This window comes from Pseudochaenichthys georgianus, chromosome 20, assembly GCF_902827115.2.
Source record: "Pseudochaenichthys georgianus chromosome 20, fPseGeo1.2, whole genome shotgun sequence".
NCBI lineage: Eukaryota > Metazoa > Chordata > Actinopteri > Perciformes > Channichthyidae > Pseudochaenichthys > Pseudochaenichthys georgianus.
In genome coordinates, this window is record NC_047522.1 from 14,099,050 (window position 1) to 14,216,038 (window position 116,989).

General features: G+C 39.9%; 8 protein-coding genes across 19 annotated transcripts; 5 read left to right on the forward strand and 3 right to left on the reverse strand.

Annotated features, from left to right (window-relative positions):
* Window positions 1–2,630: 2,630 nt before the first annotated feature.
* LOC117465548 (protein adenylyltransferase SelO-like) lies at window positions 2,631–11,226 on the reverse strand. The gene is made up of 19 exons (XM_034108418.2): window positions 10,104–11,226; window positions 9,900–10,018; window positions 9,685–9,813; window positions 9,201–9,265; window positions 8,685–8,741; window positions 8,434–8,532; window positions 7,991–8,058; window positions 7,719–7,806; window positions 7,533–7,602; window positions 7,330–7,402; window positions 7,170–7,253; window positions 6,957–7,086; window positions 5,435–5,479; window positions 5,246–5,327; window positions 5,033–5,125; window positions 4,649–4,725; window positions 4,404–4,447; window positions 4,153–4,232; window positions 2,631–2,940 (listed from the first exon to the last, which is right to left on the reverse strand). The coding sequence occupies exons 1-19, from the start codon at window positions 10,342–10,344 to the stop codon at window positions 2,818–2,820; spliced, it is 1,767 nt and encodes a 588-aa protein (XP_033964309.1). The 5' UTR covers window positions 10,345–11,226; the 3' UTR covers window positions 2,631–2,817.
* Window positions 11,227–11,257: 31 nt separating this feature from the next.
* Window positions 11,258–16,116, forward strand: pdss1 (prenyl (decaprenyl) diphosphate synthase, subunit 1). The gene is made up of 11 exons (XM_034108431.2): window positions 11,258–11,458; window positions 12,118–12,185; window positions 12,536–12,671; window positions 12,924–13,051; window positions 13,212–13,353; window positions 13,471–13,582; window positions 13,689–13,798; window positions 14,074–14,154; window positions 14,287–14,400; window positions 14,642–14,722; window positions 15,308–16,116. Exons 1-11 carry the CDS (start codon window positions 11,309–11,311, stop codon window positions 15,446–15,448), a joined length of 1,263 nt encoding a protein of 420 aa, XP_033964322.1. The 5' UTR covers window positions 11,258–11,308; the 3' UTR covers window positions 15,449–16,116.
* Window positions 16,117–16,159: 43 nt separating this feature from the next.
* abi1a (abl-interactor 1a) lies at window positions 16,160–71,523 on the reverse strand. 11 transcript variants are annotated; one of them, XM_034108419.2, is made up of 12 exons: window positions 71,279–71,523; window positions 55,078–55,245; window positions 41,452–41,628; window positions 36,892–36,906; window positions 36,178–36,281; window positions 35,468–35,617; window positions 28,741–28,841; window positions 27,543–27,671; window positions 22,393–22,674; window positions 20,004–20,090; window positions 18,403–18,588; window positions 16,160–17,742 (listed from the first exon to the last, which is right to left on the reverse strand). In XM_034108419.2, the coding sequence occupies exons 1-12, from the start codon at window positions 71,393–71,395 to the stop codon at window positions 17,567–17,569; spliced, it is 1,692 nt and encodes a 563-aa protein (XP_033964310.1). In that variant the 5' UTR covers window positions 71,396–71,523; the 3' UTR covers window positions 16,160–17,566. The 11 variants fall into 11 exon arrangements, with proteins under 11 accessions (XP_033964310.1, XP_033964312.1, XP_033964311.1 ...); XM_034108421.2 differs by lacking the exon at window positions 20,004–20,090; XM_034108420.2 differs by lacking the exon at window positions 36,892–36,906 and having other exon boundaries at window positions 71,279–71,522.
* A 934-nt stretch (window positions 71,524–72,457) lies between these two features.
* On the forward strand, window positions 72,458–79,225 carry acbd5a (acyl-CoA binding domain containing 5a). The gene is made up of 13 exons (XM_071206906.1): window positions 72,458–72,564; window positions 72,875–73,001; window positions 73,263–73,383; window positions 74,145–74,217; window positions 74,349–74,466; window positions 75,153–75,410; window positions 75,484–75,675; window positions 75,963–76,057; window positions 76,143–76,350; window positions 76,463–76,665; window positions 77,175–77,234; window positions 77,451–77,560; window positions 77,653–79,225. Exons 2-13 carry the CDS (start codon window positions 72,905–72,907, stop codon window positions 77,663–77,665), a joined length of 1,548 nt encoding a protein of 515 aa, XP_071063007.1. The 5' UTR covers window positions 72,458–72,564; window positions 72,875–72,904; the 3' UTR covers window positions 77,666–79,225.
* Window positions 79,226–79,731: 506 nt separating this feature from the next.
* mastl (microtubule associated serine/threonine kinase-like) lies at window positions 79,732–85,676 on the reverse strand. Its single transcript, XM_034108301.1, has 12 exons — window positions 85,386–85,676; window positions 85,157–85,294; window positions 84,927–85,066; window positions 84,724–84,812; window positions 84,529–84,635; window positions 84,272–84,428; window positions 83,963–84,111; window positions 82,778–83,713; window positions 82,415–82,556; window positions 81,349–81,462; window positions 81,033–81,134; window positions 79,732–80,672 (listed from the first exon to the last, which is right to left on the reverse strand). The coding sequence occupies exons 1-12, from the start codon at window positions 85,551–85,553 to the stop codon at window positions 80,515–80,517; spliced, it is 2,400 nt and encodes a 799-aa protein (XP_033964192.1). The 5' UTR covers window positions 85,554–85,676; the 3' UTR covers window positions 79,732–80,514.
* A 409-nt stretch (window positions 85,677–86,085) lies between these two features.
* LOC117465776 (ATP-dependent zinc metalloprotease YME1L1-like) lies at window positions 86,086–95,793 on the forward strand. 2 transcript variants are annotated; one of them, XM_034108790.1, is made up of 18 exons: window positions 86,086–86,312; window positions 86,872–86,991; window positions 87,704–87,872; window positions 88,019–88,120; window positions 88,237–88,346; window positions 88,430–88,574; window positions 88,752–88,859; window positions 89,582–89,755; window positions 89,892–90,044; window positions 90,136–90,268; window positions 90,354–90,416; window positions 90,534–90,646; window positions 93,358–93,513; window positions 93,645–93,796; window positions 93,885–94,011; window positions 94,357–94,430; window positions 94,832–94,918; window positions 95,019–95,793. In XM_034108790.1, exons 1-18 carry the CDS (start codon window positions 86,277–86,279, stop codon window positions 95,169–95,171), a joined length of 2,175 nt encoding a protein of 724 aa, XP_033964681.1. In that variant the 5' UTR covers window positions 86,086–86,276; the 3' UTR covers window positions 95,172–95,793. The 2 variants fall into 2 exon arrangements, with proteins under 2 accessions (XP_033964681.1, XP_033964682.1); XM_034108791.1 differs by having other exon boundaries at window positions 88,752–88,835.
* Window positions 95,794–97,351: 1,558 nt separating this feature from the next.
* Window positions 97,352–104,048, forward strand: pks1 (polyketide synthase 1). Its single transcript, XM_034109182.1, has 6 exons — window positions 97,352–97,409; window positions 97,498–97,651; window positions 97,731–97,891; window positions 97,983–98,186; window positions 98,285–98,466; window positions 98,559–104,048. The coding sequence occupies exons 1-6, from the start codon at window positions 97,352–97,354 to the stop codon at window positions 104,046–104,048; spliced, it is 6,249 nt and encodes a 2,082-aa protein (XP_033965073.1).
* Window positions 104,049–105,589: 1,541 nt separating this feature from the next.
* Window positions 105,590–107,866, forward strand: LOC139435925 (uncharacterized). The gene is made up of 4 exons (XM_071206984.1): window positions 105,590–105,742; window positions 106,751–106,892; window positions 107,148–107,312; window positions 107,691–107,866. Exons 1-4 carry the CDS (start codon window positions 105,590–105,592, stop codon window positions 107,858–107,860), a joined length of 630 nt encoding a protein of 209 aa, XP_071063085.1. The 3' UTR covers window positions 107,861–107,866.
* The last annotated feature ends 9,123 nt before the right edge of the window (window positions 107,867–116,989 follow it).

A 116,989-nucleotide genomic window follows, 5' to 3' on the forward strand; every position in this document is an offset into this window, starting at 1 on the left:
TGTGATGAATATAAAATAAGACACTGTTTTCTTCATCCATCCATCTTCTCCCGCTTATCCGTGGTCGGGTCGCGGGGGTAGCAGTTCCAGCAGAGAGCCCCAAACTTTCTTTTCCCTGGCGACATCAACCAGCTCTGACTGGGGGATCCCAAGGCGCTCCCAGGCCAGCGAAGAGATATAATCCCTCCACCTGGTCCTAAGTCTACCCCTCGGTCTCTTCAATGAACATTTATTGAAAGAGAAATATACCATAACAGAACGTGTGTGTGCGTGTGCTCACGTGTGTTCACGCACATGGTTGGCAATGCAAAATTGTGTAATGTCACCTCAGGCTCCTCTCCCTCAGGGGCCTCGATCTCAGGGGCCTCTCCCTAGTCTGTTGTAGGCTCATAGTCTGGATCGCTGTTGTCTTCCATTTCTGAGACATCTTCCTCTATCTCCTCTTCATCTGGTTCAAAAATGTGTCCAGAGCCCCTCGTACAGAAAATAACTTAATCGGTCGCCTGCTCATTGTTTCAATTAGTCAAATGTGAGCAAGGCACAACTATAACTGCTTGAGAGACAGAAGGGAGGCACATTTAGCGCGAGAAAGTGAGAGTGTTGTGTTTCTCGAGGGACACAGAGCTCGCACCTGTGAGAAGGTAGGGTTGGGAACCGAAACTCGGTACCAGATGAGACCCGATAAGAAAATGCCGGGTACCGGGTACCCACACAAAATACCCAATTTCGGTTCTGCTTAACGGTTCCTAAACGCGGTAGACCCTGTATTCCACCGGGTCCGTCTGCGCCACGGTGACCCGGTGGAATACAGGGTAAGGGCGGACTGGCCATCTGTGTGTTCTGGAGAATCACAGAACGGCCGGTTGTCAGCGGGCCGGCTGACGGCCGGCACCGCCCTTAATTTTTTTAAACGGCATCATGTAGGCTAAGTTGCGCTGACAGGCGACAGAGGTCCACAGTTGCGCCGCTGCGAGGCTCCCCCCGCCCTCCCGTAGACAGTTTGCGCGCTCAGTCACTTCATAACACCAAAGATGGATCGTGGTAAGCGCTCTAAAGTGAGGCTCCACTACACTAAAAAAAGAAAAAGACAAGGCACAGTGTAATGCCTGTTAATAGCTTACCACAGGCATAGCTCATTTAAAGTAAAGCACAGATATTGTGCAATACATTTGTATTGCATGTATGTTTTTTATTTGTAAAAATGTCAGTTAAAGCTTAAAAGAATAAAGATATTTTTGTTATCTAAACGTTTGACCTCTTTCTTTTACAATTTTGGAATCGAAACGGGGAATCGATAAGAACCGGAATCGAGAACCGGAATCGATACATTTCAAACGATACCCATGATATGATACATTGTATCATACAGCGCGAGAAAGGGAGAGGTTCCCGTAACGCGCTTGCGCGTGTATAGATGTTTTCCATCTGCAGGATGAACATAATACACTCATACTCATTCATTTTCTATGGCGGTCAAATCTGACCGAAAACATCAAGGGTGTTTCACTGTTGAATAAATCACTCAAAATTCAATGCAAGTGTATATGTTCAGAGGCCTAGTGTGGAGGATAACATAAGGTATTGAGGCAATTGGATGAAAAACACAATATTTATGATTAAAATAAAAGTCATTCGGTCACTTTTGAACCGAATAAGGTTGTTAAAGGTGATGTAATGGATATAATAATGTATCGGACTGCAATGAGACAGTTTTATGGAAGTGTACATATGTCACGTTTGAATGGAGGGCTGTAAATATTATAAAACACTTTTCCTTATCTCTGTAAAACATTAATAGTTTAACCCTTATGTTGTGTTCGGGTCTCCCGTGACCCGTTTCAAGTTATAACTACGTTCTAGTTTTTATTAATCGGAACAAGGCTTCATGATATCCACATACAAACAAACATACAAAACAGATTTTGACCATTTTTGCCAAGTCTGAAGGTCTCGGAAAAAAAAAAGTGTATCATTTGGTGTTCGGGTCTGGGATGACCCAGCATAATTGTTTTTGGGTGACTCAGTCAAATTTGGCCAAATCAAGATTCATCTTTGACTTTAGACACCCCAGCCGCACCCCCTTCATCAACTGTAACAATTTTTCACAACATGCACCTGCTCTCCACTCCCTCGGGGACTCGACCTTTCTCAAAGAATATGTACACTAACACTTGAACACACATACACGTGTGCAATATGTGGTATAATGTGTTTTGGGCCATAACATTAAATTACAACAGGATTGTACGGTTATGAATGCATTATAAGTTAGTTATGATGTAGTTAAAACAATATTAGATGATAGACATTTTTGGTGTGTGTTTTGGACTGAGATATTATGGATCAAAATACCCGCGCAAACACCATGAACGGTAACAGCTTTTGAACGCAACACAAGGGTTAAAATGATTTAAAAAAGCGAAATAAAAACCTGGCATAAGCATTCATGAACAACATGTTTTACTGGAATGAATAACCAAGTCTCTTTTCTGTTATATTTTGGGAAATATAAAAAGCAATGGACCTAGTTTTCATTGTGCAGCTCTGGTGTGTGCTTGCTTTATGTGTTTAAGGTGAAAAGTTAATCTGTATGTAAACCTAGATCCTTAAAAAAGCAACAGGACAGCCTCAACTGTAGCATCTTTTAATATACGCTTCTGTAAATATGCAGTAGAAAAACATTTAAAAGCCATGACCTTGACATTTGGGAACAAATCGTTTCCACCAGCATGTGAGAATTTACTAAATCACACCAAAGAGTGCAAGTGTGCTGTTATTCTTCTTCTCTTTAGTGTTGTTGCTGTATCCAAGAATCTCTCAAGAGGAACAGCTGACCTTTAACCTCTTAGCCCAAAGCGGGGGTCTTGCTGCATAGCCCACCTCCTCTGCAGTCTCTTGTGTAACATAGGGATGTGACAGGATGTGGTGCAGCAGCTCCATCTAGTGGGGGGGAAAAAGACTAGGTTAAAACGAATCACACAACTTTTAACAGGAAAGAAAAAAGGGGGCATTGCTATGATTTCGAAGATAAAATCCAATTATTTAATAAAGGGTTTATGCAAGAATCATGGAGTTAAGTAATACTTATTTGTAGTAGTAATGAATGGGATAAAAAGGCGTGGTAAAATTCCATCGTATGGTATTGTATGACATAAAAGCCATATAAAACGTTTACTATATATTTAATATTTTACCAAACACATTAATAAAAAAGTCTGTCGGAAAGAGAAGTCATAGTGTAATTATTATATTTCATAATATAGTGTGTCATACAAAAGTTCATAGTATAGCATAATTCACAATGGACTACGTCATATAAAAAAGGTACCTTAAAGGTCCCATGTCATGGCCATTTCTACTGATCATATTTCCATTGTTGAGGTCTATTAAAATTAGATACTAGATTTACATTGTTCCAAAATCACATTGTTTCTCATACAGCATCTCTGTAGTATGCGTATTCACTCCGTCCTACACGCCTTGTTGGAGCTCCTGCCCCCCCCCCCCCAGCCTATGAGCCCACTGTGCTCCGATTAGTCAACCACCGTTACAGCTGGACATCAGTGTTTATGTTTTACAATGGCATTTGTCAGCAACCAGAAAATGACGGCAGTAAAGACAAACAGATGCGAATGCTGCGTGGGGTCTGGGTGCCGTGTTGGCGGGACGTTGCGGGGCTCGCTGCTCCGCACTTTGAGGCTCGAGGAGCGGACAGTGTGAGCTGGGTTACTGGTGTCGTTTCCTGGTTGCTGCGTGGGGTCTGCGAGACACCACGGAACTCAGCCTGAGCACACACACTCACAGCCAGGCTGAGAAAAATCTCCAACGAGGCGTTCTGGGGCAGCACAGACAGGTCTTTTCTGTGTTAGAGTTTTACTCGCTACAGGGTGTACTTTGAGAGTTTGTGACTCTGCAGACCGTTTACATGCAGAAAAAGCTACATAACACACAAGGGGATGGGTAATAACCGCAAAAGCATGTCATGGGACCTTTAAATAAATAATGGAATACTTTACAGGCGCATATTGTGAAATATGGTAATCGCCTCAGCCTTGCGTAGATACAGTAAGATTGTTAAATTGATTTATCAACTTTTAATACGGTTTGAGACCTTGTGGAGAACCTGTTTAGATATCATATACACACACACACCTCAGAAAAATCTTTCATCTCAACTTTACTTATAGCAGACTCTGCCATCCAGTTCCTCAGCACATATCGAGGATTTACATCTGTAAGATAATTTTCACAATCATTCAAAGTTGGTCCAGTTTAAACCATTCTCACATCAAAGACATTTGTATTCCTTGTTATATACTGTTTTGAAGCACAATGCCGTTACTCACAGTTCCTATAATTAACTGTTTTATGTTCAACTTTAGTATGAGGGTTTAGTGGCTTACTTTTCATCCTGTGTTGACGCTGCAAATCACTATCATTTAGTTGTCTGAACAGAGAGAACAAACATTTAAATCCACTCTTATACAATCTAACAAACTACAAAAACAACATTATGACACCAAATGAGTATATACTTATACTCATTTGGTGTCATAATGTTGTTTTTGTAGTTTGTTATACATTTGAGAATATCTTCAAACTCTTTAACTTCAGAATGGTGAGCCATCATTTAACATGATTTGCTTACCTGCTGAGCCGGAGCAGGAACATGCTGAGCCAATCAGAGAAGAGCTTGTGGGATGACAAGTCTTCAAGAGCCCACATCTAATTCAAAAACAAGCAAAAAGGTTCTGAATATCTCGGCTGATGCTAAATCAGTTTCTTGAATGTGGACGTATGTACCTACATACGTAACACAAATTAACTTGCCATAAAGATTGGAAAATATTATCCAATAGTGTCATTTACATAATATTGCAAGTCATTTGTCACCCTATATTTGATCTACTAAACACCCAACTAGAAGAATCACGATGACCAGCACGATGAGAGCTGGATTTAGATATGAAAGATGTCATGATAAAATGTACAAACAGAAACATGACAAGCTGCTGCCTCAGCGCTTCTCTACCTGTGGGAACTTCCTGTTGTGAAGCTGCTGGGCTGAAACTTCACTGAGCTGCCTGAAGGTCATGGTGAAGTCTGACCGAGTGTCCTCCATCATCTGGTGAAACAAACACAAATTAGATTGGAAGTAAGAATAAGTTACAGCCAGTAAACAGACAGTGAGATTAAATCCATTTAGTAGACTGACATGAATTATGTAGGATTGTCAATGGCTTGCCTTAAGCAGGAAGGCAATGAGGTAGCCATCATCCTCCTCTTCACCTAGAAGCCCTAGTTTAGCTTTAAAATGTTGGTGAACCCTGAAACAAACCACGAATAAAGCTGTAAAATCAAATATATATTGACTCACTGGTTGGATATATCATTAGGGACAACAGAGAGAAAATACATTTCATGTGGACCTCACCTCATCTGGTTAATATTGGCATATCCTTTCAAAATACTTTGCGCCCTGAAAGAAAGAAAGTTTTAATGAAACATTTCTAAATGAAATCGGAGAAGAGATATGATGTTGCTGACCAATATTACAGGGTCAATTCTATAGTCATTTCATTAGTAATGTGCACCGGGTTTTGTATTTGAACACTCAGTTCAAGTTCTGTTTTTATGATCAATACAAACAAACTGTGTAGGAGCAAACACAGTAGTGGTGGCTTAAAGCCCAGCTCTGCTCCGCGCGTCCGTTAGATGAGCCTGGTCAGATTAATAAGAAAGGAGTTCAAAACACCGGCATAAAAGTTATAACAATAATCTAATTTTAATGGTAAAAAGACACACTACGAAAATACAGAGTGCCCTGTAACAGAGCACTCCGGGCTCCCCGCTCCACTGCCGTGCGATACAGGTATCGGGACCATCCAGTCAGCAACAGGGGGCACGTGCATGAATAAACAACAGTATATATGGACATATTTGGGGCGGAGAGTCACTTCTTATCTTCCACTGGACTACTTTTTATCACCCTTTTATTTATTTGTATTGCTTCTACCGTGTTGTGTAATGTTTATTTATACTGTTCATGCTCACTACTTGTAGCACTTCGGGATTTGAATTCAAATATGAAGTGCTTTATAAATGGAACCCATTATTATTATTATTATTATTATTATTATTATTATTACTCCTTTAATTTCCCAGGGAAGGTTTCACACAAACTATTCTTTCTCAAACATTGTACACAGATATATTAGTGCTTGAGATTATATTGGCCCCAAAAAGAACCTTGAAAAGGACATGTGTGTGTTTGGTAAGAGGAAGTGTATGTGTGTGTGGCAGGGTGTCTGGGAAAGTGTATGTGTGTGTGTTGATATCTTGGTCAGGGAGTGTATTGTGTGTGTGTCAGGATGTCTGGGAAAGTGTATGTGTGTGTGTGTTGATATCTTGGTCAGGGAGTGTATTGTGTGTGTGTGTGTCAGGGTGTCTGGGAAACTGTATGTAAGAAGGTTTATATATATATATATATATATATATATATATATATATATATATATATATAGGATTACTTTAAAACAGTCCCAAATAATACATGTTCACTTCAATACAGTTCAAGATAATACCTGTTTACTTTAATACAGTTTAGAACAATATCTGTTTGCTTTAATTGTCAGAAACCTAAAAGGTGTGCTTCAACTATCCCTTCTTTTAAATCAAGGACAAATACGTTTCAGTTTGCCGCTGCCTTTTATTTAAAAAGTATTATACTATTCAGATTGTACACAGCCGTGTAGCTTCTATTCCTGTCTTATTCTATTTGAGCTGAGTTTTATGTTAAGTCCAATGGCTTTTTTGAATCAATGTATATGTAATAACATTATGTGTTTCTCTTGCACTACGTCTTTTTGCAAATCAATTTTGTAATTGCCTGGTTATTGGAATGTACTATATAAATAAACATGCCTTGCCTCAGTGTTGTTGCACTTGGTTCTTACTGGTTCTGCTGATGTTTAGAGAGCACAGGACTGAGCGCATTTAAGAGCTTCTCCAGGTTGAACAGTCCGACGTTTGCCTGAGCTCCAACGCTGTATCTGCCCTCATCATCAGATGTGTTGGGGACAAAACCTGTAACGATAAAGCTTTATTTGACATTGTACAAAATAACTAGACATTCCGTTATTTCTATAAAGCAAAGGCATTGTACTCACCGGGGTCATACGCCTCCATGAAGCCAAACGGCCCGTAGTCAATGGTGATGGACAGGAGGCTGAAGTTGTCAGTGTTGCACACACCTGGCGTGATAACACACAATATCAGTAGATGTTGGTAAAACAACAAACTGTGGCAAAATGTTCAGACACCACTCACCGTGTGCAAAACCAACAGACATCCACTGGGCAATCAGATTGGCTGTTTCATTTACAACTGTGGAATAAAACACCTAGAGAATAAAGCAAACATATTAAGCATGAAGCAAGGAAGTTCCTCAAAGAAATATATAAATAATATACATAAATACCTATATTAAAGAAACCTTGTAATTGTGACAATAATACTTTTTTTCAATTTACCAAATATTTATCTGGGTCGTCTGAATTGATTGAGGAAAAATGCTCATCAATCACAAAGTTCAGCAGCTTTCTAAAATCAGCAGGAAAAAAGCATTATTTTACGAGCTGCAGGATATGTAACAGGAGGCCATGGAATGAGAAGGAAGCCTAAGTGGGCTGACACTATGATCATGTGACCATACTAACCTCAGGAGATCTATCTCTCCACTCTGAGACAGAATTTCTAAAGATCCAATCCGAAACCATGACTTGGCTAAGCGGAGAACAACAGCCCCTGGGGAAAAAGAATAAAGAAGGTACAATAATAAAAACAAACTGCAACATAAGGCACCATTTACTATAAGAGCCATTTCTAGCAAGCTCTTATATTATACAACTACCACCCAGTGGTCGTTTTTGGTCCTAAAAGAGGTGCACAGTGACAATGATTAAAGGTATCTTTGAATGAGCCACTGTACCTTTCTCTGTCTTCACATTGCCATTGTAGAATTTATCCCTTATCACAGGCTCGTCACTTACAATTAGACTGAAACAAAGAGAAACATCACATCAATACCAGAAAACACCTAACAAAACTAACAGTCAACACATCAAGCTAGTAGTTATACATTTTGAATTCATCCATAAATAATTCTTCCCTTTCTTTCCACATAGGAAGTTCATCTTAGTTTATAATGTTGTGAACCCATACATGTTAATACAGATACTCGACTTCTTAAATGGGAAGTAGAAACGTACAAGTTCGGAATAATTTGGTGTCTTTTAAACATTATGTTGCTTTTATCTGTACTGTAGTAAGTTACAGATACAACTGCACACATTCTTTGAATCCTAAACAAAATAATATTATAAAGATTACATTAAATCGCATTACAAAAGTTAACCCAGTTTCATCCATCACCTGGCAGCTCTGCTGGTTGGAATCCCCAGGAAATGCATGGCTTCACTGCAGAGGAACTCCCTTACTGAAGAACGGATGACAGCTCGTCCATCTCCTGACCTGTATACAAAAAAAGTAAAATGTATATTAATGTTCCAGATTAAAAAAAGTTGGGGCTTGCAGCCATGTGTTATCCCAGAAACAAAATGATTCCAAATGTGGCAAAGGGAACCAAGAAAAAATGATGTGAACAGGTATGACAAAAAACATACCTGGAATAAGGTGTCTTCCCAGAGCCTTTAAGCTGCAGTTCCCACACTTCTCCTTTCCTTTGGAGCATTTTAAAGGGAATGAAAGTCAAATATTTAACTGGAGAATTTACAATACTGTCAGGATAATGGTAAGAGGATCCAAACGCAGTAGAAAATCGAACCAAGCGAGCTTTATTTAACAAACGCCGGTGACAGGAAAAACAAGAATTAACTAAACATTAACAAAAGCGGGGAGCACGACAGACAGGAACAAACTTACAAGCAGGAGCAGGCAGGTAACATGGACAACAAGTCGAAGACAAGACTAAATACACAGAAGGGCAATCACAGGACAAGACACAGCTGGGGAGGGGAGGCAGAAACACAACAGGGGAACACAATGAGACAATCAGACACAGGAAGGAAGACCAGACAAAGGGAGAACAGAATTTCAAAAATAAAACCGGAATTTGGCAACATAAGTCCACAACCATGACAAATACTTTGGAAACACAAGGGACCTAATAACATTCTCACCTGTTTGTATACTGACCAAGGGAATGTGCTCGACCATCGCCAAGCTGACCTGCCCAGTAGCCAAACTGATGGAGAAGGAGCATTTTAACGTCATCAACTGTGATTAATCAGTAGAATAAAACGATACAATTTAAAAACAGAATGTAAAGTTTCTTTGACTTTTCTAATCAACTTGTTTTTGTCTTATTGTAGTCCTCTGTTGATGTATTGTCTGTTAAAGTAATACTGTAGTCCTCAAATAATTATATTGTTGTGGTATTATTAAAGCACTTTATAAATATTCACAGTAGATTTGAGGTAATACAATAAACCGTGTACACCGGCTCTCACCACTAAGGACATTCTGCATAGCTTGATTCTACTTTAAAAAAAAGTCTGTATTTGAAACTTTATATGTTGCATTTGACATTAGTAGGTTCAAATGTATAAACTATAAGTGCACGAAATGAAGACTGCAAAACAGAGAAAACAAATGAATCATGACCTGATGACCTCCATATCTGTGAGCGAGGGGTACAGATCCTGATAGCAGTTTGTCCCCACTGGCAAAATGCAGGAAATCATTGGTGTGGGTTAGAGCCACATCCAAGTCTAAAATTCCCTCGATGACGTCCTGTTGAGACAAATTCAAATATAAATGAATTATTCACATCTCACTGTAAAGACTCTGTGGTGCTGCTGATGATAATGTAAGATCACCTTAGAAGCTGCTGCCAGTCTCAATGGGCCTCTCAGTGGGGTTGGAATGGATTTGGAGAATATGCAGTTCTTTACAGAGCGAGCAAAGTTGCCATTAACCTCATCAATCGGGAATGCTTCTGCAGAACATATTTAGAAAATGGAATCGTGACATTATCAGTGTATCACCCTCAAAAGTACATACAAAAGAAGATAATTGTTTACCTATTAGCTTCTTGCTGGACACTTTCAACTGCTCCAGGTCTTTTATAAGGTTGGAAACACTCACATTCCACCTGGACTTGACAGTGTGTAGGGACGGCTGGCTGTTTGATGCCATATTGTCATGGTTATCATCACTATGGCAGTCGCGGTCAGTACTCTGGCAGAACTCCAGAACATGTACAGATGTGAAGCTGGATGCTGCTACCAGTGCAAACACTAACACTTGGTTAGGGCTCCACATGTCATAGACACAGACACCGCCTCAAAGGAACCTGCCTGTAAGCTTTATTTGTAGATTTGAAAATGGGTAAAAAATGATTTTCAGCTGGAGCACACAGCGCATTTGGGGAGGACAAACTCAAACCTGTACTGAAGTGAAAGTAGCAATAACACTATAATGATCTACTACATTCAATACTATTTTTTACTTGATGTAGCCTAAGTAATATTCCCAACATAAGCTTAAAGAGTCAACAGTAAAACTAGCCTACTCTTTGGGTAGTTCATCTATACAACTACATATATTTTATGTATGGATCATAGGGTACGTTTAAATCTGAACCGGCAAAGAATTTTACTCTGAAATGTCATTTACTGGAGTAAAAGTGTAAGGTGGCATTACATGGAAAAATGCACACAGTACAAGCAATTTAAACTTTACTAAAATATGTACTTTGCATAATTTACACCAATGGCAAACAAGCTCACATGTCATTGAGACTGCAATTATGCTGTGAAAAAAGACCCTAATTACAGGCAACTTTATTGTTTTTCTTCCTTCTTTTTAACTTTAATAACTTAACAAGATTGACTTAAAGGCAACCTTTTTCGTAAAACCTTTGTGTGAGGATTTTAAAGTAGTGTTATTTAATTAATCTGCATTACGTCCAAGATTACAGTATAACAAACTGGAAAACAACAGCAACATTGGCTACAGGCTAAAGCTAGCTGTTAGCTACTATCTCCAAATAGTAATGTTACGCACACAATCTACTTAATTCCTGGAGAACTAGGCAAAGACACATTTGATATATTTAGTTAAATAGAAAGTAACAGTTGTTGACATCTACCACTGCATTCCTGAAATGTAACAACTCCCATATATAGCTAGCGTCAGCGTTAACTCCGTCGCGTGGAACGACGTCAGTAACTTGTCATTTCCGGTTCCGCTTAAATAACCTGTCAGTCCGTCCCACTGTGGTAACATGGCGTGCCCATTGCTTAGGCAATGCTCAAAGTGGAATGCAAACTGTTCGAGTTTATTCGAAACGTTGTGGTATAGTAATGGAAGGTCGGTGTCATTCTCCACATCTTCTCTGGGGCGGACATCCTGGAGCTCTGGGCCGGGGAACGAGGTGAGTTTACGGCTGCTATCGGCACCGGGCAGGGAGTGCTGCAGAAACCCCGGAAGGTCACCACCGAACCGTCAGCCTCCCCGGCTCAATGCTAGCGATTTTTAGTTTACTGGTGTATTGGTGTACTGTCTGGGACGTTTCCAGTCAATGTTAGGATTTGAGCAATTTAGTGTATTTTCTATTAGTATTTCGTAACTGAATGGTGACTCACTTACTTGTGGCAGGGGCTGTTGGCTCTTACAGAATTAACTCAGCACCGTGCTCTGAATACACTAAGGTCAAGACCTTCCATAATGCATATTAATTACTCTGACCTTTACATAGCTAGCTGTTTAAATCATGTTTCTCGAGTTCTCTTTGCATTTTTGTTATTTTTATCTATAAACCTTTTACAAAGACATTATACTGTGAGTCATTGTTGCTATTTATATGTATAGAAATACATAGTACAGTATACACTCTCGTTTTCATCTACTTGAATGTAAATAATTTAGGATATTTCTTACACCAAGGTGAGGGGGTCTATGTTGTATAAAGCCTTATCCAAGCTGCCAGAAATAATGCATTTTGTGTTGAAATGCTGACTCTGCTGGCCTAAAAGTAGCCTGATACAAAACCTAAATACAGTCTAAAAGTCTCATGTCCTTTGTTTTTTCCAGGGGCAGCCATCAGCACTGCGAAGACGGACAGGTCCAAACACTTTTAACTTTACCACATCTCTCACCAGGTGAGTTGTCTTTACCAAAGGCCTTGCAATGTAACCAAAATATTCCTGGATTTTTGTAATTATTATAATGTTCACCTTACACTGCAAGACAGGTTTTAGATTTCAATTTAAAAATTGGCCTATATTTTCCCTCAGGTTGAAGGGTGTTCTATCCTGTACATATTGTTGATAACATTGGGCTATGCAAAAATGATTGACAAACACTGTATGTTGTACCACAGTAATATAGGCCATTTTCAATGACATATTTCACTTATACCGTATTACAAACTTTATTTAACATTATACGCATATGTTCTGTATTTCTATATGTTTCACAGTTGCTGTATGTTGTTTTTTCTCTCTTGCAGACACAAACTGCGGTTGCTGGATCCCTCACTAAAGTCTTGCTTTTGCATAAACAGTGCCCACACAGATGTGAAGGTTCAGGACCCCTTCACAATAGCACAGGAAGATCTCACTAATTTATATGATGACATCAGAAAGGTACATTGAAATACTGAGTTTTTCCACTATGTTTCTTTAGATATAAAATAGTGGCATTTTCTGTCTAGAAAGCATAGAGACAGATGGATTTGCAGAGTTCTTTCAGCTGTAATACTATTGAGCCATATCTTAAGAAGATGTTGGTTAGAAATGAGCAGAAGTCATTTTACAGTCATGTGGTTTTTTGCAAATGTTTATCTTGTTTAGTAGCTGTTTTGATGCAACTAATAGAAATGATTTGTTGCTTTACAGGAGTTGTTTGTTACTAAAGAGCTGAAGGCTTTATGTCATTACTACTTTGACGGAAAAGGCAAGGCCATCCGACCAATGATAGTTGTCCTGATGGCGCGGGCACTCAACAGCCACAGCAACAGATCCGGGTAAAAAAAAAAAGATCACTCTAGACTTCCACAAATGTTCTCTTTTCCCTACTAACTGCCTCTTACCCTTGATACCTGTTATAACTCTTTTACTTGTCATGTGAATCACAGTCCAGGGTTGTATCTTCTCTCATTTCCTGCAATTTGTTGTCCTCTGTAGAGAATTGCTCCCAGGGCAGAGGGCCGTAGCTATGATCACAGAAATGATCCACACTGCCAGCCTGGTGCATGATGACGTTATAGATGGGTCTAATAGACGAAGGGGGAAGGGAACCATCAATGAACTGTGGGGTGAAAAAAAGGTAAGGGTCATGAAATCGGCTGAAAAACCTTCCCCTGTTTATCCACTTGATATATTCTGCTTTATCACTTAATTGCCATTTTATTTTATGAATGATTGTTTTTTTTTTCTCTTCCAGGCAATCTTGGCTGGAGATTTCATCCTATCAGTTGCCTCCATAACCATGGCGCGAATTGGTAACAACACGGTTGTAAAAGTGTTTTCCCAGGTGATAGAGGATCTGGTGCGAGGTAAAGCAATCACATTATTCATGCCATTTTGCAAAATCAGTCTGTTATAAAATCTCCTTAGATGTCCGTGAGCAAACTCCCTAAACTTAATTGGTTTGACTTCCAGGTGAATTCATGCAGCTGGGCTCCAAAGAGAACGAGAACGAGAGATTCAAACACTACCTGGAGAAAACCTTCAAGAAGACAGCGAGTCTGATTGCAAACAGTTGTAAAGCAGTATGTACGTTCTGTTTCCACACAAATACCAGAGAATTGAAGAAACTGAGTTCCTAACTGAGTGAAATGACTCAACCGTCTTTTAAGTAAGCTCCACAGTCGTCTTTTCCTAAGTCCTAATGAATTCTCTTTACACCTTTTCTTGAACAGATGGTTGGGAAAACTCTAGGATGCTTTTCTTACTATTTGACCGCAGTTAGAGACTCCTTCCATTTTAGTTAGACGGCTCAGTTTCTACTCTTTATTTATTTTAACTCTCTTCTCTTTCATTAAAGGTATGCGTTCTAGTAAGTTCTGATCCTAAGGTCCATGAAATAGCCTACCAGTATGGGAAGAATGTTGGCATCGCATTTCAGGTAACTTTCTGTTTGAATCCGCTTTGAATACATACTGGCTAAATTATGAGAATACCCTTTACTGTGTGGGATTACATGTTTTGAATGTAAATAAAATAATTATACATTTTGTTATTTTTCTCCGTCTTGTAGCTGGTGGATGATGTTTTGGACTTCACATCAAAGGCCAACCACCTGGGGAAGCCCTCGGCTGCAGATCTCAAACTGGGCCTGGCCACTGGACCGGTGCTGTTTGCCTGTCAACAGGTGAGATCCACATTAGCACTTTATGTTCACCTATGTAAGCTTTAATATAAACTGTACTGCTGTATGAAGTTACTGGAACACACACACACACACACACACACACACACACACACACACACACACACACACACACACACACACACACACACACACACACACACACACACACACACACACACACACACACACTTCATTACTGTCGATTGTCAGTCTCTAACTCAGCTTATTTCTGTCTTTCCAGTTTCCCGAGCTCCACTCAATGATCATGAGACGTTTCAGCTCGAAAGGAGACGTAGATCAAGCCTGGCAATACGTCTTTCAGGTATGAACAATAATTCTCTAAAAACCAAATGCATATTTAAATGTAAGGGTTTGAATGTAAAGGTTTCGTAAAACATCTACTTTGAGAATTTGTTACTGTAAATAAGGGTAGATGAATATGAAGAATTAGGTTTTCTCGCGCCAGGCGGCTTATAGTATACTGTACGTCATTTATCAAGGCACAGTCTCTCTCCAAGCTCTCATAATATAATGAAGCATGAATGCCATACACGTATCTCTTCTTAAAATGGGTTTGTGATTCATTACGACAAGTTCAGATGGTTTAAAGTGTGGTACTTCTCCATAGCCAGGGATTTTGTGTTGTAAGGGGAAAGATGCTCAGGCACGATACACTAACAATGTTACACGTTTGTTAACAAGGCATTTGTGCTGCATTCATGTGATATCAGAAAACATTGTTCCAGTCCGAACACTCTCTACTCAAACAGCTGAGATTCACTAAGTGGTCCATAATACCGATCGGGGTTCATGTTTAACGGTGAAAGAGAAGTAGAGCTTTTCCGAAACACAATTGCTTGAATAAATGAAGACAAAAACAATGTTGCCACCCCTTCTTGTTCTTTAGAGCGACGGCGTGGAACAGACCAAAAACCTGGCGCAGCACTACTGTCAGGAGGCCATCAGACAGATCAGTATGCTCAGCCCGTCGGCGGAGAGAGACGCCCTCATCAGACTCACTGAGATGGTGCTCACCAGAGACAAGTGAACCTCCACCACTGGGATTCACTCGAGGCAGCTACCTGAAGACAAGCAAATCATCCTGCCCGCCATGTTTGAGCTGGCCAGGACGGACAAAGAGATGGGAGTTTGTTAGGAAGGAGCCCTGGTGCTGGATTGAGTGAAACGCTGAATGTGGCAGCATCCGGATGTGTCCGAACACTTAAATCACAATCAAGTGACAGCATAGAGACTGGTGTCTGTATACTTCCAAAAAATATACATGGGTGGCAGGGGGGAGATCTTAAAATAGCACCATATATAAATACATGTAGTGCAAATACTTTGATTCAGATTTCTGGAATGGTGTCAACAGCTAGGACTTGGAAAGGAAATATGAAATTGATACTGCACTCCAACTATACATTTCATTCAGTACTGTCATTGCAACATCCTACCATGCTTGAAACTAACTTTGACTGAGTGGTATGTGAGCATTGCAACATCTGTGTTATTCCAAAGGAAGTGCAACATTGTCCCTTGTGTCCGTTTGGATCTGTTTGACAAGATCCGTCCAAACCTCAGAGGCCAAACATGTGTTTTGACTTGTGAAATGCTGTAAGGCTACTTATTCAATGCAAAGTGTCCTGTAACAACCATGGCCTTTTCATCCACAACGACTATGTGCTCAATAAATGTACGTTTTATTTAAGCCAAGCCAGCGCTCCTCTTGCATTCCCTCCAAGTGACCACACATGCATCTTGTACATAGAATTGTTTATTATAAAAAGACTGTACATTAATTTTTCAATCAACATATTATATGTACAAATGAGGGGCAGACAGATTTCTATATTTCTACCCATGAAATTGAGCCAGAACATGTTTTTAAATTGGAAATTCCTAAAGAAAACGGGCAAAATATCAAGGCATAGGCTGCAGTATCCTGAAATGGTCTGATGTTGTTAAATGGTACGTACAGAATGGTGGCCAACAGAAAAACATACGTTATCATGATGATGTTAGACCTGAGTGACAGCTGATTTTTTTTTTTTACTAGAGTTAAAAATACAAAGAGCTCAGAGGATTTCATGTTCAGAGCATTCAACATGGTCCTTGTTGCTTTTTGAAGGCTGAGGAGGTATTGGTTGTTTATTGGTCTGCATTACATTTGAATTGTCATGGCAGTGTCATGCATCTATTCCAGCCTAAAAATCACTGCACATTATCCGTTGTCTATCATAGTCCATTATAGCCAGTTACCAATGGATCCTACAGGTTTTTTTTACAAGGATTATTATTAACTAATTAACAGTGACATGACAATCTTTGAATGCTTGTTAAGCCAAACAATGAAATGTGTTCTTGATCCAAAATGCATGAAAAAGTCAATTTTATGTTAATATCCGATGCCTGAAACTTACGTCAGTTCAGTGATTTCAACAGTGTAATAAAAATTAAAAAGGTGAATACATTTACAACATTATGGAAGCAATAAACTTAAGATTACATTATATCTCTTAAAATGTTGCATGCTTTTAACGCCAAGATTTTCAGGAGTAATTGTCTTTGAAATACCATATACAGTATTTCAATTTGTAAATGATTGACCGGCTGTCTTATTTGACCAATGAGCCTTGTTGAGTCGAGGAGGGCGCCACTAATGAAAACTATCATGTAATCGACATTCACTGAATTCACATTACAGAAACTCAAGTGGCTGCAGCTCACAATATATACAACTGACAGTACAAACACTTCCACTGAAGGTGTTTTACATTTGATTTGTTCCATTAAAACCTAATACTCTTGTTCAGAAAGCATTCACTTCTGAATCTCCTTTTTTTTTGTCCAGGCAAGATGATGTCGTACATCCTTCAGCTGTGTGACCATCGTCTTTGAGTTCAACGGGCGTGATCAGTCCAATCTTTTTCTTTTCTCTTTTACATATTCAATAAATGTCCCCAACCCCACCCATATAACACCAAAATAAACTAAATAGATATTACTTTTCATTTTATTTGCAATCAGTAAGGGAAAGAACATTCTGTCATATCAAAAGGGGATCATACAGTTATGTCTACGCGTCTCGGGAGTCAAGGTTGCGGCGGTCAGTCTCTCAGTGGATTATGATGTGACTGAATAAATAGACTTTACTGTTACTGCTTCAGTCGGCGTAGTGCATGATGGACTCCACGTAGTTGCCGGGGAACAGCCCTGTGGTGCCGTTGGCAACGCCCTCATACCAGCCGTCGTCGTTCTTCTTGATGACATAAATGATCGAACCCTCCATGAAACTCAACTCGTCGTCCTTGTCCTGGCTGTAGTCGTAGATGGCCACCACTGACAATGGAAAAGAAGGTTTGGATTAGGTTGTGCTCACTTTTCAGAATTAGAATCAAAATTATTTAATTATCCCAGGGGTAAGTGGACTTTCTGAGTGTTCTATTTTAGAAGTAAACAAAATACTTTATGAACATAAGAAATTAAAGTAAAAGTGTACAATGAAAAGAAAAATAACATAATATGCATAAACAGAAGTTAAAATAAAGATGTGCAATAAAGATTAAATGAAATAAATAATACAATATTTATATAAATATAAGTTCAAAATAAAATGTAAAATAAAAGTTAAATAATATAAAAATAAATACAAATAATAAAACATGTATTTAAGCAAAATACTAATGAAACAATGTGCAGTAAAAAAGTTTAAATAATTTAACAATATTTATACAAACATCAATTCAAATAAACATGTGCAATAAAATAATATTTTTGATATAAGAAGAATAAAAACAAATAAAGGTACAAATAAAATTATATGTACAAAAAAAGGTATGTAAAAATCAAATTGAGCAGTTAAAGGTAAAATAATAACAATATTTAAATAAGTTCAACAGTAGCATGTAACAATGTGTATATTGAAATTGTTAGTCTTTTTTTTTATTAATAAAGAGTACAGAGTACAAGAGATGTTGGGGTAGATGTTTTGCCGCAAACCTTTCTCGACGTAGATCTTGGGGGCCCACTGGGGGTCTCCATCAGCGTAGGGGTCGCTGTACTGCACCACGGCAGCATCCTCCTCCTCATAATCAACTGGAGGAGGCGGAGGAGGTGGAGGAGAGTCGTCAAACAGGGGCAAGTCATCTGGAGGCGGAGGGGGAGGTGGAGTAGGAGTATCTGCAACTGTCGAGCAGACACAGAAAGTTAGATTTTCTTCGAGGGGGTCAAAAGGTCAAGGACATGGAGAGGACGGCTGATGAAGCATGCAGGATTAATGATGGAGGGTGTATGAATGGTATTTGAATATTAAATTTGTCAAGCAGGCTGCATCACTGTTCAACAATTTCCATGGACCACTTTAGGGTGGAGGCAGTGATTCTGGAGAAAGACTGTAGATATTTCAACACCCAAAAAATACCCCTTTTTTTTTTTTTTTTTTATAAATGTACTAAATTTGACATGAAAGGTATTGGTTGCCTGATATTAAGAAAATATGCAATACTTTTGAGTGTAGCAATAATGATTTTGCTTGCAAATATATGACCAAGTGATTCTTGAATAGAATAAAAGGCAACAAAAATAATTATAGTTACAATTTAAAATCCCGTTTTCTACTGATATTAAGTCTTGGTATGTGGCTATTGCCCTAGTTCACATTCCAATGAGAATATAAATCAGATATATTCTGCAATCCTCCATTAGAATCACTGACTCCACCTTTAACAAGAATACATGATATACTGTATGTTTAAGCCTCTTAAAGGATGTATGTACTCCGTGCTCCTCTTGTTGTGGTTCTGAAGCTCTCTGCAAAGGGGAACTGCACAGGATTTATGAACATTTCCATGATCTGATGATTATCACATGCTGTGTCATGCTATTTAGTAGGTCAAAGGTTAGTGTCATGGCATCCACATCATTGGAGACAAAGCCATAAAAAAAAGATATGTACTATGTAGATATCTTCTAATGAACATTTCTTATAAAACTACGATACAAAGTGTTGTATGTTAACACACATACACCATAGGAATCTAAAGTTTCTTTGCGTAAAGAAAGAAACAAAATAACTAATATTTCTTTAACCGTAATATTTGTATTGTAGGTTATCATCCAGCAGGGGGCAGCAACGTTTTTTATAGACCTTCGGCAATTTTCTTCTTAAACATTATCATTCATCTGAGCTCAACTGTGCAGTGCTATATCCAGTATATGAACACCAAGCTTCAGGCCGTAATACAATCTCCTGCATGAGAATAAATCACTAAAAACAGCAGGTGGCGGCCTTAACAGTCTCAGATGGTAGCTTTTCCACTGCATGTACTGTAAAGATACCTCCTTTGCCAAGAAAATAAGCTACGTAGTACTAAAAGAAACAGTAACAATGAAGAAATAAATCTCTCTCCAAACTGCAGATTTCAAAGTTGCGTTAACAATGACGGGACTCTAATGAGACACATTCCTGGTATTGCTGGTATTATTTGTTCTCAAAAGAAAAAGGGAAGAGGAAGAACAAGAATGAGGCATGCTGGGTGTTCTGGAAAGGGAAGTAGTTGGCATTGATCGGGAGGAAAGTATGTCTTAGCCTCTTCACTTACTGCTCTCCTGCATCCTGGCCACAAAGCCAGTCAGAGGTATCTGTGGAGTCAGCTGGGGCATGGGGGGAGGAGGAGGAGCGATAGACACTGAAAGCCAGCAGAGAAGAAAACGGAGAGGCAGAGAAAGAAAGCAACAAAAAAAAAAAAGCCCCATCAGTCACCACGAATATACAGAAGACAGTTAAGAGTGCAACCTGATACCAAGCATACGTAACAGTGACACAGACTAAAGACAGACACACTGCAGGAATGTGAGCTTTTACAAGTCTAACAGACAGAGTGATGTGCTTGGTCGAATTAAGTAAACTGTCGACTCAGACATTTTATAAATTCCCAAATTATTGAAAGAAAATGTTTGAATGATCAATTATTGCAACAAGGGTCAACAGAGTAATTAATTCAACCGTCTTTAGCTGCAGAAAACACAAAAGTACAGTGACGTTCGTGATGAGATTTCACATGGTATCTGGGGATTGCTGAGGCCAGAGGATAAACTGCAGATTAGGTTTGATTTCTGTCAATCAGGCGGCTCGCACTCATTGCTTTAAAGGTCCCATGTCATGCTTTTCCGGTTATTACCCGTCCCCTTGTGTGTTATGTAGATTTATCTGCATGTAAACGGTCTGCAGAGTCACAAACCCTCAATGTACACCCTGTAGCGAGTAAAACTCTAACACAGAAAAGACCCGTCTCTGCTGCCCCAGAACGCCTCGTTGGAGATTTTTCCATTGTTTTCTTGGAAAAAGCTCCAACAAGCCGTTTAGGACAGAGAGTGACATGTTATACAGAGATGCTGTATGAGAAACCAATGTGATTTTGGAACATTGAACAATGTAAATCTATTCTAGTAGACTTCAACAATGGAATTATGATCAGTAGAAATGGCCAAGTCATGGGACCTTTAAAAGAAAGGATGTGATTGGCCAGAGGGAGGCGCTGTTTGTATTGGATGTCTATCAACCCTATCCTAAATCCAAGCAAACGTGCTGAACTCCCCAGACAGATAGAAGCTATGTAGAGCACTTTGAATTCATACTTTTGACGGATCATTTGCACTTGGATAGATCAATAGAGACACAAATAAATACGGACATATGGTGCTTCTGTAAATGCACACCCAGGCAAAACAAGCACATTATTGCCAGGTGTCAATGCCGTCAAACACATGGTGAACGGAATGCGATTGAACACATCTGGAGGTGGTCTGTTGGTCTGATCTCAGCCAGGTGTGCATGCATTCCTTACAGTGTGACCACATTCTTAAGGGGGGGGGGAAAGAATCCTCCAAGGTGAAAGGTCAGCTAGCTCCATTTCTGTCTGCTATCTCAAGCTGTGGCAGAAGCTAGCAAGCCTTCCGTTTAAAGGGTGACTCGAAACTAATAACGTAATGCAAAGGTCCTGATTGGATGTCTTTATCCATAGAATGTAACCAGACCAATCACATGTTATCACCAAATGGAGACTGCATCTTAGACAGTAGCTAGTTTTAAAGAATGAAAACCCACATGATGAACAGAGAATTATATTGATAGGTTACTAGTCTTCTGCAAAAACATAACCAAAAACTGCGACTATTGTTGAGAGAAAGTGTCTGGTTGAAATCTGCTGGCAAATCCTAGAAAAAGACACAAATTCTGCATAAATACCAAAGTCATCCCGCTGATTGATAAAAAGCCTTAAAAGGGGTTGTTCAGTTTTGAAGATGGGATGTATGAGGTACGTATGCACCCAGTCAGAGTAGTTAGCCTTTAGAACTTTGAATAACAGACCAAGTTATGGCATGCAAGTAAAGATAAACTGCTTTGGATGGGGGCTGCAGCAAGTTATATTAGCTAGAAATATATATATATATATATATATATATATATATATATATATATATATATATATATATATATATATATATTCACAGCTTTACCTTGACATTAGACAGCTCTGTCCCACAGAGCCTTTACAGTAAATCCACCTATGCTCTCGTCTCGACATAGCCAGCAGAGTGCATTGACAACATTTGTGATTTTAACTCGCATAACACAGGAGTTCCTAGTGTACCAATGCCTAAATTGGTTTGTTTGTTGATTTTATGCGTGACTTTGGCTTCCCCACAGTACTTTGTTTTAAATTGTTGCTGGTATAATGGTCCATCTGGTACAAACAGTGAACTATCCCTTAATCCGCTCCATCAATCTGCAAGAGAAGTCAATAATACTGACAAGAATTCAATCTTGACCTTTAGGCCGCAGTGACTCTCATGCAAATATGTGGCTACAAAGGTTAGCTTTCTTTAGTTTGTGACGGTGCGTGATTTGGAAGAAATGTGACATTGTGTGCTTCAGTGACAGTTCAGGATGTATAAAGCAGGTAAAGGCTGGAGACAGAAGGGCCTTACTTGAGTTCTGGCCGTAGCCATGAGTGCCTCCATTAATATGAGGCTGTTGCTGCTGTTGTTGCTGCTGCTGCTGCTGCTGCTGTAGTAGTTGTTGTTGTTGCTGTAGTTGCTGCTGCTGCTGCAAGGAGAACTGGGAAGTGACCGACGGCGCCCGGCGGTACGTGCCCGTGGCCGAAACCATAGAGACAGAGGAGTTGGAGGGGTTGTGCCGCGAAATCTGCCGCGAGATGGTTCCAAACTGGGACATTGGAGCGGGTCCCAGACCAGGCCCAGGGGCCACCGCTAGAAACACCCAGAGACAAGGGGAGGAACAGAGGAAGGATAGACGAGACGAAAGAGGGGGGTTAGACAGAGGAGAAGGAAGAAGGAGAAAAAAAAAAAAGCACCCAACACATGAATCATCAAGTTTATAAAAGATAATGTGAGCTTTTTACATACTGATTAGAGCCCCACACCTTATGAAAAGACAATCAATAACCAATTTAAGGAAGCAAGGTGAGCTAGGGAAGCAACACAGATTGTCAATTGATCATACAGTTGGACAGATATTTAATTAAGGTGAAATGAAAAACAAAAGTCGAGAGAATAAATCCGGCACCTAAGAGTTCTTGACGGAAACACTTCAGTGAGCAAAGAGAGCAGCAGCAGAACCAACAGATCCTTTACGTTTCCACAGATGTGAAAACAATGTAACTTCCAAATCAGCAACAGCATCCACAATGTTTCAACATTACGTTGAAAATGTGCAGACTATTCATCGAGTGGGTGTGTTAGTGAGAAAAAGGTTTATTTTGTTCGTCTCAAGTATTTCCTGTTCACATTTCTAGATAGCGCCCTGCTCAGATATGGGATGGGTGGAACCAGAGGAAGTAGAGATTCAGAGGAACACAGGGGGCAAACAAACTTCTGCATACCGCCACTAGCAGAAGTAATTATAGCTGCATTGATGTTCTGAGGATTAAATGTGCATGTTTCTAGTGATCATCTCGCTGAAGATTACTGCAGTCAATCAGATATGAGCCGCCATTGTACAAACAAAGTCGTTGGTAGAGCTTTGCAGAGCTCTTGACAGGAAATCAAAACCAGCATATTCCAGTGATTCAGAGTCAATATCCGCGGTAAATTGAAGCTTCATCAGGCAGTATTGAATGTTTCCATCAATCAAATGGCTATTTAAATGTGTTCCAACTTCATTAACCAGAATTCATAATATGTGATATCAGTTGTAAATGTAGCTGCTGCAAGATTGAGTGCTTGTTATTTCTATTTTAGTATCTACCATTCATTCTTTAGTTCTTAGTAAATATAAGCCATCTTTAGAATAGTGTAACTAAATCAGATTGCAACATTCAAATATAAATAGTGTTTTAGCTAGTTATGACTTAAGTAAGGTTTAAATATGCTGCTATTAAGCATGGTCTATTAAAGTCTCAAAAAGTGTACAATTATTTTAAAGGGGGGAAAACAATATATTAAACTTGAATGACAATGCTTTGTATATTTACTTATGCATACATGGAACAAATGGCTGCATTTCAGAGTTAGTATTAGGTGTCTTCATTTGGAACAATGACATGCTAGCTAGTTTTATGTTAGCATGCTAGCTAGTTCAATGTTGTTGGCATGTCATTCTGTAATTTAAAAAGGTATGCTGTGAATATAATGACATGTAATGTAAGAGTTTGCCAATATTCTGATCAAATGCGAAATCAAACTTTGACCATATTTCTTTACTTTGTATACTCCTTAATCCAAGCAGGTCGAGTTTTAGCCATTAGCCAGTTTACGTTAGCTTTGTCAGCTACTTCAGTTAGCTATGCAGCACTTGGTAGTAACTGAGTGAACATATTTTGGATGCCACTCCACCACTATGAGCAATATCATTACCACCATTGCAAAACTCTCTGCTATACATCATGTGCTATCAGTGTTGGGCAAGTTACTTCCAAAATGTAATATATTACATATTACTTATTACTCTCTTTTGAAAGTAATAAGTTACATTACAAAATTACTGTCTCTGAAATGTAATGAGTTACACTACTTTAGTTACTTTTCTAGTTACTTTCACCAAAATAACCGCAAAAGAATGGCTAGGTATTTTAAATGCTAAAATGTAGTTTAGTGCAGCTCATTATACATCCAGTGAAGGGCAATGTGGTATAGCAGCAAAACAACTGTGTAGGCCCTTAAGGCTACTAACAACTTGTATTACACGGCTTAGTTGAATACTCGATTCTGATTGTAAATTCTTAACATGTGACACGTTGTTAATAGAGTAGTACAGACCACTGTCAAGGACTATAACGAAGGTTGCTAAGGAGGATCAAGAAAGAGAAAGGAAAAGAGGTTAAAAGACGGAGCGCTGGACGTCAGATAAATCACCAGAAGAAGGCAGACAGGAAGTAAACACTAACAGGACACGGAATGGGCTCTGTATTTTGTTTAGTATATGGCCGTGTGCAGGCCCGGCTCCAGAACAACATGACTCCGGGTGCATCTGAGATCACAGGGGGCGCAGCAGTAGCAGGTTTACATGAGCAATAGTGGCCGGCAACAGCAATGAGAAATAGCATTGATGGTCCCCAATGAACAGACTATGGCATTTGTTATGTTTTGAAACCAAGCAACTGAGAACATTTCAAGTGAGTTAAAAGTGCAATCCTGAAATATCTCATACAGTCCAAAGTGGACTGTGGCAAAGAAAAGCACAAAAGCTTCAAAACTGTACTGATAAAACAAATGAGAAAATTTTGTAAATCAAGGCAAATATTATTTGAACCAGCTCATGGTTTGAAATGGCAAACATTGAAAAGCAAAAGTATTATTAAAACCATGTAGCCTACTAAACATCACCTTGGTCCCATCATATACTCTGGGAAGAGAATATTTACTGTGCTTGAAAACTGGTATCACATCATCATGTGAGGTTGACTTTGTGACCTGGAGATCATTTCAGCTGCAACATTAGCTCGGTGAGAAGCTTGGGATATGAGATCTTTGTAGCCATTCGTGGTGAAGGCATCTGTGCTATTGTATGCATTATTTTTTACCCAACATTTCTACAGGCATGGCACTATTTTCACATATTCTAGCCCTTGTCTATTTGTATACCACGAGCTGCAAAATGACCACCTAACCCCACTGTACAGGCGGGTACTTGTTTAGATATACCTAGGCAGGCTCTGTTTCGCCGTGGTATCCTGGCTGGCACCCGCGGGCCGCAGAGGGGCGGCGGTGTTTCGGGCGATGAAGACTGCTGCTCCGGGGTTGAGGGCGGCGAGTCAGGCGGGAGTAAGCTAGTGTCCACAACGGAGGGTAACGTGATGTCCCCATCTGACCCGTTGCTACTGTCTGCAGCAGATGCAGTGTTGCTGGCGTTTAGTGATGGTTGCTTTAACAATTTTCGTATAAATGATTATCCACAGATGTGTGTCACTGCTGTGGAAGCACTTTGGAAATGATGCACGCGCAGCGGAGCAGGTCACGCGCACCTGACACAATTTGTTGTTAGTATTTTTCGCTCCGTTCTCTTTTTTGAATAGATCCCGGCACGAAGCCTGAAGGGTAAACACCTGGTTTACTAATCTACTCGCACGTATGTCTGGTGTCGGAATGTCTCGCTATGTTAGTACATTGTTAAAAAACAAAACACCATTTAATTTCGGGTTAACATGTGTTGTAACTGCGTTACTGAGCATTGTAACGGGTAATATATTACCCACATTTCATTAGTAATGTGTTACATTACTTCGTTACAGCAAAAAGTAATATATTACTGTAACTACGTTACTTTTGTAACGCGTTACACCCAACACTGTGTGCTATATAATAATAAAAATAATGTGCTATACTAACATGTGCAATTACGAATCTGTAAGTAGGCCTACATTCTTGTGTACTGTTACAATACCGCTCATCACTGTAAACATTTTTACATTCATTACTTGTTCCATCTTTGTTTCGAGTAGTTTGTTGTTCAATTTAATATGCTAATTATGTTGATGGTACCTTTTGTAAATCTGGCAAAAATAATTTGCTTTGGGATAAATAAAGTCTTATTTTATACAATCAATCTCTATGTAAAAACTACATTTTGTGGTGTTTATTTAGTTTTCCGCTATATAGGTTATAACTAAGTAGCAAATAATAGCTGAGATATAAAATATCTGAATTACCAAAATGGTCTCCTTCGTTACTTCCCAATCATGATGTATGCTATAATAACAACATTTTGAGTAATGCAGCTGCACCAATCCAACATCCTTTTATTTGGTAAAAGGGTAACTTACCTGTGTAGAAGAAGTCTCAAAAATCACAAAGGTAAATTAATTAATAATCTTATTTTTGGAATCTACACATCCTGCCACTACCTCAGCTTGGAGGGCTTACATTTCATTTTTAAATGTAGGTTGTTAAAGTTATCATCACTTCTATCAATGTTAATAGCCTAAATATACTGCAGATTGAGGTCAAATGTGAATAGACCAGGCAGTTATTAACTTTTGACAGGCCTTAGGTGATATGAGACTTCTTCATCAGCCAATTATAGAAAGATCAGTGAAGAATAAGGAAGCACCACCACCACTGAGGATTGAGAAAAACATTAATAAACCGCAAAGAAAAAAGGCATATTGAAAGTAACCTGCTGTGTCTTCAGATAGAAGCAAATATACAGCCTGTTCGCACTGCAAGCAAGATGATCATTTCCTAAGGAGCCTAGCAACCAGTTTGGAATTAAATGATGAGCAATAGCTTTTACCTTAAAAGTGCAGAGTATGGGGAGCTATTAAAACACTCAAACCCTTTGTGCTCTATAAACTCCAAATATCTCAAAAGATGTTTGGAAGCAGCTGCATTGGTTTTCTGTTTTCATTAATTAACTAGGGGTTTGTTTGCAAGCTTTGTTTACTCGTTACTGTAGAGAAATTCAATATAACATCTTTAATAGGCCAATGTGTATGGAAATAAAATGGATGATTTGATTGCCAATAAACATGGGACTCTCTTGCTTGCAGTGTGTACAAACAGACACCCATCCACCCTTATTTGTGCTGCTCCACCATAGAAGATACCAGAAGCCGTGCTGATTATCCACCATCCGGGCAGAAGAGGCGATAAGAGCGGCCTCTGGGGTTTCGGCGTCTCACCTATAGGTGGAGGAGGTGGTGGTGGTGGTGGGGGGCCGAGCCCGGCCATGGGAGGAGCGGGAGGAGGAAGAGGAGGAGGAGGAGGGGGTGGTGGGGGTGGGGCCCCCGGAGGAGCGAACATTGGCGGTACTGAAAGGAGTATTTACATTAGTAACCATTTAACTTGTAAATTGGTCGTGGAGCCGCACACTCTTGGAAACACTTATTTTGTGGAGTGTTTCCATGGCAACGAGCTTGCAGGGAGAGCAGTGGATGGTTCTGTTCAGGCAGCAGGAGGCTGGCGCTGAGGTACTGAAGCTGCATTAAACTAAAATATTTCTTTTCAGCTCAAATCTTTTGTAAAAGTCCAATGAGTTGTATCTAAGAAGTGTGTATGGTGTAAAGCAGTACTGTGTGTGGTGTTATGTGAGCCTTACTGTCCCACTGTAACGCAGCAGGCCTAAAGCAGCGTGGCCTATTTACACTGAAGGATAGAGAATCAGCTGTGCTTAGAACACAATGGGCCTGCATAATCCCTGTCTGGTAAACATAGGCTTTGTGTAGCGTGGATTTACTATGTGCAAATACATGTTACATTTAAACCTCCTCAATTAATGCTTAATATTGGCATATAATACATGTTATATTTAAATATATGAACTCTTTCCTGATGTTTGCTGCTCCAAATTTCCAAAAATGTTATCATTTATTTGGTGAAAAAACTCTTTAATAAGGTCATTTTTATTGCAAATTCACAGATATGCACTTAGGACTTAAAGGCATGTAGTGTGTTATTTAGCAGTTACTCAGTCTACTGTTTCTAATGGGGGCATGAAAGTAAGTCTCTCTGACAAATATGCACATTGTATAAACAACTGTTTTCTCATATTCACCCTTTTAACGTTAAATATTGTTCGTTTTTTCATTTCAGAACACATATTGCAAACAACTATTTTCTTTGGGAATATAAAAAGCAGATATTTGCTTTTTTTTAATACTCAAAAGTGTTATTTCTTCCTGTATTTGGAGCATGGGAAAGGGTTATACCACTCTTAGGTGGGTTAGCAGCACAGGGCGGGGCAGGATTTATTAGCGGTTTAAAAAAAGGCCTGAAGCTGGTTAAATACAATCCTTCCCTCATTTAATATCAGCAAGGGGAAAAGGCTGGCTGGCCTCTGGCAACTGTCACTGCATGATGTGCTGCTAGCAAAGAGCTCACCTGGTCCAGAGTTGGGGATGGAGGGTGTAGGCACGGCGATGGGAATGCCAATACCGCTGCTGCCGCTGTTCTCCCTGCTGCTGCTACCCCCGCTGCTTCCACTGTGGAAGAGAGAAGAGGAAGAGGACACGGTTATATTCAGGGCAACATGCTCACACTGCACAGCAGGTAACACTGCAGATATATGGACTATATCATTTACAATTATCAGACTGTAAAACTGAATATGTTTCTCCCAACTGTCTTCTTAGTACTGAGCTGCAGATTGACACACCCCGCTGAGCAACACATGAGTCACTCTGGTGAGGTAGGAATCATACTAACAGAGTAAAATGGAGTATAATATAGCATTAATATTGATAGTTTCTTATTTTCTATCTCACTGCAGATCCTCTGATTGCCCCAAAAGTCTTACACACACTTACATTAACAGCGATTATTATATGCACTGTGTATTTTGTCCATAAACAAAATGTGGCATGTATTTGGCAGCCCACATTAGAATGGGTTTGAATATCAGGCTACATTTAAAATAACCACTTCTACATGAGATGAGCTTTTTGCCAAATCCATTCACACGCTAAAGCATTAGTGAATGGACTCAAAGCAACCAAGACACAATAGCAAAACCACTTTATGAGAACATATGGATTTAAGGCGCAATATGTAGTCACAGATGATAATATAGCCAGGCAGGATTATCAATGGATTATGGGTGATTCTATTAATACCAAACATTTGACGTGAATATGTGTTTCACATATTTATTGTGCAAGAACATGCTAATTTTTGTGAATTTGTCTTGTTCTTGTTTGACAGGTGTTAACCTATATATTCCTGTATTTGAAATGAGTTTCAACATCTGTTATCAGGATCCCACAACCATAAATCATATACATTGTTATGGTAATTAAAGGTGGGGTAGGTAGTTTTGGAGAAACCAGCTCCAGTGCGCTAGAATTTGAAAATACATAGCTGGAAGAAATCTGCCACTTCCTTACAGAGCCCCTCCTCCAACACACACGAACGCACACATGACCAATGAGGGCACGAGATAAGTTTGTGCACAGATGAAAATGTGTTTATGGATTCTTTGTCAAAGCACTAAAGATATTCATTGCTATCGGGATGTTAAGAGCATTCCATGGAATATAACAAAAAGTGTATCTCGAGCCGGTTTCTCAAACTTATCTACCACACCTTTAATATAATTCAATTATTTATCATAAAATCCTTCTTGATTAAATCATTGCAAACTGTACATTTGTAGACTTTCTTGGACAAAAACAAACAAAAAAGTATTAACGAGGTGTCAGTTTCGGCTCTGGGAACTTGTGATGGGGAATTTATGACTGTATTATTGACTTAATCTATAAAAAGAAAGATACATTAATCATCATGTGAAGTCAATATCATGACATGAGACATTTTGGTTATCATATTATTCTGATTAATAAATCTTTGCTGATCTGAAAAGCTAGTGTTTTTTTCTCACGTATTTCACAGTTCCGGTTAAGAGGCATAATAAACAATTACATTTGAACTTTGCTACCATAACCAGAAAATTAATAATTGATTACTAGTAATTCTATTATTTTGTAAACACAGCACCCCCCACTCCACCCCTGGGATATAGGGCATGTGAATTCAGCATGTATGTCAGCTGTGCCGCGGCCTGTATAAGCGCTGTTCACCCTGTGTTTGACCCAAAGGCGCTGAGATCAATGATGAAACCCCCCCCCCCCCTCTCTCTCACTCTCTCTCTGGCCTTGATCCACAGCTCCCCACCTCTCCCTTTCCCCCCCTCTTTCATCCCTGCTTTTCAACTGATCCTTCTCCCCACCTCTCACCCCTTACCATCCCTCGACCTGTTCCTCTCATCCTCTCCTCGCCTGTAAAGTGATTCCCCTCACCCACGTCTCCTCTGATTCCTTCCATCTCTTTGCACCCGCTTCCACGTCACCTCCCCCCACATCTCTTCTTTATCCCCTTTTCCCATCATGCCCCTCTCTCCCCTTTCCTCTCTGATCCACATCAGTCAGGCCCTGGGGCTCTGTAGGCACGACCAGCAGGGGTTTCCCCTCTGAAGGTTGTTGGTGGTAGTGGGAGTCTTCTGGGATAAAGGCTAAACAATATAATGTCATTCCTCTTTTGAAGTGAACGTAGTACTTTACTCCCCCCATCTGATTCTTTTGGATTCATCCATTCTCCTTCACTAACCCATTTATATTTCCCCCGGCTTTTGTCTTTGTTTCAGAAACGTTTGAGAAAGCACTCAGCTCCATCTCTCCACCTTCCCGTCTCATTCAGCCACCACTCAACATAGTGAGCTATTTAGAAATCACCTAACTCACAGAGAAGGCTTTACAAAGTTCTAGCTCACTCGCTCACAGGTTACCAAGTGTCCTCGAGCCAGTGAGGAAAAAGACACAGTTCACAGTATAAGGAACAAAAAGTTAAAAAAAAAGTGAATTTTGAAGTGATATGACTAGACATTAGCGGAAAGACAAGACAAGCATAATCTAACGAGAGAAACAATTGAAATCTCTTTGATAAGAAAAGTGAAGATTGTTATCAAGGTTTCAAATAACCTGAAGCACATAAAGAGCAGAATGAGGGTTTCTGTAATCTGCCATAATAATCTTACGATGAGAAATCAGATCAGTTACTGTATGCCAAATTCAGACCTAACTGCAACATATTTTGAAAAGGACCATCTGGGGCGAAATGTTCAGCTATCTTGTAAAAAAAAAAAAAAAAAGAAGTTCTGAGCTTGTGGATGGGTTATGAGATGCTTCACAATTGAAGTTAAACGGATACAAATTGATCATTATAACATGAAATAACATATTCATGTTTACGGGTTTAATGATTTGGCGAGGTTACACAGAGTGTGCAAAATACAGTCCTTTCAGTCGTCAAATCATGTGTATGACCCTAAAAAAAAAGCCACATTTTAAGTATTTTGGAGTCTCAAAAGGAACTTATTTTGAGACTGCAAAATGAAATGAACAAAGGTATTCAGCAGAGAAACAGGCAGCAGGTATATCCTGCTGGTGCAAAATAACACAGCATAAATATAGGGTTTGTACTGTATTTAACATGTACAGTCCTCTCTTTCCGTGGTGTATTTTAAGTGCACCAATTAAGTATTTCAAAATCATAAACCAGTCGCTGTGGCAGAAGTCATCATTATTTTGAGATAAGAAAAGTACTTTAAGAGTCATTGAGCAAGCAAAATACACTTAAAAAAAAAAAAACTACTTCAAATACAGCATGGTTATGTGTTCCAAATATCTTTTTAACTTGCTCTAAAATCTCACATCATATAGAATGTTTAAGTGTGTGTTTACGAGTATTGTGTTGAAGTATTGTGAAGGGTACCTTTTTTGGGGTATATGCATTTACCAGAGGGATAGATGTAGAGATGTTGAACAAAATGCAACGAAGCAACATGACAAGAAAATGGAGATAAATTGTATATTTACGGCATTCTTTAATCATTTATTGCATTTCGACATATACTATACCCATCGAGTCAAACGCCATCTTAAATGCATTCTGTTTAGTTTGTATAGTTGAAGTAGGAATCCTAGTAACACATGTTATTACCATGACCGACTGTAATAAGCATGTTTTCTCCAAATGATACCTGCATAAGCCGGTGTAATCTTTTCCACAGGAAGATATTAGATGATAACAGCAGGAACACACCGATGTTGAATTTAGGTCTCAGCTGAGGATGGCAGAGCGCTGAATAAGCAAAGCTGACTTTAAGCCTGTGTAATCAAATAGTGATGCAGCAACAATGTTATCTGAAGCAGGGCATTGGGGGGGCGGCACGACTCTGAGGACAGCATCTGTTTGTCAAAGGGACATCAACACAAAGTAGAAGAACTACTTTTGTGCAAACAAACATGAGCAAGAAACAGAAGTTGAGGCGAGGGTAAGGAAAATATAATAGTTATGTAACATTCCCGAGTGTCACAGTCAGCATTAAAGGCTTTTTAGCTAATGAGGCTCACTCGTAACTCAAATTTGATGAACGGGGAGACTGCTGTATAACAAGAGCCATGTTCAAGGGTTTCCATGCTGCAGTTGACTTAGGGTTTTTTTAAACGGCACTTTGTATCAGAGGCTTTTACAGATATTAATATCAATGTGATTCAGGCAGCGGTGAGAAACCCTCGTCAGGCAAATGCTGGATTTAGTGTAGCGGAGAGGAGGAAGAGGTGCGCAAGTGCTCCAAACAGCTGATTTGAGCTGTGTGACATGGAGGGGAACTGTTTTTATTTTGAAGAGATGCTTTTATACACATAAGCGTTCATTTCAGAGGGATAGCTGGAACACTAATACCACTCACACCTATGCATATAAAGTCACACACAGTTCCTGTCTTACTTGCGGTTAAAAGCTAAGCGAAGTTGATTACCATTTCAGAGTGTTTTCTTCATAAAGTTAGTTGATCTAGAACAGTGGTTCTCAACTGGTCAGGCCTCGGGACCCACTTTTTCCTTTATCAATAAATCGCGACCCGAAATTTTTAACCACTCAAATCTATTCAACAAAAAATCGTGCTGTAATATATACGCTTTGCAGCATACAATATTAATTAAAGTGAAGTACAGTGCAAATATCCCTTATATCTCTTCACAGAACTAAAGTATGCTTTTAAAAAAGGGTTAATGAGATGATGGAATCAAAGATGAACTGTATAACATAAAAAGTCACACATGCTGAAAACCCAACCCCAGCAGGGGGGGTCTGGGGGGATTCTCCCCCAGGAGATTTTTAGAAATACTAACATATAAACTACGCATTCTGGTACACTCTGAGAAGAAAATAAATACATCTATTACTACCCGACATATTAATAATAATTTATGCCATTGTTTGTTTTTCACTCTCCTCACAGAGAGAAGAGCAAAGAGGAGATAGTCTGTGTGAATTACTTTAAATTGTGGGTTAGGGTAGATAGCCCCCATTGTTCTGTGACCTGTCAGTCATCAAACCGGGGGTTATATTTCATTACGTGTTCATCTGTATCTGAAGTTGTACCCATGGATGTATAAAGAATAGTTCTACCGCAAAGTTATTCTCCGTGGGGACTTCCGGCAACAATCTTTATTCTGATTGGCCAGAAGACTCGAAAAAACATCAGCAAAGATGTTTTATTGAGAAGATGATCACTACGTGACAGAAGTTTTCAAAACCGTTTATGGTCTCCGGCACTTCCAGTCCAACGCCGGCTGCATGCACAGCGTTAGAAAATCGGGCCTTCAAAATAAAAGTTTGACTTTATAAAAAAAATAAGGAAAAAAAAAGATTTTCACTCGAAGGGGTCCGCGACCCACTTTTGGGTCGTGACCCACCAGTTGAGAACCACTGATCTAGAATGTCCCACCCACATACTCCACCCAGAATTCCAGCTGCTACCTTCTGGTAGAAGATTCAGGGTGCATAAGCACTCATTCCTACCTATGTCCATTAAGCTTCTTAACATTCACATGTAATGAAATGTACTTTTTAATTGTTGACCATGAGGGTTGCGCAATAGGTCGTCATTGTCAGTATGTGCGTCTGTGTATTGTGTTTGTTTAAACGGTGTATGAGTGATGATATGTGTATGTATTTTAATGTTTACTATGTTTGTATATGTACATGTATGCAGAACTGCAGGATGGAGAAGTATATCGTATCGTATCTCAAAATTCATCATCAGCAGGTGGCAACAGTATCTGGCTGCCAATTAGCCTGCGGTTATGAGGCAAAGACTAACTCTATAATACGTGCAACTTGTTATTGAAATACTGTATACTGTCAATGTATTTATCTCCATTGCAATTTCACTACCACTCCTCCTGTCTGCTTTGTATTTGCTTAACTTCTTGCTTATTCAAATAAACCTGACTTGACCTTAAGTAGTGTGTGCGTGCGTGCGTGTGTGTGTGTTGATCTAGTACTGTAGCTAACCCCTAATCTATACTAAATGTTGCGCAAAGTGCACAGAAAGTGTCTAGAAATGTCTCTGCTTCTTTATTAGATTCATGCAATTAAATATTGTAATTATCGATTCATTTATAGATTTCTTTTTTATTCAATCAATTCACTTTTTAGTCTGTAGAATGTTTGAAAATAAAAGGACATCGAAGCTCACACAGCCCATGATGGCACCTTATAATCATCAATGGTATAAACATTTATTTTGTTGTGGCTCTAATTTTCATACGCTTTGTTAGTGACTGTCAAAGTGTTTTTTTGTTTTTATCATGCTGACTTTTGCATGTGTATTTTGGACTTTAAATACTTTTCAACTATATAGCCTGTGGACCAGGGGTGTCAAACAAAATGTCATCGCGGGACACATTAAGCATTATGGTTGCACTCAAAGGGCCGGTTGTAACTTTAAGACTATATAAATGTACATATATATAAAATAATGTATTAAATTACATTATTGCGTCTGCATTGGATTATTATAGGGTACATTTCATAATTAACTACATCTGAAAGCAGAAGTCTAAGGCAAATAATTGCAAGCCTCTTCAGTGTGCATGTCACAAAATGAGATGCATTGTGGGACATGTAGTTTATTTTCAACGCGATTCTGTAAAGTGGCATGTAACCGTATAATAAACGTATTATATTCTTTGCAAGCTCTTGCGGGCCACATAAAATGAAGCCGACCCTGCTGTAGACAGACTGTGTGTCTCTGTGTGTTATCTACCTGTGTGTGCGCTGCCTCTGGTTGAGTGATGCCGTGCGTCCGGGGCTCTGCTGGCCCTGCTGGTTGTTCAGTCGGGCGGGGCTGGTCATGTAGTCGTTGGGCACTGTGGGAGGCTTCACCGGCTCCAGGGTCTTGTAGGATGTGTTGCGTCTGCAAGCGGGCAAAGATGGAAAGACATATAATGAATCAAGGACAGGAATGATCATATTTCAATCTGCTATCAGAACTGCAAGGCCGTGTTCAGTAGACTGTAGTCCATCCTATCAGTTTACCCAGCTGGATGCAGCGAGCTAAATGTGAGGCACAGTTTACCCTGGGAAATTAATATCTGATTACTGCCGCTGTGCATCAGACGATGACATGCTTCATCAGGCCTGACACTGACACATAGTTCCAAGACTGCCTTTTGAACCTTTTCTCTGGCTTCACTCACTTGAATTTTGTCATTTCAAATGTTTTTCCAAGCCAAAACCACATCACGACCACATGATGTTAGCTCAGTGTGGGCGGTCTTCTTTAAATGTTATTCTTCACCAAACATTCATTCATAAAAGAAAGCACAAAGGCCCAAAAATAATCTGAAATAAATGCGACATGTACTTAAAACTGCATGTTCTTGTGTCGCCCCCACAACATCAACTTTGAAATGTTCAGTGTTTTATAATTAGAGGGTTAGCCTTCCTTTCGTGGCGACTGAATGAAATCCTTACCCGAGCGTGCCACGCCCTGACATGGGAGGGCTCGGCGGCTTCTGCGTGGGCGGATTGGTCCTCGATAGTGTTCCTCCTCTGATAGTCTGATTGTTTCCATGTTGCTGTGGCAAGAAGAAAAAACACGTATTCAACAGACGAATGACTTCAGGCACTTATGTGACAGAAATAAAATGTTATAGGCTGCCCAGATTAAGACTCTTCGACACACAGATGTATATTTTAGTTGAAAATGTTTGAAGAGTTATGTAATGCCACCTTGGCTGACGTTTAACTCTTGCTGCTAATTGTAAGTTAGAAACCTCTGCGTTGTTTCAACAAGGCTACTTGTATAACACCAAATAACTAAAGCTTTAAAATGAGCAACATCTGGTTTTTCAGTATTTCAAATTACACATACATTTTCTGCAATACTTTATTACACACATAAGGATACGAGTTAAGCTTTGTCTGGGTAGCCTAGAAGGATTTTGAATAATCTATAGAACATTTATAGACAACTACACAACATGTAAAGGACGACACACACAGTTGGTACAGTGACAAGCAGGGTGTTCTGGGAGAAGAGGACTACAGTACAAGTCTGTTAAAGGGAACAACATGGGAAATGACAATAATGATTACACATACAGGGGTTTGTTGTGAAAGGGAGTTGAACTGGGATCTATCAATATTACATTCTAGTAAAATGGGTCATGTGACAACCACACTTACCTTGGCTTTTAGCCACTTTTGAAGGCAAAGGAGAAAAAACAGGAGAAAGAGACAGAAACAGGGCATGTCAAAATGGCCATGTCCAAACGGATCAGTAGAAGTCAAAGTACAAGCGAGCAAAAAAAGTGGTATTTACACTGAGTAAACATTTAGCAAGGCCCAGGCAGGTCAGCGGTTAGAAGTCATTCTACCAGCTCCTGCCTGCTGCTCTTTTTCCTCAGACATACAGTACCACACCCAGTACCAGACAGACTAGAAGCAAATCACTGGGATCTGATGGCAAAGCTATTGTGCCCAATTAAAAACACATTTGATCTCAATCTGAAAGTGAATTTATCTTTGTAAATTAAAGGTCTGTTGCATATATATGGATTTTAAGTCTACTGGGCATTCATGTTCATTTGGTTCATATTTTCTTTTGTACATATCCATGTTTAGATTCAATTTCAGATTATCACATCACCCGCAGCGATTAAAAACACCTTTGTACTTGGTCGGGCTGTTGTCAAAGAGAATATAAAGCCAACATAACAGTGGGGTTTGACAACTGCCGAGTCAAGTGGCTCATCTATAATGCAGCTTTCCTAGTGGCCTTTGCAGAAAGCATTGTAGCGTCACAAGACCACGGTGAAAGCGTGAAGATGAAACCAAAAGCACATTCCTGGCGAAGGTCAGCATGAGAAGAGCTTTCTGCCTCTTTAAAAAGAGAGAAAATCTCTGAATGGTACATTTCCCATTCAAAATTTCACTCTCCCCGGTTTATCAGAGCCAGGCGAGATTCCATTTTCAATCTAGGTCATGCTAGGAAGGCAAAAGCCTACTACAGCATTCTCTTATCTTCCCGGCTAATGCTGTATCTGTTCTGCTGCCGAAACCAGAATGACAGCGTGGAAATGCTTGAATAATTTCAAAGTTCAATTATGGGACAGACTCTGGTTTAGATTACGGCCATTATCAAGTCCAAAAAGGCTTAGCCTGCTGAGCTGGGGTGAAAATCTAAGGTAATGAAGTCTGTCAAAGTGGCGTGATTAGCAAGTAATCTTTCACTTAAAAAAGGGATACACCCCCTGAGCTTGGGTTTGTTGACAAGGATACATCCCAAACAATTATCTAACAAGATGACAACTGTGTACGCAAATCTGACTTTTCTTGCGGGTGTGACATAACAGTTGCTCATGTTGAATTTGTTTGTTTTAACTCAGATTATAACTCTTAAACTCACACTTCCCATCTGCTCCTACATTATTTGATTATTGGGTAATCAATTAGCTAGTATGTTTAAAATGTAAACCTCTTTTTATTGATTTACATTAGTTGAAACCCTTTTTTTCGCCAAACCCTGCCAATCGTAATTAAATATTGATATGCTCTCTACTAATTGATCTTGTAATTGACTGGCTACACACAAGGGCTTTACAGGAAACTAAACATGAATCTGATCCAATATTACTGTATTTAACATGGTATGAATGAATCACTGTGTATGTGACCCTTCAGTTAGTGCTTACAGTCATCTAAAGAACAAGATAATAGTATTCTTTGGCATTTTTGGACAGGTGTAAGAGGAACAATAAGACAAAGCAGCCACAGTGAGTTGTTAGGTGAAGGTAACCATCTGTTTTTACAGTGCTTTCTATGGAAACATTTCTATCACTGTGGAGAAAATAAAATCAGATTTTTGACAACATGGAGTTTGATGTGGCTGCACTACAAACGGACACCAATTGCTCTTCTGCTGAACTGTTTTGCCGTCTCTCCCTTTAAACTAACCTTTTAAACTCATACACGACAAAACATCAGCTGACTGGAAGAATGAATTATCTTTGAAGCTCAAACATCACACCACTGTTAAAATGCCTTGAGAAAACATCCGGATCTGTCAACTAAGAGATTTCATTTATTATTGATATGACGCTAAGAGAAGATTATCTATCAGATGAATTTGAAAGTCTTTATTCTCTCAATTCATCTTCTTTCTTTATTGCTACTTTGGATCTGAGAACAGCTTCTATTAAATCATTTATGTGAGCACTTTATTGTCTTTTCTCTGCACTAGAGCTCACGCCGTGGTGTTTAACTGTACAAACATTGTGTGAGGCCGTAAAACCAATTCAAAATGTAGGCCAGTGTAAACACTCAGGCACATGCAAAGCGCTTCACAGTTAACTGGAGGCAATGGACATGATTTAAACTCCCATTAAAGTATTGATCCTGGTCAGTAAGTAAACCATGGCTATAGATATTTTATACAAGCCGGGTATCTGACAGCAGCCATCACGGCATACTATATGAATTAATATGAAGTATTGATTGATATTATTGAAAATATTGATTGGCTCTTTGGGCTGTGACATGCATAGATGAAAGGAGGTGAGTGATATAGGACGGCTGCATGAGCTAGTGTGTATCTGTGTGTGTGTTCCCCGTCACATTCAGTAACCAAATTTAAGAATAAAGAATCTGCTGGGATTAGGACCAGAGTAATATGCAATGTTCTTTTAATAGATGCATCAAAAACACTCTCAAAGCAGCCATGAAGCACGATGGTTTCGGTAATTTGACACTATTGAGCGATGACGTATTGCTATCCTGATTTTTAGAAGCTCTTTTGTTTATTCTCACACAGTAGAGTCAGGAATGTGGATGACTCGCACAAGCCTCACTGGGATTCTGCTTGTTTTTTGCCCCGTGAGCAGATACATGATATGTTCTTATAAATGAACAGGATATATAGACCATTCAATATTATAAACAGTATCAGAGTAGCTGCTAAATAGGTTGTGAGATAATAATCTGTTGATTTAAAGTGGACCTATCATGCTATATTTGAATAATATATTGTAGGGCCATACCTATATAAAACATGTATGCAACGTTTTTTTTTCAAAATACCAAACAGATCATGCATTTTAGCCATGCCTCATTTCACTCTATTTGCTCTTTTTGAGCACTGTTTTTGCAAGGGCTGAATCTGTGAGAAGTCTTCTTCGCTGCTTTTGTGGCAGACTACAGCGCCACCTACAGGCCTGACATATATACTACAGCATCTCTAGCGCTTTCGAATGGCAATGGCCGTGGCTGTGTCCTCCTGATAGGTGCGGAGCTCCTCGTTTCTGACGTCAGAGATATTTCAAATCTGTATCAGTCTGTATCAGATCCGTTGCAGCCCCGTTTTTAGAGATTTGGGTATGGAGGAAAAGAGAGAGGGTTGTGTTTTCTGACACTTGGTGAGTTCCCTAACACACCGGGAACACATATTCATGTATAAAAGACGTACAAAAGTGCATTTTGCATGATAGGTCCCCTTTAAGTTTTTGATGAAGACTAATGCATACATTAGTTGTTTTTTTTTAAACTCAGGTATTTTTTTATATCTAGTTACTGTAACTCTTCGTTAGCCTCCTTGAGAAGGTTGTGAGAGATTGTGGTAGTAATTGTTTTTTGAATGGCTGTTGGAACTTTGGACAGAGCAGTCTAGTCATAGCTTCATGATGTCAGGCCTTATGCTAAGCTAACATCCCTCCTCTAGCTTCAGATTTAGCATAAAGACATGAGTCCCTTTTTAGAAAAAGAGGGAATTAATACAGCTATTATAATAACACCTCTTTCAAAATAAGCAACAGTTCTTGTATGTCATAAAACATCTTCAAACTATTTTAAGTACAATTTGAACATTAATAAGCAGTGTAAACATGACCCCTTTGATGGGAACACACCCAAATAAAATATTTTACACCCCATCCTCCCACCATGACAGTACACAGTAAATTGAGTGTGACACAATGGCTTTTATCCTGCCTTTAATGCCTGTAACGCGGCATTACGGTAATGGCGGCCCTCTAACTAGATCTATCTGAGAGCTGCAATTGATTGGCTGATTGATGGGGGAGAAAACGCTCAGGGGGGAGGGTAGAGAGGTCGCAAAAATGCCTTTGGCCATCAGGAAATGATGTCATTACCACCACCATAAGGATGACCCAGTGACCGCTAACGTGAGCTCTAATGGCAGAGTGGGAGTTAAAATGTCACACTTGGATTATCAGAGTGTATCACATCAAAATCAGCTTCTCCAGAGCCCTTTAGATTGCACTGATGTGAAAATAAACTACAAATCGAATTCTAACAACATCATTCGTCTGCTAAGAGAAACTAGAGAACGAGATTACGAGGACGGTCCGAGGCCTAAGTGCCTTTAAAAACGTCTCACAAATCTGTCCTCCGCTCGCCCGTTTACAGATCATTCTAAGAATAGGGCCGTTTTCTGAAATCTAGATGATGTAATCACTTTTTTAGTTCATCTCTACCCCCGACCAGTTCCCACCAACCCACACTGAAACGTATTCCTGTAGGGTCAGAAGGGGTGCTTTCTGAAGATGAAAGAGATGGAGTGTGAGCCAGAAAACCAGCAAACCTCCGGCAAGGAAGAGAGGAAGGGGGGAGGGAAGAACATGAGACATAGTGTAAGAACAGAAGCAGAATAACTAATGGAGTGTGTACAACTCTGATGAGGTAGCAGATCTAAAAGTCGAGAAAAATACCCCAAAAATCTGGAACACTCACCTTGACACCATGGCCGACGTCATCCAATACATTGTAGTCAACAGGCTTCCTGATGTACCTGACAGGCCGCTCCATATTAGCCGGCGCTATGATCTTATGGGTCCTCGACGTGTTCTTGTTGGTGGTCAGGATCCCGATCTCCCGCCTGGCCACTTTCTCTTTATGGATGTCCACCGTCTGTAAATGACAGCGAAGACAGAAGATGTGATCGATGGTACGGAACAACAAGGTCCTCTGGGATTCAATATACTCCTCATACAGCATCTTAAGAAGATTTAATTTAATCATGAGGCTGTGCTTTTCATCACCGAGGTCGTAATCGTTTTACAACAGCCATTGCCCCGGACACTAATAAAATCGATTGTGATAATGGCAGAGCCTGAAACCAATAATGGATGAAGCATGTGTTTCTGAACATATATTTGTGACCTCAAAAAAGAATTGTTGAGATGAGTTTATTGACTACTGAATCTAGATTGTAGAAGACATTTGACGGAAAGGAACCCTGCATTCAAACATCAAAATTCATTGTGTATTAAACTCATATCCTCCCAGATGTCTATTATTATAAAAGGACTCTTTCATCTCCCTTTTTTCAAAATGCTAGGGCCAAATTGTGATGCATTATTTATACTCCTCGAAAGCACAGTGTTTTCTTACTGAAATTGCACTAATGTTCCATTAATTAGCCAGTCCCCTTTATAAAAATGAATTACTTTAATAAATATGCATTAGAAAACCTTGAACACTACTGGCTCAGAATAATAATATAAACGTGTTACTGAATTCTAAAAGTTGGGTTTTGTTCATAAATGAGTCTGTTTACAGCTCAAAGATGTAAAGTTTCTAAGCGTAAGTCCAGGAGCTGCTGCCCTTCCTCTGAGAGATGAAAGGCTGCAATGTCTGCTGAGGGCAGACCAGTAAAACGATGGTCTCTCAGGGGGGAAGGAGTCAGCGACCAGAGCCAACAGAGGAGTCCTTTCATGCCACAGGGATCTGGAGCAGCACTGAGCTCTGTTTCTGTTTCACTGTATAGCCTCAAGTATCACTCAATCCAGAGCGAGGGGAATCAACAACACTGGTGGATTTATGCGTTGTCCAGCAGTACAGTCCTCTCTGGACAATATCAAGTCTAATTTTAAACCGTGACATTAATGGTATAGTAGGCCTGAGAGCAGACAAGCTCTAGTGCAGTGGTTCTCAACTGGTCAGGCCTCTGGACCCACTTTTTCCTTTGTCAATAGATCGCGACCCGAAATTTCAAACCACTCAAATATATTCAACCAAAAATTGTGCTGTAATATATACACTTTGCAGCATACATTATTAATGAAAGTGAAGTACAGTGCATATATCTCTTCACAGAACTAAAGTATGCTTTTAATTAAGGTTTAATGAGATGATGGAATCAAAGCTGAACTGTAGAACACAAAAAGGCACATGTGCTGAAAACCCAACCCCAGAAGGGGGGTCTGTGGGAGATTCTCCCCCAGGAGATTTTTAGAAACTACGCATTCTGGTACACTCTGAGAGGAAAATAAATTACTATTTTTCTACCTGACATATTAATAATATTTTATGCCATTGTTTGTTTTTCACTTTGTTCTGACAGCTTGCTGCTCCACACAGAGAGAAGAGTAAAGAGGAGATAGTCTGTGTAAATTACTTTAACTTGTGGGTAAGGGTAGATAGCTCCCATTGTTCTGTGACCTGTCAATCATCAAACCGGGGGTCATATTTCATTATGTGTTCATTTGTATCTGAAGTTGTACCCATGGATGTATAAAGAATAGTCCTACCGTATTCTCCGTGGCAACAATCTTGATTCTGATTGGCCAGAAGACTCGAAAAAACATCAGCAAAGATGTTTTATTAAGAAGATGATCACTACGTGGCAGAAGTTTTCAAAACCGTTTATGGTCTCCGGTACTTCCAGTCCAACGCCTACTGCATGCACAGCGTTCGAAATCGGGCCTTCAAAATAAAAGTTTGACTTTAAAAAAAAAAAGATGATGCAAAGCCGATTTTAATTCTTACAAGGATATAACAAAGTGGATTGTTAAAAATGACAGAAAAAAAGAAGATCAATATTTCACAACAGCCAAAGTTGCTCATACATAATTGCTCCCAAAGAGATTTCCCATACAAACGGGAAACATCTGTTCTTTTCCAATGCCCTGTTGCGTCTGTTTGAATTAAGAGGGATGACAGAGCGCTGACTTCCGTCATGTTTTTTTAACCTGAGCTGCCAGAATACAAGAGGCTCTTAATAGTGTGATAGAGTGCAGTGATAAAGTTTTCCAAATGAGGCGAACAAACCAATGCACACATTTTCAATTTTAGCAGCATGTGAAACTAGATTGCAAGTCCTCCAATGTGAGTGAATTTGAGATATTCATTTGATTCCACAGTTAAGAGATAATTCCCAAACTGCCATGAATCATGATGCTCTGAAAACAGCCCAAATCTTATCGGAGATTTTGTTTCCATTTGCAGGGTAGTAATGCTGATTGTAGGTCTGTTTTTACTTCAAAATCTTAGCTTTAACCTCAGTTCACCTCATTGTGACCCCAAAACAAACACATCTTTAGAGACATTTTTAATTAATAGGACCACGATAGATCACAAGAAATTATGGGGAAGAAGCGGTTTTCTGACAAAACTCAAAAAGAGGAAACAACAAACCAATGAAACCAACTCCTCCTCCACAAAAGAACGTTTTTTTAAATCATATATATATATATATATATATATATATATATGCTAATTCTGTAGCTAAACTTAGTAAGCATCTGGTCTTGGCTGAACACACTCCCCTTATCAGAGAGAAACGTGTGGACACATCATCGCAGCTGGCATAGGAGGGAAGTGAGAAGGCAACATGGTGTGAGTTAATCTCCTTCCTGTATGACGAGAAAATAACCCTGCTGTAAGATACAAGTGTTCTCAGAAGGGTGTATTTGACCCTGTCAAGAGCTCTGCTGACCGTTGCCCAAAGAAAGTTAAGAAGATCTGACAAAAATGTAAAGGTCTGACCCAATGGGGAGCTCCAATGGCAACTTCATAGTTAATTTCTTCCCTAAACAGCTTCTTCTTGACTTCAACTGGCACTAAACGGTGTTTACTTGATCCCAATGGTCCATCGGTTTGGTGGAAAGAGACTGAACTCAGAAGCTAAACTAAGAGGTGGATGATTCACATGTTTTCAACCACTGTCAACCATATGTCTGAAGCCTGTGGGTGTTTTTCCAGAACATTGAGTAGTTTGGCTCTGGTGTTTGGCTTATCCATCAACTAGAGGCTTTTAGGATTTAAAGGGTCTCTCTTCATGATTCTTTTTCATGTTTTACTCATTGGCAACTCTTCCTTCCACTCAATTCTTCTGCTGAATCCTTTGTCTTCTCTCACTCAATATACATCCCCCCCCCCCCCCCACACCCAGAGAAGAGTCACCCATCAATACAACTAGGGTTAGGATCTAGGTCATATATCGCTGCCAACACCATTATCATCATCCACACGTTCTAGCCAGACGAATCCAGCCGATTACTTTGTACAGAAATAGTTCTTCCCTTTTTGGGATACAAGTGAGTCAGCACAGTGGTTGCCACAATGACAGCTCCTTGTTGTGTTGCTAGGAGCAACCAAAGCCTAAATATGTGTGATTAATTTCTTCTTTATCCAGATTTTTGCCATTTTGGTTACCCCTGCACTTGGACACGTTTTCCAGCTCTAAAAATGGGACACATTAGTCAGCTACTGTGATAGTTTGGGCTTCAACACCTAGGAATCTGATGTGATATCGTGTCACTCCAGAAAACATTGCCACGTTTGACAGGCTGGGCAGTCTAGGAGAGAGGATCTAGTTTTGTAAAACTAGGTTGGTTTGCCTTTAAATTCAATGCATCCTGACTGACTGGATGAAGCATTTAAAAATGGCAATCTCGCTACTAACTTTTCTTCTTCATGTATTGTGTTCGTTTTGTTGTGTTTTGTTCTTGTTCTTCATTTGTCATTTACGGGCGGCTGGCTTTTAGGTGCAATACCGCCCCCATGGATTATAATACTGCCCTGAGTGACAGACTTTTTTCCCACTCGTAAAAAAAGGCGTATTCGCCGTGTGACTGCATGTGCCGAACCGTGACGTCCGAACTCCGAACCGTGACGGTACGGGACGAATACCGTTACACCCCTAGTAAACTTACGCATACGTTGATATAAAGAGTATAAAAGTAATTCAAAAATAACCTTTATTGTCGTCCATCAACAGCAGGTGTGTCCTGAACAATGACTCTTCCTCCATTGTGTATTGTTCTCTGTGTGTTTGTTGGCTCTCGTTTGACTGAAAGCTTGGACAATAAAAACGATAAAATGGAGATAAGAGTGCAGGCAATTTATTTGTATTGACACAATTCTTTGTGTACAGCTTTTTAGACCTATGGAAGTTTATGATAGATCTGAAAGGTGAAATTAGATCTCTTCCGCGGTGAACTTATTTGACCTATCTTCCTCATACTGATTTAAAACTGCCTGATCAGGAGGTGTGTTGGTTTGGTTTTTGGGAATAGGGTCAAACGTGGACATCTCTCAGTCTAGTGGAACAGCCAATTGATGCACCAGGAAGGGAATTTTGAAGATAATGTAACATGACAACTCCCCACCAGACGAACAGGATCAGTTAAGAGGACAATACAAAAAAAGGGGGAAAAACATGTCTGTAGACTTCGATATGGAATTGCCGGTTTCACTTCAACAACAAAAAGAAACAGCTTTTTCAGCGCTTTGGCAGATTGGCCTCGGGGTGATAGGCTCAATAAAATGCCAGCTATGCACAAACGCATAGACAAACAAAAAAGCTGCACAGCATGCGTAGGCGTAGTAGGGCACTTACACACTTCATGTGGGAAATAGTACTAATAAACAAACACACCCAACGTACAAATGTGTCTGTGTACATGTGTGGTTAGCCTGACCAGACCAATGTGCCAATGGTTAATGATAGAGTTCAACTGCATATAAGACATGTTTTGCCAAACTCATAGCAAGGCATTGTCTTGCTGCTCCTCTGAGATACCACACAACACTGAAAAGTAATCACGCTGTCCAAGGATGTTAGGACATGGACTTGTTTTACTGGCGTGTAATTTTCATAAACCAGAACTACACATAATGATGAAATAAGACATGTCACAAGCCATTCCTGGCTGACAGCTAAAATAATCTTGTTTTACAGCAGTTCAGGAATTAGAAATCCTTGGGATTACGAGAAGATAATAACTATGAAGCACACGTCTGCTAAACACATTTGAACTCCAGTATCAGGCTTACTGTGCAAGAGGATTTATCTCAATGGTTGGAGGCGCCAACAGGTGAAGACAGGCTGATGAGGACATGAACGTTTCTCCTTCCGATATTTTACAGGAAACAGTAGACTCTGGAAAGCTCTGCTTCACGCTCACACTATAAATTACCAACGCTCACCCAAGAGAGCAGATTTGAAGGATTTGTTATGCTCCGTGTGTTCCAGGAGTTATTTCATTATGAAGTACTGCAAGTGTGCTTTTTCTGCTGCGCCCGCTTTTTCTCAACCTGCCTGTTGGCTTCAGCTAAAAACAATAATCTGTGTTGTCTGAAATAACTTCCTTTAGAGAAGGATCCTTAACAGGTTGTTTTTGATGAATACAGAAACCTAGACACTTTAAGAGCCTGGAAATGTGATTATCTGTCCGTGTCATTAAGACATTGCGGGGTTTGGTTGCATCAATATGTCCTGAAATTACTGTTGGTGGAGTTGTGACAGTTTAATCTAGGTTAAAAGGACAATCAAATCAATTGTAGAACTTCACACACTGTTGGTACCAACAATAGTGGGCTATAGATTTATTGTGTTCATTTTTCATCCCATGACCCCACAGGTTGATCTGTGGACGGTCCAAACCCCAGAAGCCACTGCTGTAAGGCACCTAGATTTGAACCTGTACATTTCCAGTCGCCTGGTTTCATTCTTGAGCCTGTCGGCTTCTGTAGCTCCAAGTCATTTGTTTCTCACTGTGTTTGGCATGATTTGTCGAAACAGAACAATCCCACACTCCAAACCTTGCAACTAGCCAAGCTAACGCCTCTTTGTCTGGTCTGTTTCTCAGTGTGAGTACAGCCAGCACATCTGAAGCCTGTCATCTGTGAAGTCAAACTGTTATCCGAAGGCCCTTCGGTGGGGCTGTTTGTATGATCAGTTAGAGCATCACATAGCATGGGTTTCCATACACACTGAGCCAAAATGGGAGGTCAAACACCCCGTGGGGAGTTCTCGTTTGGCAGCTTTTTGTTAAACATCCCTCAAAGAACAGATTTGTCTGGTAATTAATCATGTGTAGTAGGATAAAGCCAAAAGCGGAGGTTGTGAGAGGATTTTAATTGTGAAACCTTGGAGGGATTTTCTATCCCAGCTGGGAAAACGAAGAGCCAGTACAGCGTGCCAAGGTCGACACTTTGTTTGCTAACACAGCACATATGGAAACACCTCCGACCGTCCACACTCACAACAACGGCCTATACAGACATAAATAAACCAGCGACTGTATTCGCCATGACACAGACAGTCTGTGGTTTGTACTCGTTTAACTTTTGTCTAGTTTCTGAACAGATATGAGGAGCTGTGAGCTCTGAGAGCTAACGGCTGATGTTGGTTTTGTGTTTCGCATTGAAGATGACGTCACGTTACTATAGCTACTACCCCAGGTCCTAAACTTTAATGGAAACGTAGCATAAAGTGAGCCTGGCCTACCAAGGCCTAACTATACCGTACTAAGCCGTGCGAGGCCCTGCAGTGGAAATGCGCCATTAGATTCAGGGAACAAAAAAAGACAACAGATTGTGACTTCAATAAGGGGAGATTGGTTTCCATGTCAGCCCTGTTTATACAGAGATGTCAAATAATTGCTTAGATTATTCTTAAAAAGGGAGGAACTGCAGAACAGAGGTGTAATGATTAGATCTAATTGCAGAGGGTTGTTAAGGGGGAAGGAATGCACTGGTAATGATGATGATGCTCTGCAGTAGGGGGGGGGGGGGGGTGAAGGGGAGAGCAAGAGAGGAAGTTACCACAGAGCAGAGGAGCTGATGATTCACTGAACATCAGTCATTTAACCTCTATTCACGCAGGACAGAGAGCATGTGCTAGCACACTTCATATTTAGGGCGTGACACCTCACAATGAAACACACAGCAAGCTAATGCAGCAACAATGTTTAGGGGTATACACATGGATGCTTAATCAAATGAAGATTAGACAGACGAATCAACACCTTATGTAACTTTTAGAATTTATTTATTTTGTCTATCTGACATTTGATGTTTTCAAATAAGAATGTGCTGTTTGTCCTCTGGTTTTTGGACTGTTTTGGTGATATAACACGAGAGACATAACAAGCCGTTTCTGTCTTAGGGGGAATTTTGATTGGCCTTTCTCTCTGTTTTGTGACATTTCAAGTCTAAACAATGTTGGGGATTAATTAAAAAAACAGCTATCAACAGATTACAATTATTGTTTTGCTGCAGGGATAGTGTGAGAGTAAACATTTTCTAATACCGGAGGCGCTTTAACCTACACATGTGTGGCATTCTTATCCAAAAAATGTCCTAGAATCAAAACAATTATTACTATTTTAAAAAACAGTCAAGTATTTAACTGCTACAATTTTAATAATGGATTAACAATTACACCTGCCAAAAATTTTTTTTTTATGTTTTACGTAATTTTAAGCTATGAATATCGTTTTGGTACGGACAAAACCAGCAAACAAAACGTTTCGAAGATGTCAAAATGGGCTCTCAAAAGATTTGTATTTTATTTAAATCTTTTAGATCCAAACATGCAAATTATTACATAAAAAAAAAAACATTGACATAAATAATGAAAATAACCTAAATTTAAAGGTTTTTTTTTTTTTTTTAATGAAGAATGATATAATGAAAAACCATGTGAAACTTTTTTCAATCATAACTTGCTTTATCAGTCCCATCTTTTCATAAAATCTGAATAACTACTGCCCGGAGGCAATGGACCACACAAAGATTCTAACACAAACACCACAAACAAACACTGAAAACGGAAAGAGGCATCGAGAGTAAGTATACATATTCAACAGTGAAAGAAAATACAGACAAACTCTGCATTTCACAGCCAGGCAAGTGGGAGAGACCACCAGGAGAGGCAGGAGAGAGACCAACATACACAGGCACCATTGGGATCAGCAGGAAACACAAGGCACGCACACACACTCTCTCACAGAGACCTATAAGGCTTCATTTCCTGTTTGGATGAGTGCCATTCTTCCTCGACGGGAGGTCAAACGCCCCACACACACACACACAACATGCAATGCATGACAACAATACTATAGAAACACATTTTTCTGACCACATTTCCCCACAACTGTTGCCTTAGACTGACTCAGTACTTCCTTCCTGCTAAAATCCCACAATAAAAAAAAAGATACAAATATCTTACATGTTATTATTTATAGCTCAGCATGTGCGTGGGTGTATCACTATTTCGAGGTCAGAGGTCTTTGTGCTGAATTTGTCGGTAATTGTTTAATTTGTTTTCGTTATCGCATCGACTCATAAAGACAAGCATACACTAAGGATGTAACCTTATACCATGGCATCATTTGCTGGAGGGCAACTTATAATTGATAGTGGCCATACTTTTAGAGGAACATATCGGTTTGTTTTCATTCCAGGTTTGCTCAGAATGCCATAGTTAAACAAAGAGTGAGCTCTACATTGGGTATTGTGCTGAACCATGAGCTGAATGTATTTGTTTACCCATAGCATGCCAAAAGAAACAATATGCATTTATATTGCTGTTCTCTCCGTTTTTCCTGAACGATTTCAGTTGAAATATATCCCCAAGTTTCCTAAAATAAAGTTGCTTGTATTCCATTGTTATGACTCATTCTCCACACCAACGATCCCTCAATGAAATGCCACAGGCTCCGAAACTATGACTCACTATCACTTTTTTTTTTTATGGCATTAATGACAAGTTCAGATTTTTGTGTGTGTGTGTGTGTGTGTGTGTGTGTGTGTGTGTGTGTGTGTGTGTGTGTGTGTGTGTGTGTGTGTGTGTGTGTGTGTGTGTGTGTGTGTGTGTGTGTGTGTGTGTGTGTGTGTGTGTGTGTGTGTGTGTGTGTGTGTGTGTGTGTGTGTGAATGTATACCTTTGGGTTCAAATGTCTATTTCTAAAAGGATGTGGTGCAGATCAGATTTAAGAGAATAACTAATGCATTAAACTTCAGATCTTTGTCAGTGGAGAAAATATGAAAATCAGGATACGGGAACTGCAGCATGACTTGGGTTGACTGTGAATTCCCAACACACGCAAACCCTTTTCTTCTTTCTTCCCTTTCTATTTGGGGTATCACAGAGGGGTTTTCAATGAGAGGCATTTTGTTCCGCCGGACACACAAAGCGCTCCCTGTTCGCAGTCTCTTAGCAGCCACTTCACACGCAGCACAAGGTGGAAGCCCCGCAAGTGACTCTATTTAACCATCAGCCCTTCCGCCTCAATACTGCGCAGACCCCGGCTTGTGAAAGGGAATGACAGCAGGGTAGGTTATGCAGATACAAATACCTGTCAACACACACACACATACTTGAGCATCTGTTACTACTGCGCACACAGACACAAGCACACACATTTTATTATTTTGCCATACTGCAGCCTGACACTGCCATCCACTGAATATCAATAAGTGTTTAGGTAAAGATACGACTTTAATTAACACATCCACACACATCTGAAATGACTAAATGTCAAAAATAAAGTTTAACCAGTTGCAGAAAACAAGGAACCAGTGGCCAAAAGTCACATAGGTTGGACATCTCAGTACTACAAATTGGCATCATTGGGTTCTATAAAAAAAAGTTTGGAGTACATTTGTAAATAGTTCACATTTAAATTGCTGAAGAATGGAATCATTGGTTGCAGCATTACAGGTGTTTGAATGCAGTTTGTTTTGAACTCTGAAGTTGAGGAAGTGAGTTTAAAGGTGGGGTATGTCACTTTGGAGAAACCAGCTCGAGTGCGCCAGAATTTGAAAATACACAGCCGGAAGAAATCTGCCACTTCCTCACAGAGCCCCTCCTCCAACACACACGAACGTGCACATGACCAATGAGGGCACGAGATAAGTTTGTGCACAGATGGAAGGCTGACAAGCAGGTAGGCCATCCAGTTATTTTAGCCGGGCCGGCTCAGATGATTGGTCGTGCTTTTTACAGCGCTACGGCTTCCACAGATGACATTTTTTTATGGATTTTTTGTCAAAGCACTTCAGATATTCATTGCTATCGAGATGTTAAGAGCATTCCATGGAATATAACAAACAGTGTATCTCGAGCCGGTTTCTCAAACGTACAAACCCCACCTTTAATTGCTAAAGATTCTAATTATGACTTTCAAAATCGTGCATCGTATTTGTTCCTTTTTTTAATGCATTACAGTACAGTACAGGGAAACCAGTTCCAGTTGGAGAGATACCATAACCAAGCTGACACACCCTGACCAGAGTTAAGCCCTCCCAACTGTGGGCACATCCACAGAAACGGCCCTGACGCCAGGCTACGTCTCACCACACACTGACTGACACGCTAATGTCAGAGAGCATCCCATCTTCAGGCGAGAGTCAAAAACGGAACACAATGACAAAAATAGAAACAGCTAGTATGACTGTACTATAGTCTTGTACATTCTGCGGCGTGTTTATCATTGGTGTCTTGAGTCATAATGTTTCATTGGTATACTCCTGAGAAAACACTGTTCCACTGTTAAAACGACAGATATCCCACGAGCTGCAGACTTTCCTCTTCATTACCCATTCAGCAGAATGCAACACGATAATGATCCACCTCTGGACCTGACAGTGGAGCAATAAAACACACCCACGGCCCGCAGAGCTCACAGCCCTGTCTATATAGTATTAAAACAGAGATACGGATCATTAAAGGAAATGCATTGGGACTTCCTCTCTCCAATCATATAAAATAACTATGGAGATGAAGAATGATGAAAGGTCCCCTATTATACGGTTTTTCATTAATATATTATAGGTCTCAGATATACATGTCTCTGAAGTGTTTAGTTCGAAATACCAAACAAATCATTGTAGCATCCCATAATCCCCTCTGTTTCAGCCCTGTTTCAAAAGTGCTGATTCTCTGTCTGAAAATAAGGAGCCCCTCCCCACGCCCCTCTGAGAGATATTTGGTTTAAAATAACACAATGGTGCTCTAGGAGGAGATTCAGGTGATAAGGTGTGTGGGGGGGGGAGGAGTTACCTTGGTTGGTGATTGGCTAATGGTTACACAAGCCAAAACAAAAATTGTTATGACATCATAAAGTGGCCAAAATCTGATCAGCTCATTTTCAGACAGGGTTTTATCTAAATGGATCAGGACAAAAAGAGAGAGAATCTTTTTTCCTGAAACTTTCAGAATCTCTTTACACAGACGGGGCCCCATGTTTATTCATAAAAGACAAGAAAAAGTGGATTTTGCATGATAGGTGACCTTTAAGGCATTATGTGTTTTGAAGTTTTGAAAGCTTCATATTTGTAGGGAAATGTTGATCAAATAGGAAAAGGCTGAAGGAGTAGGGTGTTTTTCTTGAGGCTATACAGATTATCTGGAAGATAATGTTTTCACTTTTCGGACCTAAAACAAGAAGGAACACTTTTTTCACTGACCCATCATCAGTAAATGTGACTCATCATGACACAAACTAGTCCATATTCACCATGGTTACACAAACATGGATATAAAAATAGCAGAGGAAGAATGGAATTTCCCATGCACAAGGCAAGAGCTGGTGATGAGTACTTAAGACAGAAGTCAAACAATGTAAGCTCCGCCTGGGGTTAAATGTTTGGCAATGGCTTCTTACTTCTGATCTCAGAGACCAAGTCTAACTGCCTCTCAGACTTGGCCCAGAGGGTTGTCATGGAGACCAAGGCAAGCAGTGACCGTGGCATAGGCTAAATGCCATTTGTCAGATATTGACTCCAAACCTGAAGGAGTGTAAATATGCCTTTTTGGTTTCTCTCTCTTGCCTTTCTTTGCTTGTCATCATCCATCTTCCATTTCCTTCATCCTTCCCTCCGATTGCCCGGATCTCTCTGCTCTCTCTCCTTCTCTCTCCCTCTCTCTCTCAAACCCTCAAGTCTCACAAGTCCTCTTTCCTTCCATTAGGCTGACCTTCAGTGAAATCTGAATGATTTTCTGGCGCTCCTAGCAAAGCTCTGACAGAGGAAAAACACAGATAGCATCCATGGGAAAGAAGTGTAAAAAGGAACTTGCATTCCATCACAAATGACTCCCTAACATTATTAAGAATGTACACTACATTACAGACGGTGTTATACATGTTCCCGGTTCAGTGAATGCCTCACACTTCTAATCTACGACATGCCACCTGACCGGAGCTCTCTGTTTGATTTGTCTGAGCTCTTAATGCCTTCATTGGATGAGCGGCTGGATTTACCTGCACATGGCAGAACCCTCAAGCCATGGCAAGAACAAAGGTTGGGAAAAGAAAACATTGCCGTTTAAAGCAACATATTTTGATACACATAAGTTAGATATGACCTTATATATTGATGTGCAACACTGATTTTTTTATCGAAAAAAAAAATCAATGAATGATGATTTTCTGGAGAAAGAGGTAACTACATGAACACCAGACAGAAAGTCTGAATTTGATAGACTGATAAATCAAAACAGGTCATCACATGAATGCAAGAATTCTGTAAAAACGAAATATTGTCCTTTAAAATTTGAAACATATCAAGGCCTAAAAACTAATATCAGAGAGATAGCTATCAATGTCTTCAGAGTAAAGCAAGATCTCCTCATCTGATAAAGTATGCATTTATATTTGCCAGGGTATATATGTATACCATTACATTACATATACTGCTTCAAAAAGCACTTTTGTATAGGTTCGAATCATTGTATTTTGGGAAAATTGTTGTTGATATTTTTCTGTCAAATAACATTATATAAGTATATGGGGATAAATGTTACTAATATGACTACAGGCTTCAAGACAGACCTATAATGATGTCCTTATGTGTGTTAGGGCTGCTATGTAATCAGAATTGCAGACCAATAAATACCAGTTAAAGAGATTGTGTTACATGTTTTATAATGTGTTTTGTGGCTTGTGCGGAAAAACAGACCAGCAGTCATTTAGCCAAACACACAGCCAGTCAGACACTTGTGCAAGACTGATACCAAATACTGAGTAATAAAAAGGAACCATGGTTACTAAAGAAGTCCTTGTACTGTGTTTGAAAATAACAGAGTCTGTTTGAAAGTGAAAAGGAGAATCGGGGAGCGTGGGGTACCATTCTTCACAGCTGTACGGTCTGTGGTGTGTGTGTGTGTGTGTGTGTGTGTGTGTGTGTGTGTGTGTGTGTGTGTGTGTGTGTGTGTGTGTGTGTGTGTGTGTGTGTGTGTGTGTGTGTGTGTGTGTGTGTGTGTGTGTGTGTGTGTGTGTGTGTGTGTGTGTGTGTGTGTGTGTGTGTGTGTGTGTGTGTGTGTGTGTGTGTGTGTGTTTCTGACCTGGGAGATGTGGTTGATGGAGGACTCCATGCGCCGCAGCTGCGAGGCCTGGATGTCCAGCAGCTGCAGCACATTGTTGGCTAAGGCATTGATCTGGTAGGCCACGCTGGCCAGGGACTGGGTGGTGTAGGCTTTGGTCTCTTCCAGAGCTTTCCTCTTGTCCTGGGCCTGAAAAGAGATTAGAGAGAAAAAAAATGGATGAAAAAAAGATGTAAGAGGAACCCAGTTACTGTTAATAATATCAGATAACATTCTAGCCCTGTATCCAGGTCAGGTTTGTGGTGGATTCAGGCCAATAGAGCGTCCTTTTCCCACCCCAGCTGTAATTCCCCAGACACCATGCTCTCTATGGGAGGATTTGAGATGATGTAACCCATCATGCAGCAGCCATACTGGAGGCTCTGAGAACAGAATACACAAAACTGATTACATATCCGAACTCGAAAGGGCTTGAGATAATTAAATGTACTTGGCATATTCAATACTTTGTTTTGATTTCATTAATTTCTAATGAGGAAGTATCCTTTTGGAGGTTAAACGGGTGCCTACATTTTATTTACTGGAGGTAAGCTAAACAGTTCAACTGCTTACACTTAACTGCATTATCAACAGAACCTGTATTTACCCGTATTGAGGCAAAACTATGCTTATTTTGCACATATTGGAAGTGGATGATCCTTTATAGGAGTTTTAAAATGTCCGGGAATTGCTGTAATCAGCTGTTACTACACTGAACAAAAATATAAACGCAACACTTTTGTTTTTGCTCCCATTTTTCATGAGATGAACTCAAAGATCTAAAACATTTTCTATATACACAAAATACAAAATAACCATTTATCTCAAATATTGTTCACAAATCTGTGATAGTGAGCACTTCTCCTTTGCCGAGATAATCCATCCCACCTCACAGGTGTGGCATATCAAGATGCTGATTAGACAGCATGATTATTGCACAGGTGTGCCTTAGGCTGGCCACAATAAAAGGCCACTCTGAAACGTGCATTTTTGCTTTATTGGGCGGGGTCTGGGGGGGTCCGAAAACCAGTCAGTATCTGGTGTGAGGGGTAGGATTAGGGTTAGGGGTAGGGTTAGGGTAATGTTGTGAATCGAGTGGCCTGTGTTCGTCGTCCATAACATACGCCTGTCCATACCATAACCCAGTGTTGTAGTCAAGTCACCAATTCACGAGTCCAAGTCACCCTCGAGTCACCACTCTTCGAGTCCGAGTCCAAGTCCGAGTCACCAAGGGAGAGTCGTAGTCGAGTCCGAGTCCAAGTCCGAGTCACCCAAGGAGTGTCCAAGTCGAGTCCGAGTCATCATTACCTGTGTTCGAGTCCAAGTCAAGTCCGAGTCACTTAAGAAGAGTCCAAGTCAAGTCCGAGTCACTTAAGAAGAGTCCAAGTCAAGTCCGAGTCACAAGTCTTCATGTATTAATCTTCGTGGATATATGTTTTGAAATGTAGCTGCTCCTCTACATTGCTGTTATCCTGTCTATTGAACTGCTGTGAAGCGAGTTTGGCTACAATTCTTGTAATAGGTGCTATACAAATATAAAGCTTATTTCTAATATTAATATTATTATTATATATAAATAAACTATATTTAAAATGAGTTACCTTTTAGAGAAGTGATTATATTTGTATGCCAATATTTTCCTATGGTAAAGTTTTCGTTTTGCACTTTTATGTTGATAGTAATAAGATCGGGACTCTTATTTTGAAGGAACTTTTACGGGTTAAATCAGTTTACTGATAAAGATTTAGCCCCAGAAAGCACATGGCTACTTAGCATGCAAAATGACTTCGTTCTGCATGTTAAGTAGCAATGTGCTTTCGTTATCGGCTGAATCTTTATTTAATTATTAGATCACGTTACTCTGATGATAGTGTTCAAGACAGCTTATATGTCTGAACTCGATCCTTAGAGTAATGTGTTACGGAGCCTTCTCTTCAATATTGTTTCCACATAACGAGAATTTTGCGCTGCTCTTTTCCCATGTGGAAGCAGAATTTGTGAAAGCATACAGCATGATGCGGGGTTCCACCTCTAGGCTGGAACAGCGGGGCCCAGTACGTGAACTCGCCATACAGGATAGAGGACATCAGACTCCAGAGAAAATGTGCTCGAGTCCGAGTCCAAGTCGGAGCGTCAATGTACGAGTCGAGTCCGAGTCATCGTGGGGGGGGGAATTCACGAGTCCGAGTCCGAGTCCAAGTCATCCTGTGCGAGAATTCACGAGTCCAAGTCCGAGTCGCGTCAATCAGTGCGCGAGTCCGAGTCAAGTCACGAGTCCCGAAAATCGGCACTCAAGTCCGACTCGAGTCCGAGTCCAGGACTCGAGTACTCCATCTCTGCCATAACCCCACCACCACGGGCCACTCAATTCACAACATTACCCTAACCCTACCCTTACCCCTAACCCTACCCCTCACACCAGATACTGACTGGTTTTCGGATCTAATCAGCATCTTGATATGCCACACCCGTGAGATGTGGCATATCAAGATGGCATAAAGGAGAAGTGCTCACTATCACAGATTTTTTTCAGATTTGTGAACAATATTTGAGAGAAATGGTTATTTTGTGTATATAGAAAATGTTTCAGATCTTTGAGTTCATCTCATGAAAAATGGGAGCAAAAACAAAAGTGTTGCGTTTATATTTTTGTTCAGTGTATTATCAAAAGTTCAGCTAACATTTTTTCATAATGTTTGATACTCACGTAATTTATTGATTAATTAGCTTGCAGCTGCTGCCTAAAGATGCACCCATATTTCTTTGTATTCTTTATACATTTAGGGAGTTTTCCACCTTTCAAGCCTACAGGCCATGAAGTTTTGATACAAAATATTTCCGCGGTGTATTCCTTAAATGTATACAGTAGAATTTCATTGGCATCAGAAGCTGCAAGCGGCCACTAAAATGAATTACCCTGCTGGCAAGTTAGCCTGCTCACAAGGCCAACAAATGAAGAAGAGTGGTTGTTTTAAGTTAACTGAGCTGACAGCACAAAATCAAACGACAAACTAATCATGCTTTCCACTTGTACGTGGAATATGGAAATTGGAGCCTGTGGCGAAGGTGGCTTCGTCACTATGGACTGACGGCTTCAGGCCGGGTGATATGGCACTTTGTTGGCATGATTGCACAGTATAGGTTGTCTGTGGCTGATGATTGTGTGCACCTGGTGTCCTGTGTTGTCTCCTCCCCCCTCACCTGTGTCTTGTCGTGATGATTGGAGTGTGGGTATTTAGGCTCTGTTGCCCTGTCTGTTGAGAGGGCTGGGTGTGTGTGTGTGAGATCCTTGTGGCTGCAGGATGGGTGAAAGGAGAACCGCAGATTGAGGCGGTGAACTTTGTGCCCATGTTTTTAATAAATGCCCACGCCGGGTTATATTTTTGGACGTTCTGCCTCTGCCTCCTTGGTTGGTCGGACCGCTCAATTGTCAGCTTCACAGAGCCGGTCCAAAAAAACATTCTGGCCAGGTTAAACTTGTTAGCAATATTTGACAAGAACTATTCTGTGCATACAAATGCTACAACAACATATCCTCAGATAGAAGTTGGACAGTGCTGTATGTATGACAGTTTTAATGAGACCAAAAAGACAGAGGTGCCAAAAAAGATTACATTACAACGGTTTTCACTAAGGTGCAGCATGGAGCAACCATCTCTATTTTTAAGTAAGGATTGTCAAGGTTCTCCTGGAAATAAATAAATATGTCTTCAGGGATGTTTCAGTGGAAATGACTGTTTGGGAACTCGGAAATTCTGACAACCCAGTTCAACATTGATGGCACCATAGTGCTGATTAGGGATGTCCCGATCACCTTTTTTGCTCTCGATCCGATTCCGATCATTTGATTTTGACAATCTGCCAATACCGATTTTTCCCGATCCGATCTTTATGCAATGCATTAAGAGAAAAAAAAGGTAACAGACAATGGCTGGTCATCCAACGCCATGAATTCAGCTATCTTGGCTGTTATTCTTTTGGCCTTTTCACTGTTCTGGGGCAGTTACTCTTTCCTTTTAAAAGTCTCTGAAAGTGTCGGTTGTTTCAGTGCCGTTACCTGTGTACTCGTCGTGTTGTTGTTGGTGTTTGTTTCTCAGGTGGCGTATTAAATTGGTCGCGTTGAACGTAGCTCTGTTCTTTCCACCACGCGGAACCTCCGCCTTGCAAACATTGCATCTGGCTGTTACACTGCCTTCGCTTTCAATTTTATAATACCTACAAACTCCTGAAATTTTCTCTGTCCTGACTCTTGAGTAACCAGCTGAACGTAGCCTCTCGTTAGCTTGCTGCTACTATTAGACACTGCGCCCACTGTGTTGCCAGATTTGAGAGAAATAAGCAACCAGGTCTGTGAAAACAAGCCCAAAACATACATGATGTTGTGTCATTTTAAACCAAAACTAAGGCCTCAGGACGACTTTAAGACGTGAACATGGTCATTTTTGTTTTGTAACATTAAATAAAATAATAAAAATATTTTATAAATAATAATAATTCCCGATTTTTTTTTTCCGATTCCGATCTTCTGAAAATCACGTGATCGGATCGGGACATCTCTACTACAGGTAGTTTTCCACAGTTTCATTCTCCTTTCAAATGATTCCAAACAGAGAATAACAACGACGGTTACAGAGAGGCAAAAAGTGGCGTAACCAGAAAAACGGTGCTTTCTGAGGAACCACCTCACATCAAACAGGCTGGCAAAGAGCTGAGCTCCAAACTGAGCAATCCTGTTTGATCTCTGCAGGCTCATCACGACGCTGCCACTCATAAAGCGGAGTCCAAAGACCGCTGCCTGGAGGGGGGACACTGGACTTTGATAATAAGCTTCCGTAGCAGGGGCTAGGTGGTGGTGGAAGCCATGATTACTGGTTGCAGTGGGAAGGGGGCAAAGCAGAAGAAAAGGGAACATTTGGTCATAGGAACAACCATGTAACTGCGTGTCTCATTACTGATTCCACTATGGCAGCGCACAACTAATCCTGAAGCAATCCAAAGGGCTAAAAGCTCCTGACCTGGAGAGCTGCTGGCTGGGTGGCTGCAGGAGATGACTGTGTTAGTTGCGTTTCCTTTAGTGGGAATCAGAGCGGCAGATGTGTTGAGTGATAACAGCCTCAGAAAGGAGGAGAGATTCCTCCAGAGGGCTCGGAGCATTAAGGCCATCTGTTGAAAACACATTCATTCGTGTGCATACACAGACACCTACTACTGACACTGCAATATGCAGTGTGGTAAATGAAGCTACAGCGGCATGAACACATATTAAACAAAAACAAACAAACCAAAGGGGATGCAGTTTTTACTTTATAGGGACATTTCTAACAGATTACTGGACAACATATGCTCGCCTGTGCAGGACTGCTGGCCTACATATAAAGCTGCAAGTTAGAGATCAGTTATATCAGGGGTCTTTATTGAGTTTTACTTAAAATTAGGGCTGTCCCCCTCTCTGCGGGGGGAAGAGAGAGTCTCCCTCCGCAGCCGGTTGGCGTAGTTTTGGCACAGTTCCGTTGTACAGACCGACGTTAACAGCAGCCCTGTCTGTGCACACGGAGACCGACTCTGTCGTCCGGTGATCTAACCGCCTTCTGGAAAAGCTTCACAAGTACGTCGGTACGCAAATGCGCTTTGTGACACAAGTGACGGTACGCATTTCAGATTACGCACATAACCTGCGTACCAGTTATGTGCACCCCTGTACCAGAGCCATAGTATTACTATTATATGGCTCTGCCCTGTACTACAGCAAGAGTATTCTCTGTCGGGACTTCCTGCAACAACACCACGCCGTTATCAAAGATGTTCTATTGAGAAGACGATCACTACGTGACAAACGTTTTCAAAACCGTGGCTCCTGAAATCGATCTGACTAACTGCTGTCTGTGCAATTTACTCCGCGCGAGTTGGCAGACTTTATTTTGCTTACTTTAACATCATTTTTCATGGTGGATTTCTTGGTATGGGTGTAGCCTACCCCAGCCATACCCTGGCGCTGCCACTGGTGGCACGTATGGGGCGGGCCATTCTGCACATGCGTTAAATGCGTTAAATATTTTAACGCAATTAATTCAAAAAATTAATTACCGCCGTTAACGCGATAATTTTGACAGCACTACTTAAAATATTAACTTTGTGTTACAAGTTTGAAGATGTCAGGGCAGGGAGGGTTCCCTGAATACATGCATTGTGGGAAATGATGCTGGGTATCTTGGCATCTGCAGCTTCCTTTATAACCAGTCATTTTTTAGCAATTTCTAAAAAAGCACCCGTATTCGAATCAACGGACAATACTAAAAAGCTAGTGTACTCCTAACTTAGTTTGTCAATATATTTCAGCTGCATAGACAAACAGCAGCAGTGACAATGCAGTTACCCAACAAAAAACTGTATAAGAAATAAGTATATCTATATTTTTAGAAAGTCTTAATGTAATCGCGCTGCTATTTGCTAGGATTTGGAATGCAGATTGCAACATTATAGGAAACTGCTTGATTTACTTGGTTTAGCTGTGAATTGCAGAGACAAGCAGCCTAAATAATAGTGCAACGTCTAAAGAGACACATTTCTGTCCTGCATTTGTTGCAAACATATTCAATTGAGGTATGCTTCCACACAATATTTAGTCGATGTTTTCCAATAGCTACAATAGTACCTTTTAGAAATGTGTCCAATCCTCTGTCATTACGCATGCATTCTGTGTGAATGCTTGTTTCATTCCCCGAGTAACAGCTTTCTTTCATTTTGAATCACAAGGACAGGGCTTCCTATAAGTGAAAGGAAAATGTGTCTGTTCTGCAACGGGTAGACCACAATGAAGCAACTTATAAGATGACACAGCACTAGCTGAATATCCCTTTCAAATCATCAGCCGTTTACTGGGCACCAAAGAGACCATTAAGAGTCATCCCCTCTACTTTAATTTCCCCAGTGACACGGTGATTACAGCCACAATGAAATCCGATGAATTGGACAAGAAAGCTGATGCGCTGAATGGTAAGGGTTGACCGAGGTTATGCCTTTCTTTCATGGTTTACATGAGGTTGAATCTTAAGCCTTGCGTTAATCATGCTGTAACTGTAATTCTTAAAATCCAGAGCTCAGTCAACACGATCAGTTGCACTAAGAATCTTTTTCTTGAAAAGGAGGATTAAAATAAACTGAGACAACATGTCAGAAAATGGGTAAACGGTGAAATCAGCTTCTTGTCATTTTTCTGAACAGATTCAAAGTGCCTCCCTTCCGCTGGGTAACGCATCGGGAGACAGCTGTCCGTATTTCCTTAAAGAAATTGATTTGTTGTTCAATTACCCAATAATTGTGACTCCCTGTGACATATATGGTATCAACGGATAAGGACTACAATAGATAAACAGAGCTTACTTTGCTTTAGATAATCACCAGAAGAGGGACAAAATGTGTGCTTGCCTAGTACAAAAAGGTAAATAACAGCACCCGAGAGCTGAGTACTACACAAAGCAGGAGATGCAGAGAATGAGGTGAGCTCCTGGGGCGCTTTATCTCATATTTCTGAGCTGAGTAATGACTGAAAGAGATTGCAGAGTATCCAGGCAGTAGTAGACAGGCTGTCAGCACCTCAGCTGGGTTTAAAAAGGGAGTACAGAGGAATGCACTGTCCTTGTACACACACAAAAATTGTAGCTAGGAACTGAGGCAAGCTAGATAATCTAGAAGCCACTTGAAAACAGCGTCAGAGTCACAGTAGCAATCTTAAATGTTATTTGGAAGCAGAAAGGGAGTGGCAGCGGATTAGTTTCATGGGAAATGTTTGAGGCGGTGAACTGGAAAAATTCCTCCAATTTCGACACCCATCCAGTCTGGCAATATAACGGCTATCAGCTAGGGCTGCTCGATTATGGCAAAAATCATAATCTCGATTAATTGGGTCAATAATTGTAATTGCGATTATTAAATGCGACTATTCTTTGACTTTGAAAACACCCATTTACTGGAGAAAAAAAATGTGAACAGTATGTTTTTAACAGTTGATTACCCTGAACTTTAAGTATAATTCACCTGAAAAATATATATAAATATATATATAAAAAAAAGAGGTAATAATTTAAAAAAAAAATCGTTTTATTTCGATTACGTTGTTTTCGTAATCGTTGCAAGCCATAATCGTAATCACGATTAAAATACGATTAATTGAGCAGCCCTAGCTGTCACTGAAGTCAAATGATGCTTTGTTTTAAACAAGGTGGTGCTTCCAGGGAGGAAAGGATTCAGATTTCCTCCCCGAGTATAGAAACTGTTCAGGGGTGAGAGGAGGTGTAGCTGCCCCTCCACCCAGAAGCAGAAATAGGAAATGGACAAAATGAGTATTCCTCCGAACATGACTAATAAAAGATCTGGGGAAGCGAGACCAAATTGTCTAAATCGAAACTCATGTGGGTTTTTCACAAAAGTTTTGGAACATCGCAAAAATATTACACAGGGACGAAAATAAAGACTACAATAACATGCTACATCTGTTCGTACGGCACCAAGTATGACAACTCTATACCGTGCAATCTGCCCCTGGATTTGTACAGCTGACAGGCACATTTGTGTTTATGTGCTCCCACTTGGCCAGAGGGGAAATGCACTCGAACTAAAAAAAAACGTTCAGGAATGTTTGGAATCCTGCAACATGTCTTCCAACTTTGAAGTGTTGCTGGAGAGCTCTGCTACAGTGTCAGGAATGAAAAACATACATTGTAAGGGAGCTACCAAACATTTTTCTGTATACTAAACAGTTTAGAAAAGATATAAGAGTTTTCCCTCAAAAACACAGACTAGGAGTGGTGCTTTGTGTAAGCTAAGAGCAGAGTGACTGTAAGTCCAGCTGGAAGGTCGAAGAGCTCTCATAGCACTTTGTATCGACTGCTGACCGCTGCAGACTGGACGTGGTGGGATAAGTGAGACAGCTGGGAGCTACTTCTCTGTGGGTGGTTATACTGATGGGGCTGTCTGACATTCAGCAGCTGATTGGGAATAAGGTGGAGCACTAATGAATATGATATAAGAAGAAAGACACATTTAGGATGTGGCTTTTTCCTGGTCAATTCCTGCTATAGTGCACACATTAGAAAACAGATGAACGGTCAAACCAAATGGTGACTTTGCCAGTTGCATCAAAAAGAGATAGCTTCTTTGTCGCTTCCTACTACGACATCCACTCTACTACATTTCGATGACATACCAAGTTCAGACATGTTCAAAATGCAGAGTCTCGCAAGAGCAATATTGATTGGAGCCATTATAGCAGGGAAGAACTAACATTTACCTTGTTACTTTACTTACTTAAATCCAAAGCAACACATATGATGTAACCAAATTCTTAACTATGTTTTAGAATTGCCCTTTTTCAAGACAGTCTTTTCTACTTCACCCGAGTGGCAATGGGACTTCAGATGTATTGTCATGCTAACGTCACTGTATGGCAGCATGGCGTTGAATGAATATGCTACATTCAGCCATGTTTTCTAGTTGTACCTCAAATAAACTGCTGTAAATCGCACTGAGGGTGTGAGGGCATGCAATACAGATGGATATTTCATTTTTAGGACTTTAAGGAAACTTTAGCTTCAAATAAAGTGACAGCTCCGATGCAGTTTAGAAAAGTTGCAGGGATATCGAGGAAACTAGTCAGTGTAAAGCTGTAGAAAGCTTATGCTTGCAATGAATATAACATGACTTCAAATAAATGTTGCAAATACTTCAGTTGTCCACCAGCAATCACTGACGCATGTATCCACTGCGAAAGGTCCTGCTCAGAACATAATCTTAGTTACAGTTACATTTGAGGATAACACTCATTCTAAAACAGATCTCATTAAAAACCTATTCAGAATCAGTTCACATCCAAACGTTTACATATGAGGCTGTGAGAAACTTAGCGCCACCTGAAAAGACCTTTGTGGTGAAAGCAACACTGGGACGTGTTAAGCATAAGTAAAACCTGCAGACTTAACTTTAATCCATTCTTGAGTTAGCTTGTAGCTCTTTGAAAAATAAAAACTCTGCAGTACACTATTTGAATTCCTAATTCCTCCAGGGCAGATGGAGGCTGACTGAAAGGCCATAAGGTCTACCTGACCTTGATGATCTGCCAGCGCACAATTAACAATTCCTTCAATATGTCAGGCAGGAGACACAAAGGGGAAGTGTGCACATGGAGGACACTCATTAACCTTTCAGCAGTGACTTGTGAAGGGGTTTGGCAGAAAGTTAAACTCCTGGAAAAACAAACTCAACTGATAAACAAATAAACACAACCACATGAGTATTTCAGAAGCTTTTCTTCCCGTTTGCTTCCTCATCCTGACACAGAAAGTGTTTGGGCAGATTCTTCACACTTTAACAGAAAAAGTGTTAGCTATCAATACAAACCTGACAAAGATGTCAATATAAGCCTAATTCCTCTAAACTCCTACAGTCTAACCAGACTTTAACAGATCAGTCCAACAGTTTGGACCAAGCCATCTCCGGTCAGCTGAGGGGGAAAGAGTGACAGGTGGTCCAAAAGGATGAATGGGCCCCAATTGTAGGCGGAGAGCCGCTATAGGCCTCAGCATGATGGGAGAAAAACCAGGCCACTCGGCAGAGGGAGAGATGGAAAGAGACTCAAAAAGAAGGACAGGAAACAGGGACTAACCCAGAGAGACAGAGCAGTGTTGAAAACAAATATACCACCGGCTCTCTTCCAGGGTAGCATTAATAATCCTGGAAAACAGGGCAGGACAGGTAAGGTTATATGACTAGGACACAGAGAGGACATATCTCCAGGACTCTCGCGAGGGGCTACCTGCATCGATTATCACATGTCAGCCCTCAGTTCAAAGCTGCTTATTTAGGAGCAGAACTAGAAATGTGCATCATGCTGGCTCAGCAGGGAGCGTCACATGCTCTCGAGCTTGCGACATTCATCCGATCTGACATATGACCTCTTGATTTTCCATACATCTTACTTCCATTTCCCTATTCCCTGGTACTGTATTCCGATTATTCAATGGCACAAAATCAATTTCAGAAAATATATTCAGTGTTTCCCACAGATCTGAAATATACTTGGGCGGGTGGTGGCAGCGGGTGGGGGGGGGGGTGCCCGAAAAAAACTTTTCATTCCTGTATAATCATTTTGCGCAACGATGGCACTGTTTGTCAGAGCACTTCATCCTTCTGGGATTTCATGAAGAACAGCTCCAACGCCTGTGTGTATGGGAACACCTCTGGTGCTGGTCCATTAACTGCCAGTGTTTCCCACAGATCTGTTTCCCACATATCTGAAATAGCGGTAGTGGTGGTAGCGGGGGGGGGGGGGTTGGGGGGGGGGGGTGGGGGGGGGGGTGACATGCAACAACATTAACCTTTCTGTTGGTCGCTTTTAGCAGACCCTTCACGCGATGGCAGAGCGAACAGGTACAGGCAGGGCCCATAATGATAGCCCTATAGTTTAAATCTACTACCCACACATGAACATATGGAAATGGATTACTATTTTAAAAATGTTATGTATTTATAAATGTATTTAGGAACCTATCCATGTGATTTTTAGTGGGGTCGACCTCAAATCCTCTATGGGGGTCCAGGGGCATGCCCCCCGGTAAGATTTTATTTTTTATTTTGGAGTTAAATGCATCAATCTGGTGCATTTTGAGGGGAAAATATAGAGACTAGATCTATGGAAACACCTATATTAAACAGAACTGTATACATTTCAATAATCATAAAATCATGGCCATAACCAATAACATACCATTTCCAATATGAAAAAAACACTGAAACTTGTTTATTAATTTATTTTTGGTTCATTTATAGTTGTGAGTGTGTCTGTGCTCCTGAATCAGCCTCTCCCGTCTCCCTCCTCTCCCCCCTGCTCCTCTTTGAGGCAGCAGCAAAGACTAGTTTTCTCTCAACAAGTTTTAAAAGTGTATCTTACCTTTTTTCACCTTAATATGTGTTTACATAACTGGTGACCACACCGTTTGAGACCCACTGAGAACTTAGACTAAGTTAACTATCTAAACACTCAGAGAGTCCTTTACCTCACCTGCGCTGAGCTTATCCCGAGCTTGAATGACACACAGAGACCAATCAAGGGCTTTGATTTATGATCTGTATGACAGTGGCCATGTCGGCAGGCCACATCATGTGGACAGCCAGTCACCCTGTGTGAGGCAGGCCACCTAACAGGCCAGAAGGAGGCAAGATCAGTGCAAGGGAGCGAGCGATCATTGTCCACAAGTTAATCGATCGCAGATGGCGTCGTGGTCACGAACGAATAAATAAAAAATTATTAAAAAAAAAATTATACAAAAAATATTAAAAAAAACAAAACCTAAATGGGTCGCGAAATATACTTGGGCGGCCGTTAATATACCTGGGCGGCCCGCCCAAGTATAGTCTATGTGTGGGAAACCCTGATATTACCCACATGTTTTGTAAGTGGAAGGATAAATACAGTATGTGGCTATTTTGAAACGGATATGATGGGGCTACAATATATTATGATATATATATATATATATATAGATATGAGATATCAAGCCATATGCTCAAAGAATAACATGTAACCAAGCTTTAAATACCAATAGGCTGCTGACACAAGAGGTTTTTAAATGAGGTATTGTACTTGTCAGTACTATCAATTGACTGTTTGACAGTGTTTAAACAATTCATTACTTTATCAATGAAATTAATAAAGAAGCATCTATGGCAAAATATGATCAATATCAGAGCTCGCAATTACATAAATGGATTGTTTAAATTGCTCTTAGACTTAATCCCAAAGATATTTGATTTACAATCATATGAAAAAGGAAGGCTACACATCCATAAGATGCCTATACATTTTATGTCAATAAATCAATCAAAAACAGCCTAGTATCTAAAAAAAAAAAACATCCCTCTCAGTGTGTCTTCCTGCCAACATGGCCATGTGGCCTACTCTGCATACAGTGCATGTGTCCTTGTCCCAGAGGTTAAACAAAGTGACAACACCGAAAATGAGCCAAATAAATGTAAATAGGGCAGCAGGTAACATTTTGTTTTTCTTCAGTGAGACTACCCTGAATGGATGAGAATAAATAAGAAAAAATAAATAAGAAACACTAGATCCGTCAGATTCATCTCTGTGCGTGTATCTTCATTTTAAAAGGGCGTTTTGGCTCTATTTTTAAAGGCACTTCCTGAAGGCATTTCCAGGGAGGTAGTCTCCGGTCAGCGGGGCAAACAGGAAACATAACTCTGAGCTGTCAGTGTGTCATAAGTTACACACAGTTTTAAACACTCAAACAAAAGTCACTATCAAGTAGAAAAGTAGGGCAGTGATTTGTTTTCTCCATCTGCTTCAGCCTGCTGAGCCACACTACGAGTCACTGAACACTTCCAACACCACAGCCTCCATGACAGGAACACAGAGAGGAGAGGAGGGATGGAAATGTGAAGGAGGAGTGGTGAAAGGACGAGCCGATTCATGCTGAGGCATGTTGATATGTGCGGGGTTTAGTTCAGAGTGCACAGTGTATGCGTCTGTGATTGTGTGTGTGTCTGTCTGAGGCAGAGAGAGAGTGTATCTGCAGCACACAGAGAGGGATTATGAAAAGTGCACTGTTAGTCTGACACTCGTTTCACACAGAGCGCCCAACGTGTGCCCAAAAGCCTAAAATCCTAGTTTATTTACATCAGCGTTTAAAAAGAGTGCTCCAACTAAACACAAGGACAGACGCACAACACATTTGATAGCCTTTAGCTTGTGTTAGATCACATACTGTACATCCTTTTACATCTTTTTAGTTCGGATCTTGGTTCAGATGTTTATCTTTTGATGATATATGATCGTTATGGAGCCTCTTCCATTTACCAAACACTGAAATGGTGATGGATAATACAGAGTAGGGCTGCTCGATTATGGCAAAAACCATAATCTCGATTATTTGGGTCAATAATTGTAATTGCGATTATTAAATGCGATTATTCATTGACTTTGAAAACATCCATTTATTGGAGAAATAAAATGTGAACTGTATGTTTTTAACAGTTGATTACCCTGAACTTTAAGTATGATTCAACTTAAAAAAAAAAAAAACATTTATTGAGCAGCCCTAATACAGAGGTTGTCAGATGTAAATATAATTTCAGTTCCTTATTGAACAAGGATGCATCCTCGTGTTTTAATAATGTAGATTGTCTACGTTGTCTAACTGTAAGTTAGTTTGGACAAAGTACTGGCTAATGAGCAAGATAACTGTGTCAGTATTGACCTTAAATATAGGGCCATGGATTTAAAAGCCAGTACTTCTAGCAATACAGATAAAAACCGTATAGTTATTCCTATTGTTTCATCTAACAAATGCAAAGTTATACATTGAATCAGGTATTATCTAACCAATTCAGCACCTATGTTTTGTGGAATACCAAAGTCAACTTCTAGTAGTTTACAATAATCTCTGCGCCAGACACATCTCCTTATTTGTCAGTATGTAGGTTTGCCATCCAGCACTACAAAAAAGTAAGGGTTGTCATTTTGCTAGGAATGTGCTTTAAAAAAGTCATCAATGATCAGCGACAAAGTTGGGCTATTAGAAACTGTTGTTTGGACAGAAAATACCAGCAGTGCTAATCTTCAAAACTCCCTGCAAAAAAGTTTGGTGAACATTTTACAACAAAACATTCCTTCTACTTTCTTATAGATCTTGTTACTGAGTCATTATGGGAAATCAGTTTTCAATGGCCCTATCTCATTTCAGAGTGTGCTGTGGTAATCCACAACAAGGACATTTAGTTATTACCCTGTATTAAAACCATCATGGGGAGAAACAAAATAACGTCATCAACTTCATTAAGGGGCACAATGGATCGACCATGATAAGCTTCTTGTTCTGTAGTGTCTGCGAGGATTACAGCAACATTCAGAGCTGAGCTTCACAATACCACATCATCCGAGGACAATACAAAAACTAAATTACAGGGAGTCCTTGGGGAGTACAGCTGGAATGGACACACCCTCTGCAGCTGACATTGTGGGTTGTGTGTCTTCCTGTTAAAACATTTGTTTTCACAAACCACAGTTTGTGTGTCACTCAGTGCACTTTCAAAAAGCAGCTCTGGCTTTTTTAGATGTGGCTTACCACAGATATATTTACACGAAAATACAAAATGATGTATGAAGTTTCGCTGAGTCATTTCATTATGAGACATGTAAAATAATCCTTAGTAAACTATCAAAACAGGAACTTTAATTACAGAATGAGCTACTTTGGCAAAAATAACTAAAATAACCGGGGAGAAAGCTGTGATTAAAACCAAAGTAAGGTCTGTTCCCATGAATAAGTTGAGAAAAATCAATACCTCCAACCTTTATTGACCAACTAACAAAGGCTTTACATTCCTCCCTCAGTCTTGTTGCAAGCCTGCAAACCAAGCTTAAATAAACTCTCCATAAAGCTGCCTTCCACAGATTTCGACGCATTTATAAGGCTTTAATGTGGCATTCAAATGTGTTTAATAGTTACATATAATTCAGCAACAATAAAAGCCATGCACTGGCATAGAATAGTGCTTGCAAGTCAATAATGTAGCCAATACACCTCCAATGTTTTATTTCTGTACTATCCCAATGGGGACTGTTGTGGTTTTAAATGGTGAGTTTAATGACCTTATGGAATGGCATGGACTGCTCTGTGCTACTACAATATTCATGTAGACGTGTACTGTCAATGTGACATTTAGTTTCCCACAAATCTAGGTTTGCATGTCAATGCCAACCAATGTCCTGGTCAATGTCAATAAGGGGGAAAAACTATATAAAATATCTTGCTGGTGTCTTTAAATAAAAAAATAAAAAATTGTAACAGCTAAAACTTGCTGCTGTAACGTTAACACTCAAAGGCCTCCCTATCAGCAGTGAGAGTGGAAGCAGTTTTTGAACCGACCCACTGTAATAATAAAAAAGTATATACACTCTCAGTAAACGGAATAAATGTGATTAATAGTTCGAAAAGATACAATATATCTAAATATCCCGCAGTTGTAAAGGCATCAGACTGGTATTACAGCTCTAAGCTTTGGGCGGAGGAGATCATTCCGGCTTCTTTATCCACATTTCCTGTCCCAACAACCAATTCAATCCGGAGCTTTTCACGACAAAAGGAGGTTGAAGATAACGTGCTAACTCACTTACCTGGACATAATTGTTCTCGCAGTAGTCTGCTACTCTGGTAAGGTTTTGGTAACTCTCCACAAGCGCTCTTTTACCGGCTGGAATCTCTTCCTCTAACAACATTTGTAGCTCTGCCATCTTACATCTCCCCACAGAGCCTCCCTTCCCTGTGCTGCTTCCCTTTGATTCAAACAACCACTAGCCCAGCTCCGCTTCGGAAAAAAAAATCCTCTCCGCCTGCTATTGTGGGATTCCTGCCCTCGCTTTGGCGTAACCTCAACCCGAAGATCGTATGTGCACGGGAAGAGTACTCGCTAGGATCAGTGTTTTCTCTGCTAGCAAGGCATCAGCATTATGTGTGGAAGTACATTTACTCACAACTGACAACTTTTACTAGTTCTAAGGTATGTATTGTCATGTGCACAACAACTCTACAGAAGAAGCCCTTCGCATTTAAATGATGGATATCAGGCTTACACATCAACGTGGTACATACCCATTAATGCAATATTTGTAATATAATATACATGTTTGCAAAAGTGGTCATTCTGCACAATGAGAACTTACTTTAGTACTTTACGTATGTTGATGGCTGCAATAATACGTTTGTACTTGAGTAAAGATTTGAATGGTCATGTTGTATTACTGATGTTCACATATTAGCCTACTGCTAAGTCTACTTAAGTATAGATCTGAGGTATTTGTACACATTTGACAACCGGAACTAGTTAATTTTGACATTTTCTCTTGCATAATATGTTTCAAGTTTAACAGTAACTCAATTATCAAACTGATTGTTGTACATTTTTGACAAATTGCAGATCTAGATATTTTTACGAAGATGTGTGGTGATCGGAATTAAAGACAAAGTGAGAGCTCCTGTTGTTCACTCCCGTCCACCGATCACCCTTCCAACTGTAGAAAAAACATGGATCCCGCTTAGGGAGTTGTGGTAAATGTAGTTCTACCCTAAACTGTTACTATGTGTATAGTTTATATTATATAAAGATCGCATTTAAATATTATACACTAACATGTCTTATTCTATAGCTTGAAATACTCTTCTTGTTTATTCAGTACATGGTTTGTTTTTATCCAAAAGCCGCTTTCAGTTCTTAAAGCCTGCTCCAAACTACATTTTCACGCAAAGGATTGTGGACCTAGTAGGAAATGTTGATATCTAGTAGAAGACAACAATTACCAGAGTGCATCTCTATCTGGCATTATACACTGTTGATGGCGTCTGGTCGAAGGCTAAAGACAGGTCGCCGTCTGACAAACAGATAGAACGGTATTTTACATTAACGGTACGTATCATCGGCTTAGAGCTTTTTCGTCGACAGTTTATAAATAAATGTTGTATTTGTCACACATATATAGGCAGTTTGACGTGTGTCGCATAGCTTATTGTGTGTCCTAGAAACACAACCTATTGGTGGTCACACCAGACTGTAAATACAACAACTTGCCAGTTTAGCTAGTCGCATTAGCATAACAAAAGTCTGGCTGTATGCAACAACTGTTATAAAGAGCTAGCATACATGTTATTGTGGAAGTCCGCTTTTCGCATATTAGTTCTCATATTTTAACGTATGTTTATGTACTGTCTTTCTGTAGGTTTTTTGTTAACAATCTCAGTTTGACACAATGGAGGTGGAGAGTGTGGAAGTGGAGGATGAGAGGCGTTTGACCCTCGTGAGGTTCGAGGCTGCATTAAAAGTGATTAAGAGTTTACCCCCGAATGGTAAGTGAACAAAACAGTCGATATTTACATCATTTAGACCAGTTCAAGGATTTAAAATAGGGTACACACAGAATGGTGTCAGGCATAGTCTGGTGCAGTGCAACAGCTTGGTCTACTTTTGAGCTCGTGCGATTTAAAAGGCCTAATCCACTTTACTAACAGTGTGCAGAGATTTGCTTTAGTGCCAGCAATCTACAACCTATTGCAGGATACATGTTTAAGTCACATTTTGTTTAATGAAATGTCTCTTATTTTCCTCAGGTCCCTTTCAGCCATCCAATGATATGATGCTCAAGTTCTACAGTTATTATAAACAAGCCACTGTTGGTGCATGCAATATACCCCGACCTGGCTTCTGGGATGCAGTTGGCAAAGCGAAATGGTAATTATACTGTCAGTCAATTAGTTTGTAATGTTATTATCTTAATACACATAGGTCATTACATTCTTTGAACAGTTTATGGGGAAAACATTAGTGTCTTACAATGTTCTCTGAATCTGCTGACATTTAATTCAGCATAAACCAGCGAGTGTTTGTGCATATTGCACAACATGGCCCACTTTGACCTCACTGTGCAATACGACACAGTACAATTATCTCCTCTGGGGGTCAGGCTCTACTGATTCTCTCTCTTTAATCTTAAATTGTGTTAGGGGATCTTTGGACTCTTGGAATGTAACCTCTTACCCACTAGCCTGCACAGTTTCTCCCATGGTCCCATCAGGGTGGTGATTTGCAAGTTTATCAAAAACTGTAAAAACGCTTGTTTTAAGGTGGAGTCTGAGATATTTATTCTCAAACCCATACAAATATCCCCTCCACATTCACTTTTTTGCAATAATGTTGTGTGAAACTTTATTTTGATCCTAGCCAGGTAAAATTTGATTTGATTCTAATTGCAGACAATACCAATTTAAGGAATAACTTTTATATAACTGGTATTCATTTACCAATGAATAGTTACATTTCAGTCGACCTTTGAACCTCTGTCTAGACACATTAACCTTACATCAACTGAGCTTGTTTACAAACAAAAACTGGCACAGAGGTCTTCAAAGCAAATCTTCTCGTTGGCATTGATGCTTTACAGGTTATACTTGTTTAAGTTGTATCATAATGCTGTTTTTGTTTTAATGTGATAGGGATGCGTGGAGCTCTCTTGAAGATATGTCAAAAGAAAAAGCAATGGCAGGCTACGTTGATGAAATGAAGCTGGTATGTTACTTTTCCTGACCATGTAACGATTGCATAATATAGTATATTAAAGTCAAACCTTTTATTGTTATTGTTTTGAGCTAAACATCACTGTCATTGACACTGCATTTGTTGCTGTATTTGATGCGTAGATCCTGGAAGGTATGCCCATGACAGATGAGGTGGAGGAGTTACTACGTGTCCTCGGCCCCTTCTATGAGCTGATTGACGATAGGAAAAAGATCACACAGATATCAGACCTGAGCATGGGTAGGTTTTTAATCACCACCTTTTACTTGGCGCGTCATGTCAATAACAGCATGTGGATCTTAACCTTTTTATAATTTGCCTATTTTTATATGCTCAGCCCGTTTGACACAGTTTGCTAGGCAAATGGATGGCAAGTATATTGCTGTGTACATATTTGAGTCTGGTGATATAGTTTTAGTGAAATAGTATCTGTCTGGAGTTGTAGATTAGATGCTTTTGGTGCTTAGTAGCAGTCAAGTTGCACTTGGTGGATTAGTGTTACAGAACATGGGTCTTATTACATTTACATAAACTACACAAGGGTTTTGCAAGCATCCTTGGTCTAAGTCGTTACCTAATTTTGATTTATTGATTGATTGATTGATTGATATACTTTATTAATCCCCGTGGGGAAATTGTTTCTCTACATTTGACCCATCCTAATGTTAAGAGCAGTGGGCAGCCATTTTGAACAGCGCCCGGGGAGCAGTGTAGGGAACGGTGCCTTGCTCAGGGACACCTCGGTAGCACTTGGTCTTGCCGGGACTTGAACTGGTGACCTTCCAGTTGCCAAGCCAAGTCCCCTATAGACTTCGCCACCACCGCCATTTAAATCTTCACGTTAATAAAGTATTAGTAACCTTAACCTCAAAGGAAGCATTCCTTTGTGTTTATGGTATTGAAATGAAATCATTTTTTCTGCACAGGGTTTGGTTCAATGGTGAATGCAATGCCATCGAAGAGCATCGCAAAGAGCATCATCAGAACAATGAAGATGAACGGCAACCTGGAGACTCGTCCTGCCAGGCTCAAGGCAAAGGAAGTGAAGGAAAAGTCAGAGGAAGAAACACAGGATGAAGAAGAGGAGGAGGAGGAAGTAGAGGAGGAAGAAGAAGAGGAAGAAGAAGAAGAAGAGGAGGAAGAAGAAGAAGTGAAAGATGAAGTGATAAAGGAGGTCAAAAAAGGTAACTACGTTATCAATACTGTATTATGTATATGTAACTACATTTAGTTGACTTTTTTGGGGATTCATTTCAGACAAGAAATCAGCAGTTTCTCAACCAAAGAAGAAGAGTTCAACCAAGAGTCACAAAGTGCCTCTTTCCAATGGTAAAGTGTCCAACGGGGTCACCCATCTGACCAATGGGAGTCATCCCAAGGGCGGTCTGAACGGTGTCCCCTCTCAGGAGGGCTCAGTCGCTGAGCCTCTGCTCAACGGTCACCACACAGGTGAGGTCAGCTATGACAGCTTTCTGTTCTCTTATAAATCTTGCATTGTGTTTCTGAGGACTGTGCACCATGTGATCAATTAAACTGCTAAACAGAGCTGTGGCAACTCAGGGACTGAATCTTAGCACTTTACACATCAGCTGCTCCTTTTAATGGACTCAATTATTGGATCAAATGGCAAAACTAAAATATAGTGAATGCTGCTTTCCTCCATGCCACTTAGTTACATTCCAGTATGAGTCTGAGCTTCTTTTTTCCCCTCTTCTTGCCCGTTGTACTGATGTCAGATCCTGGTTTAGATGTGTCTGGTCCCAGTCAGCTGGCCAGTGACTCAGACAGCGAAGTCTATTGTGATTCTGTGGACCAGTTCGGACAGGAAGAGGCAAGTAGCACCTTAAAACTGTTTAGCACAGTGTTTGTAGCTACTTAGCTGTCATACATGAATATTTAATGTACATCTTCTCCAGAGCTCAGAGCATAACCAGTCTTTGGACGACCTGGATGAAGACGAGAACCACGTCTTGTCCCCTTTAGAGGAGCCCCAGGACGATGTTGACGGTGCACCAGAGGGCATCATGTGTGGAGGAGAAGATGGAGAGAATGGTGGAACAGTGTCGCAGAGACAGAGACTGAATGCAGACATGTCTAACAGCTCTTTGGTCAGTAGAGAAGGAGGTAAGGTTTTCTTAAATAGGGCATTTATGCTCCACACAGCATTCCGAAGAAGGCAACTGTACATTTTAATTTTTTTGGCTGTTTGCACAACAAGTAATTTCTGTGTTTTTAGGCTTCAGCTCTCCAGACCATGGCTCTGGATCTCTGATGCCCATGTATGGTGGTGGAGATGGGGACAGGGAGCGCTGGGGGGGGGCTGTCACACCCGGAGGAAGCCTGAATGAGCAGATAGTTGTAGCGTTGGCTAGACTGCAGGAGGACATGCAGAGCGTCCTGGACAGGCTGCACACCCTGGAGGCTCTGACTGCAAGCCAGGTCAGACCCCTCTGTCCTCTCATCATGATAAGAAAAACATCTCTGTTAATTTTCTGGAATCTGAATACTTTTTAGGATTAGGCTATTGCCTGACAAAATAAGCTGTATAAATATGTGAACTAGGAACCTGAAAAATTATATTGGTATTGTTTTACTATCTTCTACCATTTTATAAACCTTTAACAACAACCACGTACTACTTCCTGTGCTTTTAAACGGCAGGTAAAGTCTATAAATATCTCCCAGATGCAGCTATTTGAAACCATTAAGGGGCAGCTTCAGTCGATGCGTGTACATCAACCGCACTTTCAATTTAGAATCAACCATATAGAAAATCTTCCATTCTTCGTTCAAAACGTTTAACCTTTTTCATTGAGCATTAAGGGGCAAAGTACCCCGTCTAAAAATAGCATAGATTAGGCTTGGATAAATAAAACCCTTATACTTTGTCTTTGGCACTGTAGACATTCAGACTTTTGTTCTTTTATTTTTGATTCCTTACCCTGCAGGCAAGATCAATGTCTCTGTCTCCAACTTGTGGATCAACCCCGTTGAGTAAGAAGAATCGGGTAAGCAGTTTTACTTATTGTACTTATTGTAAGTCGCTTTGGATAAAAGCGTCAGCTAAATGCAATGTAATGTAATGTAATTTTAAAATACATTTTACTATATATATATATATATATATATATATATGCTTATTTGAAAGATGTATGATCATTAATGGTAACCTAAATGATTTGAACTAATCCCAATTGGTATTAATTATTCATATTTCCCCCCAGAAACCATCCTGGTGGCCTTTCGACATTTCTCCGACCAGTTTGGCCTTTGCTGTTATTTGGCCCTTTGTTGTACAGTGGCTAATCCGCCTATACCTGCAAAGGAGGAGAAGGTATTTTTTTTTAAAGAAAGTTATAATCTTCAATATTAAAATGTGTATTTGTTAAACCATATTTAACTTCTTAACTTTCTTATTCCCTTTAGAAGAATCAACTAAAACCTGCTCACACCCATGCACATAGAGGATACAGAGGAGTCCTCTAAATGTCTTTGGTTGGGTTGCTAATGGCTGTAACTTGCCCCTGCTTAGACCCAGCCCAGCAATTTGCTTTTGCACTATGAAGAAGGAGCCTAGAGTAATGAGTGAGAGGGAGCCATCTCTCAAGTAGTGTGGATGTGGAATCAAATAGTAACATGAATGTAAGGAGTTGCAGCCTGTGATTGTACACGCTTTTTAAGATGATGCCACTGGACCAGATTATTTTTCTCTAAGAAATGGTTTGTGTTGAGAGGTGGAACTCATAGAGTCAACGTTTCCTGCTTGTTTATAAACCAACGACAGCAGGATCTCAATTACAGCTCTGGGAGAATAAAATTAAGAGACCACTGCACATTTTTCTTCAATCGCAATCTCTACATGTATGTCAGCCATTCCATTCTAGTGTCTGTTGAATTCCAACACAGATACATGTTGTCAGTAGTTTATAAAATAAACACATACCTATAAATAGTGAAACCAGAGAAACTGATGATTTTGCAGTGGTCATTATTACACATTTTTCCAGTGCTGTATTTCTATAACTAAGGCTGTATTGCACATAAAATGGGCTTGATACATATTTTTCTTTTAAACGTAGTGCTTGATGTGGTTAAACATTTTCACAATTCTCTGTCATTAGTTGCCCAGGCAATGCTGCTATAATAATTGTAGTTCAGAAGGGAGGACTGAAAAATGAAGTGTAAAAATATATTGATATGTGAGATGTTTTTTTAATTCTGAGATTAATTTAATATTTATTGCTTTTAGAAAGTTACAATGAAGGCATTGCTCACCAGATTTCAGCAGTATACATTAGGTTTTCGTGGCCACTAAGTTGTATGTGTATGTTAGACAAGGTTATTAATATGCTTTCATCACCTGTCCTGCTGCATATCAATCTGTGTTTTGTCATATTGGTATTTACTTCAAATTGTTTTCCAAATCGAAGAAGTGCCTCATCATTAAGGTACATTTATACTGTAGGTGGCATTATGGTTTCTTACATTGAGAAATTGTAGCATAATTGTTGCTGTGCTGGACCAAATTATCACTAATCATAATACTTTAGCCTTTAGGTGATGAAAATGAGAATCTACACAGCTGTCCAATTATTAATACATAATACTTGTCACTGTTGTTTGACCTGTCAAGTTTTTCTATATTGTATAATTTTAATGCGTAATGTAATATGTTTGTGCAAAGATTTTGTGAGTGATATGGTTAACATGATGTGTGCAAATAAGTGAGATCTATGTACATTATATACAATAGCTGTACAGTTCAGATTAAAATGCAGTATTTTAATTGCATTCTCATGTATTATGGATATAGAATACTATATAATTTACAGGTTTTGCATCTGCAATAGCACTAATCTTCCAGAGCCATTATGTTTTAATAAAGTAGTAATAGTTTATCTTTCTACTAAAATTGTGCTAAAGTTTAATAGCCCTCTGCCTGTGGACAGTGGTGTTTGCATGTGATAATCCAAGCCTCAAATAAAGTTTTCATAAACTATGTTGTTGTTTCCAGTATCTTTTGAAAGGAATTGTATGATATTTAGAGCTGTCTTTTCTAAAATTGGTGAGAAGACTGAAAACGGTTCATATTGTACCGTAAAAATGTGCTACAGCTAGCAGAGCTTTAGCTTAGCTCAGCATAAACAGCTTGAAAAAGGTTAGCTTCAAACAGTAACAAATTATCATGACAGCACCTGGTTAAAAAAAACCTCTGTAAAGCTTTAATTTTTCAATGTTAAACTTTGTATTGATTTAAAAAAAAATGATAGGCCTATATAAGCTATATAGCTTTGGGCGGAACCAACTAAGCATTGCTAGCTAACTGGCTGCTACTCTTGCATAACCAGACATCTCAAAATTGCTTGAGAAAGGAGCTGCCAACTGTATATTCATATTTATCTTATTTAAATTTTGTTAAAACAAGCTATTCTTAGACAATATTTAAACTTTTCCTTCAGGCACTAAACATAAGAGACAGCACAAATTACATTATGTTACAAACAAGTTTTATTTGTACAAGATACTCGGAGCCTTGTGAACTTATCCTTAAAACTAGTAGTGTGGAATATTACCTGGTGAACACATCAAAACAATGAACAAAGATGACATAAAAGCAACAACATAAAGTAACCTGCTATGGTCTTAAAACAATGACACTGAAAGTTATTAACACGATTTACATTTAAAATAGATTATTGATGAATATATTAGTATTTTTGAAGCGGTTTTGTATCCCTTAATGATACATTCAGGCGACCCGCCCACCCAGTCTGCTAAGAGCAAGAGAAAACATTACAATGATGAACAGTGCAGCAAAATAAATTGGGTGTTGGCACGGCAGTTGGTGACACATCTACATGAACTTGCTCATCTTGTATTTAATTTATATCACAACACAGCGATCAAAGCCTTTAATAGGGTAAAGCCAAAGCAAATACCACTTTGCTAGTATAATAACCTAATTTAAGAGAAATAATGGTAATACCAAGGTTTAAAACAAGTTTACTTGCTACTCGTAAACTAAGTAATCATTTACAGATATGGCTTTTTTCCTGGCTTTAATGACCAGTGATTGCAAATACCTCAAATGCTTTTTAAAATGTTAACACCTTGAACAGAGAAACTATCAGATTCTGATTTGGGTTTTTGTATTTATAGTGGATCCGATTTTTGGGAAATTTCCACCATGAGATCAAGTGAATTCACAAACCCGCACAACATTCTGATTTTACTACTAGACGCAATTTGTTGACAGCTACTTCAATAAAAACATAATTGTTACTAACTCTAGAGGCTGAAGCCGGACACGGCAATGTGCTGAGCGTTATTTCTTGCCTCAAAGTACGAGGTGTCGGTTTCGTCCTCTGGCTGCGGTATGAAAGGCATCGGCTGGTTTTGCTGGTTGTCCCAGTCCAAGCCCTCAAACAGCGGGTGAGGCTTGAGTTCTGGTGGATGTTCAGAAAAAAAGATGAGAACACTTCCAATATAAATTAGATTATTATTAAGGACATTGAAACTAAAAACAATAGTAGCCTTCAATTATGTAATAATTCCCTGGTTACAGCTGCTTGAAACAGTCTCATCCTTTCTTCTTTTTAAAGACATACATGTTAAACACAAATCAAAAAACCTTAGGACATAGATTAACAGTGTACTATATTATATTACAACATTTTTACTGCAAGGCTCACACTGTGATTCACATGCACTCTCTTATTTTTTTCAGATAGGTTCCCTGAAATCTAAGATCTGAGGACGAACATTGTTTTAAATTATGATTTGAAATATTGTAAAGCTGTTCTCACCCTTTAGACCAGCTCTTTTTGTCATGTCCATGGCTAGGAGAATTTGAATTGCATTTCTTGAGTTTACAGAAAGTTCCTCCTCTTCCTCAGGCCAGAGAATATCTAAAATGATTGAGAGTGTTAAAAGAAGCAACAATTTTGAACAGGAAGGTGGTGACAAAAGCAACTAAAGCATGTCCTTAACATCATATTGTAAACTAAAATGGTTATTTGTTAGGCATGTGGATCATCAAATACAGGCTGTGTGAGAGTTACATATTTGAAAGCATGTTGTGGTTTACGTTAGGATGTTTCTGTAAAATAAATACAAACCCACCTCCGTTGAGGATATTCTGGAAGACCAGGTGAGGGGTATCATCATTGAAAGGTGGCACACCTGTGAGGAACTCAAAAAGACACACACCAAGCGCCCACCAATCCACCATGCAGTCTGGATAGAAGCAAAGAGAAGTCACATTTCATACAGCTGCTGGCTTCAACATGTTTTCCCTTTGATTCAGTTAGAGTGCACCAATTGTACTGCAGTGGTATGAGAAGGGAATAAGTTAGGTTGAGGACAAAAGGATGTTCTGGTATGAACTAATTTTCTTTCAATCACCAACACGTAGCTTAACATATCTGTAATTATCACCCACATCTAACACACATGAATATTGATGTGTGTCTGGGATTGTAGTTGTAACACAGTCTTTTGCAATGAATGAAAGGATTTGAGAATCCTTAACAGCTGATGAATAAATACTGCCACACAGAATCAATCATGTCATAGACTGACGGTTCATGAATCCAAATGTCAGCAATTATGTTACAATGGCATGGTGCGACTGACAGGAAATACTGCCCTTAGCTTGTTTACATTTGAATAAGTAACAGCATATCCAATCAATACGTTATTATTAGATGACAATTTGCAGTGTGATGATTGACAAAAATAAAGCCAGTGATATAGCACATTGAATATATGCCACAATTTGCCCAAATATTAAACCTTGTTCCGTGTAACAATGGCGTTAGCTGAATGTTAAAAGACAATCCCATTTCTTTTAGCCTTTTTAATCACACGTTTTAAATGCTTCCCCCTTGCCTCTGACCAGCCCACAGTTTTTCCAACAATCCCACGGGAAGAAAGAGAACCAGTAGGGGAAGGACAAGGGGGAAGAATCAGCTCATTCACTTTAGCATATTAGCAGGCTGGGTGATCATGCAAGCTTACTTGCACAAACAGAAATATCACTATAAACTTACCACACTGAAAACTTCCTGAAACTCAAACAAGAGTGCTTGTCAAAAAGACTACTAAGTCAACCATCCAATGTCAATACAGTAAGACTGTTTTGGGCTATTTGCGTGTTGCTGTGAGTTTTTTAATTTCCCAATCTTACCATGTGGTTTTCTCAAGAGAAGCTCCGGAGCCAAATAGTCAGGAGTTCCTAAAATGGGTACACCCTCAACAGGCAGTGTCCCCCTCCTGACGCTCTTTGGGGTCCTGAAGGGGGTGTGAGAGGCTGACATGGGCTGAGGAGTCTGATGTGAGAAAATTATTTTAAAAAAATAATTAGAAAGCCTTAAATAAGTAACCTTTGTGTTAGTTCACAATGTATTTTAATACCACCCGACAGGTAAATCACCACAAATCTTAACTCATTTAGCTCATCCCAAAAATGTATCTTTTTTATTTTTACCCAAGATGTGCACAAAAGACTGCAGGTCTTACATTTAGGACAGTGGCGAGTTCTACAACATACCTGACATAGAGAGCTGTTGGAACTGGGTCTTTTCTGCACTGGTGTTGCGTTGCCAGATGCAGAGGGATGGGAAGCAGTTGTGGATACCTCCATAGCATCAACAGAACCGATGCTTAACCGGGACACCCCCGACATGTTGGAGCGGTCGATGGAGCTACAGTAGCTACGGAAAGCGACAATATTTCTCGGCTTGAGGAATGAGGAGGACTTTGTGTCACCATCAAGGAGCCGGTTAAGGAAGGAGCACTCAGATCCTGTCCGGACAAAGTTTCCAAGTTTGGGTGTTCCCATAGCAACAGCAGATGGAGTTTGTGGGAGTGATTCAGCCATGGGTGAATCGTTATGTTCCTCTTGCTCATCAGATGATGCTGAATTGTTGTGTTTGGCAAACTTTCTTGTCTTGAGAGATGCACAGCTTTGCATAGTGAGAGACGTTTCATGCATAGAGCCATCAGAATCAAGGCTCAAGCTCCTGCAAATGTCACTGTTCCCAGTAAGGGGTGATGTGAAAGGCGAGACGTCTTTGGGTCCGTCTTCAAACACGTCCTCTGTTGGCTCCTCTAGTTCACTTAACAGACTTTTAGCGATGGGACTGGAGCGTGTTGGGATCCGCTCTTCATCTAACCCAATCTCCTCAGTGGAGGCCAAGAAGTTACTGATTTGGATGTTGGGAAATGTTCCAGTCAGGCCAGTGTGAGGCCTTGCAGGTTCTTCTGGAATCTTGTAGCATCTCTTATAGGCTGTGTTACTTTTCTTGGCTTGAATCTCCAACGTCTCAGGGCTTCTCTCAATTTCTGAAAATGTCCTCTTTACGGACGAGGCTGATGGACACAAAACATCCAGAACGGGTTTTTTTGTCGGCACACAGTCCTGTTTGGGCCCTTTGGATTCAGAAGGCAACTTCCCCTTCTGTTCGTTGGTGTGTTCATTTTCCTTCTAAATAAAATATAAAAAGAAACGGTCACAATAAGGATGAACCAATGAAGGCATATTTTAATGAATCCCCACATTTCAGCACCAGCTGTATAATACTACAAACATCTAACTGAATAAGCCAAAATATCTGTAACCATTTCAAATTAAATCATAATTTGAAATTAAACAAACTGGTGGTGACAAAAATGTTTGGGAAACCTATGTTTAATAGACTATAAATGACATACAGTAAGGTTAACAATCACTGACCTCATCACACTCCCACATTGGAGAGATGGCCCCTTCAGTGTCGGTGGTGCTGCCTGCACTCATCGTCTCAAACCTCTCCCTGGTCTTCAGCAGGGTGGGGGTCAGATTTTTAGCCAGGTTGTGAGGATTAAACACAACATTGTTGGATCCTATGGAGAAATAACAGATAAAGCAACTGTTAAATTGGATTTTCTTTGCCAAGAGCTCACGAGGTAGGTACCCTTTAACATTCCTTGCATTCCACAATGTTAATGAAAAGGGTGGGAAATAGCCAAGATGTGTGTTTCTTTGATATGTACCATGACATACCTGTTTTCCAAGGGTATCCAGCCAGTAACTGCTGCTCTTTTTTCTTCAGCAAGGGAGAACCAAGAGAGTTTTTTTTTCTTCTAACTTTTCCGCAGGACATTGAACTTGACACAGCAGAGGTGCTGCAGTGACGCTTTCCTTCTGCTGCAGGTGAATTCTGTGTTTGATACAAAATGATAGAGGAATCATTATTGAACTTCAAAGTATTAAGAGCCATTAGAGAATTTCTCCATGCAAAGTCATATTAATCTACTTACAAATCCAAGAGAGCTGATTAAGGAGAGCACTTGACCCGGGGTGCGGAAGTAATCTTGTTTTGGTTTAGTCAAGGATGGAGTAGTAAGGATATCCAAAATACTCAGCTCTGAAAAGATTAAATAAAAAAGGAAATATCAATACCATTACACTTGGTGATCAATTTGTTCAAATGCTAATTGAATGGGACTACATACCTCTGTCAAGCTTGACTTTAGAAAGGCCGAAGTCTGTCAGCTTAACATGTCCTGTGTTAGATATAAGCATGTTGTCGGGCTTCAAGTCCCTAAAAAGTTGTAAATCAGGTAAGTGTCCAAGTCATACAACAAATCTTATCAAAAGACTACTCACTCAGTGTTATTAACATTAAACAATACATAAAGAAATCGCATCACAGTACCTGTGGATTATACCATGACGGTGGAGGTAGTCCAAAGCCAATGCAACCTCTGAAATGTATTTTACAGACGTATCCTGGTCGAAATACCCATAATGGAGTAGCAGAGATTTGACATCTCCACCAATGAGATATTCCATGACCTGAAAGCAACATAAAAAGAAAGCATTATTTTAGGCACTCACTATTAATGTGTTTTTGCAAGTGTCATTATTTTTGCCTTTGGGTGTTACCAGAAAGATCTTGGTGGCAGTCTGAAAGGAGTAGTACAGTTGAACCACGAAGGGGCTTTTGCTCAAAGCAAGTGCAGCTCTCTCTGCCTTCATCTGGCCCGTCATATTTTTAACAACCATATCTGCTTTCTTCATCACCTAAAGAGAACAATAACAATTACTATTAAAACATTTAAATAAATAAGTCTCTTTTTGATTATTCAAATCGTTGACAACCAAACCAACTAACCTTTATGGCATATAATCGCGGATTTGACTTCTTCCGAGCAAGGTAAACCTTGCCAAAAGCACCGCGGCTGATTGGCTTCAACACGATGAAATCCTCGATTGAAGTCGGTTTAGCTTTATACACCACTTTCTCATTGGTACTGGAATCCTGCTTTCCTTCTACGTCCATTTTCCAAATGAAGACTCAAGCTGTGTGCCTCCAACAGTCAGCTAGCTCGTAGTAAACACTTACATATCAAGAAAAACAACATCAGGTTTGTTTTGAAATTTTGAATTCACTGCTCTTTCGCGGGGTCCTCGGATGTCCGTTCAATTTAGTTGTACAGGTTACTGCCTATATGTAAAGCATGACATGTTATTGACATGTTATTGATATGACTGTAAAGACGTATTATTTATTAACTCTTTCTGCTAAATTGCTAAACGTTTAACATTTTCTGAAAATAAGATACCTAACGGAACGATAATAATTGAATTTTGATCAGGCAGTAACGAATGTGTGTGAACAACACAGAGAGAATACAAAATACAAATATTTAATGACATTCTAGTCTAATTTATGTACCTATAATATGCAAATAAAGTTATATTTTTCTCATTTACAGTTTATTTCAGATAACATTGCGGTTTGAGGTCCACATTGGGGTCCACACCAATGACGCAAGCTGCACCCGGTAGTAATTCAACTTGACGTAATATTGTAGTCCAGTCAACTGACCTCAGATGCCGAAGAATCCATTTGCTGTTTTTAGCTAAGCTGCTGAAAGTTGTGTAACAAGTAAAAACAAAAGGACACTGCTTCTGGGAGGACTCGCTTATTTAAGTTGTTTAGAGGGCCTCCCCCTACACGTCAAATCCCGAAATCCTATTTGTGAATTGTCACTCTGCAAATATGTTTTCACTCTCAGCGTCGTTTCAGCCCCAGCAGGTAAGCCGTGGATAGCATTGTATTTTAGCTAGCTAATGTGTGCTATTCTGTCAACGTATTGCTAACTTAATGTCATTAAGCTATCAAGTCAGTGTTGCCTGTACAGGATTTTCCTGGGATGTATAGGAATAAGAAACGGGGTCTGTCGGTTTTTATGTCCTGTGTTCTGTGACGTTCAATGACAACCTAGCTCAGCTAATGTTAGCATTAACAAAGCGACGGTCATAATCAGCCTCTGCTTATGTCACGCTGTATGCGTACGTGCAGTTTTGCTTATCACTGTACCGTCTTATATGTATGGAAAGTGCTAGGTTGTAATAAAGTCGAAGGGTGCTAACTTCATTTTCAAACAGTTGAGGTTATATAACTGTCACACATCTGACGTAGGTGAGCCATACTGCTCTGTGTTTGGCAACGAGCAGTGTGGAGTCAGCCTTAATAACACTGATGTAATTGACCTGACCCAATGGAAGTTTCACAACTAAATCTAGCAAAGCTTTAAACATCAACTTATATTTGTGTTTGGCCTATATTTTTTCTCTGTTTATGTATTTGCCAGATGATAGTGCCCCTCAGCCAGCTCATCAATGCCCTCCACTCGCTGAAGACCTCAGCCACAGCTTCAATACAGACCCTGCAACAAGGCTTCATTCCAGAGCACAGTTCATATCTGAAAGAGGTGAGATGGGCATCACAGATTAAAGATATGATTCCCTGAAGGGACTGTGCATAATCATCAATGACTTTTGTCTGAACTTGTATGTTTTTACACATATGTATTTCATTTTACTTAGTTGGTAACCCTGAACCAGACATACAAATAATACTGAACATTGTCTATGTTGGATAAACTGTAGTAAACACTAGATCTTTAGCTATTAACACCCTGCAATCACCTTTTGTGAGTGGGAAAGAACCCTCTTTTCTGGAGATTTACACTTTGATTAAACACATCAACCACAGTGAATCTCTCATCGTTGGACTTTAAATATTGTTTGAATCATTTATCCCAAAGGTTTCCCTACAGAAAAAAACATAGAAAAACAAGGTGAAGCAGTGATGTGGAAAGATAGTCGTCCTGCGTCCCTGACAAACTGAAAGGACGCTGTTAACACACCATCAAAATGTACTGCAGGCATACCCTATTTATTACCTTATAGTCAGAGGGTTGTTTACCTATATGTGTTTTTCTACTAGTACCTGCAACCTTGATCGTCTATTTAATGTTCAAAACATTTTTTTAATTCCTAAGTCATGACGTATGTCTAACTTGCGTTCATTTCTGTCTCTAAACAATGATTGTGATACTAAGTAATGTTTAAAGATGTCGCCAAACCTACGTAATGATGGTATTAAGAAAATAACCTTCTTTTGCTTCCCCGTATTTACAGCCCAGTGTGAGTCTGAGGGACCTCGGCCTGTCGGAGATCAGGGGAAGTCAGCTGGATGAGCTGCTCAGCAGGTTGCTGCCTATTCCCGCACCAGAAGAACCTCCCGTTGTCCCCTCAGCATGGAGGTCGAGCCACGTTTCTGCAGACAGCTTCTTTCAAAACAAACATGGTAAGCAGCTCAGAGCGATGATTGTTTTCTAAGAATATCGTACTTTATGGAAAGGTTTCGTATCTCAAAAATGTGTAACTCAAGAAACAAATTTGTCAATAAATCTTTAAATATGAACAACCCTTTGTTTACTTTTTGTCTGACAGGGTTCTCACACAGGACGTTGGGGGTCTTTGGCTCCCCAATATTCCACAGACAGCACCACAGTCCTTTAAAAGCAGCTTGCTCAGAGCTACAATTCTTGCCTGGTAAGAAACTGACTTTAAATACGTAACCTGCGGTGTGAAAGTTATCAATGTGCATGAATGAGTTGACATTTTAAGGGTAGTGTTTAATGTGGCTTTCAATATGTCTCTATTTTTAGTATTGGTCCAGAGTCGGGGCTTCAAGACTTTTAGACCAAGGACCAGGCGAACAGAGTCTAGTTATGACGGTCCCGTGGAATCTGAGCCCTACACACCAGCTTTCATGAAGGTAAGCCAATACGGGGCAGATTTGGAAGTTTAATAAGCCACATGTTCTTTTCCCAACCAACTATTTTCCTGTTTGCCTTACAGGGATTGCTTCAGCGGGAAAAAGGACCAGAATCACTGGACGAAGTGCTGAAGCAGAAGAACCTTCCAGAGAACCAGCAGGAAGCTTTCAAGACGGGTTTCAGTGAGGGCTTCATGAGATCTCAGGCCTTCACTCAGAGAACACAAGGCAGGTGGCTCACGTACTTAGCTATCAGGCACTACACTTGTAAATAACAAAGATAGGCAACCTTGTATAATATTAAGATAACACCACATTTCCTTTGAGTGGCAGTGCTGAGTTAAGTTGCAGGGAGACCTTATGATTTATATAAACATTGTATAAGTGTCTTTGCTCTGTTTACAGAATCGCTGAGGAGAACCAGGTTGATCCTTTTGGCCCTGCTTCTCATTGGGATTTATGGCTTGTCGAGATCCCCGTTTCTCTCGGGTAAAGGCTCCTTTTCTGATGCTGGTTTGTTTCAGTTCTTATTCTCTCCTATGCTTACACTCAAAACCCTACATGCACACTGTAAATTAGGGCTGCTCAATTAATCGTCTTTTAATCGTGATTACGATTATGGCTTGCAACGATTACGAAAACAACGTAATCGAAATAAAACGATTCTTTTTTTGTTAATACTTTTTTTTTTTTAATAATATTTATTTATTTTTTTTCAGTTGAATTATACTTAAAGTTCAGGGTAATCAACTGTTAAAAATATACTGTTCAAAAACATTTTCTCCAATAAATGGATGTTTTCAAAGTCAAAGAATAATCGCATTTAATAATCGCAATTACAATTATTGACCCAAATAATCGAGATTATGATTTTTGCCATAATCGAGCAGCCCTACTGTGAATACAACACTTCTTGTTCATCTCACAAAAGATGGAATGGAATAGTTTCACTTGAGCCTATTTTAATCTTAAATACGTTCAAAATTGTCCCTATTTTAAGTTAATACCTTAGAGTATAGCTAATAAGAGATAGCATTCCTCCTTTAGTTTGCATGTAGGGTTGGACTTATGATTCTGGAATAATACATGTCAAAAGGAGCGTAGATTTGCACCATAAATGTGTGGCAGTTGGCATATTGTCGTTCATTGTAAATAACTGTAAATACACTGTAAATAAAGGGAGTGTTTTTTCCGGTGTTACTGTTCTAACCAGTTGTTTGTTTGTTTTCACACAGTGAGGTTCCGCACCACATCTGGTCTTGACTCTGCAGTCGACCCCGTCCAGGTGAAGAATGTGACATTTGAACATGTCAAAGGAGTGGAGGAGGCCAAGAATGAATTACAAGAAGTTGTGGAGTTTCTCAAGAACCCACAGAAGTTCACCGTTCTGGGTGGAAAGCTGCCGAAAGGTATTTTAAAATGTCTCCAGATCTTTCATTTCCTCATTTTTTGTTGTCCAGGAAATGAGTGCACAGTGTGGCAATAGGTCTTATTTAGTTGACATGCTGTTATTTAAAACGGATTATCCCTCTGTTCTCCTCTCAGGGATCCTCCTTATTGGTCCTCCAGGCACCGGAAAGACTCTGTTAGCGCGCGCTATCGCTGGGGAGGCTGATGTTCCTTTCTACTACGCCTCCGGGTCCGAGTTTGATGAGATGTTTGTGGGGGTCGGTGCAAGTCGTATCAGGAACCTCTTCAGTAAGTTTGCTGGATTTGGAGATAATGGACGAGTATCCAGTTCCAGAGGAACTTATCGAATCAAACTCCAATCTGTCTTTGTGGTTTGCAGAAGAGGCAAAAGCAAATGCTCCCTGTGTCATCTTCATCGATGAGTTGGACAGCGTTGGAGGGAAGAGGGTCGAGTCTCCGATGCATCCTTATTCTAGACAAACCATCAACCAGCTGCTGGCTGAAATGGATGGGTCAGTTTTCTGCCTTTGACATTAAACAGACTTGGTGTGAAAAAATGTTTTGCATTTTGAACTCTTAATGTGTTTTATTGTACAGGTTCAAACCAAATGAAGGTGTGATCGTTGTTGGCGCTACAAACTTTGCAGAAGCTTTGGATAGGTATGTTTACAATTCATTGTTTCACATAAGCTCTAATTTGCCTTAAGCTTATTTAAAATTGAAATTAGGGATCACTCTACTATGTTTATTAACTAATATTTCTTTCCTGCTTCCCAGCGCTCTGATAAGGCCAGGAAGATTTGACATGCAGGTGACGGTCCCTCGCCCCGATGTGAAAGGACGCACGGAAATTCTCAACTGGTACTTCTCCAAGATCAAAGTGGACCCTGGTAGGTCTTAATGTTAAATGTTACGGTACTTTCTTTAAATGAATATCCCAGCAATCAAATCTCTCAGGATATTTTTCTTACTGCACTCTTTATTTGTCATCCTTATAAATGTGTTGGCAATTCAGAAACTAATTGAAATTGGAAACTTTTTTTTTTTACGAACCAACATTCTTTTTTCAACCAATACCAGCAAAGAAAAGTGGCAACTTCTCTTATATTCAGGGTTCCCACGGGTGCTGGAAATCCTTGAAAATGCTTGAAATTGGTGTTTTCAAGGTTTGAAAAGTGCTTGAATTTTGGGAATGGTGCTTCAATTAGGGATAAAGTGCTTTCAATTGTGATTTAGATTAAAAGAAAAGAAAAAAGTAGGAGCGAGCTTAATTGCTTCGCTTTTACATAAAACAGCTCCGCTGCGGCCTTCCCGCGCAATGCGCGTGCCCTGCAAGTGTTTTTGTTACGTGTGACCTGGGCATTCTGATGAGTGATAGATGACTGTGTGCCAGGAGGTTGCTGTTTCAACGAGCGTTGGCTAGCAGAAGACAAATACAGACGAGGGTCAAGCCCACGAGTAGCCTCCTGCAAAGTTTGCAACAAATAACGATGCGAGAGTCTGTGCTGATGAGCCACATGAAAGGTACGCCGCAGTAGAGCATTTTAGATTAGGCTAACGTTGCATGTTACGTTTGTTTAAGCTAACGTTAGCGAGCTGAATAGCGAACTCGATGAGGGATAATAATAATTGCAGGGGACAATCATTTCAGAGGAGCGTACCTATGTTAATATGTGCGTTACAGTCGCCATCCTGTGGTGTTCAGAGGATGAAGCACTCACTGTTGTAATTCAACCCAGTGTCACGGCATTTCGTTTTATAGTCACAAAATATAATCTATTGATTCGACGGGGGGGGTGGTGGTGTGTGTGTGTGTGTGTGTGTGTGTGTGTGTGTGTGTGTGTGTGTGTGTGTGTGGGAAACACTCACAAGAAACACCGGCTGTTGTTATGCCTGTAGTTAAATTACTCCGTTCTCCGCTTGTAATTATGCTGTCACAAGCTTCAAAGTTGTATTTATCATCTGAATTGGCCGAAACAAGTTTAATATTCTGAAAGCCAATACTTTGTTTATTTGAAAACAGATGAAAACAAACTGTGCTCTGAGCCCCATTTCTTTTCTTCACAGACGGCAAAAAAAGCCCGACATTATACGATTTGAAATAAAAACAATAATCGTGGCTTGATATTGAGTAAGAACATGTGTTTATGATCCCCACAGCTTCCGGTCTTCCAAGACCCGACTGGACAAAAAGAAGCAGGCACAAAACACACTACCAATAGAAATGCATTGTTTTTTAAATCGTTGTGACTATATTTTAGTATGTTGTTATAAATTATAAACTGAGGATTTGACCGGGTCGCTATGGTTGATACTTTTAGAAACAGACTTTTATATACAAATCTTGAAGTATTATACAAGTAAAACTGCATTTTGCTTTAATCCCATGTAATTGTAGAATGAACACAGTCTTCCTTTCCTTCCTCGACGAAAAAGCGTTTATAAATGTGCTATATAAATAAAACTTGATTTGATTTGCTTCCTTTAAAGATGTATAAGTCAGGTGTCTTTCGTAGTCAAAATTACCTACAACTCATTGTACACATTTGTAAATATTATTTTCCACTTACCATTGTGAGTCTATTTTGATGCAGCTGCGCGTGATTTTGTGGCTACAATTCAGGCTAATACGCTACCAGAGGTGGAATAAGTACTCAGATGTTGTACTTGAGTAAAAGTAGAAGTACCAGAGTGTAGGAATACTCTGTTACAGTAAAAGTCCTGCATTCAAAATGTTCCTCAAGTGAAAGTAGAAAAGTATTCTCATCAAAATCTAGTTAAAGTAGAGACAGTAAAAGTAGTCGTTGTGCAGATTGGTCCATTTCAGAATAATATATATGATCTGTTTTATAATGATTGATCATGAAAGTGTTCTCAAAGCTGGTGAAGGTGCAGCTAGTCTGAATGACTTTGTATACTGCAGGGTAGCTGGTGGATTTACTCCAGGTGGAACTAAAGTCTGATTCAACACTTGATTAGATTTCACATCATTCATCCAGATCTGTGAAGTAACTAAAGGGATTAAATACATGTAGTGGAGTAAAAGTACACCATTTTCCTCTGACTTATGTTTACTGCCAACCTAAAAGTACCTCCAAAAATAGTAATCAATAATGTATTGAAAAGTTATTTGGCTGATTATTTTATATTGGCTCAGCCAGGTTATATGAGATGCCCAGTCTACTTACAGATGGGTCACTCATTTTGAAATATTAAACTTAGTTTTCTTTTCTTTAATTTGTCATCCTCAAGTAGAATGCTATCACGAAACACACATTTGGTTGTTTATAGCATAAAGAACACCTGATTTAATGTGAGGTAGGGAAATAATCATTTGAGTATAAGTATGTGTATATAAATATGTAATTTACAACAGCTGTAAGATGCGTGAAAAGCTTGAAAAGTGCTTGAATTTGACTTTGGAAAAGGTGTAAGAACCCTGGATGTTATTGACAAACCCTGCACATTTTGCAAGGCATTCAGAGCGGTACACCTGTGAGAATACCTCTGTTTTCAATTTCTATGAAGGACACCATTGTCTCTTGAACACTGATCACCTTTTTATAAAGAAGGCATTTCCTATTGTGTTGCTCTGTTCCAGCCGTGGAAGCGGAAATCATTGCCAGGGGGACCGTGGGATTCACCGGGGCCGAGCTGGAGAACCTGGTGAACCAGGCCGCCCTGAAGGCAGCCGTGGACGAGAAAGAGATGGTCACAATGATAGATCTGGAGTTCGCTAAGGACAAGATCCTCATGGGTGAGTACACACAGGGTTTAAATCTCCTCTGGAACCCTGACATCCCATGAGACAGATTACATCGACTCGAACTAAGATAGGAAAAATATAGAAAAGCTGAATGGAATTTTTGTAATCCTTTTTAAAACCAGGCCCTGAGAGGAGGAGTGTTGACATTGACAAGAAGAATAAGACCATCACAGCCTACCATGAGTCCGGCCATGCTATCGTAGCCTATTACACCAAAGATGCAATGCCCATCAATAAAGCCACCATCATGCCCAGAGGCCCAACTCTTGGCCATGTAAGCTCTTCCAATATACCTAATACCTAATAAGTGCTGTTTGTGTCTCATTAAAGCTAAACATAGTGTCTTTGTCTCTGTCCTTTAGGTGTCCATGCTCCCAGAGGATGACCGCTGGAGTGAGACCAGAGCCCAGCTGCTGGCTCAGATGGATGTGAGCATGGGGGGCCGAGTAGCAGAGGAGCTCATCTTCGGAGATGACAACATCACTACTGGTGCGGGAGAGATACGTTTCGTTGATGCCTGGGTGTTATGTGCAATCAGCATCAGAAATTATGTTTAAGAGAATATGTTTCAACCACACTGTAACCACAATATGTATATAGTTTCTTAATACAGTCTGTGTGAACTCAAATGTACCTCGACAGATCGGTATTATAATAATAAATTCAGAATTTCATTTTTAGCAATTTGTATTTTAGCTGTGATGAAACAGTCTTTTTTTATAATTTGACATCCAGTACCTCATTGCCATATTATAGTTAATGTCTGATTATATTATCTGTGTGCTGTGTTACTACACAATAGTTTGATTATTTGTATCTTTATGTGCATTTTAGGAGCCTCCAGTGACTTTGATGGAGCGACCAAAATAGCCAAAATGATGGTGACCAGGTTCGGCATGAGTGACAAGGTAACAGTTTAATTTGTTTGGTTGATTAGGGCACATTTTAATACTTCACATTAACATAAATGACAAAAAGAAATACTCAATAGTGCTGTTTTGTGGATTTTATTGCTTTGGTTCTTGAAGTGTTTTTATAGTGTATATATACAATAAAGCGAGAGCGCAAATTTCAATTTTTATTCTGAAGATGTTGAGTCCAGCTGTTCTTCAGAGACCGGGAGAATGGTTTATTGTTACGTTACAATGAAAACCTTCAGTCCTCTTGACACTGGAACATATAATTACTCCTAAAGCAAAAGAAGTCTATCATTCTGGAGTCCTGGGCAAAAGCTTTGCAGCGTATAATGATGCATGAGGAAGTCTATTGTTCTTTCGTCTCAAGGAAGTCATTTGTGTTTTTGTTGCAGCTTGGGGTGATGACCTACAAGGACGTGACCAAGCAGAGCCCCGAGACACAAGCAGCCATCGAACAGGAAGTCAGGGTTTTACTGCTTGTGAGTTTTCTACAGCATTGACTTTATTTGTCAGATATGTTTAATAATTGATCTGTTTCTTAATCCATTTCTTTTTCACCTATCTTCCTATTCGATCCAGGACTCTTACGCACGTGCTAAATCCCTCCTGAAGACGTACAGTGAGGAGCACAAGAAGCTAGCGGACGCCCTGCTAGCACATGAGACTCTGGATGCCAAAGAGATCAAGATGTTGCTTGAGGACAAATCACTAGACCTCCCGATACCTCAGTAGATATTTTAGAATCTTGTATTGTGTATATATGAAGCTGTTTCACCCCTTATACATTTTTATTTTATCTTCATTTCTCTTGCTTTTCCTGTAGAGAAGACTTTTGGTTTCACAGCCATTTTTTAAGAAATCACAGGTTTCGTCAAGGGCTTATTGTCCTCGACAAAAGACAAAAGGCATAATTTTATACAAATTTGGTAACATTACGAGGTTATAGAGCAAATTAAGTTGACATGGTGCGATGAATGCTTTCTTGTATGTCTACGTCTCAAATACATTTGTACAGACAAGTCAACACCATAGAACCTTAAAAGACCTCAATCTAGAATGTACCGAGGTACAGTTGATTCTGCTGTTCATAATAGAGTTCAATCTCTAGATTATGTCTTTCAGTCGCATCTATTTTGTTTGTTCATATTTATTTAAGTGCCCAAAAGTTGTGTTCTCTTTTTCTGAAATTAGTATTAGTCCCTTGTGTGATTCTAAGCTCACGTGTAGCTGATATATGAGGGGAACTGTGTATATATACTGTCAGCGTGTAAAAGGATTGCCTTTGTGCTTCTGTTTGTTCTTTTAGACAAAGGCTTCCTTGAAGCTCAAATAAAGGTTACCCTTACTCATGAAATTGGTGTTCAGTACATGACTCAAGTGATGACAAATGTGTAACTGTTTCTATTTGTAATAGTCTTTAGCATTCCTTTGAAGATAAATAACTCCAATACATATTATTTTTAATATGGGTACATTATTTGGTACAATATTATTTGGTCACTTATTTAAAACACAATTGATTCCTAATGTTTAAATGTTTTTTTTTAACCCTCTGCTTTTGTAACTACAGCATATTTAAAATAGTTTTTTTTTATGAACTGAATTCCATTGTTGAAATGGACACACACATCAAGTAAACATGGGACATTTTGGATTTGGTTCAATGGATGCAGAGCAACACAGAAACATAGGGCTGGATAGTTCATTCAACAGCATGGCTTCTGTAGAAACATTCCTAAATGGATGAAGAGAAATGGGAGGCTTGATTTTGATTGAAGATTCTGATTCATACTTATGTAAATGTCATATCATTTAAATGTATCTGCAAATGATTCCTCTTTCTCATCATGGGGGTGCCAAACACTTTCAGGATAAGGCTCCAACATAACAAAATGTCCAACAAATGAAGGCAAATATTTTCGGAATCAGAAGCGGTTTTATTAACAAGTAGGTTTGGTATGTGTGGTGCATACAAAGAAAGAAAGAAAAATATGTAGCAAAATAAAATGGACTCTTATAAAGGCTTTTTACAAGAACTATTTGAAGACTTATAACAAATTAACAATATTTGCATATGACAAATACTATATAGCCTACTGTATGTAAAGTGGAGAGCTGTGCTGATTTGAAAGAGGTAGTGTGGAGAAGACATTTGCAAAGGAATAACAATTGAAAAATTAGCAAGATAATGTTTGCGTGATGTGCGTTAGTGTAATGCATAACGTTTTACTAAGTTTTATTATACCAGTTGTATTATAATAATTACTGTTGCATTTGTCAATAGACTTTGGTTAATAAGTATGCAAATATCTGCAGATTATGTGTTCAGCCAATTAGTTGTAAATACAAATAATATCATTCTTATATATTTTAAAGCAAACGTTTGTCTTTTTGTAATAGATCTCTCAATAGAGAAAGAATGCTCTCTTGTGTTCTTAATGTCTTTTAATACCTGATGCCTTAATCAGGTTGTCTTAATGATTCTTTGTTAAGGAACATCTTTGAGGCTAAAAGGTTACTATATTTCCTTTGAGATGCTATGTGATCACAGGTTTCTTTGGAAATGACCACTTAAAGGACTTAAATGTTACACTGAGCTCTTTTGTTAAACTGCAAACAAGAAAAACAATGTATTCACTACTCCCTTTGAATGATCTTAAGTTACAATTAGTGTATTTAGTTCCAGGTGAAGTCAAGTGAGGCGCAACAAGGCAGGGCATTGTTGCGCCCCCCTTTTCATTGGCACACTGTTTATAAAGAGTTAGAGGAACAGCAGCACTAGCTCTGCCAAAGAAAGAGCAGCCAGGACTGCACATTAAGCTTCACTATGGAGCAGCTTGAAGCTTCTCTTTGGGTTTTTGAATAAAGCAACCATGTCCGCAGAGCCACCTTTCTGCCATACCAGAGGAATAATGGAGGACGCAAATGATGACATAGCGGTTATCGGGATTGGATGCAATTTCCCTGGAGGTATGACTGAAGTATTTTGAATTTCTCTGCGTTTCTTTTCGAGGTTGTCCAAAGGTTAATTCTTGAATTGTGGTACATTCTATTTTAGGTGAAGGTTTGGACAATTTCTGGAAGGTTCTGTTGGAGGGAAAGAACTGCGTTGTGGACATTCCACCAGAGAGATTTGACACCACCTTTTGGTATGATGCTGATGAGAGCAAACCCGGAAAGACACAAACAACCAAAGCAGCTCTAATGGAAGGGTAAGCATTTTCTGGCAAAATCAAATGTTAATCCCCACATTTTAAAACATGTGGATAAATCTGCTATTTTATATTTCAGGTTCAATGAGTTTGATCACAGGTTTTTTGGCATTACTGAAGTAGAGGCTGATTTCATGGACCCTCAGCAGAAACTCCTTCTGCAGTGTACATACAGGGCATTAGAAGATGCGGGTATAGCTATGGAAAGCATCAGCGGAACCAGAACTGGAGTGTACATGGGTACTACTATCTTTCACATACATAAATCAAAAAGTCAAATCATATTGTTATGATAAACACACTGACATTTTGTGTTTGAATGGTATTGCAGGTCTAATGAACAGGGATTACGAAATACTCCAAAGTAACAGTCCAACTACGATTAATCACTACAACGGCACTGGTACAGCCATGAGTGTGGCGGCCAATAGAATATCCTTCACCTTTAATCTCACCGGCCCTTCATTTGCCGTTGACAGTGCCTGTTCTTCATCTTTGGTGGTGCTTCATTTAGCCTGCCAGGCTATAAAGCAAGGTATGTGGTTAATATTTTTCCCATACAAATGTCATTCCTAAAAGCAATGCATCACATTCAAATGTTTCATATTTTATTTCACTCTCTTTTTCAACTAGGAGACTGCGAGATGGCTCTGTGTGGAGGAGTCAGCTGTATATTAGAACCAAGAGTGTTTGTTGCTCTCAGCAAGGCAAAGATGATCTCACCTGAGGGGACCAGCAAACCTTTCTCTAGCAGAGCAGATGGCTACGGTAGAGGGGAGGGCTGTGGTGTAGTTCTCCTGAAGCCGCTGAAAAAGGTAAGATTTTGACAGTAATTTCATACTATTAACACACTTCAAACAGAAGGGGAAATAGATAGTCTGCTAATAATATCACTTTCTCTACAAAGGCCATAAAAGACTGCAACAGAATATGGGGTATCATCAGCAAAACAGCAGTCAACCAAGATGGACACTCTGTTACTCCGATTACCAAACCATCCATGACACAACAAGAGGAACTCCTGCGCAACATCTACTCAGAGTCTGACCTTGCAAATGTCCAGTACATAGAGGCACATGGGACTGGAACCCCAGTTGGAGATCCAACAGAAGCAGGAAGCATCTCAAATGTCATTGCTAAAGCCAAACCTCCTGGTTCAGAGACGCTGTGGATTGGCTCTGTCAAGGGCAACATTGGACATACAGAATCTGCAGCTGGAGTGGCCGGACTGATAAAGGTACTTTTAATGATGAAGCATGCAACCATTGTTCCGTCAGTTTTCTACTCAGAAGACAATGCCAGTCTAGATGTAAAAGCTCTTGGTATAAAAATTCCAACCAAAGCTGAACAATGGGAGACAAAGGGGTCATTAGAAAGGGTAGCTGGGATCAACAGCTTTGGATTTGGAGGCACAAATGCACATGTGATTGTAAGAGAGCACAGACAGACCAGCCTAGACAATCAGATCCCACAAAGCTGTACAAATCTCTTTGTAACATCCGCAGCCTGTGATAAATCATTTATTCTGTCTGTCACTGACACCTACCAGAGGCTTTGCAATGATCAAACTGTTGACTTACAGGCCCTGTGCTACACTTCCGCATGTGGAAGGAGTCATTCTAGGCACAAATATAGAAGAGCCTTCCCAACATCTTCCCTCTCAGAGTTAAAACATCAGCTGACATCTGTGTTGAAAGCAAAGGTTGAATCAATAAGTCCTGACATCAAGCTGGTCTTTGTGTTTTGTGGAAATGGCGTTGCCTACAGGGGTATGTGCAAACAGCTCCTAACAGACGTTCCTGTTTTCAGAGATAAGGTCAGAGAAGTGGAGAATCTCTTTCAGAGTCATAAAAACATCAGCATCAGTCAATGGCTTTCTGGTGAATATGATAATAATCATTTCAGCAGGCCAAATGCTGTCCAGCCTCTTATTTTTGCAGTTCAGGTTGGAATTGCAGCCCTCCTAAACCACTGGGGTATCAAACCAGACGCTGTGCTTGGACACTCTGTTGGTGAAGTTGCTGCTGCTCACTGTTCTGGTCTTTTGTCTCTTGAGGATGCTGTGAAAGTGTTGCACCACCGCAGTACGCTCCAGAATAAGGTCACAGGGGGGAAAATGCTTGTTGTCAGTAATGTGGCTGTAGAAAAGGTATTAAAAACCCTTCCGGAATTTGCTGGTCAAATTTGTGTTGCGGCGCTCAACAGCCCCCAATCCTGCACTCTGTCAGGAGATGCAGATGCTATAGCCATCCTTCATGAGAAGCTGAAGATTATGTTTGCAGAGAAAAATCTCTTCCTCCATGAACTAGATGTACCAGCAGCATACCATAGTCATATGATGGATCCCATACTTGATGACATTGAGACAAGTATTAATCCCTTGTATGCCAAAGACAAGGAGTGCAAACTTTTTTCAACGGTGACTGGTAACTGTTATTCAGATGGTGACTTTACAACAGGCAGCTACTGGGCAAAGAACATTAGGGAACCTGTTTTATTTGAACAAGCTCTGCACGCTGTCACCAAAGACAAGCACTCAAGGACAAATGTGGTCTTTGTGGAGATTGGACCCCGTAGGGTACTCCAAAGGAACATATATGAAACTTTGGGAAATAACACCATAGTTCTTCCCTCAGTCCAACCAGAGAAAGATTACAACACAATCTTGTCTACCGTGGCCAAACTCTTTGAACTAGGCAACAGTGTAGATTGGCATCAGCTGTACAGGGGTTATGAAACATTGCCCACAGAGTTTCCAGTCTACCAGTTTGTCAACACAACAAAGGAATTGCATTTTGAAGCTGTGATAAAAGGTAATGAAACATCTGCATTTCCCCCTCACATGCTCATATCCCCAATAAAGCAGGATAACAAAGAGTACATATGCAACCTCTCTTTAGAGACTGCACCATATCTTTGGGAGCATAAAAACAATGGTGTTCCGATTGTTCCAGGCGCATTCTTTGTCGAACTGGCTTATGCCTCAGCGATGGCGAGTTTAAGGCCAAAGAAACCTGTATCTCTGCTCCAGCTCAGTGTAAGATTTGAGAACCTGTTTGCACTAAGCTCAAACTCTCATCAGTTGAAAGTGACTCTGGAACCTGGTGAGAATGGAGCTTCATTTAAAATACATTCTCCTGTCGCAACACATTCCTCTGGAACGTACAGATGTATAGATGGCCAAACGCAGTTAGAAGAACCAACCATTTGTCTTGACATGATCTACCAAAGGTGCACATTGGTCATGAAGAAAAAAGAGATGTATTCTATTCTATCTCAAGCAGGATTTGAATATGGCAATATCTTTGAACAGCTTGATGATGTGCATTTCGGAGAAGATTTCAAGGAAGCTGTGACAGCTATTCAAGTCCCAAAGGAACTTCTAGAACACCTTCATGACTATTTCATCCACCCTGTGCTATTGGACTATTTCTTGCAAATGACTGCTGTGGTAGCTATCGGAAGGCTAACAGCCAAGCAAGGATTTCCCTCAGCAATCAGTAGTGTAGCCATATCAGCACCACTACAGGAGAATATGTTCATGTACTTGCGAGCCACTCAAGAGACTCCAGGTTTCCTTGATGTGTCTGGTGGCTTTTCCAACACAGATGGTCATGTACTTGTGGAACTTATAGGGGTGAGGATCTCATTTTTGGGCAATTGCTCAAATGGTCTTCAGTCATGTTTTTTCCACAATGAAATGACCTCAATTACTGACAAGGAAGACTTGCAAAATTCAAAAATGAAAGCAATAGTTTTTGAAGACAAACTTGGCATTGCTAAAGGACTAAGGCCATACTTACACCCAGAGTCCGCAGTTGTTGAAAGCGGTGAGCATTGGATGGCAGATCAAATTCGAAAGTTAGTGTTGGACTCACTTAAAAGCAATGTGGATTTGGAAAATGTTCTCTTCCTTTGGGGTGTAGATGATCTCAGTCACTTGTCACCTGAGAAGATGCTAGACCGCTTGGTGACTTGCTGTGAGCTATTTCGCCAGATTGTTTTAGTCTTGAAAGAGAGCAAACGCTCTTTCACTGTCCGAGTCATAACCAACAGGTCAACAGAAATGACTGTGGACCATGTCAGTCCTGGTTTTGTGCTGTCTGGTATGACAAGGTCTTGTGCAGCAGAGATTGCAGGCCTCTCTTTTCAACTGATTGATCTTGCTTCTGTGACCGGTGAAGACATTCAAATGCTGGTTTGTGTAATCAACACCTGCCAATATCACGAGGTCATGATCAGCAATGGACATGCATCAATAACGAGAATTGTAAGGACCCCCATGAGAGAGGAGGTTTTATGTGAAGGAGATCAGCGGTCAGGAAATGAGGACGACTTTGTTCTTCAGACAACTGATCCATACAGGATGGCTTACTTGTCTGCAGTCCCCTATGACACGAATGCAAGTCCTATCCAAGAGAAATCTGTTGAGATTCAGCTGACCACTTTATGTGCTCATTCATCAGATTACTTTCCCGTCACCACTTCACATTTGAACTTTGGCAAGACAATTTATTGGAACAAGCACACATCACTGAATCACAAGCTTCTGGCTTTAGATTTCAGTGGAATTGTCACAGCTGTTGGGAAAAATGTATATAATCTAAGAGTCGGAGATCATATTGCTTCCTGTTATCCAGTTGCTGCCACCGCAAAGATCATAATTCCTCAAGCCGTGTGCTACAGCACCAAAAAAGTCCCCATTTTGAAAGAGACTCCATGTGTGTCTTACTTCATACTGGCCTGGGAGATCTTGCAGAGAATGCTGTCCAAGGTAGAACAACAGCACAGAAAGCTGATCATTATCTCCTCCAACTCTGCCTCTGCTCTGATGAAAGTGTTGGCTTTGTCAGCAAACAGGTCGGGCTGGAATGTTTCCTCTCTTCCACACTTCAGAGGACAATCCCTGCATTTTGATCGGAGTCATGCATTTGTATTTCTTCCCCCCTTTGATCACTCTTGGCAGGGGATGCATGACAGTGGTAATCGCGATAGACACATTGTTTTTGTATGCAACAATCACATGTCCTCACTCACAGCGAACAGGTTTGCAATGCAGAGTGAGCACATTCATGTGCATACACTTAATGTGGCTAATGTTCTTCAAAGAGCCAATCTGCAAGAACAAAACAGGAATATCTCCAATTGGCTAATGTCATTAGGTTTTGATTCATTATCTTTACCTTTGAAAAGGGAGACCTTTCAACTATCACGCACGAACAAGCATCAGACTGATGCAGATGATGAGTCCTACTTTACAACAAAGACGGTGCAGCAAGTTGTTCTAGACCAAACAGAATCACACTGTCCAGTGTCTGATATCCCTTTCCTTCCAATGTCTGGAAAACTGTTTAAACAGAGCTGTGTTTATATTGTCACCGGAGGGCTCTCTGGTTTGGGACTTGAGACCGTAAAGTTCATTGCCCATAATGCTGGAGGTTGTATTGCAACGCTGTCCAGAAGTGCTCTGACTGATGAAATTAAGTTTGAAATGGAAGTTCTCCAGAGAAGATATGGGGTGACAATAATGAATGTCCAATGTGATGTTTCTGTGTCGACGCAGGTCTTGCACGCAATCTCAATGATTAAAAAAAGATTCCACTCTTGTCCAATCAAAGGAGTGTTTCACAGTGCTGCGGTGTTACATGATGCGTTGATCGAAAACCTTGATGAGTCCCTCTTCCGAAAAGTGCTGCAGCCCAAAGTGTGTGGGGCTCTAAACCTGCATTATGCAACACTTCACAACAAACTCGATTTCTTTGTGTGCTACTCCTCCATCTCTTCATTTATTGGCAATGCCTCACAATGTAACTACGCTGCAGCCAATTCTTTCCTCGACAGTTTCTGTCATTATCGGAGAAACCTTGGACTTGCTGGACAGTCCATCAACTGGGGTCCTTTGAACCTGGGTCTCTTGTTGAACAAGGACAATTTCCAACAGTTTCTGGAGGAAAAGGGGATGATGGTCATGGATGTGTGTTACGTTCAAAAGGCACTTGAAACATGTCTTGTGATGAACAGACCACAACAAGTCATATGTAAGTTCAACTTTAAAAATCTTCACATTCATGTGCTTTCACAAAATGCCTCTCTCCGAGAGCGGCTGTCAGCTTTAGTGGAAATGGAGTTTAAGGATTATCTCAATAATGAGCCTAGGGTTCAGCATTTGTCTTCGCCACACGAAAGTGTCAGAAGAATTGTAAGTGACATCAACAATGTTAGTGTGGATGAGCTGGATGATGACTCAACTCTGTGTGGGCTGGGCATTGACTCAATGTTGGCCATGACTCTTCAGAACAAGATTTTCCAAGAAACAGGTATAAATGTACCTTTGGTTAAAATACTGGACCCCAACAGTACACTGGCCACCTTGGCAGGTATTGTAATGAATGGATAATGTCCCCTAAAAAAAATGGGTGGGAAAAGCATTTGCAGACATGAGAAAATTATTGGACTGCATTTATTCCAAGGACGGCTGTGTTTCAGTGCTCTGGTTTTACTCTTATGGGAGTGATACAGTTACAATTATTTCGATAGTCTTGTAACCCTAAAATAATTATTGTATATGTTATATTAGTACTACATACTGATTTTTTTTTACTTTAACAGATCTGTACAATATCTGTAATCATCCAAATGTGCTGTGGTTGGAGTTCCTGGATATGTAAACAACACATTTTATGTAAAAGTCAAAATGTTTTTTTTTCTACTGGCAAATTTGTTAGTGTAGCAAAAGCTTGATATAGCTCATAACCATGAAAACCACTGTCATTGTCACTGCACTTTTTAGATTTTGTTCTTCACTATTATTGTGTCTTGTTTGCTTTGTGATTTTAAATAATGAGTGTTGGCCTAACATATGTACCATGGGGACACAATGTTCAAAAATAAAATGTCTTGGCTTTGAAATGGGTTTTTGAATCTTCACATGTTTAATTTGTATTTTCTAAGATGTGTAATCACTAAAGAAGGGCTACTGCAATTGTGAACAAATAAAATAGGACTTCATGATCCAATTTGGAGCCAGTCCCTGTCAGTTGTGTAATATTGTTATTGTGTAATCTGCTTAAAGAGTATTTGTTTAAAAAAAAATGTGCATAGAAAATTGTCATTTTATTTTATTGTGTTATTAAGCAAAAACATTAGATGTGTTGCAAACACAACATGTAAACGTATTGTTAGAACATTTTGAAACCACATTATGGTCATTAAAAATGGCTATGAAGTGAAAAATGTTTTACACAAGATGCAATACAAAATATATGCTTTTCCAAAACTCCTCATAATACTTGTGCAGCCAAATGATTTAGGAGTTCTGGAGTCTAAGGGTATTTTCTCGATTTTTAGATGTTTTCTTAATATGCATATTACTCACATTAGAGCACTGTGTGATGAGATAAGTAGCTCAAAAGCTTAAAATTTGACATCCGATTTTCGGAAAATCGTCAAGACTCTTGTGAAAACACAAATGTACTCATGTGATCGAATTGTTTTGGTGTTTTACATTTGGTTACCAAAGTCTTAGGATCACAAAAGCAGTGAAATATTTGAATTACACTGTATATAAATGTGTTATTCATGTCTAAAATGAAAATAAATTAATTCGAATTTTGAGTAAAACAGGTGTTTATCACTCTACTTTCACCACAGCAGGGACTGAGATACATTAGGACTGAATAATGACTTCATATTACATACCAAGGTTCATGTGATGTGTAAAAATACAAATTGAGCATTCAACCTTTTTATTCAACCAAAAATGTATTATAAATATGTTTTTTATATAAATATAAGAAACTGGAAAATCTCACTATTTACAATATTGAACATCAGAACTTTCAACCACCTATTCATTATAAATGTCAAGACAGTGTCAAGGTCTTTGTCTGTCTTCCAAGACAGTGGGTCTGGCTGCTGTGTAGGTGGGGGTGATGGTGCATGGGCTGCTGTGTAGGTGGGGTGTACAAGTGCTATACGAGACCTCCACGAGACCTCCTTGCTGGCTGGGTTGATGGTGATGGCTGTAGTGGAGCCTTTGTGCTGAGGTGTATCTTGACCAGGTGGCAGCCGCAGATGGAGGTGGAGGCAGCTGTAGTGATGCTGGTCTGCTGGTCCTTGGTGGTGATGGCTCTGGTGAAGGCCATTGAGCCACAGTAGATCTTGACCTGGGGGCAGGCACAGATGGAGGTTCTGGCTGCTGGATAAACGCCGCCTGTGGGCCACTAGGCCCAAGCAGCTGTGAAACCTCTCTGTAAAACAAATTAAAATGTAGGACAATAATTACAACTAATTTCATTGAAATAATAAGTAAAATGTTGCTCAAGCACAAATAACAATGCACACATACAAATAAAGTTTAGGAGGTTGGACAGGAGTCTCTCTCTCTCACACACACAGGTATTTCCAGTTACTTTACATTCAGTATAAAATCACAGACACACATATACATAGGCTTCATCTGATTACAAAGTCTCATCTGTGCAGGGCGGTAAAATAATCACAGGCACACATAGAAATAAATCTATGATAGCCTCATCTGTACAGAACAGTATGATACAATAATCGATGGCAAAAACATGTCTATAGCCACTGTAATGGCGCATTTCCACTGCAGCGGGTAGCCCCGTTTAAGCGTCCTTAACCGTCCTCAAGCGGCCAGGCCAGTTTTTGGTGGCCTTTCCATATAGCCTAGTACCAGCTAGCGGGTACTTTTTCCCTCTTTTTCCGGCCCCATAAAATCGTGGTTATATCAGACCAGGCCAGGGCTGTGACGTCAACCCTCTCGACTGCTGATTGGTCAGAGAGAATCGTCACAAGATCGCGCGCGAGTTCATCCCTAGCGTCGCATATATATTTAGAAGCAAGTTTGCAGCATTTTTATACACAGCATTTTGTAAACGGAGGAGCTAAAAAAAGGTGACGACGTTCCTTCATCTCATTGGGTATGATAAAATCCAGCGGGAGCTCGACGGAACAACGCGAAATGTAAAAGTGTTCCAGGATGTCTCTGCACAGATGTCCGAACGTGGATTTTCGAGGACTTTCCTGCAGTCTAGGGAAAAACTGAAAAATATAAAGAGTGAATATCGCATAATAAAGGACAACAACAACACGAGTGGTGCAGGTCGCAAACAATGGAAGTGGTTCGACTTGTTTGACCAGATTTACGGCCATAGACCGGCCAACGTTGGGAGGGAGGGAGGCCTGGACTCTGCAACGGCTTTACTGGAGTCCCTGCAAGGTTAGCTCACTTCTAACAAAGAAGTCTATTTTATCCTTACATTAATGTTTGACAACCCATGCTTTTATGGAGCCCCGAAGAGCTACATAGCTAGCTAAGGCAGATAGCCTAGGCAGATAGCCTTAGCTAGAGCTATTGTTTGCTAACACCATGTGCCATTGTTTACGTTCAGTTTTTCTTTTCTATAGTTGTTGTTGCTATTTAGTATTGTGCTGCAGTAATTTGTGGAATTAACAAGTCATTTTGCTGTTCTAGATGATTACATTGGGACTTGTGAGGAGGAACATTCCCGAACAACGGGTGATGGCAGTGTTCCGTCCACATCGTCATTGAATCCAGAACGGACCCCAGCCGAAGACCCTAACCCGACTCAACCACCAACACCGAGTGCCATCACGACACCGCAGCGTATGGTTCTAGGTAAGAAATAGAAATGGCAAAACGACTGGAATTGTGTTTTGTTTTTTTTAAAACCTTGGATCATCCATCGTCAGTAATTAAAATAAGCTATACCACTGTGTGGAAATGCTCTGTTACAAGTAAAGTCTTAGCTAGTAAGCAGCTAGTACAGTTGTGTGTGACATCCAATCATATACATATATTTATATTCATTATCAACAGGCTGGACATAATGTAATTCACTTTCACAATCATTGTAAACATCTAGGGCCAGAACTTTCTTTAGTTCACCTTACTGTTGTTCTGTTTATTTATACATGTTATTCTTATATCCTTGTGTGACCTGTACCTGTCCTGTGTTTTTTCCTTATTGCTAATTATTATCTTATTGTCACCCAGGCAAGAGGAAACGAGGAGGAGAGGATCGGGCCCAGCAGGAACGGCACCATGAACAGCACATGGCCCAGCAGGAACGGCACTTGGACTGGGCCAAAGCGTCTGCTGAGCGGAGATGGGAGTTGGATGTGGCCTTGAGAAGGGAGGAGGCGGCCTTGAGAAGGCGGCCTTGAGAAGGGAGGAGGCCGCTCAAACAGAGACCTTCAACCTAGCCTTCCTGCGCACTCTTGGCGAGGTGCTAGGGGGACTGGGCAGCCGACGTGGCCCGTCTCCTCCTCGTCCAACTTAAAATAACCTCAATAGTTATTGTACATATTATATATATTTTTTCTAGTTAATTTTTAAATTTGTACTTTCTTGTTTATTTATGTTCTTTAAAATGTTCATTTTATTTTTATTTTTACAATGCCATGTATGTTTATGCTGGCTGCAATACAGTTTTTAATTTTTTATTTGTATTGTTTAACCTTTTTTTTTTTTGTATACTGCCATCAATAAAGTACTTATTTGACTTATCTTATCTCTTGTTGATAATGAATTGCACCCAACAGAAAAAAATTAGATTCACATAATCTTGATTTAGAGAAGATATAAACATACATGCATTTATAAAGGAATAACAAACACCATCAGTTAGGAAAAAGCCCCTTAGTTTTAAGAGATTTAAAGCAAGAAATTGAGTTTGCTAGCTTGAGGTCCTCCTCTAAAACATTATTACATGTTTATTTTGTAATAGTATTAAGAATACATGATAAATACATAATACATGTAGAAATTGCTCAATTGTAATACCCTCGTTCTACTAGACTCAAACACATTCCTTATATATTTCAAAGACGAGAGAACAAAAGAAACCTATAACCCATTCAAGCAAGCTTTTAACATGTCTAGAAGAAAGATTGAGGTTATATAATATATTATTTTATGTTGTGGATACTTTAGCCTCCATCCATGTTTACAATTGTCCACACTATTTTACACTTGCATTTATGAATATAGTTTTGCTGTGTTTTACACTTTAGTATTTATGTTTATAGTTAGCTTTGATATTCGCTTAATTGATTAGAAAGATTTTCTTTTCATGATCAGTTAAGGCCAGGACACCACATGTAGGATATCGAATGATGAAAGGAATCCTGAAGGCCATGGGTCACCGTGTGCAATGGAAGAGAGTCTTCATCAATGCATCGTGTTGATTCTGTGGGTGTACTCACAAGAAGGGCAAGGATGGGGTGTGTTGCAAGAAGGACATATTCTGTTCAGGGTCCTCTGCACTTGGTACACATCGACACAAATCATAAACTCATCAGGTACGCCACACATTTGATGTTTACATGCTATGTACAATAAAGGATAGTAGAGTACAAATTAAAAAAGTTATGTTTTAAAATGCCCTGTCACAGTTGTTTGCATAATGAATAACAGACACTAAAAGTGATTTTGTGTTGTTTTTCAAAGAGATGGTCTTGTTATTTTTGGAGGGATTGATCAATCAATGTTTATTTATATAGCCCAATATCACAAATGTTACATTTGTCTCAGTGGTCTTCACAGTGTGTACAGAATATCAGTATGACAATACGACACCCTCTGTCCTTAGACCCTCACATCGTATAAGGAAAAACTTCCGAAGAAAACCCAGTTTAAAGGGAACATGGGAGAAACCTCAGGGAGAGCAACAGAGGAGGGATCCCTCTCCCAGGACGGACAGACGTGCAATAGATGCCGTGTGTAAATTGAAAAGATAATACATTTGCAACATAGGTAGTCCAAATGTTTGGAAATGCATGTGTGTATAATGGGAAGATGATATAAGATACTATATGTATGCATGTAGTACCACCCTTGCTAGCGATTCCCTCTCTAGTTTAGCATACTCAGCTTCGTTGTCCCTGGCCATAGAATCACGCTTTTATGGGGCCGGAAAAAACTGGGGGGAAATACACACTAGCCGGTACTACGCTATATGGAAAGGCCACCAAAAACTGTCCTGGCCTGGACGTTAAAACGGGGCTAGCCCCTGCAATGGAAATGCGCTATAACATACCTTATTCTTACTCCGAGCACTACTTCTGCTCCTCCGTCGCTTCACACTTGCAGAGGGCGATTTCTCAACTGGCCGAACTGGTGTCCTGGTCGGTGATGACACCAGAAAGACCGATGGTACTGCATCTCCATTGAGTAATGGTTGTTCTTTAAATCCCATGTTATGTTTGATCATACTCTCAGAGTAGTCGTCCGGAAATGTGAAATGTTCGCTGCATACATGAGCCTGTAAATCTCTCGGTTCGGGCCGGCCACATTTCGCTAGCCACTGCCTCCGAATGTACTTCTTATGCTTACCTTTTGGCAACAGATGGAACCGAGCATTCCGTGGATTGTTCCTATCAGAATTGTGGCAATGTTTCGCGATACAGTGAGGCATATTTGAAGAGAGAAACTACAGTAAATAACATGGAGATCAACGTGTCTTCAAAAACCAAACGCATGGATTACGTCACGTCCGGAAAATGGCGGCGCCCACAGTGTTGATGTTATTTCGGTATATAATCAGTTTAAAATCACTGATAATGTCATCGGATTAAAAAAAAAAAAGAGAGACTGGCAGAGACTGGTCTGTTTTATCGGATGATAATTTTTAAAAAATGAGTGTCATGAGCATACCATTCCTTTAAAGGATAAATCCTGATCAAATATAACACCAAGATTCCTTATAGTCTCACTGGAGGCCAAATTAATGCCATCCATAGTTAGTATATCTTTAGATAATTTGTTTCGTAGATTCTTCGGGCCAAGTACAATAACTTCAGTTTTGGTCGTGTTTAACATCAAAAAGTTTAAGGTCATCCACGTTTTTAAGTCCTTAAGGCAGTCTTGAATTTTATTTAGATGATTAATTTCATCAGGCTTGATTGATAAATATAGTGGAGTATCATCCGCATAACAATGAAAGTTTACAGAATGATTCCTTATAATATTGCCTAACGGAAGCATATATAATGTGAACAAAATAGGTCCGAGCACTGAGCCCTGTGGCACTCCATGGCTAACTTTGGTTTGCGTGGAAGATTCATCGTTAACACGTACAAACTGAGAGCGTTCAGATAGATAGGACCTAAACCAGCCTAAAGCAGTTCCCTGTATGCCAACTAAGTGCTCTAGTCTTTGCAATAGGATATCATGTTCGATAGTATCAAATGCAGCACTGAGATCGAGCAAAACAAGAATAGAGACAAGTCCCTTGTCTGAGGCTATTAGAATATCATTTGTGACTTTAACCAGAGCTGTCTCTGTGCTATGATGTGTTCTAAAGCCAGACTGAAAATCTTCAAATAAATCATTGTTTTTTAAGTAATCACACAACTGTTTTGCGACCGCTTTCTCAAGAATTTTTGAGAGGAACGGAAGATTAGAAATAGGTCTATAGTTGGCTAAAACCTCTGGATCGAGGTTGTGCTTTTTAAGAAGCGGTTTTATCACTGCTACTTTGAATGATTGTGGAACATAGCCTGATAATAAAGACATATTCATAATATTTAATAAAGAAGTGCTAATTAATGGAAAAACTTCCTTCAACAGCTTAGTTGGAATTGGGTTGTTGGGGTACTGTCTGCATTGAAGTTTAACAGGTAAACATAAAATGTAAAGGGTCTCCAGTTTTTCTTCGCTTGAGTTGCAAAGGTCTTGAGAGCTGGAAGCTTTCTCTTCCCAAGGCAATTTCGATTTTTTTTTTTTTCCACAAAGAATCCAGGGAAAGATCTGCATTATTTAAACAAAAAAGTAATGTTGTTTAGCACATAATCATAAATGGACATATCAACTTGCAGTTTACCTGTAGATAAACACAAATATATATATATGTATTAAAATCTAAAACCTGGCCATCTCCTGCTCTACAGAAGGACCAGGCAGTGTCTGGTCCTCCTTCCTTCCTTCCGGCTGTCCCTGGCTTAGGTGCTGTGTGAGCACGGTTATGAATTACGGTCGCCACTCTGGCAAAGACAGATTGAGAAACACGTGAGCTGGACTCTATCAACATAAGGGAAATTCACTTGCACTGACTATAGCTAATAGCATAGCCTCCATGAGTAGCCTCAATGCCATGGTTAGTTTCCCGCGTTGCCACATTCATTCCCCACCTCAAAAGGCCTGCCTTCCTTTTATGTATGTCGCTATAATATTATTATCATGCTCTTGGATAACTTCTAAGACCATGAATGGAAAAAAGTTAATATTTCTTACCTGTGCGCTGGTGCCAGTCATGGAGCCAGCAGGTGGACCTGACACCATCATAAAAGCCAAGCCAATACTATGCTGCGTTCACGGAGCTACGTGGAAGTGGGGAAGGACAACGCTTCATTGCGGATACGTAATTTCACATTCTAGCACATTTATTGCTCTTATACCGCAATTTTTGCCTACTACGATGCTCAACAGCTCGCTTAACGGAACTTTGACGCTAGTATCAGTTTTGTTTACCACCAATCATGGGAGTATTGTGTATAGAAAGTGTGGTAGTTGTATTTCTTGCGCTACCTAACATCCATGAAAGCATCATGACAGAGGGAGGGCTGTCACTCAGGGTACCAAACTACTCTTTGGTAAGCCCCGCCCCCCGAAGCAATATCAGGGTCACAAGTCTGAAAGCAAAAAAAGAGATCTGAAAGCGAAAAAAAGGATCTAAAGTGAAAAACGATCCTGAAGGCGAAAAAAAAGATTTGAAACTGAAAAATTAAATCTGAAACTGAAAAAAACAAATATTCAAATATCAAAATATGTATAAAAGGTGAAATATGAAAATAAATATTTTATTCAAAAAATTGCTGAACTGAATTAAAATAATATTCAACCTGAACAATTATTTCAAATACTTTTTTTGTTTTGAATACAACATTGTATTTTTCAAAGTTCAGGATGAGAACTTGGACTTTCAAATAAATTGTATTTTTTTGAATGATCAAAACTTATGACCCTGAAATAGCTCCATACATGTGCTAATGAGCAACTCTCATAGGAATGAATGCGGCCCCGCCTCCCACGCTGTATCCAGTTCTTATTATGGCGCGTTTCCACTGCAGCGGGTAGCTCACTTTAAGCGTGCCGAGCCCGTGCGGGCCCATACATCACTGCGGTCAAGCCAGCCTCCACTTGGGAAAACACAGTCAAGCCAGCCCGCACGTGATATTGGGGTGCGCGAATATTAGAAGCATTACTGTAAAATTCCAGTGCTTACTCGGTCAATAACAAAAGCACCTATAAAAACAAACCAACATATTAAATTAAGAAATATGTACTATATAATGTGATCAATAATTATGTAAAACAAACTACGTATAACTACCACGAGTAAATGTAAAATGTAAGGAGTTTAAAAATAAAAGTCCTTTGAAATCTCATATTGAAAATCTCATATATGAGCTATCAGCCCTGTGTTTAGATAAGAATAAAACGAAATCTCTCCCTGATGCAGGTCTTGCATCAGGAGAGATTTCGTTGTATCTAACACAGGGCTGATAGCTCATATATGGGATTTCAACGGTCTTTTATTTTGAAACTCCACATCAGAATGTCCTGATTTTTTCTGGGTGAGTAGATGGGCTGTCCTTCTATCACCCTGCAGTGAGATGAGTCTTGCATCAGGGAGAGATTTCGTTTTATTCTTATCTAAACACAGGTTGATAGCTCATATATGGGATTCAAAGGTCTTTTATTTGAAACTCCACATCAGAATGTCCTGATTTTTTCTGGGTGAGTAGATGGGCTGTCCTTCTATTCACCCTGCAGTGGAGATGAGTCTTGCATCAGGGAGAAGATTTCGTTTTATTCTTATCTAAACACAGGGCTGATAGCTCAATATGGGATTTCAAAGGTCTTTTATTTTGAAACTCCACATCAGAATGTCCTGATTTTTTCTGGGTGAGTAGATGGGCTGTCCTTCTCTCACTCTGCCGTGAGATGAGTCTTGCATCAGGGAGAGATTTCGTTTTATTCTTATCTAAACACAGGGCTGATAGCTCATATATGGGATTCAAAGGTCTTTTATTTGAAACTCCACATCAGAATGTCCTGATTTTTTCTGGGTGAGTAGATGGGGTGTCCTTCTATCACCCTGCAGTGAGATAAGTCTTGCATCAGGGAGAGATTTCGTTTTATTCTTATCTAAAACACAGGGCTGATAGCTCCTATATGGGATTTCAAAGGTCTTTTATTTTGAAAACTCCACATCAGAACTGTCCTGATTTTTTCTGGGTGAGTAGATGGGCTGTCCTTCTATCACCCTGCAGTGAGATGAGTCTTGCATCAGGGAGAGATTTCGTTTTATTCTTATCTAAACACAGGGCTGATAGCTCATATATGGGATTTCAAAGGTCTTTTATTTTGAAACTCCACATCAGAATGTCCTGATTTTTTCTGGGTGAGTAGATGGGCTGTCCTTCTATCACCCTGCAGTGAGATGAGTCTTGCATCAGGGAGAGATTTCGTTTTATTCTTATCTAAACACAGGGCTGATAGCTCATATATGAGATTTCAATATGAGATTTCAAAGGACTTTTATTTTGAAACTCCTTACATTTTACATTTACTCGTGGTAGTTATACGTAGTTTGTTTTAAATAATTATTGATCACATTATATAGTACATATTTCTTAATTTAATATGTTTGGTTTGTTTTTATAGGTGCTTTTGTTATTGACCGAGTAAGTGCTGGGATTTTACCGTAATGCTTCTAATATTCGCGCACCCCAATATCACATGCGGGCTGGCTTGACTGTGTTTTCCCAAGTGGAGGCTGGCTTGACCGCAGTCATACATCCATGGTTGCTACCCCAGGTCCTAAACTGTAATGGAAATGCGCCACGGCCTCGGACGGCCAGCGAGGCAGCCCGAGGACTATGGAACGCCCTTTGCGCCACAATTCGCGCGTTTATTCGCGCGTAGTTTCGCGCGGATTAACGGGGAGGTCCGTTTATTCGCGCGAAACTACGCGCGAATAAACGGGGAGGTCCGTTTTCTAAACGGGGAGGTCCGTTTGAGTTCAAAGTCTCAGTAACCAATCAGTGAAGAGCAAAACCAGACCAAAGCAATCTGTAGATGAAAAGTTCCTGACATTGTGAGGCTGGAAATTGTACATTATTCCAGCTTCAGGGGACTATGTATTAATTTGGCTTTCAATATAATAAATATATCAATCAATATAACCTGCCTTCATTGTCTTTTAAAATAAAATCGCCGTACCTTATTTTACTGAAGTGAAGGGTATTTGTCTCCTTAAATCACCTTTTAAATGTACTTCTTATAACATGGCATGGTGTAACCGGGTGTAACATATCAAAATGTTCAGTCTCTGGTCTTGCTAGAAATGCAATGTCACTCACCTTAGAGCACTGTCTTATGAGATACTTAGCTTAGAAATCAGATTTTTGGAAAACTTAAAAACTTGTGAAAACACAGATGTACTCATGTCATCCATTTTTTTGTGTTTCAGATTTGGTTTACCAACGTTTTTGGTTCACAAAAGTAGTGAAATATATGAATTACACTATAGGCCTATATAAATGTGTTGTTCATGTCTATAATGAAAATGTGTAAATTAGAATTTGGAGTAAAATAGTTCTATCACTCTACTTTCACCACAGAAAGTTACATCAGGACTGATTCATGACTTCATATTCCATACTGAGGTTCATGTAATGTGTACAAATACAAATTGAGCATTACAACTTATTTTTTCACCCAACTATTTATGTTAACATAATAAACTGTAAAATCTCAATATTTACAATACAGGGTTCATACACTTTTTCACCCAATGATTTTAAATGACTCTTTCATGTGGCTAGCATGCGCTGCCTCGCCCATATTCTAAATATCGAATATGTTACAACAGAGTTTGCATTTAGTACGTCTTGGGTCAATGTCTTTTGATAACCACAATTGGTACTTATTCTTTAGAAGCCATACATTGTTGAAACTGCACTTCCCTGGCATCTTTATATCAAATAGTAGCTCCTGTAGACTAGAGGGCGTGATTGTAAACACCTCTCACCAGCGAAATACTGCCACAGTTGCCATTTTACGTTTCATTATACGATACAGTATTTATTATCATTATAGTATTACTATTTCGGCGATTAGATAACATAAATTATATTTGATGCAACTTTATTTATATTTCCAAAACATTGGGGAAAATATTGCATTCCATGACTTTTCCAGGTTTTTAATGACCGTACGAATCCTGACAATATCAGAACTTTCTCAACCAATATTCATTATAAATGTAAAGACAGGGGGAGCAGTGCCATGGTCTTTGACTGTCTTCCAAGACAGTGGGTCTGGCTGCTGTGTAGGTGATGGTGCATGTGCTGCTGGTGGCTGTGTCGGAGGGAGGGAAGTGTGCTAGGCGAGACTTCTTTGCTGGCTGGGTTGATCGTGATGGCTGTGGTGGAGGCCTTTGTGCTGTGGTGGAGGCCTTTGTACCGAGGTGTATCTTAATCTTGTGGCAGGCACAGATGGAGGTGGAGGCTGCTGTAGTGATGCTGGTCCTCTGGTCCTTGGTGGTGATGGCTCTGGTGAAGGCCCTTGAGCCACGGTTAGTGCTGCGTACCTGGACTCACATTCAGGTTCAGGTCCGGACTCAAGTCCAGAGGTTCAGGTTCAGGTCTGGACTTATAAGTCCGGACCTGAACCCATGGCTTGTGTCAAGTTGTGTGAGTAACTAAAGTGAACTTATTGTGAGCTAATTATCAATTGAAAATTAACTCATAATCAACTCAAATTCCAAACTCGTCAGGTTTATTGTGCTCCCTTCCAACTTGGGTCTACATTTCTCTACAAAGTACAAATGTAAAAAAACACTTTTTGCCACTTAGTCTACAAATGACTTATGACGGCAACTACAGTGAACTACTACAAAGTTCAAACATTTACCAAACTAAAGTAACCAAACAGTCCCTAAGCTGACTGAGCCTAAATCCCTAAAACGTTGCTGAAAGGTAGAGTGTAGAGTAGACTATACGCATTACACTGTTACACACCTACTATACAGTACACACTGTACTAGTGACTGTACAGTCAGAGTGTACTCTGTACTGTCTGTACACCATGTCTTTTCTACAACTCTACATTATACAGTACATACTACATAAATAGTGATGTACATACATACAATTTGATACAAATGTCATACATAGTTACTTAAGCATCTATCATCTATGTCACTCGGACAGTGAGGAGACTGTGGACTGCCAAGACTCAATATGCAAGAGTACAAGTCAATGTGTTCTTGTTCAAGAACAACC

What these genes read in the sequence shown, in the direction of transcription:
- LOC117465548 (XM_034108418.2), bottom strand. Translation starts at nt 10,344, where the DNA reads ATGTGGAGCCCTAACCAAGTGTTAGTGTTTGCACTGGTAGCAGCATCC. An exon ending in ACGACCCAGATAAATATTTG is followed by an intron (nt 7,403 to 7,532) that starts GTAAATTGAAAA and finishes TTTATTCTCTAG; the next exon opens with GTGTTTTATTCCACAGTTGT. An exon ending in ACAACAGGAAGTTCCCACAG is followed by an intron (nt 4,726 to 5,032) that starts GTAGAGAAGCGC and finishes TTTTTGAATTAG; the next exon opens with ATGTGGGCTCTTGAAGACTT.
- pdss1 (XM_034108431.2), top strand. Translation starts at nt 11,309, where the DNA reads ATGGCGTGCCCATTGCTTAGGCAATGCTCAAAGTGGAATGCAAACTGT. An exon ending in TATATGATGACATCAGAAAG is followed by an intron (nt 12,672 to 12,923) that starts GTACATTGAAAT and finishes GTTGCTTTACAG; the next exon opens with GAGTTGTTTGTTACTAAAGA. An exon ending in TTGCAAACAGTTGTAAAGCA is followed by an intron (nt 13,799 to 14,073) that starts GTATGTACGTTC and finishes CTTTCATTAAAG; the next exon opens with GTATGCGTTCTAGTAAGTTC.
- abi1a (XM_034108419.2), bottom strand. Translation starts at nt 71,395, where the DNA reads ATGGCAGAGCTACAAATGTTGTTAGAGGAAGAGATTCCAGCCGGTAAA. An exon ending in CAGAGGCAGCGCACACACAG is followed by an intron (nt 28,842 to 35,467) that starts GTAGATAACACA and finishes TCTCTTCCACAG; the next exon opens with TGGAAGCAGCGGGGGTAGCA. An exon ending in GGCCAGGATGCAGGAGAGCA is followed by an intron (nt 18,589 to 20,003) that starts GTAAGTGAAGAG and finishes TCTGCTCGACAG; the next exon opens with TTGCAGATACTCCTACTCCA.
- acbd5a (XM_071206906.1), top strand. Translation starts at nt 72,905, where the DNA reads ATGGAGGTGGAGAGTGTGGAAGTGGAGGATGAGAGGCGTTTGACCCTC. An exon ending in GCAGTTGGCAAAGCGAAATG is followed by an intron (nt 73,384 to 74,144) that starts GTAATTATACTG and finishes TTAATGTGATAG; the next exon opens with GGATGCGTGGAGCTCTCTTG. An exon ending in TTTGGTCAGTAGAGAAGGAG is followed by an intron (nt 76,351 to 76,462) that starts GTAAGGTTTTCT and finishes CTGTGTTTTTAG; the next exon opens with GCTTCAGCTCTCCAGACCAT.
- mastl (XM_034108301.1), bottom strand. Translation starts at nt 85,553, where the DNA reads ATGGACGTAGAAGGAAAGCAGGATTCCAGTACCAATGAGAAAGTGGTG. An exon ending in CTGCCACCAAGATCTTTCTG is followed by an intron (nt 85,067 to 85,156) that starts GTAACACCCAAA and finishes TGTTGCTTTCAG; the next exon opens with GTCATGGAATATCTCATTGG. An exon ending in CCAACAGCTCTCTATGTCAG is followed by an intron (nt 82,557 to 82,777) that starts GTATGTTGTAGA and finishes TTCTCACATCAG; the next exon opens with ACTCCTCAGCCCATGTCAGC.
- LOC117465776 (XM_034108790.1), top strand. Translation starts at nt 86,277, where the DNA reads ATGTTTTCACTCTCAGCGTCGTTTCAGCCCCAGCAG. An exon ending in GGGTGGAAAGCTGCCGAAAG is followed by an intron (nt 89,756 to 89,891) that starts GTATTTTAAAAT and finishes TTCTCCTCTCAG; the next exon opens with GGATCCTCCTTATTGGTCCT. An exon ending in AGATGACAACATCACTACTG is followed by an intron (nt 94,012 to 94,356) that starts GTGCGGGAGAGA and finishes TGTGCATTTTAG; the next exon opens with GAGCCTCCAGTGACTTTGAT.
- pks1 (XM_034109182.1), top strand. Translation starts at nt 97,352, where the DNA reads ATGGAGGACGCAAATGATGACATAGCGGTTATCGGGATTGGATGCAAT. An exon ending in AAAGCAGCTCTAATGGAAGG is followed by an intron (nt 97,652 to 97,730) that starts GTAAGCATTTTC and finishes TTTATATTTCAG; the next exon opens with GTTCAATGAGTTTGATCACA. An exon ending in CTGCCAGGCTATAAAGCAAG is followed by an intron (nt 98,187 to 98,284) that starts GTATGTGGTTAA and finishes TTTTTCAACTAG; the next exon opens with GAGACTGCGAGATGGCTCTG.
- LOC139435925 (XM_071206984.1), top strand. Translation starts at nt 105,590, where the DNA reads ATGGGCTGCTGTGTAGGTGGGGTGTACAAGTGCTATACGAGACCTCCA. An exon ending in TTTACTGGAGTCCCTGCAAG is followed by an intron (nt 106,893 to 107,147) that starts GTTAGCTCACTT and finishes TTGCTGTTCTAG; the next exon opens with ATGATTACATTGGGACTTGT. An exon ending in ACCGCAGCGTATGGTTCTAG is followed by an intron (nt 107,313 to 107,690) that starts GTAAGAAATAGA and finishes ATTGTCACCCAG; the next exon opens with GCAAGAGGAAACGAGGAGGA.